At 35.5% G+C, this 135,820-nt stretch overlaps 4 protein-coding genes, 1 long non-coding RNA gene, 5 other non-coding genes and 2 pseudogenes across 10 annotated transcripts; 8 read left to right on the top strand and 4 right to left on the bottom strand.

The window, feature by feature from the left end:
• Positions 1-26,619: 26,619 nt before the first annotated feature.
• On the top strand, positions 26,620-26,735 carry LOC126707744 (U5 spliceosomal RNA). Its single transcript, XR_007649056.1, has one exon. It is a non-coding gene; the product is annotated as a U5 spliceosomal RNA (small nuclear RNA).
• A 1,985-nt stretch (positions 26,736-28,720) lies between these two features.
• Positions 28,721-28,833, top strand: LOC126707865 (U5 spliceosomal RNA). The gene has a single exon (XR_007649156.1). It is a non-coding gene; the product is annotated as a U5 spliceosomal RNA (small nuclear RNA).
• Positions 28,834-30,782: 1,949 nt separating this feature from the next.
• LOC126707864 (U5 spliceosomal RNA) lies at positions 30,783-30,895 on the top strand. The gene has a single exon (XR_007649155.1). It is a non-coding gene; the product is annotated as a U5 spliceosomal RNA (small nuclear RNA).
• A 9,227-nt stretch (positions 30,896-40,122) lies between these two features.
• On the top strand, positions 40,123-40,243 carry LOC126707747 (U5 spliceosomal RNA; annotated as a pseudogene).
• A 4,708-nt stretch (positions 40,244-44,951) lies between these two features.
• On the top strand, positions 44,952-45,064 carry LOC126707863 (U5 spliceosomal RNA). The gene has a single exon (XR_007649154.1). It is a non-coding gene; the product is annotated as a U5 spliceosomal RNA (small nuclear RNA).
• Positions 45,065-56,330: 11,266 nt separating this feature from the next.
• On the bottom strand, positions 56,331-59,430 carry LOC126705233 (uncharacterized). Its single transcript, XM_050404137.1, has 6 exons — positions 59,257-59,430; positions 58,988-59,176; positions 58,504-58,840; positions 57,899-58,426; positions 57,018-57,520; positions 56,331-56,747 (listed from the first exon to the last, which is right to left on the bottom strand). The coding sequence occupies exons 1-6, from the start codon at positions 59,428-59,430 to the stop codon at positions 56,331-56,333; spliced, it is 2,148 nt and encodes a 715-aa protein (XP_050260094.1).
• A 651-nt stretch (positions 59,431-60,081) lies between these two features.
• On the top strand, positions 60,082-92,858 carry LOC126705232 (aminopeptidase P1-like; annotated as a pseudogene).
• On the top strand, positions 87,872-88,024 carry LOC126707849 (U4 spliceosomal RNA). The gene has a single exon (XR_007649147.1). It is a non-coding gene; the product is annotated as a U4 spliceosomal RNA (small nuclear RNA).
• A 2,662-nt stretch (positions 92,859-95,520) lies between the features above and the next one.
• On the top strand, positions 95,521-96,106 carry LOC126706854 (uncharacterized). Its single transcript, XR_007648725.1, has 3 exons — positions 95,521-95,574; positions 95,799-95,916; positions 96,003-96,106. It is a non-coding gene; the product is annotated as an uncharacterized LOC126706854 (long non-coding RNA).
• A 3,543-nt stretch (positions 96,107-99,649) lies between these two features.
• Positions 99,650-100,081, bottom strand: LOC126705231 (uncharacterized). The gene has a single exon (XM_050404136.1). The coding sequence runs from the start codon at positions 100,079-100,081 to the stop codon at positions 99,650-99,652; it is 432 nt and encodes a 143-aa protein (XP_050260093.1).
• Positions 100,082-110,698: 10,617 nt separating this feature from the next.
• On the bottom strand, positions 110,699-114,053 carry LOC126705230 (uncharacterized). Its single transcript, XM_050404135.1, has 3 exons — positions 113,342-114,053; positions 111,714-113,131; positions 110,699-111,301 (listed from the first exon to the last, which is right to left on the bottom strand). The coding sequence occupies exons 1-3, from the start codon at positions 114,051-114,053 to the stop codon at positions 110,699-110,701; spliced, it is 2,733 nt and encodes a 910-aa protein (XP_050260092.1).
• A 798-nt stretch (positions 114,054-114,851) lies between these two features.
• On the bottom strand, positions 114,852-115,787 carry LOC126705229 (uncharacterized). Its single transcript, XM_050404134.1, has one exon. It carries the CDS (start codon positions 115,785-115,787, stop codon positions 114,852-114,854), a length of 936 nt encoding a protein of 311 aa, XP_050260091.1.
• Positions 115,788-135,820: the final 20,033 nt, after the last annotated feature.

Raw genomic sequence — 135,820 nt, 5'->3', positions numbered from 1 at the left:
TGAGGTGAAACTTAAAGATGATAGTGATAAAACTTAAAGCCAAAGCTCCAAGTTTCCAGACACAAGTGAACTAATACATTAACAAGGTAAAAACTGTAAACAAATAGGAGCCTTCAGTAGATTTATCCTCAAAAGCAAACAAAAGCTGCTCCACCTTTGACACTATAAGAAACAAAACTTTTACAAACAAAGAGAACCATATGCCATGGGCTTGGGAAGCTAAATATTTTCCACTAAGACACTCAAATTTTTTAAAACAACAAAAGAAATAAAGATTGAAAATACTAACAAAAAAGTCCTCTCTACCACCATCAACAACCCAGAGAGCAAAGTTGAATCCCTACCGTGACAGCAGGACTCACCACAGACGGCGTCAATTGTAAGGACTCAATTTGTAACGATTTCAAACCGGTCTTGGGTTCATACATTAAAAGGCCTAAACAATAAAATTTGTAGAGTGTGGGTGTTCAAGAACTAGATTAACTTTTTAAAAGTAAAAAGATTCAACCTCACGTTTATAGATGGATTAGAACCGATATAACAATCTGTTTTTCTTTGAAACAAGTACAGTTTTTTGGTTTTCAAGCTTTTTTCCTGAGTGTTCTTTGTGTTTTTCTCTATGTTCCGATCCTTTTCTGCATGCTTTTCTTTCATTTTATATACCGCACTCTTCATACCATCTTCACCACACACGTGTAGGTTGGGTTTAGGGGATCTCTTTTTGTCCCATCTAACACTTTCTAGAACCTCCTACTAGCAGCTGTAAGGCTGCTTTATCACTGTTCAGGCATCACTTCCACATTAATGCGGCCAGAGAGTTGGTTGAGAGGCAATTAATGCGGAAGCAGCTGTTGCCATAGATATTTGTTTGCCTTTTCTCTCTTACCCTTGGTCCCTTATCCTACCTTTAGTGGTGACGTAGCTCCGAAGTACGTTTGTAACAAGATGGCGTTCCGATTGTCCTCGAACTCATATTGCCGAGAAGGATTTTGTCCTCGAATGAATACTAAACTCACCTTTCGTGATATTCACTCTTCCTTTCATTTGGTTACCCCTTCAATCTAATATGGGTCTTCTCGGACAGTTTTGCATCCTCGGATGGGCTACAGGCCCAATTAACTTAACTTTAATAATTTTAGTGACTGACTGACCCCCACAATACCATATAATAATATAATAAACAAAAGTTTCAATCACTTTTTTGTTTTGTGTTTGAAAGTTCACATGTCAATTTGTAAGGTTTATATAATAAAAATTATAGTATCATTTTTTTTTTTTTGAGAAATAAGACAAATTTATAGTATCATTAATATCACTCTTTAGTTTATATGGTAAAATAAAAGAAAGCGGAAACAATAAAATTATTGTTTAGAGCCAAGTTATAAAAATTCTTCTATCTCATTTTAAGTGTTCTGCTTTTATGCCCCACTAATCATAACTTGTAACATATTTGTTATTCCTTTCATATAAAATATCCAAAGTTTAAAATGAAAAAGGAAAAAAGAAGAAGAGAAAAGTATGAGACACACAGGACAAACTATAATTTATCTACAGGGTTTCTTTTTTATTTTTTATTTTTTATTTTTTATATATATATAATTTCAGAAAATGTTTTTCTCCAAATTAATTTAGAGAGAAACCCTTCAAATTTCTCATATATCTCTCTATTATATGTGAATTTTGAAAATATAACGATTGAGTTATATATTCTTATTATATTCTCCATATTTGCAAAGAGAGAAACCTTCATTTAATTTTTTATTTTGGGTCCTACATATTTAACATTGTTTTTACATTAAGTTATATACCAACTAAATTTTGAGTAGTCACAGGGCCTATAACTTTAGATATAAAAATTCTTCTATCTCATTTTACGTGTTCAATTTTTATGCCCCACTAATCACAATTTACAACATATTTTTTATTCTTTCCATATAAACTATCCAAAGTTTAAAATGAAAAATAAAAAAAATAGAAAAACAAAGTATGAGACACACTACAATTGATCTACAAGGTTTTCTATTTTGGAAAAAGTTTTTTTCTTTTTCAAACTAATTTTAAGAGAAACCTTTCAAACTCCTCATATATATTTTTATTGAATGTAAATTTTGAAAATCTAACCGTTATGTAGCATATTCTTATTATATCCTCCATACTTACAAAGAGAAAAACATTTTCATTTTTATTTTTTATTTTGGTACCAACATATTTAACATTGTTTTTACATTATATATCCAATCTAACATCCATTTCTTTCTTTATTAATAGTAAGCTTTCTGTTTATATAAATAACAAATAAAAAAATAAAATAGTAAGCTTTCTGATATAGCAGCTTTGTATCCACACACATATTAACAAATACCGTATTAGGTAATGGCTTTTCCGTGTCTGTTTATTTTTTTGGTTATATCATAGGGGTATAATCTTTGGCCACGTCCCTTCATGCCAACTTATTTTTCAGTATTTAAGAACCATTCCTACACAGTTATAGACCATTACAAGAACACATAAAACTTTGGTATTGCATCTTATTTATTGATCAATTTGCCCTAGACAAAGAAAAAAGGAATGTAATATGGGGGATATAGAGAACAGGTTGGGCACCACTACCACTATGAATAATAATGCTGCAATGGATGAAAGGAGGTCCAAATGGAAATTTGCAGACTTTTGTGTCTGTTGGTGTATATTTATATTCATTATTGTCCTATTTGTGGTAGCGCTTGTAGCAGATGTTAAAATCTCAGATCCAGAGGACGCTGATTCTGAAGAACATGACCCGGAGAAGGATTCTCATAATAGTAAAGGAGACACAGTGACTTTTGTGATGTACATCATTCTCATTGTCCTCGTTTGTTTAGTACTTGGCTTCAAATCCTACTGTGATAGAAAGAAGAGACTGAAGGCTGAGCTTCTTAAAGAAGGCATCGTACGCACATCCGGTGGATCCCATCCTCCACTTGTACACTAATTATTATGAATTGTTTCTCTCGGAAACATGTGTGGCACTCTACAATCTATGGTATCAATATGCTGTTAGAGAAATGATGCATATAACATTTGGGTTTCATACAAGAGTTTCATACAAATAAACCTATTACGTTCGAAGGAGACGTGTTTATCAAGCTTGATTAATTGGTTTTTATTTATTTATTTATCATAAAGTTGGTTTTACTTTTTTTAATTCTGTTTGGGATTAGTGGCTTAAGACAAGGCAAAGAAGAAATTTGAAATAGTGATACGGTATGCTTTTTTTTTTTTTTTTTTTTTTTTTTTTTTTTTTTTTTTTTTTTTTTTTGTATAAGTACTACTTCTCATAAAGTTAACGTTTTATCGTTTCTTTTTGTTATTCGAAGAGGATGGCAAGTGGAATTTTCTATATATCTATGAAATACTAGTAGAGAAATGGAAATTTGTAAGATTCTTTTGTAAGAAATGTTTCTTTTATTGTTAGTAAGTTGTAAGCATCTTAATTAGGAATTTTCATACATAACAACCCTTGCAAACAAATTTCCACACATGTTCTTTGCCAAATTTTAGCTTTGATTTTTGTTAATTATATATATCAAAGGCCCTTACCAACTTATTTCTAAGATTCTGTTGGTGTTTGTGCGTTCATTTGAATCATTTCTTACTGTTTGGTGGGATTTCAGCTTAGGCAATTGTTACAAAACTCGTCAATTTTATTACAAAAGTTTATAAACTACACTAACCTCTGAGCATGCATGTAAGACTTTTTTTTTTTTTTTTTGGTAGATGTTAATAATTTGCATTTATTATAATTTAAAAAAATATATATATTTTTTTAATTTTTCAAACAAATAAAAAAGATAAACTTTAGAGATAAGTAGTAACTGTAATTTCTTTTTTGAATGTGAAAGGAAAAAAAATACTAAATTTTAGGAGTTTTCTTTTTGAATTCAAAATGAAATTTATTATTTGATATTTATGACCTTATTTTGAAATGAAATTACCCTTCATTCATGAGAGTATTTTTGAATCACATAAAAGCCTAGTTGAAAGATGAGAGTCCTCTTATATATAGTATAGATGACAATAAATGTAATTTATAATATATAATAATATATAAATAAATTTTTTAGTTTTTTAGTTTTTTTTTTGGCATATATATAAGTTCACGCATCAACTTGTAAAGTTTATATAACAAAATTTATAGTATTACTCCCTCTATATTTTATAGAGAGATGCTACGTCTACAATATTTTTACAACAAATCACAAGTGGTTAGTTGTTATTAGTTCAAATTTGAAACAAATACTAAGATTACTTTTTTGCCCTAACAATAATTACCAGTAATAACTTTTCACTTAGAATTTGTTGTAAAAATGTTGTAGAAATGTTGTAGACATATCATTTCTCTATTTTATATAGTAAAATTAATGAGAGTGGAAGCAATAAATTACCAAGCAAACTATGCATTTTAAGCCATGTTCTTATTTTATACTAGCCTTATCACATGTGCTACGTACATGCAATGAGTCTCTTTTTTCATTTTGAGTTTATTGTCGTAATTTTTCAATTTGAATTTGTCTATATTATTAGTGAAGTTACACGGGAAGAGAATTTTAAGAAGTTACAATTTAGGATTTTGAAGAGTAAATTGTTGGGTTTAGTATGTGTTAATTTTAAGAAAAAAATGTATCAAATGTGTGTGAGATATATTTAAATAGAGAGTGTGTACTAATTTTTAGAAAAAAAAGTTTCTTTGATATATATATATATATATTTATATATATTTGAATAGGAATAAGGATTACCTAAACTTTGTCCTTATCTAATTAGATAAGAAGTATTTTTGACATTTTCTGAAATCATAACACATAACTAACTTTTTGAATCTTCTTAATATATATAGAGATACTAACTAACTTTTGAGTAGCCATGGGCCATGGCCTTTCAATTTAGGAATAAAACTATCCCATTTTGAGTGTTCTACCTTATATTTCACTAATAATAGCTCATAACATACTTTTTTTTTTCTTTCTATTTTTATAAAATACCCAAAATTTAAAACGATTTATATTAATAATTTGCAATTTTTTTTTTTGGGGGTTTGGGTTGGACCAAATATTAATATTGTTTTATATATTACTAGCCTCATCACGATGAGGCTTTTTTTTTTTTGTTTTTTGTGATCTAGTGTACGTGAGATTAGAAATTAAGGAAACCAGAAATTAAAAAAAATAGAAAAATTAAATAAAAGAAACCGGTGAGTCTTGATAAATAATAATAATAATAATAATAAAATTAGAACATGCTCTTGAGGGAAATATCAAAGTGGACTGAGAAGGTTTTTTTTTTTTTTTTTTTTTTTTATAATTTTTAAATTTTTGAATAAGTTTGTTTTGAAAACATAAATTAGTAGCATAGTATCCTATTTTGTAGGTTATTTAAATAGGGTTGGAGATATATTTTTACGAGGTTGTTATCAAGTTTTATCTTTGTTAAATGTAAAGTCTAAGAGTATTTCTGAACCCCATAAAAGTCCAATCTAAAGAAGGGAATTCTCTTATAAATAGTATAGATATATTTAATTGAAAATTTCTTGATAACTCTTGCACAATTCTAGATTAGATGAACATAGACAACATTTGCATCTTATTTTATTTACTGAATTAGACCCCAAAAAGGAAAAAAGAAAAGAAAAGAAAAGATAGCCGATATATATAGAGAACAGGTTGGCTACCATCATTCTGCCTGCTGCTGGTTTTTTTATTTTTTTATTCTTATATTCTTTGGAACGACCTTAGCTACTTAAAAATCAATGAAAAAAGTGTCAGAGAAACGGTACCCAAACCCAAAGGACTTTCATTTTGACAATCTCGATCCCAAGAATTTTGTGTTGTACATTATTCTCATTGTCCTCTTTGGTTTATTATATTGCTTGATTTCCTATAGCTATAGGGAATTAAAGAAGCAACTAAAAACCATCTTTCATGAAGTTGGAATTGTAAGTTATTATGACGTCATTTCGTATAATAATTATTTTATGCATATGATGTATCCACTCTCTTAATATGTTGTAAAAGGGATGATATGTCTAAAAATAAAAAAGGAAAATGTTAGTTACAAACTATTTTAAAAATTGCTAGTGCGATAAGCTTAAAAAAATTGCTAATGTGATAAATGTTTATTAATAAGTAAAAAAATGATATTAACAGTATACTCAGGTGAGAATTAGTAGGAATTTGTTATAACAATATTTCATGAAAATGTTATAAAATAGTTTGCAACTATAACATTATTAAAAATAAAAATAAAAATAGAAAACAATGCTGGATAAGTTTCGGTTAGAAGAACAGTTTAAACCCTTTTTTGGAAACACATATTCGAAAACACACCCCACCCCCCGAAAAATCGTAACAGAAAATAACTTAAAACTGAAAACGTGGAACGATAAACGGTGCTTTCTGTTATTCAAAAAACAAAAAAGGGTAAAGCTTTCTCTCCACATTTCACGCGCTTGTTAACAAGCTGCCGTTTTAGGTCATGTACATTCTGTGTGTCAGTTTTTGTTTGGTTTAATCAAAGCCTAACCATCGTAGACCATGTCTCCGAACATACCAAATATTTCTCAGTATTTTTGTACCACTCTTGCACAGTTCTAGATTACAAGAACTAAGTCAACTTTAGTATTTCATTCTATTAATTTGTTGATTTAGCCTGGGTGGTAAAAAAAAAAAAAAAGAAAAAAAGAAAAAAGAAGAAGAAGAAGAAACCAAAGAAAGTAGACAAAACTTAAGAAAAATGATGAAGGAGGATATAGAAAACAAGTTGTCCCAAGCTGAACATGATGAAAAGGAGGAGAGGAGGAACCATTGGAAATGGACAGACATTGCTTGCGGCTCTTGTGTTGTTATATTTGTTGTTTTCCTATTCATTGGAACGATTTTCGTTACTGCGAAAACAATGTCTGTCGCGTCATCGGCTGATCATCAGAACGAAAAGAACAATGATATATACAATATCGGCATCAAGGCTTTTGTGATTTCCGTCTTTTTCTTTGGCCTTTATGGTGTGATATATTGCTTGTTGGGAAAGAATGAAGAACATCGAGGAAATCTTTGAAGATGTTCTTGTACATGCATCCAGTCTCTCACATGGTAGTATCGATCTCATATATATAGTATGTGTGTGTAGTCTCTTTTGTAAATATATGTGGACTCCACATTCTATGAGATCAATAGGTTGTGAGAGAGATGCTCCATTTATGACATGCCGTCTTCTTCTTTCATTTAAACCCTACCTTTACGTGAGAAGAGATGTCAAGTTTAAGCAATTAGGTTTTATCATTAAGTTGTGTTTTTAAGAATATTTCCTCCTTTGGGATAAGTAAGTGGCCTAAGGCAAGGCAAATTAAAGGAGAAATTTGAATTAATAATGAGACATTGTCTTTTATCTAAGTATATGTACTATCTCTTTTTAATGTTTCATTGTTCTTATTTATTTCTTTTTCAAAGAGGATTTTCTATAAAATACTTGTAGAGTCATGGAAATTTGAAAGATTCTTTTGTAAAAAAAAATTCTTTTATTATTAGTAAGTTGTAAACATCTTAATTTAGGCTTTTTCATACACAACAATGCTCACACATGTTTGTCAGAATCCAATTTCAATTTTGGTGATTTCTGAGATTATTTTTAAGACTACTGTTAAGAGCATCCACCAACAAACTTCACATAATCAGATACATTTTGCGAAAATGTAAATTAGACTATGGTAGATGTGGTATTTACGTAGGGAAAAATTAGAAAAAGAAAAGAAAAGAAAAAAGGATGGTAGATATGGACAATGGGTTGGCCAATGACCACTTGAAATGGAGTGGAAGGACATAGATGTGGAAACCATGCTTTCATTTTCTCTTGGCGTTTGTACTATCATTTGAATCATTTGTTACTGTTTGGTGGGACTTTTAGCTAATTAGCAAATTCTCAAAGCTGTGATCGAATTGTTGTTATAAAAAGTTTATAAATTGTGATGTTAATGAATGTGATAAATCAATCATCAATCTATATAAATTGTGTAATATTTATTGTTGTTATACTACTATTGAACTACATCAACAACCACATTAATTATTTATTTTCAACATTCTCTCTCTTACTTTTAACTCTCTTTTTTTCTTATTAATTTCCCAACTTATTGCTATACTTTTTTCTAACTTTTACCCTCCTTTTTACATTTTCATCTCTCCCGTATTGTCTACTTTAATATCATTTTTCCTCTATTTCTTTATCTTTCTATTTATATATATATATATATATATATATTTTGTTTTTCTTATTCCCCTCCTCTTACTATAAATTTGCAATTCTCTTTATCATTCTATACATAGTTTTCCCACATGCAAAATGTTATCTCTCTCTCTCTCTCTCTCTTTTCCTTTTTTTTTGGTGGATATTTTTTATTATTTTTCTTGCATTTCTACTTTAGGTTGATGAATTTTTGTATTATTTGGAACTCTACTTTAGGTTGATGCGATTATGTTTTGTATTTTTAAGTTGTTATCTTTTTTATTCTCTTTGATTTCATAGATTTTATCATTTTGTATTATAAAGATAGTATATAAGAACATAATGTTATTTAATAACATAACATAACATGACTTGGATAATTTGGTGTTTATTACTTTTTTTATTTTACTTTTTTTTTTCTTCCCATATTATTTTCAATAAATTTCTTATTATTCTCTCTCACACTCTCTCTTGGAAAAGTGTTATTCTCTTTCCCTTGATTTTTTATTTTTTCTTGCAACTCTACATTATATTGATGAATCATTGTAATGTTTAAAACTTTATTTTGGGTTCCTACATTTTGGTATTATACATTTTTACTTCTCCATCACAAGTAGTCTCCCTCTCTCTCTATAATAAAATTTAGAGAGTAAATTATACATATTTAGTATAAGTTTGATATGAGTAGTTTTGATTATTATTGTACGTTTTTAGACCCCTTAAAACACAACCAGATCAACCTAGTCAATTAGCCAAGTGATTACTTAGTCAAATTATTCAAATCTAGGTTAACACAAATATATCATATCAATGTAAAGTGCGGAAAATAAATAACACAATGATATAATAACCCAGGAAAACCAATCCGGTAAAAAACTTGGGGAGAATTTAACCTACTTATCCTCAAGGTAAAATAAATCTACTATGAAAAAATTGAAGTTTACACAATAGCGACTTAGACCACTAACACCCTATTGCTACCTCGAGTAGGAAACTTACTACCATGACCACATGACAACTCCGAATCCATAGACTACTTCTCTCTTGGATTCACAGCAAGCACAAGCAATCCCACTTGTGTATCTTTAAACTCTTTAAACTGAACTAATCATCAAGTTCTTGACATAATCTTAATCCTTGATTACCCTAAGTATATGTGAAGGCAAACACCTCTAGATCTCACAAGAGATTCACATACATAGCATAAACAACAATCGTAAAACGTGGCTAGGGTTTTTTCTTTTATACTAAAGGTAAAACATAAAACCCTATACGTCAAATAGGCTTGGGCTAAGTTGGAAATTTCTACAGAAAAACAATCTGCACGAGCTTCGATCGATCGAGCCAGGCAGATTTACACAGTAAATCCTGCAGTACACTCAATTCTAACTTTGCACATAAACATACTTTGAGCAAGTTTAAAACAAGACTAAACAGTTTGATCATGGTTTGCTAATATTACAAAATGAAGTTCTAATACATTTAAACCTAAAGTCTTAGAACCCAACAAACTCCCCTTTGGCAATCCGTGACAAAACACAAACTAAACAAAATGCTCAAAGTTTACAAAAAGAGCCCATTACAATAACATAGCCGAACAAAAACAAATTCAACCTAACTACTATCTATTAGTTGCAAGAGTAGACAGCAGCACGACTAAATCAACCTATATATTCCTGTAACACTTAACAAACACATAAACACATGTGTGGAACATACAAGTAAAACAAAATAAATTCTTGATTTCACAAAAGCATAATCTATAAGAAATATATCATGAATAACCTCATAAATATAAAATCAATAATCAATGTAGCACAATGTGAAACTAAGAAACAGATATAAATACATCATAGTATCTCCCCCTATCATAGACAACTCAACTAAACAAAATATATCAAGAGCCAAAAAATATAAATACAAGATGAAGCACCTAGATACAATCTAAAAGTTTTGAAACTCCAAAAAAACAAAAATCTCCACCTATCAACAAAATCTCCTATCCAAATGTACTCCCCCTTTTTGTGATGAATTGCGAAAAGACAATCACTCATCATCAAAAGAAGGTGGTGGAGGTAATCATCTAAGACTCTCCAAATCTGCTCATAAAGATCGAAGCTCATCAAGCATGTCCACCAAAAGCTGACCATGAGCCGCCTGAACGGTTATAACAGTCTCCAACATATGACGAATGTTCGAATCATCCAAAGTAGAAGGTGGAGGAGCCACAGCAGTAGTCGGATCCACATACGCATTAGCAGCGGGATCACCTGAAGAAGAAGGAGAAGGAGGAGGAGGAGGAGGTGTAATACCTGAAGAGGAAGCATCGACTCTAGGGTGTTTAGAGCTAGCTCATATCTGAGCAGCCCTTTGCCGAAGGAAGGTGGCACTTATCAGAGTTATAATATGCACAGGCTCAAAAGCAGGAAAAGACTCTAATCCTAAATGAAGCAAAATCCGATGGATAAAAACCGGAAAGAAGAGGGCATAAGCAGAAGAACTACTCCTATGAACCTTAATCAAAGAACGAATGAAAAGATGAGGAAAACTCATAGGAGCGTCTATGACAAGAGCATACAAAAATGCACATCTCTCCAAAGGAATAGTATGCAAATGAGAGATGGGCCAAAGGGAATGGCAAGAAATCCGGAAAAAGAGATAATGAATCTCGGTCAACTCAACAGACGTGATCTGAGGATCAAAACTCCACTAGATAGAAGTACCAATAATATATGACATAATGTCATCTAGGGGAGGAGATTCATTATCAAGATAGACGGGACGCTGGACCACAGGCACCCCAAGAGCAGAGGCCACTACTGAAGGAGTAATGGTGTACTCTTCACCCTGTATCCAAATTCTCACCAGAGTGTTGGAATCATAATAGTGGACAGGGAGGTTCGAGTAGAACTCTTTAATCAAGGTAGCTGGAAGAGGATGATCAACATCCAACAAAGGCAACTAGCCCCTATGCTCAAAGTTTCTCCTAATTTCTGGGTCAATCTCATCTAAAACTACCTTACGCTTAGCCCACACATTCCTAAGAATGTTCAGCTTCTCAAACGTCTCTTGGTTTTTCTCATTCAGGAATCTCTCACTATCAAAGGATGGAGTAGAAGAAGAGAATGGCCTATGGGCTCTTCCTATCCATGATGCTAAAGAGCAGAAAGGATAGACAGAAAAAGATATAAAAGACAAAAAAAACAAGAAAAACTAAGGGCGGACTGCAAGTTAGAACAAAAATAATATAGAAAATAACAATCTATGTGATGCATGAACAATATCAACCCATGATGCATGCTTTAATGCAGTGAGAATGAGTTCAATTTAACTTTGAAATTACAAAATTGGCTTGAGTATAGAGTTTATATAAAAAAACCCTAAAATTTTGAAGACCCACTTTCAAAAATCCCAACAAATTGATCAATTGATCATTACACAAGTTAGATAACAGAAAATGTTGACAAAATCAATCAATCAATCAAACAAGCCAATTGAATCAATTTATGCTTAATTGAACAAAATCCCCAATTCGGGTAGTTTCAAGCCCAAGAAAATTTAATTTTTCCCAATTCACCAAAATGATCAAATTAAACTACAAGGATCAGTTTTATATCATCCCACAACAAAAACCCAATGATCAATTTTGAATGAAAAGATTGAAAACACCAAAATTCCCAAAAATTCATAGGTTCGAAATTTTCCCAAATATGCATGAAATATGAAAAAAAAATGAAAAAGGAGGGGCAAAAAGGTCTTACTGGGATTTAGAAGACAAAAACCTTGCAAAAAATTAGAGGGAAAATGACAAAAAATTAGCTTTGAATCCTTGACTGATCGAATAAAGAGAAAAGATTTTGAAAAGTTTGAAATAGTGTTGAACACAGGAAAAGCTAAAGGTTTTAAAAAACTCTCTGTGCGATTTTTGATTGATCGAAAAATAGATTCGATCGATTAAAAATTACATTCGATCGATCTAGCATAAATCAAGCAGCAATCGAGCTAGGCATATTCAAATCAAATTTTTAATCGCAATTTTGATCGGTTGAGAAATAGGTTTGATTGATAAAAAATCTAGAAAAAACACATTTTTGAAAAACAAAGCAAATTTAAGTAGAAACTCCTCAAAGCTTAGTATTTTATGAATAGAATGCATGAGTATAAGATGGAATGTTTTTCAAAAACACTTGTATTGAACCCAAATCTCCCAAAAATAAGATTTTCAATCAATTTTCCTTAAATTCTCAAACTTTAAAACACATTTTGCATTATAAGCAAGGAATTTTCAATCGTGGATGGCCAAACAAACTCACACACAATGACATGTACAAAGTTTAGCAAAGAGTAACTTGTGTAATTTGTGCAACTAGCAGAAGCTTGAGATACATGTAAGGTGATATGTGAATAGTAATCAAGCACAATTTCTACAAAATTCATCACATAAATTTGAAAGAGACTATCACCTAAAGAGTTACATCATATAACTCCTGCATCACCTAGAATAAAAGCTTGCAATCATGTAAGTTTCTTAATTCGCCTCATAATGTACACACCAATTTTATTTGATCAGAAACTTATTAAAGTAGCCAGGAAAATGTATACACCAATTTTAATTGATTGAATTAATTATAGTCCAATAATGTACACACTAATTTTAGCATTTAAACTGAGGCTAAACCTTATGTTCTTTTTGTGCATGTGTTACACTTTCTCGAGCACAAAATCTTATGATATGCACTAAGGTGTTCATGATTGGCTAGTAAATAGTGGTGAGATGATTATTTATGCATTTCTCAATAAGTTCAAGTTTAACCATTAAAGGCATATGACTTCAAGATCAAGACAAAGTGATCAAAAACTATAAGCATCTTTCCATACAACATGCACATCAAAGCTCAAACTAGTAAAGTGCTATAAATAAGTTCATCCAAGCTAAACAAGGTACATAAACATGTTATGTAAAAATATTATACTTAATATTTTAGATATTATGAGTTTAATATTTATATATGTTTTAATAAATTTTAATTTAGAACCAGTATTTTCAACCCAAACATGTCTTTTCTCATTATGTAAGTGCACAAAAATAGGTTGAAGTAGACCAAAATGGATTGAAGTGGTCCAAATAGACAAAGTTGGACCAAATCAAACAAAGTCGACCGAATGGATAGAATAGGACCGAATAGGAACAAGGTGGACCAAGTAGGACTAAGGTGGACAGAATAAGAATGAATGGACATAATGGACCGAATGGGATGAAATTAGACTGAAGTGGACATATTTGACCGAAGTGGACCCAATAGGACCAATTTTAATTGAATAGGACCAAAGTGGATAAAATAGGACCAATGTGAACTGAATAGGACCAAATAAAACCAAAGTGGACATAATGGACTGAATAAGAGAAATTGGACTGAATAATACCAAAGTGGACAGAATGGATTCAATAGGACCAATGGTGATCGAATAAGACTAAAGTGGACAAAATAGGACTAATGTAGACCGAATAGGGCCAATGTAGACCGAAATGGACTGAATGGACTGACATAGACAAAATAGAACTTTAGTGGACAGAATGGACTAAATAGGACCAAATGGACCGATTAGGACTGTTTGGACCAAATTGGACTGAAGAGGACATAATGAACCGAATAGAACCAGTTTAGAACGAATAATAATTTTGAATATTTTTCATTTTTATTGCATTTTTAGGGCTCATATTTATAATTTCTAATATCTATTTTCTAATCTTTGAATTTTTTAACTTAAAACTAAAGTTCTTAGCCCAAATATAATAAAATTTCATACCTTTCAATCCAAAAATTAAGAAAAAAGGAATTTTTGAGCTAAACTTGAAAATGCAACCTACAAATAGAACAAATTTTAGGCTCAAACAGTATATAATGGATTGAAAGGGTATGAAATTGACTGAGTGGACCGAATTGGACCGACTATACCGAATTGGACCGACTATACCAAATTGGACCAGAGTAGACCTAATTAGACCGAATAGAAAATTTTCAAGTTTTAAGGAGAAAAAATTACCTTTAACAAATTTTATAGAAAAAATTATAAATTATATTACAAATACAAAATAATTATTTATTTCCACACATCGCATGGATTTGTGGTTAGTATATAATATAGGCAAAAAAACTATTTTGGTCCTTACATTTTGAGGGCATAGTCAATTTGGTCCCTACATTTTGATAGCAATCAATTTACTCTTTGTTATTTTCAACTTGTAATCATTTTGGGTCCCTACAGTTAAGTCACTAACGGAAAATGTTTACGTGGCAAACGGTTTGGATTGTTGGCATGCTTAATATTAAAAAATTAAATAAGATGCTGACTTGTTTAAATTTTATGGCCACGTCAACATTGAAATGGCAAACAAAGCCACATCATCTTTTAAAAATAATTTTCTATTATTTACTAATTTTTTCGTTTCTTTATTTTTTCTTTTAGCTTTCTGACAATTTCTTTAAAATTTCATTTTATTTTTTAACATTGTTCACTGTTTTTGTCCAAACCCAGATAAGAGCATTCTCATCAAGAGTTTTTAAACATTTTAACATTTAGCATCTAAAAACCTAACTTTATAGCATTTAAAACATTATTTTACAATACCCCTAACATTAAAACTTCTAGTTTTTTACCATTTCATTTATATATTCGTTCTTTATTATTTTTTATTCATTTTTTATTCTCTCTCTCTCTCTCTCTCTCTCTCTCTCTCTCTCTCTCATAGCAAAAATAATAATAATAATAGTAAAAATAAAAAATTGTAACATCTTGCTATAGTGCACTCTAAAAAAATGAGAGCTTACTGTAACAAGATGTCAAATTTTTTAGCATATGGTATCTTTGATGGAGTAGGTTTTTGTGGTTATAAATGCTAAAAATAGCATTTTAGCATTTATAACATGATGAGAATGCTCTAAGGCCTCCATCTTTCTCAATCTCCTTTTCCTCACCTTAACCACCAGTCAATAGCATTAATATAGGTTACATTATTCTTCACCACCATCGTAACTTCTCAAAGATCGACCGAAAATTACGACCCTATGTGGGTGGCAACTGGAACATGAGTTAAGCACGAAAGTTGCACATATCATGCAATGGCATTGGCAATGATGGGATTCATAGGAGGACTCATTAGATCAACATAAGCTTGTGATCCACTTAGGTTTTGTGCTTTGAGAGGAGTGGGATAGGATCTACTATGCACTGGGGTATTAGAACCCAAATCTATAAATTTTTTGGGCAAGTGGGCGATGTGGGTTTTTGGTCACAATGGTAGGAATAGAGTAACTAATAGAAGAGTGAAGTGGGGGTTGAGCAATTTATGGTAATGGGGTTGGCCTTGTTGGAAAAGGATCTACGAGCTTGGATTTCATGAAAGATAGCTTCTTGTGCTCATGAGTTTTTTCTCTTTTGGACTATACTGACTAACACATTGAAATTTTTTAGCTCGAAAAATCCAAGCTTTTTAATGGACTCTAAAGTGATAAGACACCAAGCTAACACTTTCATAAGATAAAAAAGAGAAATTTGGAGTTGGGTTCATTGAGTAATTTGAGTTGGTATGCTAGAGAAACTTTAGTAGAGGTTTGATAGCTTTCTCAACCAAATCATCTCCATACAAAGAAGAGTATGAGTGCATGCAGTTAATGAGAGAGACGACGACCTTATTTCGGTTTGGAGAAAAACAATGAAGAATGTGAGAAAATAAAATGAAATTTTAAAGAAATTGTGAGAAATCAAAAAGAAAAAATAAAGAAAAGGAAAAAAATTGTAAATAAAAGAAAATTATTTTTGAAAGATGACGTGGCTTTTTTTGCCATCTTAGTGTTGATATTGCCATAAAATTTAAACAAGTTAGCATCATATTTAATTTTTTTAATATTAAGCATGCCAACAATGCAAACCTTTTGCCATGTTGGTATTTTCCATTAGTAACTTAACAATGAGACCAAATTGACTATGATCCTAAAATGTAGGGACTAAAATATTGTTTTCGCCTATAATATATATATATATATATATATATATATATATATTTATATAAAAGTAGAGATCTCATGCGAGAAAGCATAGGGTTCTGTCATTTGGTGCACATTATGAAGATAATTGAAATACTCTTAAATCACATCAAAGGTAAGAATAAATTTAAAAATAGAGACTCTTTATTTCCTTTAATTCAATGTTTCAAGACTACTTTTTGTTACATTTTTTATTCAATGTTTTAAGACTACTATTTATTTTATTTGGTTCAATATTTTATGACTTTTCCTCTCTCTCACACACAAAACTCTTTACATTTCCATTCACACTTTTAACTTCTACTATTTTATATACACATGCTCACAGCCATTCATGCAATCCCATCTCAAATACGCTCAGAAAAAAAATGATGTCATTTACCTTCAATCTTTCAACGACATCTACATAACTCCAACATTGCAGTTCCTTTTGATCCTAACTTGTATGAGTAGGCTATGACCAAGGAAGGGGGCTTGCGTTTTTTATTCAGTGAAAGTAACTTATGATTTTGATACTGAAGTCAAGCATTGTGGATTTTGTGAAGGTTGTGATTCGCTTTGAGTTTTTGGGTGTTTGGGATTTTGGTTTGAGAAAGTCATAAATGTATTTTGTTTTAGAACTAAAGAAAAAGAAAAAGAAACATTTTATTATTATTTTTTTTAAGAAACAAGCTAACTATAAAACACACACACACAAACATTCTAATTGATTATTTATGAAGTTAGCTATTTTTTTATTTTGTGTTAGAACTCATAGTTTGTAGGTTTCTTTGTAGGTTTTTTTTACTGCTATTTTATGTGGTATGAGCCATAGTGATAAAAATAAAAATCAATAATGATTTCAAAGTATTTTTCACTTTAAAAAAAAAAAAAGTTTATAGAAGCCTAACTAAAAAGAAATAACATTTGATAATTGGATGTGTTTTTAGCCAATTTTTCTTTGTTTAATTACATTTTTTTTTTTTTTTTTTATGTTGATACTTACAAACAATTTCCTTAATTTCATTAAGATAATGAATTGAGTATTTGCGATTGAGGCCTCCATATTTGGTTGTGAGAATAGGTTGGTTAAGGAAGTGTTTGGGAGGTTGCTTAAATTTATGCTTTAAATTCCTATTTGAAGATTTCAAAATCATTTAATTAGTTTTTTTTTTTTTTTTTGGGGATAAATATAAAATCTACTTTGAATTAGTTTAAAATATAAAATCTACTTTTAATGGTAAATATTATAATATGTTATAGTCTTATAGTGTTATACAATTTAAAAAATAAAAATAAAATATGAATTAAAAAGAGTTCCTCTAATTCTATGAATTTTTTAGAATACTCTTTTCTTGAATATTATTCAAAAAAATTTCGGATTGCCTAGTATCCCATGAAAAAATCATGTTTCAAAGTATTTAACAATATTATGGACAAACATAAATATTATATAATAAAATAAGAATTATATGTAGGTTTTAATATACATAAAAATGATTTCAAATGAAATGTAAAGTAGTCCACAAATCGCACGGAACATCATCTAGTATCATATAATAATAGGTTAATTGCAATTTATCCTTACGTGGTTAGGCCTATTTTAATAGTGACTAACCATGAATACCAACAGAAAATGCTTTCTACAAGTTTTTTGCGATTAATGTGCTTCTTTCCATAACATCTCCATAATAATATGATGATACGAAGGTTAGAATACCAAGTTTCAAATGTTTCACTCACTAACTTACTTGCACTTGAAATACTAAGGGATTGCCAATTTAAGGAATCCTTGTCCTAAATATTTGGTTAATGATGTGATCAGAAGGCTAGAATACCAATCAGAGAAGGCTAAAATACAAGTTTTATTATTATTATTTTATTTTATTTATAGAGAGTTTCAACCTATGGCATTCGATCTTGATGATAGTTTTAATTTTATCATTAAACTAAGACACGAATCGATTTTTGATGTAGATGGGAATTGAACTTGAGATTTCTTATTCAACCATCAGAGACTTTATCAATTGAGCTAACTAGAACCCAAAAAATACTAAGTTTTCTAATGGCATAGACATGTAGAATGAGCTACTTGCTATAATGTTGCTATTGTGTCCTGTTTTAGGAGAATAATTGCTCAATTTTATAATTTAAGGATATATACATGAGAAATCACCTCATAATTACAAAATATAACTTGCCCAAATTTAACACATTAACACATCAAATTATAAGGTTTATATAATAAAATGATGAAAACGAAAGCAATAAATGTTATGCTAATCTATATATATATATATATATATATATATATATGTACATAATTGAAAGTTTTGAAGCTCCCACAATTTTCCATGTCGACATTACTTAAATAAATATTATTATTAATTAATGAAAAAAGGACTCTAACACAAGTTATACTTCTAGCCAAATACAATAACACTCTCCCACCGCCTCTACTCTCTCCTATTTAAGAATTGCTCGTATAGAAGACCTAAAACCCAAAATACAAACGTGTAAACCAAAAACTATTTGTGGAGAAAGATGATGTTTGATCAAAAGCAGATTTGTGGCATATAGGAGTAACACACTGCATCCAAACCTTTTGTTGCTGGCTGAGTGGCATATTTCCTGGACAACACACTGCATCGAGACCCTACAGTCAGGAAAGATAGAGGTAAACATTGGTGGGACAAGTTTCGGTCCTTCAAGGGTGACACAAGGAGTGAAGAATTTTATTCCCTGCCCTTCATTAATCTAAACAAGTATTTCCCATCCCTCTAATATTATGAGGCCCTCTATCAGATATTGCTTTGTTGAAGGTTCGAAAGCTCTTTGCGAGATCATGTTATAAATCATTGTTATCTCTATTACTAGTGAATCTTATTACAGTCTACATCAATATAAGATTGTCTCTTCCTTTATAGGATGCCTTAGAACATTTATTTAATTGTTTTCTTTGTTGTAAATCCAATGGCAGAACTGGATTTAAACTACTAATGAAGCATTTTTATTTCTCTCCCAAAAAAAAAAAAAAAAAAAAAGCAGATGCCCTGTCCCACAAGTAATGAGATCCAAAAGCAACAATTGATGAACCAATTCATGGCTCATGATCTCAACACGATGAACTTCTCCAGAGCTAACTTCATGTGAGATCAGGAAACAAGTCAAGAAAAAAAAATCTTTTTAGTTCGTAGGAGTTAATAAGACCATATGCAGTTCTGATTTTTATTGCTTTGGGTTTAGGATTGGCTTACAAATTTAAGATTTTGATCATGTGCTGTCCAATATTAGTTGTGGGTGTCTTTAGATCTATCATATGATGAATCTTTGTATTTCGTAGGTTTTTATGGCTAATAAGACTATATGCAATTCCAAATTTTATTGCTTTGGTTTTAAGATTGTTTACAAATTTAAGTTTTTTGATCATGTGCTATCCAATGTTAGTTGTGGGTGCTTTTAGATCTATCAAACTTCAATTTTTGGTTAAATTTATAACAATAGTCACATATTTTTTTGCTTTGTTTCTATAATTTGTAAGTTCTGAATCTTTTAATTCTTTACTCTTTTTGCCATTGATAAGTTCTGACATATGTATTTTTGGGTTTTTTTTTTTGTAATATTTGAAATTGTTGGGAAAATTTCAACAATTATAGCCATGTATTATTTTTTTTAAGGTAACCCATCTTTTTCTTATATTTTTCTATTGTGTAGTTATATATACATTTTGTTTTGCTTCAATAATTTCTAAATAATGAATCTTCTAATTCTTTAATATTTTTTGGCATTTCAGAACTTTTAACATATGAATTTTTGAGATATTATTTTGCTATATTGAAACTATTTGACAGATTTCCAGACTATAGTGATGAATTATTTCTTTTAAAGGTAACACTATAGTCACTTTTTTTTATTTTTTTTTATGTTGTTTCTATAATTTGTAGGTTTTGACTATTTTTGTAATATCTGAAACAATTTGACAGATTTCAATAGTTATAACCAAGGATCATTCTTTTAAAGATAACATATCTTTCTCTTATATTTCTCTATTGTATGGTCACATATATATATATATATATATATATTTATTATTTTGTTTCAATAATTTCTATACAGTGAATCTTTTGATTCTTTAATTTTTTTTTGGCATTTTGAAAGTTTTATATTTGAATTTTCTATATTTTTTTGCAATATTTGAATTTTTGCAAGCCAACTTCTTTATCAAATTTAAACATAAAAGACTAGAGTAATTTATGTGATGGTATAGTTTCATAATCAAGTTAGGATTTTATAACCATTGCACGTTCAAGCAATTACTTCTTTATCAAATTTGAACATAAAAGACTGAGGTAATTAATGTGATCATATGGTTTCATAATCAAGTTAGGATTTTATAAAAATTATTTTAATCTGCTACACAAATAGGTAGGTTCCCGTGCGTAGCATTGGTTTGCGACTAGTGTCTTAGATGAGGAAGTTGTGTGGTTGGAGGATTCGCCACCACCAGCTCGTGATGCTTTGTGTTTGGATTCTACTTTTTTAAATGATTGGTTTTCAAAATAAAAAATAAATAAAAATAAATGACTCGGCAAGCTATGCATTTTAAGTCATGTTCTCATTTTATATACCAACTTTTGAGTTTTGAGCAACTGATGGCCTTTTCACTTTAGGAATAAAAATCCTTTGTCCCAATTTGGGCCAAAATGGCTAAGTACTACAATTTGGCAAAATATGTATGGATTTACTATTATTTACAAAATAATTAGGGATCTATCATCTATATCTATATATTACTAAAAGCTGAAGTGTAGCTAGTGTTTAATGTTGCTGCTCTCACGTTGCGTCACATCAGCTGCCACGTCATTCTTTTTTTTTTTTTTTTTTTTTTTTTTCTTTTCCTTTTTAAAATATAATTTGTCCTACAATTTTAAAATGGGTTTTATAATTTTCAGCCCTGTAAATGCAGCACGCTACTTATTTATTTACTTTCACTATCATCCTATAATAAATCCAGCTTACTACTTATTTATTTACTTTCACTATCACCCTATAATAAATCTAGCCCACTACTTATTTATTTACTTACACTATCACCCTATAATAAATCTGTATAATTAATCCAGCCCTCCTCTTGTTTATTTAGTTCCACTATCAAGCCCAACGCAAAACTTTTTCAGTTCAGCTTTAGGGTTTTGTGCAGGCCTTTTCAGCTTAAAGGAGAAAAAAAAAAAAAAAAAACTTTGACGGTTTTTTTTTTTTTTTTTTTTTTTTTCAATTTTCTTATAATTGTTTTAACATTTTTTTTTTAATATTTACACTACTCCAACCTTTCTCTCTCCCTTGCCATTTCATCTCTCCACTACTTCTTCAATTTTTCTCCCTCCTTTACCTTTTCATCTCCCCACTACTCTCTACATTAATATTATTCTTCTTCTTTCCCTTCATCTTCCTTTATTTTTATCTCTTCTTATTCGCACCCTCTTACTATAAATTTGTCACTATCTCTTCTATTCTATGCATAGTTTTCCCTCACAAAAAAAAGGTTCCATCTCTCTCTCTCTCTCTCTCTCTAAATTTTTTGGTGGATTTTTTTATTTTTATTTTTCTTGCATCTCTCCTTTAGGTTGATAATTTTTTATATTCTTTAAAACTCTATTTTGGGTTAATGTGATTTAGTTTTGGTTTTTAAATTGTGATTTAGTTTTGTTTTTTAAATTGTTTTTGTTGTTGTGTTGTTGTTTAAAACTCTTTTTTTTTTTTTTTTTTTGGGTTAAATGTTATCCTATTGTGTTCTAAAGAATTAAATATAACATATAAAAATATAATATTATTCTATTACATAGCATGATTTGGTATTTATTCTGTTACATAGCATGAATTTTTCTAGTGCTCAATTTACATGTTAAACTATGAGACTTTACTAATTTTTGTTTATTTTCTAATCTTTTGTGGTGAACAAAGTATTCTTAATAGATGTATTAGAAGTACTCTATAATGCCATTTATTTAAAGAAAAGTAAAGGTTAACAAAACCAAAATAAACGGATAGGTGACAAATTTTAACTTTTGCAATTTTATTATTATTATTATTATTTTATAACAATGCATGTATAGAAATTTAATTCTTAGATTTTGCTAATAATTGTTTATTTGATAATATGTTTTGGGTGGCCGAAATTATAATTTCTACAAAGAAAATAACCTTAATAGATTATAAAAAAAAAAATTATCCTAATATTGGTTCAATTAATCATTGTTAAGTTTTATTAATTTTTTTTAGTTTACATTTTTTTTGGTGTTTTGGATTGTTTCTATATTACATTTATGATTGTTCCTATAATAAATAAAAATATAATTACGAAATACATTACTCATTATTATATTAGTTTAAACTTTAAAAAGAAAATTTTAATAAAACCACTATAAAAATAATTATTACGCGCAACGCGCGGATTCTCAGCTAGTTTTTTTAAAACTCGAATTTGTGAAACTCGAGCTCTTTGGAAAATTTTTTATGGAACTCGAGTTCCATAAAAAATAGCACAACAAATTTGAAGGTTATTTTTTTTTTAAAGAACTTGAGTTTCTAAAACTCGAGCTCTACAGCAAACTTGAGTTTCACAAACTTAAGTTTCAAAAAGGTGGTAGATTGTAAAATATTTCACAATCAGTGGTTTATTGCTAAATATTTTGCCAAATAGTAATATATGACCATTTTGGCCCCAATTTGGGCCCAATGATTCAATATTAGCCTATCTAGTATATTGGCGTAAATGCACTTTTAGTCCCTATATTTTGACGTTTTTCCATTTTAGTCCCTACATTTTAATTTTTCCACTTTTAGTCCCTAATTCAATTAACGCGTTCTATTTTGGTCCTTTCTGTTAAGCCACCAACGGAAATTGCTTAGGTGGCAAACTGATACTAACGTGATCAATTAAAAAATAATAAAAAATTTAATTAGCATTTAAAAAATGCCATGTCAGCTTTTTAATATAACAAAATTTATTAATGAATTTTAACAAAATTAAAAAAGAAAAAACAAAATTAAAAACAATAAAATACATCAATTCAGATCTAATTCATTTTGAACAAGAACACAATCACAAATTTAAACATAAACACAAGAACATGAAGAACAAACCCATAACAAAACACAAAACACAAACATTAACGCAAGATCACAAACACAAAGAACACAATTAAAAAATAAAAAAAATAAAAACATAAACTCCTGAGACCCATAAAACAAGATCACCACCTAAAACTCACCATCAACACCATCACAACGCCATCCACAACCGACAATCCAAAATCAACCAAAGACCCACACCATAAACCCACGAAATCAACCCACAACCCAGAAACTCAAATCGGAGAGGGGCCAGACCAGTGGCGAGTTGGTGGCATGTAAGGTCGGCGGTGGTGAGATCGGCAACTTGTAAGGCAGCAGTGGTGAATGTATTCAACCTCTGATTCAATTCCAAAACTCAACCCAAAATTAAAGTTGAGCAACACCCAAAACTCCTCGAACAAAATCATCCACCACCACCACGAACAAAACCCCAGCAACCGAAACTCAAACAAGCCCCCAATAACAACCACTGAAACTTAAAGAAACCAACCCAACAACCACCGAAACTTAAAGCAGCCGGCCGATTTAAACCCATAACCACCAATTCAAACCCACCCAGCAATCACAAGCAAAACCCAGCCAATCCATTATCGTCGCTAACTCGCCTCCACCACTGCCTATTACCCACCACCACCACCACCACCAAACAGCCACAAACACAGCAAATCCAGATTAACAAACATGTCCCACATACAAATCGACGGACAATCTTGGTCTTCATTGCTCTTCGGGCTTTGGTTTCAGAGGGAGAGAGAGAGAGGGGGGGCGAAGGATGATAGGGGAGATAGAGGTGAGATTTACTGATCGATTGATTGAATCTAGTGACTAGTGGGTTCGGCTCTAACGTGGTTTGCACAACTTTGAAGCCCAGTATCGATGTATTGATGAGAAAGTTGTCGCTGGGTGGTTTTGTTCAGATCTATTGGTGGTGTGGGTGGTCAGTGGAGTGGTGGTGGGTTGGGTTTTGCCAATTTGTTGGTGGTTGCTTGGGTTTGCTGGGATGTGAGATTTGGAGGCTCAAATTTCATTTTACTGGGTTTGAATTTAATTTTTTTGGTTTTAAATTTGCTGGGTTTGTGTTCTTGTTCAAATTTATAATGTGTTCATGTTTAATTTATCAATTTTATCTGGGTTTTTTTTTTTTTTTTTTTTTTTTTTTTTTTTTCATGTAGATTTTATTATTTTTCTGGGTTTATGGGTTTGATTTGTTGGAGGATTCGATGGAGGAAAGGGATTTTTATTATTTTAATTTTCTAGGCAACCCCGAAGAACATGAAGAACATGTTACTTTGTTCTTCCGAAAATAATGAAAAGAAAAAAAAGAAAAAATTTTAATTACTCTTTTTAATTGGTTTATGTTTGTTATTGTGTTTGTGTTTATGATCTTGTGTTAATGTTTAAATTTGTGTTTGTGATTTTTGTGTTTGGTTCTGGGTTTTTGTTGTTGTTTAAATTTGTGATTGTGTTCTTGTTCAAAATGAATTAGATCTGAATTGATGGGTTTTATTCTTTTTAATTTTGTTTTTTGTTTTTTAATTTTGTTAAAATTCATTAATAATTTTTTTATATATTTAAAAGCTAACGTGGCATTTTTCAAATGTTAATTAAATTTTTTTATTATTTTTTAATTGGTCACGTCAGCATCGGTTTGCCACCTAAGCAATTTTCGTTAGTGGCTTAACGGAAAGGACTAAAATGGAACGCATTAATTGAATCAGGGACTAAAAGTGGAAAAATTAAAATGTAGGGACTAAAATGGAAAAACGTCAAAATGTAGGGACTAAAAGTGCATTTACGCCCTAGTATATTACCCCCCCCCCCCCCCTCCCCCCAAAAAAGAAAAAAAAAAGAAAAAAAAAGAGAAATCTAATATCATGACCAGAGAATAGGATCCTTTAGAATTCTCCGGAAATTTTTAAAAAATACATTTGACTAACACATATTTAGCATCGACAGTTAAAATCATTGACTAATACTAGTTTAATTATTGATAACGTGACAAAATCTAAAACAGTCATTTGACAAATGAATGGGTAAGATTTTAATAATTTAAATTTTATTGTTGATTTATCTGGAGAATCTCAGATCATCTTAACCAAAAGAAGAAAAGAAGAAGAAGAAGATATGGCGGACTTGGAGAATAGGCTGGCCCCGATAATTGGAGAGAGGAACGAGAGGAAGATCAATTATTGTGTGATTTATGCTTGCCCCATATCTTCTTGTTGTATATTCTTTCTTGTATTGCTTGAAGGAATTCGCTTCCCTATTTATTCAATGCCAGATTACCGTATCGTGAATTTTGTGATCTACATCATTTCATTTCTAGCTTCATTACTCTTGGTTATAACAAGCTTCATTGATTGCTATAGAGAAATACGAAGAAATGGAAAGGTCGTTCCTCTCGAGACTGAACTCCCTGCACTACCCATGGTTTAGTTTGTGATCTTTTTCTCTTTTATAATAAGGTTGGGATCACTGTCTCATTGTAATTTTTTTTTTTTTTTCTGTTTTTTTTTTTTTTTTTTTGCTAGGTAACTAGTGGGGGAGGGAGGAGTTGAATTTGAACTCTAGACATTATTGGGCGTCACAGAGGGTGTCTGCACCATTGGACTATCACTAGATCTCGTCTCATTGTAAAGTTTGTCGTAAATTGCAAATTGAGAAATCAATACAGTTCCATATTTCCCCAGCTTTCTTGTTTGAATAAATTCAATCATGATGCTTCTAGTTGTATAGGCTATAGGCTTATGATGTGAAAGCTGTTAGTTCATTTGGGCAATTCTCCATAGATTTAATAGTTGAATATAGTTTTTGCAAATCCAAAACTAGCAAATTAATACGAGCATCATTTCAGAATATGGTTGTTTGGAGGGGAGCTTAGGAAATGAAACAGATAGAATCAAATGCCAAAAATTGTTGGTTAACTAAAAATATAGATTTTCCAAGTTAGATTATTTTTGTGCAGAGTTGCTGAAACAGACATAATCCTTGAATTATGAGTGATTCTAGTTCCTCTAGTGTGAAGTCTGCGTGCACAAATTCCATCAAGCATGGAATAGGCATTCAATTACTCGTTTGCTTCATTGCTTGGTTACTCTATACCCACTTCTGAACATCAGGTAATACTCCCACATCGACTAGAAGATCAACCTCAAAATGAAATGAAGACTGCCTATACGATGATATGACCAAGAGAAACAACATATGGAGCCACGCAGTGAGCACAAAGCGAACTATTCTTTCGCCTTTTACTAAAGAATACCGTGTGCTCGCTGCTCAAAATGGCATACATCAATTTTTGAGGGGATGATTTCAGTAGAATCCAACCCCCACAAAACTAGTTAAACTTTTGAAACAAATATTCACAATTTATGTGCTAATTTACACATATTAAAAGGTAATTAAGCTTATTGGTAAAGTCTTTGATCAATCTATGCATATATAAAAAATTGATCAGTGTCTTGGTCTGATGCTAAAAAATTATCATCAGGAGTGAAATTTTTTTTAAAAGTCCACAATTTATAATTTACACATTTTGAAAGGTGAAAAAAAAGTGTACATTTAAAACATAAAAGTGAATGTTAAAAAGTGAATGTATAAAAGTGGATGTGAGACTCTTCAAAAAACAAAAAAAAAAAGTGGATGTGAGAGAATAAAAGTCCAAAGTTGTCAATTACAAACAGAGCTCAAATGGAATGTATAAACATTAAAGTCAATGTTAAAACGTGAATGTATAAAAGTGGATGTGAGAGAATAAAAGTCTAAAGTTGTCAATTACAAACAGAGTAAAGTGGATATGAGAGAATAAAAATCCAAAATTGCCCGTAACAAATAGAGCACAAATGGCTGATTTGCTGACTATTCTTGAATAGTTTGTTATATTGTACATGTGTACTCAATGCTCAAAGCCTACTTATATCAATTACATTACAAAATGGACATTGTCAATTGTCAACTGTCAAAGCCTTCTACTATAACTTGATAAAATTTGTATTATTCAAAATATCATTAATCTTATAGAAGGTTAACAGTGATGTATCAATAACATCAGTTTGTAAGAATCATGTAATCAAAATTTGTAGAAAATCAAGTCAACACGGGTGATCATTCGGTTACATTTGACCACTCTCACTGAAGAAACCATGACAAAGAAACTCAAGATGGATCACTATCTATCACATATCCCTATTTCTCATTTTATCCAATCCATATGTTACGTCTCTAGTTTGTTTCTGCGAAATAATTGGACAACAGTCTATTTTTAATTCAATGAATGCCTTGAATTAAGGTGGAGAAACAACCTGCAGCCTGTTCCTTGAGTAATTATATTTCAATAATCTTACCACATAATGGGCATGGTTTTTTTAATTGAACAAGGCTCTAGGTAATTATATTTCAATAATCTTGCCACATAATGGCCATGGATTCTTGAATTGAACAAGGCATATATTTTCAAAGGGGATGGTACTAAAATTATCTTCATTTTACGATTAAGATTTTTTTTTTTTTTTTTTCTATATATGATATTGTACAAAGCACGACATCATTTAAGATTTTAAATTTGATGTTGCACTAAGTCTCTCAATAAAAAAAAAAAAAAAAAAAAAAAAGCAAGTCAGTAGGTTGGCATATTTCAGGGGGTCATTTTTTACTTGTATAGTTGTATTCTGTGACTATTTTAAGACCACTCTTTAGAGCATTGCTAACCAAATTCCCATATAGTCAAAATGCTTCTCTGGCAATTACAAATTAGAAGATAGCCATCTGTGGTATTCAGCTATGGAAAACTATAAGAAAGAAAAGAAAAAAAAAAAAAAAAAAGAAAGGCAGACATGGACAATAGGTTGGGTGAGATGGAGGAAAGGAAGCCAAGTTCTTGTGTGATGTATGCTGTCCTGTTTTTTTTTTTTTTTCCTATTTGTGCTATCTTTTCATAACGCTTATCGCCATTTCAGAATTTTCAAATTAAGAGCATCATTTCAGAAGATGGTTGTTTGAAGGGGTGCTTAGGAAATGAAACAGATAGAATATAGATTTTCCAAATAGATAATTGTTGTGCAGAGTTGCTGAAACAGACATAATGATGCACCATTCTTTGTATTAAGAGTGATTCTAGTTCCTCTAGTATGATGACTGTGTGCACAAATTCCATCAATCATGGAATTGGTGTTCAATTACTCGTTTGCTTCATTGCTTGTTTAACCCACTTCTGAACACAAGGGAACAGCCCCACATCGATTAGAAGATCAACTCCAAAATGAAATGAAGACTGCTTATAAGTTGCTATGACTAATAGAAACAACATATGGAGCCATGCAGTGAGCACAAAGCGAACTATTCTTTCGCCTTTTACTAAAGAATACCGTGTGCTCACTGCTCAAAAGGGCATACACCAATTTTTTGAGGTGTTGATTTCAATAGAATCCAACCCCCACAAAACTAGTTAAAGTTGTCTGCAAATTGTTCTCTTATACTAGTTTATAGCCACTATTTTATGCAAATATTGACTGTTTTTTTTATAGAGAAAGATAAGTGACAAAAATATTCACAATTAATGTCTAATTTACACATTACACATTTCAAAAGGAAAAAAAAAAAGAAAAAAAAAGTCAAAAGTGGATGTGAGAGAATAAAAGTCCAAAGTTTCCAATAACAAACAAAGCACGAATGACTAATTTGCTAGTATTAATTCTTGTATGATCTGTCATATTGTGATGTGTGTGGGATGCTCAAAGCCTACTTATATCAATCATATTACAAAATGAGCTTTGTCAAAGCCTACTACTATAATGTGATAAAATTGTTATTATTTAGATCATTAATCTTATAAAAGGTTAACAGCGATGCAACAATAATATCAATTTATAAGGATCATGTAATCAACATTTGTATAAGATCAAGTAAACATGGGAAATCATTCGGTTAATTACATTTGATTATTCTCGCTCAAGAGACTAGGACAAAGAAACTAGTTTATTTTAATGCAATAACAGCCATGAATTTGAGGTGCAGAAACAACGTGCAGCTTGCTCCTAAGTAATTATATTTCAATAATCTTTCCACATAATGGGCATGGGTTTTTGAATTGAACAAGGCTCTATATTTTCAAAGGGGATGGTACTTTTGGAATATATATATATATATATATATTCTTTTCACATATCTAAAGGGTACTAAAATCATCTTCATTTTACAATTAAGATTTCATTTTCTATATCTGATATTATAGTGAACCAAGTCATTTAAAATTTTAAATATGATGTCGCACTGGGCCACTCAATTTAAATATAAACAAATATATAAAACAGCAAATCAAGTAGTTGGCATATTTCAGGGGTCGTTCTTTACTTATATAGTTGTATTCTGTGACTATTTTAAGACCATTTTTTAGAGTATTGCTAATCAAATTCCCATATAGTCGAAAATGCTTCTCTGGCAATTACAAATTAGAAGATAGGCAGCAGTGGTATTCTGCTGCCATGAAAATTTAAGAAAGAAGAGGCGGAGAAAAAATAAAGAAGAAGAAAGGCAGACATGGACAATAGGGTGGGCGAGATGGAGGAGAGGAGGCCAAATGCTTGTGCAATGTACATTATCCTGTTTTTTTTCTATTTGTGCTATCTTTTCATAACGTTTATTGCCGTTTTCGCTTATATGCGTTCCATGAAAGTGTCCGTTAAAAAGAAGCAAGAGAGTAGTGTAAGCTTTGACGTAGGGATTTTCATGTGTGTCATTGCATTTGGCTCTTTGCTCCTCTTGGCTTTGGCATGCTGCGTAGCTTTCTCTAGGGAAATTAAGAAGAGTCAGAAGATTGTGCCTATCGAGATTGAAGAACCTGCACCCGTGGCTCAGTAACTCCAACCATGAAGAAGGTATCATATGTATCGGATAAAAAATGTAGCTTCCACATGGTTGAGGAACGTGATTATGGGGTCCATACACTTAAAAGATGGATCCAACCATGAAGAAGGTATCTTATGCATGTATCCAATCCTGCAGCTCAAATTTGTTCCATCGATCTTCTCTCCCAGCCTCAGGTTGTATATAAATACAAGGCAAGCTATGTAATTCAGTGATTGAGAATAATACAGCCTGTTTTCTTTCTTAAATTCACTTCTCTTCCTTGTTTTTTCACTCTTCTTTTTCGAGCTTCCTCATGTTGCACCATTCTTGTTGACTACTTTTTAGTGTCAATATTTCTTGTCCATTTTGGATCTAACTCTATGCACAAATTCAATCAAGCATACCGTATGTTTATATTATGTCGTAATTAATGATGAATATGACTTAATCCCACATTGTCCAGAAGATAAAGTAAATAATGGAGGACTCTTAATTATAAGTTGCTCTACCCTATGTTTAAACTCATGGAGCCGTGTGGTGAGCACAAAGCGAACTATTCTTTCGCCTTTTACTAAAGAATACCGTGTACTCGTTACTTATTGCGGCATACATTAATTTTTGGAGGGTTTTACCTAAAACCCTTACCAAGTTAAGTTAAAGTTATCATTACATGAAAATGTTTACTAAATTAAGGTTTTTTTTTTTTTTTTTTTTTTTTTTTTTTTTTTTTTTTTGGGGAGATAAAAGATAGATAGGTATTGTATTAATAATATCAAACAGTATACAAGCTAAGGATACCTTGTTTTAACGTATATAGAACAGGGGGAAGGGAAAAACAATGAAGCCAATTCGAGAGTTTTTGCACGCCTAGTTTGTCCGAGAAAAGCCTCAGGAGATCGGCTGTGCGACCAAGAGCTGTTGGTATTCATGCAAGTATCCGATAGCCCCTTTCAGTATGTTGTTTGGATGAGAGTGGGTCCGTTCAAAGTAAAACTTGTTTCTGGCATTAAGGTTAATATGGCGTCAATATTTTATTTGGTAATTAATGCGTAATTGAACAATATCTAAGTCACAATTTTAGAAACTAAGGATACACACACCTTCATTTTGGGGCAGTACAGTTGGTACTAACTTTCCACGGAAGAAAGGGACTCCCTCAAGTGAAACAGAAAATTTCATTACCCTTGCCCGTCTCATAGTTGGTATTTCATTATGACCAATCTGGAAAGTTTGATTATTACATTCTTTATTCTAAAACCAGAAAGTAAAATACCCTTCCTTCCCCACCATGTGCAGAAAATCATAATCAAAATCTAAAACCTCCATTGATTCCATATTACCAAAATGTTCTTCCCCAAATATCAAAATACCAATCCTTTTCTACCAACCGAACTCAAACACAAAACCCTTTACCTTGTTATATGTTTGATCATACTTCAACTTCCTATCACAAAATTTTCCTCCTCTTGAAAGTTTTGATCATCCCCAAACCAACACAAAACATATTTGGAAAATAAAAAAGTCCTGTTCTAACCAATCCAGATGGAACCAAGAAACAGGTCTCTTCGGCAGAAGCAGCTTTAAACTGGCAAGCAGAAAATGCTATGGCACAAAACCAAGTCCTTTCAAAGATTCTTGATAATTAACAAAAGATGGCTGAGGTTGTTAAACATACCTTCTCATCCTCAAACTCTCTTATTGAAGATTTGAAGAAGAAAATCAAGATGGTTGAACAGGAGTTAGCAACAATTGCTTCCACAATCAAAGACTTGTCTGTCTCTTTTCCTCTTATTGGACAAAAAGAAAAAGAAAGAAAACAATTGTTACTACAACTTCAATCCATGGAAGGTTCATAGAAGGAAGCCACTTAGATTCTCCCGATGCATGTTCATACGCCCTACCAACCTCAACAATCACTATATAAAGACATGTCCATGCCCTTGACCTCACCATTTACACCAACTTCTCCCTACCAAAACCTACAACCACTACTCATGACACATCCTAATCATAACCCTTTTACACCAAGTGGAATTTTCCCTGGCATAACATATTCAATTCCACCTCAACTAGAACCACAGGTTAACCCGCAAAATGAATCCTCTCCTATGAAAAAGGACAAAGAACCAGTATTCTAACCCCCAGATCCAATTGTATGGGCTTCTTCAAGACCTCTAGATATGAATATGTTGGCTGTGGATCCTGACCCCCCAAACCCAATTTCATCATTTCTCAAAACCCTCACTCTTGAAGATTCGAGAGAATCTTTTATGCTCCCAATAATTGAGGACTCTGATCTAGACTTGTTTGACCTTGGGCTAGAAGAAGTGTTTATGGCGAATAATGGGCCAAAGGTAGAAGAAGAAGAGGATGTTCTTCGCCCTACAAAGCCTCCACCTCCACCACCACCAATCTTTCCCCCAACACCCTTTATTCCAGAATATCAAACAAGATTGACCTACTCACCAACCACAAACTCAAAACATTTGTTCACTCTCGATAATGTTCCTCCTTCCAGATGGCATGATGAGTTCTTTAATATGTATTCTTGGTGCATAGCTGAACTCCAAGCTCCAAGTGCCACTGTTTCCCAGATTATTGCCAAATTTGTTGCAAGGATCACAGGAAGATTACGAGAATGGTGGATCAATCTAGGAGAATACAGGTAAAGACAGGCAGCTCAATGCAACATACTAGAAGACTTCTTCACGATTGTTAATAATGAATTTCTTGGCTCGGTGACTCATTATACGGAAGTAGCATGAGAAGAATTCTTGTTGATGAAATTTTGCTCATTTGAAAGGAAAGATTTAGAGAAATATTTTGACAGAATGTCAAGGAGATACTACTCTTTTAATGGTATGGTTGATGTCAATGACAAGCATACCTTTCTCAACTCCCTCCCAGAACCATTGGGAGATGAAACACTCTGTATGATGAATCTCCAAAAAATAACTCTGTAGCAAGCTTCCTTGGGAGAAATTTATCAGCATGTGCCCATTGCCCTAGAAAAACTCAGCAACCAAAGAAAATTTCTTTTAAAAATTGACAAGATCCATTGCAAACTTAAAGACAATTGCAAAAGGAATGACTTGTAGACAAAGTGCTATGAGAAAAATTGTGCCTGTCCAACAAAGAGAAGAGATCATTTCAAGAAGTATTCTTGGAAGAAGAGACATTATGCGGGACAAAAGAAAAAAAGTTTTAGGAAGAAAAAATGGAAGTTTCTTAGAAGAAAGCAGTTTAAAGGAAAAACTTCAAAAGTTTGTTTTGTATGTAGAAGATCAGGCCATTTTGCGAAAAATTGTCCAAAAAAGGAAAAAGCAGCAAAACTTCTTGAACAAGCTCAGATCCATGTAGATGATACTCCCTTCTTGGATGTGGAATCACTCTTTTCGCTAGATGATAACTATTCTTCTCAAGCTTTGGTAGTTTTGGCCTATTCTACTTCAGAAGATGATTCAGACTCAGACAACAACTCAGACCTAGAAATCCAAACAATTTATACATCCCAGCCTATTATAGCCCCTCTAACCAATCCCACTCCTATAGCCCAAGTACATATCCTTCTAGACATTTATTCCAAACACATCCCAGTAATAACCTTGTTTGACACACGAGCAGTAGCAACAATTCTCCATCCCAAGATTTTACCTGCAGAGTTTTGGTTACCCCATAATTAGATGTTCCGAGCAGCAAATGGAGAAACATTCCTTATCACCCTAAAAAGTAAGCCTCTCTTCATTGGAATCTTTCTGACCCTTACCATTAAACACTAAGTCCTTGGATCTCCTCTTACAAGCAGAGATCTTCTCATAAGATTTGATCTCCTTCATCAAATACCTAGCCTCAGATGGTCTTCAAAAGGACTTATGCACAAACATCTTCTCACCTAGACCCAGTACCCCATCTATTTACAATTGACCCCTTTAACTCTTTGAGACTCTAGATTATTAATGATTGTTGTGCAAACAACCATTCTGAATTTCTCCTTAAAAATCCAAATCCTTTGTGGAAAAACCCAAAATTTTTTATATACCTTCCCTTTAAGAAGACTGAAAATGCCAACCCCACAAAAGCCAGTCACAGAGGAATGAATCCAGACCATTTAGCCTTGGCCACACAAGAACTATCTATCATCCTTTCAGAAGGCCTCATTGAACCTACAACCTCTCCCTGGGCATGTGAAGTTTTCTATGTCTATAACCATGTTGAGCAAGTTCGAGGAAAACTCAGATTGGTAATCAATTATCAGGATCTTAATCATTTTCTTGCAGATGATAAATTCCCCTTGCCAAACAAGAGTGCTCTCTTTCAGCATCTTTCAAATGCAAAAGTATTCTCAAAGTTTGATTTTAAAGCAAGATTTTTGGCAATTAGGAATCCATCTAGAAGAGAGATATAAGACAACGTTTTGCATTCCAGACCACCATTACCAATGGACTATCATGCCTTTTGGTCTAAAAAAATACTCCATCTCAATTTCAGAAAGCAATGGTAACGTTGTTCCAGCCACTCTTGACCAATGCATTAATTTATGTAGATGACATCCTCTTGTTCTCAAAAGATAAAGAATCCCATGCCAAGTTGCTCACTGAATTTTATAATTTAGTGAAATCTCAAGGGATAATACTTTCAGAAAAGAAAATGGTCATAGGATAGTCTTCTATAGACTTCCTAGGAGTAAATATCTCAGATAGAAAGTATACTTTGCAGCCTCATGTAGCTGCCTCTCTTGGTGAATTTCTAGACAAGCTCATAAGTGCCAAACAGATACAACAGTTTTTTGGAATTGTAAATTACATGTCAGACTTCATCCCAAAATTCTCTAGATACAGGAACTGTTTAGCTCAATTGTTGAAAAAATCTCCTCCAGAATGGAATTCTGTTCCTTAGCAGAAAAGCTTTCCCTTTTACAGATTCCAGGACTAGGTAAACGGATATTGCAGACAGATGCAAGTGATGAATACTAGGCGGTAGCTCTCTTTGAAGAAGTTGATGGAAAAAGAAGTATTTGTGGCTATAAAAGTGGTGCATTCAAGTCTTCAGAACTTCATTACCACTCTACCTTCAAAGAAATCCTTACAGTTAAACATGGGATTGAAAAATTCCAGTTCCATCTCCTTGGACATAATTTTTTGGTAGAAATGGACATGTCTTCCTTTCCTAAGATGCTCCAGTTCAAAAGGAAAATGCTCCCACATCCTCAGTTACTCAGATAGGCAAACTGGTTTTCACAATGGTCTTTTCAAGTCAAGCACATTAAAGGAAAAGATAATCTTATTACTGATTACCTTTCTAGAAAACCTCCAGTCCTAAACACTACAATCATTCCTCCACCCCTATGTGTATAGTACTCTTCTTCTTCTGCAAATCCTGATGATATCCTTAAAATGATAGAAAACCTTCCCCAAAAATTAAAGATCAAATAAAAACCTTGACCCTAGAAGCCAGATCCAAAAGAATCATTAGAATCCTTCATAATTATCTCCAAGACCACCACAGACTCTTCCTTGCTGTTTTTCCTGATATAGACCAACCATGGAAAACCCCTTTTGCCTTTTGGATAACTCAATGGACTGTTGCACATTATCTCTACTTGTGTCTTCATTTTGGGCAGAATTTTACAGATATATTTTCCCACGTGGAAATAGATATTTCCGTAAATTTTGGCTTGAAATTTTGAAAAATGATGCTCATGAAGGAGAATGGATACAGTATGCTAAAGCAGAACATCCAAGATTTGGTTGTAAAATTACCTCACTGTGTTTGGTTGCAAAACTCAATTCCAAAAATGATATTGTGCAGAAGGAATCTTTCACCCAACAAAGATACATTAGGTCACTAATCCAGATGGCACTCTCCACACAGATATGGACACTTCTTGGGTATCTTGTCACCATGCTCTCACAATAACAAAATCCATTAATAAGGGAACCTTATTTGAAATAGTGCCAATTGATCCAGAAGTCTATAGACAACAATGGCCACGTGAAGATCATTGGAAAATACCCATGGCCAATCCTCTTATAGGGTATGATGATCCTTATTATCATAACCATGATCTAGATGTAGATGTTGAGGAAGAATAGTTCCAAGGAAGAGATGGATGGAACTAGACATTTTAACATTAAAAAAAGCACCCTTATCTCCAAAAATCTACTTTTCAGAAGTGTATCCAGATGAGTACAATTATGAAGCCATGGCCCCTACCTGCATTGACACCTACTGATCAGCCCAACAATGGCCAGCTAAGACCTCTATTTTCCTGGATGATTGTCAACACGAAGACAGCCCCTACCGTCCTCTCAGGAAGCTCATTATACTTTGAATGTAAATTATTTCTAAAACATTTTGCCTATAAATAGACCTCTAGTGCCTTTGTAAAGGGCAAAGTGAAGAGAAAAAGAAGATCTTTAGAAGTTCTTGTAGGATTATCAGTCCTTGTAAGATGTTCATCAGTGTCTCTTATGTCTAATGTAAAAAGCCTGGTGAATCTAATAATATCTCTTAACTTGTTAGTAATGGCTCGAGTGTGCACTAGTCATTTCCCATGTAATTAAACATTTAAACCCCCTTTTTTTTTAACTTGTTGTACATCAATCTTTGTGTTACTTTGTCGGCCACCAAAGAAGCTTGGAATCAACTACGTGCTTTGCTTGGTTACTTTGTTGCTTTGAAATGAGGTAAAGAAAGCTATTAATTAAATAGAAGCTTAGAAATTGAGTGGTTTGTACTCTCTCTCTCTCTCTCTTAATGTATTATGTAATAATGAACAGAGTACTTGGATAATTTGAAGCAGGTGAACGGCCGATTAAGGAGAGACTTGATAGTGGAGTAAGGAGGCTTAAGTATCACTTGGATTAAAGAGAGCTGTAGATCAAAGCCTATATGTAGAGGCAACGATGCTTTTGAAAATTACAAAGTGAAAAGTGGGAAGCAAAAAATATTGTCCTAATTGCTAAATCTAAGATTTATGATGAATTAAATAGCAAATTGGGGACAAGTGATGGAGAAAATAATTACTTATAAACATCTTAAGATAAGGGAAATGGAAACAAATAGACTTAGAATGATGTCAAATGCATTAAAGATGAAGATCAAAGAGTGTTTATAAATAAGAGCAGATTAAAGAAAGATGAAAAATTCATATATTTTGATAAAATATTGAATAGAAGTGACAAAAATATTAGAGTGAATAGGATAACCAATTGAGGATAAAAACTATAGGTGTGTTTAAAAATTCTGGATGACCGAGGTAAAGGACACATTGATAGGATGAAAATGGTAAAAGCTATGGGATCAGATGAAATCTCCATTGAAGTCATGAACTTCAAGTTAGAAATTTGGCAAGATGCTTTAGAATCTAGCTAAAGACTTGGTTAAAGATAGAAACATAGTATATGGAATGTAAATTCAATAAAAGTAGAAACAAAGATGAAATGGTTGTAAAACTTGATGGTCAAAAGATACCAAATTAAGCATGAGATTTTTTGTTATCTTGAATCAATAATTCATAAGATAGAGATATTGAAAGAGTATAAGAATTATAAGATAAAAGTGGTGTTTATGAAATTGAGAAGTTCCTCCGGAGTATTCTAAGATTGTAAAAACTTAAGTTGAAGGAAAATTTTATTAGACTATTGTACGACCAACTATGCTTTTATGGTATAGAATGTTGAATATTTATAAAATGAGTGTAGATAAATTGAGGATGCTAAGAATATTAGAAATACAAGGAAAAATAAGATTTGAAGCAATAAATTTCTCTTAAAGACAGGGGTGGTCCCTATTGATTAAAACTGAGAGAGAATCACTTGAGATAACTTGGTGGTCATGATCAAGGAGAACAAATATTAATGCACTATTGAAAAAAAGTGAATTGATTCAAGTTAACCACAAAAGGTAGAGGAAGACAAAAATTAACAAAAAAAGAATTAGTAAAAACTGACATGTTAATTAAGGAAGTAACATATTGTATGACGTCAAATAGAACATAATGACAAAAAATAATGCATATAGTTAACCCTGACTAGTTTGTTCAGAATCATAACCCACTTAAAATTTTGGGACCAAATCTTGATTGTTGTTGTTGTTTGTTGTTGTGTTGATAGTATTTCTTTTGCAAATGGTTCAAGGGTCTGATGAGATTTCATCCTTTCCCTAGCTAATTGGAATATAATTCTCTTCATTTTATGGTCAAACTTATATTTGTCACAACTAACATATTATAGTGTCATGTCATTTACAATTTTAAATGATGTAAGCATTTGATGCACCTTTAAGTTTGTAATATTTCATTTGGACCATGAATAGATCCATTTCAAACATATAGGATGAGGTTGGTTCAATTCCAACCCTCTATCCCTTTTTTTTTTTCAAAAAAAAAGTTTATTTTTATTATTAGCAAGCATACAAATATAGGATATTAACTACACGCTTATAAACAAACCCTAAAGTCAGGTTGTTGCCATATTCCTATGTCGTTTTTGTTAAAGGTTATGCAGATTTGCCAAGTCTTTACCAGCTTATTCCTGTGACAGATTTGAGACCACTCTTTAGAACATTTCGTAACCAATTTCACATACTCACATGCTTGGGCAATTATAAATTAGAAGTTATGTAGCAATTATGTGGTATTCGAAAATTAAGAAAGAAAAAAAGAGAAGAGAATATATATTGGCCACCACGAATGTTGAGATGGATGAGGGGAAGCAGAATACTTGTGCAATATATGTTGTAATTTTTGGTATCTATTTGTTCTATATTTTCTTACTGTTTGTTGCGATTCACATGTACATAAACTCATTGAAAGACGAGGCGAAAAAGAAGCTGGGGAGCCATGTATTCGATATCGTAGGGCTTGTCATATGCATCTTTCCAATTGTCACATTAGCTCTCTTTGGTTTGACAACCTGCGTGGTTATCTTTAAGGATATAGATCGGTGTCGAAAGGTTGTGCCCGTTGAGATTGAAGAACTTGCTTCTACAGTTTAGCTCCACCAATCATGGAGTTATTTCATGTATGCATTGAACAACATAGAATGAAGTATATATTGGATGTATGAAATATTACAATGAAACAACTATGAATTAATGGGCTGTCATTTTTTTTTTTTTTTTTTTGTTGAGAAAATAGTATTTTAAACCTTGTCATCTGTATTTTGATAATTACTATTTATTATCAAGTCAAGACATTAATTAGTTTTTTTTTTTTTTTTGTAGGTGAGAATTGAATACCAAATCTCCTATTTGACGATAAGAGACTTCACATGTTGAATTAACTAGAATCCAGACGTACTATCAAGTTAGTTAGGTAGTGTGTTTGTAGTTCAACAATAATTTTTAACTGAAGTAACAAAGTTGAATTGGTAGAGTTTGTTTCATCTTCTCTCTCAACCTTAGGTTGTGTAGAAATACAGGGTAAGAAGCTATGTAATTCATTGACAGAGAATAATACAAGTTTTCTTTCCTGAATTCACTTTTCCTTCTTTTTCGTACTTTTCTCTTTCGATCTCTCTCTCTTCCCTTTAATCAAAATACTTTCACTGCTTTGAAATCTATAATTCATTTGCCTACAATGGATTAAAAAAATAAACAGACTTTTGATAGATACTAGAATAAAAAATATATAACTAATAAAATCAATATTTCAAAAAATCCACTATATATACATGAGCACTTTTCAATATCATGGTCAATTAAACCAAGAATTGAAAATTTGTCACCACCAAAATAGATTCCAAGGATGTAACTTCTGGTTCATTCCTAATGCAGAATATGAAGTCTTCCCACATTGGCTAAGAGAGAAAACGCAAAATGAGGACTCTTAATTATAAGGTGCTCTACCAAAATGGTTAAACTCATAGAGCCGTGTGGTGAGCACAAAGCAAACTATTCTTTCACCTTTTACTAAAGAATACTGTGTGCTTGCCACCACTTATTTTGCAGCATACAAGATCATTTGGGAGCATTTGATTTACCGTGATGTGCCCATAATGTGATGCACATTACATTAATGAAATCCCGTAGCAAAGAAATCAGTATTGACATTTTTTTAATTAATTTGAAAGAAATCTAGCACCAATAATATCTACATAGACCATTTGCAATTAACCCTATTGGTAATTAAACTTGGAATGTTGGTTACAAGTTTTCCAAGTTTCCTTTTATAGGTTCTCATTTTCCTTTATAGGAGAATGACAATATCGAAGAACCACTAGATTCTAAGCAATGGCAAATGATTTTCTTAAATGTATAGTATTGACCTAGCCCAAAACTGCGCCTAGCAAAGGTGAAGTTGGGGGTTCCACCTCCAAAAAAAAAAAAAAAAAAAAAAAAAAAGAACCTTTTTTTTTTTTTTTTTTGAGAAATAATTATAACATGCTGCTAACCCTACAGCTCGACCCTTTCCCCCCTAGACCCCCAAGCACTTTGTGCATGAGGAGGTGCCAATTCAGCTACAAGGCCTTTGAAAAAAAAAAAAAAAAAAAAACAAAACCTAAATATAAGATTCTATGGTGAAATATACCAACATAATTTGTTCTTTTAAAAAAAATGAAATTATTTGTTCATTTAAAATCTTCGTAGAGCCCACTAAAACATAAATCTTATTGGTCTTATTTCATGGGTTACTAAAGCTTATTTACCGTGAAAGACCTTTTATTCCCTCCACTTGATGAATATTAGGGTTTTTTTATTTTTATTTTTTTATTTTTTTTATTACTATTCTATAATTCTTACCACTGGAATTAGAAATATATTACTGCATTACACATATGGAATGAACCTTTGTATAGATTAAAGAGGCTAGTTAATCTAGTAAATACAGTAGCAAATATAATAGTGTAATACAAGGATATAGAACAAGAGAAAGCTTTGGTAAGGTTAAAAAAAAAAAGTCAAAAGCTTTTATTACATAGTATTTATAGATTAGACTTTAGGTGCCAATTATAATATGCAAAAAAAAAAAAAAAAAAAAAAAAAATTCCAATTATGACAAAATTAATTAGTTAGAACTTGGAACCATAGTTAAGTGTTAAACAACAATGAATTATCCACATATATATATATATATATATATATATATATATAAATGAATTCTTTCCACCTATATAATAGTCACAACATGAGTAAAAGATATTTGAATCCTATATATTTTCATTATAAACACCTTGAGGTGCTTGTTGAACTACAAAATTATTGCCAACAACAATTGTATTTTCAATTTCTTATCTCTTTTGAATGGACCAATGCATAACTTTAGAACCCAATTACTTGAAGCAAAACTCTATCTTTCTCTTAAAAAAACAAAGAAGAACATGATCAAATAGAGTATGTAGGAAGCAACCCATTCCTGAATAATGTAGCTAATTAGCCTACTACGTTAAGGCCCAAGGATTCTTTACGTAGACCAAATTAAGACTAGGAGTACTATAAAAGAATTGGAGATTCCTAATCTCTTCTATCTCTCGTTCCAATTTCCAATCCTACCTTTTAGCCTTTATTACTTATGATGATTAATCTTTATTATCGAGTCAAGATATCAATTGGTTTTTGGTGTAAACAAGATATGAATCCTAAATCTCATGTTCAATGAAAGATTTTACCAGTTGAGCAAACTAGAACTTATTTTTTATGGCTCTTTTCTACATCAAAAGAATCTTTGATGTCAGAGTTATAGAGCCCAAAAGATGAATCAAACATACCAAAATGTAAACAATAAAATTTCTTTTTCAACAATTCAACATGCAAGTTAATGCATATATTCGTTTTTAATGAAAGTTATTTATAACCTTTTGTATAACATTAAAAAGTATATACAACCACCGCACACTCTTGATGCGATGGTCACTCTACAAGTATAAGTGCTTGTGATGTGTAGAGGGCAAGAGCCGGGGTTCAAGTTTCTAGAAAAGAGCTTCACACATATATACTTAGATTAAGCTAGAGTAAAAATTCTATCTTGTATATAAAAAAAATAAAAATAAAAAGTATATACAATTTGAAAATTATTATTTTAGCTTTAAAAAAAAAAAAAAATCAAACCCTACTTTTTCTACCCTACAATTCAAAACACCAAAAAATCGTAACTCAAAAATTAATAAAACTTAACAATTATTAATTGGAAAAATTAGGGAAAATTTTCAAATTTTCTCAAACCCTATTTTTTCTACCTTACAATTCAAAACACCAAAAATATAACTCAAAAATTAATGAAACTCAACATTGATTAATTGGACAAATTAGGAAAATAATATGTTATTGATAATCTATTGAGATTATTTTCTTTGTAGAACTTGCAAATTCTTCCACCCCAAAAAAATTATCAAATAAACAATTACTAGTAAAATATCATAATTAAGTTTCTATATATGCAATGTTATAAAATAATAATAATAATAATGAAAATACAATTGCAAAAAGTTAAAATATGTCACTCATCCGATTATTTTTGTTTCACTAACCTTTACTTTTGTATGAATAAGTGACGCTATAGAGTACTTTTAATACAACTATTAAGAGTGCTTTCTTTGCATAAATTACAAAATTTTCCCCCCAAAAAGATTAAAAAGTAAACAGTGGACAATTACTACTTTTAGTTTCAGGTGTTTGCTACATGGTTTCCCAATTCTTTCTTAGAACATTAGCATTAGCCTCGCCAAATTAAATAGTTTTTCAACAAAAATTTGGCTAAACTCAACCAAAACTACCCTACATCAACCTAAATAGTTTATCAATTTTTTTTAACAATGAATAGTATCTTGCTACATGTATTGAGGACTATTCATCACTACATCAAAAGAAAAATTATTTTTTATTCCAAAGCTCTCTCTCTCTCTCTCTCCCACTCATCTGTGACTCTTTCTCGTTTCCCATCAACCTAGCTCTCCACAAAACTGGTGCCCAATTTGGGTTTTGCAATTCACTCAAAAGGGTGTCCATATCATCAACTAGTTTAGAAGTTCTTGTTAGTTTGCTTTTAGGGTTAGATGTGGTGGATTGACGCAAATTAATGATGATGGATTTTATGAAATGGGTATGTGGAAATTGCCAGAAATAAGAGGGCAATTGGTTATTTGAAGATCATCACAACCACCGCTTTGTGTTAATTATTGTGGATTTAAAAGGTCACTTTTTCTAATTTTTTTTTTCTATCTTACATTCTCAGGAAAATTATAAAATTGAAGGAAATTTTTGTTCTAGGTGGTTGAAGAGATTTTGGTTTGTAATGGCTTGTATAGGTGGCAGTTTGGATGGTAGGTGGCTCTTTGGTGTGGTATGTGGTGGCTTGTGTGGGTGGTGGTTTGGGCTGGTTGATGTAACATGGTGTGTTTTTTGGTTGAAAATTGGGCAGAGACAAGAGAGAGAGAGAGAATTTATATGGATAAATAAAAAAATATTAAGGATGATTTTGGTGTTTATTTGTTAAAATAGCAACATATATGTTTTTTGGATTAATTTAGCTAAAACCTTATAGAGATTGATGTGAATGCTCTTATGGTATAAGAAATGGCTAGCATTAAGTGATTAATAAATAACAATTTATGTGGAGAGAGAGAGAGAGAGAGAGAGAGAGAGAGAGAGAGGAAACATTCATTAAACTTTTCAATAAGGGTGGAAAAACAGAAATTCAATGAATGAGGTATTTAGTGTGTTCTCAAGAGTTTCCTTATCAAAATTAATATTTCACCTATTTATGAATACAAGTATTTTCAATTAGTTGTGACGATACCATATTTTTCTATAAAAAAGTTACATATCTTTCATTCTACAATTGAAGACGATTAATACTTGCTATCCGAAGAATTTCAAGAGCAAGTGTTAATGGAAGGCTACAAACAATTTGTTGTGAAGGCTTTTATGATCGTATTAATGGCATTCTTAGCTTTTATCAAAAGCACACAAGGGCAGCCAATTTGTTGCTTTCGTGACGCTTGTTGCTGCCAAACTTGTAATCATCATCCACGCGGACCATATTGAAATTTGCAAAAACATATAAAATGTATGATTTTTTTTTTTTTTATATGAACAAAATGTATGAGTGAAGTATGAATAACATATGAAATATATGAATAAATTATTTTAACTTTTGGTTGATTTGCTACAATTTTTTGTATGTTGTTGCTCTCTCTCTCTCTCTCTCTCTCTCTCTCTCTCTCTCTCTCTCTCTCTCTCTCTCTCTCTCTCTCTCTCTCTCTCTCTCTCTCTCTCTCTCTATATATATATATATATAGCATGGTACAAGCATCAAACACCACAATAACTACTATTGTTGACACGACAAACTTCTCAAATGAGGAATTTTAGAGCTTCAACTTAGCAAAAATAACAATTGGGATTTAATGTAATTGAATTTTCTTTTGAAGCGTCTTTTTTTTTTTTTTTTGTCATTTTATATACTTTAAATCGATTGGAATTTACACGTCATCACGATAATTGATTTCAAGGATGTAATTAAAAACACGCTTGTAACCAATCTTGTTAACTTCTTTTTAGTATCAATATTTTTTGTCCCTTTTGGATTATCTTACTCTGTATGCACAAAATCCATCAAGCATACCATAGGTCAATATTTTATAAATCCTTGTTTAATACCTAATGCAGAATATAACGTAGTCCCACATTGTAAAGAAGATAAAGCGAATAATGGGGGACTCTTAATTATAAGGTGCAATAACCAAATGGTTAACATGGAGCCGCGTGGTGAGCACAAAGCGAACTATTCTTTCGCCTTTTACTAAAGAATACCGTGTGCTCGCCACTTATTGCGGAATACATTAATTTTTGAAAGGGTTAACCTAAACCCCTTACCAAGTTTAGTTAAGTTATATTTCATGGCATATATATATATATATTTTTTTTTCTATTAAGCCAATTATCATCTTGGTATGAATAGTACTTTCCTCCAAGAAACCTAGCACCAAATATGTCAAACATTTCCTTTCGGTAAATGGAATACAGCAATTTTAGATTTCATCAAAGTTCCATTATTATAAATAAATAAGCAATAATATGCTAGAGTCACAATAAATACACCATTTTTGTCATAACTCACTACGTGGTGAATGTGTGAATCCACATAAATCTACTACTTTTTCTTTATCAATCACAGCTCATGTTATACGGTTAGTTATAGCAAAAGTAGCGTAATTTGTTTTAACCCTATCATTTTTCATAAATAAATAAAAGAAAGATGGGACCTGATTGTCCTTGTAAGTTGTTTAGTCTTTTTTTTTTTAATTTTTAATTTTTTTTGATGTGAAATGCTTCGACTTTATTAAAATTACGAGAAAGAAAATACATCATGAATAAGAGTCTGCTCAATAAAGCAAGAGTTCTCTTCAATCCATGCGGTAAAATCAACAATGCTTTAAGCATGTTTGACTAGTAGATGGGCTGGTTTATTCCCTTGCCAACGTACATGTGAGAATTCGACTTGATGAAATTCTTTGCATAGTGTGAGCATGCCAGCTATGAGTGGTTCCCAGATAATGGTGGATTGGAAAGTCCAGTTAGAGCTCGATACATGATCATGGAGTCGCCTTCCAATATGATCTCACGGATACCAATATCCTTGGCAAAAAGGAGACCGGTTTCGAAGGCTTTTGCCTCTGCTTCCAACGCACCCAACGGTACCTCAAGTCTTTTGCTTAGAGCTGCCTCAACCCTGCCTTCGCTGTCCCTAATAATCACGCTTACCCCTGCTGATTTGTGTTCTGTCAATAGTGCTCCGTCGACGTTAACTTTGTACCAATTTCCCGGTGGAGGTTGCCACAAGCTTCTCAGCACCTCTGTAGGTGTAGGCGGGCCTGGTAACTCCGTTGCTGTGGTGTACTCTGCCAGATAAGTTGCTGCCCAGTGAGCCATCTCCCTCCCCGACTTCTTTTTTCCCCCAGTCCTTGTCACGTTCCTGTTTTACCACAAGACCCATGCAACCGTGACAACCATAGCAACCCGTGCTTCCTCCACCTGGTCCAGAATAATCATATGCCATAGTATGTCTTGGAATGTCCATCCGTCTGAAACACCCACTGGGGTTGACGCCTTTGTGCATGCCCATGTCTCTCTGGCAATCTCACAATTCCATAGCACATGGGCTGTAGTCTCCTCCTTCAATTTACAAATGTCACAAATTGAATCCTGCAGGACCTTCCGTCGTTTAAGATTAACCTTTGTTAGCAGCAACTCCCTACATGCTCTCCAAGTAAAGTGCCTAATTTTATGGGGCACGGGTAGGGCTCATATTTTCCTGCAGAAACGGCGGACTTGGCTACCGTCTGAGCTGGAACCAAGATGCGCCGATTGTGCTAGCTTCTCGACAAGGATATATGCACTACTCACAATAAAGCGGCCATGTGAGGAAGCAGTCCATACCAACTTATCACTTGGCAATTAAGTGCTTCGAGGAATTCGTTTAATCACCTCTGCCTCATGTGGGTAAAACAGTGAGTCAAGGACCTCCATTTTCCAGCAGCCATTCTTCTTATTTATCAGCTCTCCCACTCTTGTATCTGACTATAAGAATAGGCGTGGTGATTGAATCTTATACGTAGGGCCTGTGGGAAGCCATTTGTCCTCTCAAATCTTTATGTTCATACCGTTGCCCACCCTCCATCTCATCCCTTCTTTCACAAGGGATTGAGCCACCATTATGCTTCGCCAAGTATATGAGGAATTATTTTTTATAGTAGCATGGATGAAGTCACACCTTGGAAAATACTTGACCTTTAGTACTCGATGTACAAGAGAGTCATGGTCAATTTGAAGCCACCACCCTTGCTTCGCTAGGAGGGCAAAATTGAATTGTTTTAAGTTCTTAAAACCCATGCCACCGCATGACTTTGGCTCACATAACTTGTCCCGATTAATCCATGCAATTTTCTTCTCATCATTCTTTTAGCCCCACCAAAAATTCCAGATCATACTTGTGAGCTCCTCACATAAGGATTCTGGTAGCTTGAAGCAACTCATTGTGTATGTTGGAATTGCTTGAGCGACTGCTTTAATTAGCACTTCCTTCCCTGCTTTTGATAGCATCTTTTCCTTCCATCTTGCCAATTTCTTTCCAAGCTTCTCTTTAATATTAGTGAAAGTATTCCTCTTGTCTCTTCCCACAAGAGAAGGTAGGCCAAGGTACTTCTCATATTGCTTTGTGACTTGTGCACCAAATCTGTTTTTTTATCTCTTCTTGGACCTCTCTTGGTGTATTCTTGCTGAAAAACAATGTAGTCTTAGCCCTATTCAGCTGTTGTCTAGAAGCTTGCTCATATGCATGCAAAACTCTTTGTAGTGAGTTACATTCGGAAATAGAGGCCTTGCAAAATATTAGGCTATCGTCAGCAAAGAAAAGGTGTGAGAGTTTTGGTCCTCTACAACATAAGGCAATTTCTTCCATATTTCCTTCACGCACTGAGTTTTATATCAATGCTGACAAACCCTCTACACATAAAAGAAAGAGATAAGGTGATAAGGGATCCCCTTGATAGAGACCCCTTGATGGTACAATATGCCCCCTTGGGCTCCCATTAAATTTTATAGCATAAGTTACAAATGTGACACATTGCATTATTAATCCTCTCCACTTTACATCAAAGCCCAATTTCTCCATGATTTTATCTAGGCATTTCCATTCCACCCTATCATAGGCTTTGCTCATATTGAGTTTTAAAGTCATCTCTCCCACCCTTCCCTCTTTTTCTTTTTTTTCTTTTTTTCTTTTTTTTTTTTTTTTTTTTTTTTTTTTCTTATATGATGCATGGTTTCAAAGGCTATAAGAACGCTATCAGTAATAAGTCTATCATGCACAAAGCACTTTGTGTTTCACTAATTATTGTAGGGAGGATCTTTTTTAGTCTATTAGCTATAGTGTTAGATGTAATTTTATACACCACATTACATAAGCTAATAGGCCTAAAATCAGTAACCAGTTTCAACTCCTTTATTTTGGGGATGGGGACAATGTGTGTGTCATTAAAATTGGGTGGGAAAACACCAAGGTTTAGGAAATCAAGTACCGTATTAGTCACCTCCACCCCACATGTTGGCCAAAAATGCTGGAAAAAGAGTGGGTGCATTCCATCTAGACCAGGCGCTTTCAGAGGGTACATTTGCTTCAGTGTATATCCCACCTCCTTTGCTGTGAATTCCTCATGTAGAATCTGGTTCATTGGTTGGGTGGCTTTCGGCTCCACTGTCTTCAATAATTTAGTGAATTAGGTTGGATTGCTAGAAGTGAATAGATTCTTGTAGTACTCCACCACAATCTCCTCTATCTTATGCTTCTCTTCTTGCCACACTCCATTTGTATCCATCAAACCTTCAATGAGGTTCTTTTTATACCTAGCTGAAGCTTTGGCATGGAAGAAACTCATGTTCTTGTCTTCCTCCTTGAGCCAATTCAATCTGGATCGTTGACGCCACATCTCATCTTCTTTTTCAAGCCAACAATTCAGCTTTACCCTTGTTTCTCGCATGGATTGTGCAATGTCCAGATTAGATGGTTGGATCTCAAGCCATTCAAGCCACTTCTGTAATTCAGCAACCTTCCTACCCACGTGATCAAAATCTGATTTATTCCATGCTTCCAACCTTGCTCGACACTTTTCTAAACAATTCCCAAGCACATATTCGGACCTAGTAGCTTGTCCTTCCTCCCATGCATTTCTAACCACCTCTTCACATCGGTGGTCCTTCAGCCACATTGATTCAAATCTAAACATTTTTTTTCATCTTTTTTGGGATTTTCTACCTCATCCGGAGAACCAAAGGGGAGTGGTCTGATGCCAAAGAAGTTAGATGATGGAGTTTGGTAGCTGGGAACAGATGCAGCCAATCTATTGTTGTCAATGCCCTGTCAAGTCTTTCTCTAATCTGAGTGCCATCAGCTTTTTGATACAACCATGTAACCTTTGGACCTATATAGTCCACATCCTTGAAACCACAGTAAGTTATATACCCTTACCATGTAACAAATGTTAAGTTATCACCCTTGAACATATGAAATAAAATTATGACTTGGATACAACAAGCTAAGCATAGTTATTGCTAATATGTATGTTGCTAATCTAATAAGAGCCTCATCCAACCGTTGATGGGTGCATATCAGTGTGTTATGTTTTTGTTACTCAAATTGAAAGTTCAAATACTGTAAAAACACCCTTGAACGTTTAGACCCCCAATTTACAAATTACCAATTCAAGCTTTATATCAAACAATTAATGTGTGGAACATGAACAAAAGCTTAATACAGAATTGGTAAACAATCTATGCCAATTAAAATCACATCCACAGCAGGAAATAAAAGGCAAAGATAAAAGGAAGAGAGATGCAAACACAAGGACAACACACAATGTGTTATCGAAGAGGAAACCGAAGCCCTCGGTGTAAAACCTCTCCGTCGCCCTCCAAGCAGGAAACAATCCACTAGAAAATGTAGTTGGGATACATGAACAGCAATAGACCCTCCAAGCCTAATCTACCCAGTGTACCTAAGCCCTCCAAGCTTCTTGCTCCAACAAGGTTGCGCCGAACCTATTTCTTTTCTAGCTTCCCGGATTCCGCTACTTGACCATAGCATCAACCAATGTAAACTGGTTCCTTCCTAACTGCTTCCCAGAACACCAAACAGCCCTCTCACAGTAATGGATATGGTGAGAAAAGGTTTTGGTAAAATTCCTCTCAAGGGTTTAACAATGGAGAGGAAAAGAGTTGAGGAATTTGAAGAGACTCTTATGTAAAGATTGTAGATGAATCAATCTTGTTTTACTCTAGGGTTTCTCTCTCAAAATTCTCTCTGGAAGCTCTCTTTCTTTTGTGGGTATAAGGGGTATTTATACTGGGATGAGAAAGGAATGTGAAATGTCAGGTTTTTCAAAACAGGGGTGGCTCGCGGCTTGGCCTCGCGGCTTGACTGAGTCGCAAGATCCAGCCGCGCGATAAGAGAACGGTCAGTTGTCCTATTTTGTTCTGTAGTGCTCTAGCTAGCATGACGTTTCAACTTCTGGCATGCTTGGCACGTGTGCTGCTTCTGGCATGCTTGGCACGTGTGCTGCTTCTAGCGGCTTGCAGCCGCGAGTCACCCGCGAGATCCAGCCGCGAGACTCTGTTTTCTTGCACACTCTTGAGCATTCAACACTCTATCTCACTCACTACTTTTACAACAAACCCACCTAAATACAAGATTACTAATTGCTGAAATACAAGCAAATTTGGCACGGAATAAAGCCAACAAGATGGTTGAATAAATTCAACCTTACACAAATAATAATGAACAGAAAAACAAATGAAAGGACATGCAAAACCATCCTTGGATTATAAATAAATAAATAAATAAAAGAAGAAGGAAGAAACCATTAATACATAATAAAGCACTAAACATTACTAGTGTGCAAAATTGATAGGAATTATCCTAAAGATGTGCATTGGGCTCTCTCTCTATAATCCTGATTCGGCATCACTATCGAGAGTGACAAAGGTAGATTCCAGAGTAGAAGTACAGCTACCCACAGAAGATGAAGATGATGCCTAGTTAGCTCCGGAGGAATTAGAATGCAATATTTGGATGTAGTCACAGTCCTGATCAGATTTTGAGGTCAAATCTGATGTTGAGTCAAGATTGTTGCTGTCTTGAGCATCATCGAGTTTGGGCTCAGGCTCAGGCTCAAGCTCAGGCTCCAACCGTCTACCCCACACAAAACTTTGGTCGTCGTCCAAGTTGTCTATCTCGTTATCCCAAAGTCATGTTCTGAAACAATGTTGTAATAATAACCAAATTAGCACCCCCTTCTTTTCTGTCCTCCCCCTAATACTTTGTAGATATAGTTTGAGATAGCAAGCAATGCAACTAGTCATGAGACACCTTTATAGTGTAACTCCTGATAAGGGATTTATGGAGTTGCACCTACTTCAATAAATTCTTTTTACTGTCCCCAAGTAGCAGCTGAACCAAGCAGCAACTTTTTTTCTTACATTTTTTTTTTTCCAGATAATTGCATGTTTCCATGATAAATCGTAAAACACCTCAACAATGGAATCGCGCACCAAATGTTTCTCCTTCTCCCACAAAAGGAGGTCCTCCTCTTCCTCCTCTTCCTCTTCCACCATCTCAAACTTTTATTTTCTGCTCATTTGATTTTTTAATTAGCATTTCTGTCTACATCTTTAATAGAAAAGATAATTTAAATTTAGTTAAAGGTAATACTTGGTCTCTCTATAATTTGCAATTCTTGCTAGCAGAACCAATTACTGTTCAAACTATTATTTTATTATTCATTGGCATTGTTGATTTGGTATTGCATTACTAATATACTTGGTTTTTCCATGTGCAGATTGAATGATACCTTCGTTTGTTGAGCCATCACCTAGTGGGCTCGGAGGACCACCAGGACATTACTGATGTGCTGACTACAGTGCAGGCGATTGGCCGTGTTCGACCTCCAGACCCTGAGGCCTCGAATGAGGAGGCAGCTACTCCTACGATAGCAACTACTCAGAGGCCAAGCACTACTAAGAGCCCAAGCACGAGCACAGCTCCTACTGAACGTCTCCTTGTTGCTACCCCTCGAGTTGTCCCTATACCCGATCCCTCTCCACCCACCCCCAGATCCATCCCTTAGCCCCACCATCCCTTCATCCACCCCACATCCATCCCCTAGCCCCACCATCCCTCCATGCACCCCACATCCATGTCCTAGGTCTGACATCCGTCCACCCACCCCATAATCATTTCCTAAGCTGTCACCCATTGCATCTTTTGACCTGGGTATTGGTCCAACCCCTCCTGAGCAGGAGCCACCCTCCCACAGTATGTCTACTGGCCCTTCTTCGGGCATTGACCCACCCCCTGTTCAGGCTGAGCAGGCTATTGGGTTACCTGCACCCCTAGAAGGTCGGCCAAAACGCATATCAAAGGCACCTCCTTGTGGGACAGGGGGGCACAAACATGGACACAAAGCTGGGCCCGAGGCATCTGACAAAGGACATGCAAGACCTCCTCCTTATTATATGAGACAGCGTAAGGTTCAAAAATGGTAATTCAAATGATACCTTATTCCGGAGCATTAGTGAAGTGGAGGGTGAGGTTGTGGGGTTATACTATACACTCATGATGGAAATAGATATTTGATACCGTCAACTTGTCATAATTTTCTATTTTCTAATACATTCTAAGAATTGTTGGAAATGTGGCAATATTGGTTAAACTAGCCGTAGTAACTACCACTATTGCAGAATATGAATGGTATGTGAACCAGTATTAGTTTAAGAGATTTCCTACAAACTTGATAGAAGTCTTCTTGCCTTGTTCTTGAAGCTGTTCAGTGTTTATATTGCTCTCAACTTTCATAAAGTTTTCAAAATCTTTTTTTTTTTCTTTTTTTTGATAAACTCTACTTCTCTCTTTTTACTATAGGTGATTGGTTCAGCAATAGACAAAGGTAGGACTCTCATACTCAAGGTCATACTTATTACCTAATTACACTAGAAAATCCTCTGATTGTTGTTCTTGAAACATGTTGGTTCAATAATTCTTACTTGTCAAGTACAAATATTTGTTGTGAAATTTTAAAGTACTCGCAAGTGTACGAACCGTACCGAAATATAGTTGGATAAGAACGAGGTCGAACCCACAGGGACTTGAATAAACGTAGGAAAATTGATTAAACCTTAACCAAACTAATCCTAATCTAGTTTAATAAAAACTGGTTTTTTTGCAATTAAATATACTAAACAAATAATAAAATTAAGCAAATAGTTAAACTAAGCAAAAGATATAAAGCAATAAAAAGATGTAAACAATCAAGAGAAAGGAATTAAGGCTTTGGAATCCGCCTTGTAAATCATATCAACATATATTTATGATCATTAATTTTTCCCAACCATTGCATGATAATCTAGAAATCAATCTTGCTATCATGGAAAATATCATCATTAAAATCCTTATTTTAAAAATCAAAAGCATGTTCTTCTTTGCTTCTTAAGTATAAAATCAAATCATCAATTGTATCTGTAGCCAAACAAATCACAAGATATATCCAATTCTAAAAATCAAATCATAAATTGTATCCATTGACAGACAAATCACAAGTGATATCCAATTTTATAATCAAGAATTAATAAACCAAGCATTCAATTAATTAAGACAAATCCTAAATCATGAGAAAAACATGATTGAACTCATATCTAGAATCTCATCTTAGTCAATTGATATGAAGCAAGAATAATTTAAATCATTAAAGAACAACTATTGTGGGAAAAATCAAATCACATAAATATTATTGATAATCCTTAACAAGGTTTCATCCTCAATCCTAATTATAAATTTAGCTACTCATAGTAATTGAAAGAAAATACAAAAATAAAATACTAAACATTAAACTAGACAAATAAAATAAAACTAACTGTCATGGAAGAAAACCAAAGAAGTAGCCGCACTCTCTATACATTCAGCCCTCAGCCCTAGCACTAGCCTCCCTGAATTTTGCCCTAAAAAGCCCTTAAATAGGTCAAGGAATCCTATTACAAGTTGAATTCTCGTTTGGAGAAAATCCCAGATTTTTAGGCTTCACTTAACCGACTATTTTGGCCCATTTAACGTCAGAATTTGGACTTTTGGTAAACTACAAAGTTGTAGCCCTTTAAGTTATCGTTCCAGCCCAACTTGAATCATCTCGATTGGACATCTGAGCCGAAAATGATACCAAAAATACTAACTGATGTGCAGTCTGGAATCCTAATCCGAATTGGACTTGGATTTGGTGCAAATTTCCTTTGATTCCTTGCTCCAATTGGACTTAAATTTAATTGGGTTGGTCTTTTCTTGAATTCATGCCTGGCTGAATGTAAGTTGGCTTGATTCAATTGGCCTAGCCCCACTTTGCATGTAAAGTCCTTGTTACCTACGACACAAAGATATTATATAATCAGTCACAAAATAACATAAAAGTAAGGCTAAATATGTAGATATGTGAGTACCTTATTGTATATATTTCATGCACATCAATATTCAAAATGAAATGAGCTTGTTTGTTGATGTTATTGGTCTATAGTTGCTGAATCATTTCATTTGTTGTGTGATAATAATCAAGAATTTGAGATTGTTTTGACCCAGTTCAAATTTGTGTTGAAAATTCAAATAGTGTAAAAACACCCTTGAACATTTAGACCCCCAATTTACAAATTGACCAATTCAAGCTTTATGTCAAACAACTAGTATGCGGAAAATGAACAAAAGCTATAAAACAGAATTGGAAAACTGTCTAAGCCAAATTAAAATCACAACCCACAGCAGATAATAAAAGGCAAAGATAAAAGGGAAGGAAGATGCAAACACAAGGACAACACGCGATGTGTTATCGAAGAGGAAACCGAAGCTCTCGGCGTAAAACCTCTCCGCCGCCCTCCAAGCAGTAAACAATCCACTAGAAAATGTAGTTGGGATACATGGACAGCAATAGACCCTCCAAGCCTAATCTACCCAGTGCACCTAAGCCCTCCAAGTTTCTTGATCCAACGAGGTTGCGCCGAACCTATTTCTTTTCTAACTTCCCGGATTCCACTACTTGACCATAGCATCAACCAATGTAAATTGGTTCCTTCTTAACTGCTTCCCAGAACACCAAACAGCCCTCTCACAGTAATAGAAATGGTGAGAAAAAGGTTTTGGTAAAAATGCCTCTCAGGATTTGACAATGGAGAGGAAGAGAGTTGAAGAATATGAAGAGACTCTTATGTAAAGATTGTGGATGACTCAATCTTATTTTTCTCTAGGGTTTCTCTCTCAAAATTCTCTCTGGAAGCTCTCTTTCATTTGTGGGTATGAGGGGTATTTATACTGGGGTGAGAGAGGAATGTGAAACGTCAGGTTTTTCAAAATAGGGATGGCTCACGGCTTGACTGAGTCGCGAGTTCCAATCGTGAGATAACCGAATGGTCAGCATCTAGCGGCTTGCAACCGCGAGTCACTCGCGAGATCCAGCCGCGAGACTCTGTTTTCTTGCACACTCTTGAGCATTCAATCGCTCTATCTCACTCACTACCCTTACAACAAAACCCACCTAAATACAGGGTTACTAAATGCTGAAATACAAGCAAATTTGGCACGAAATAAAACCAACAAGATGGTTGATTAAATTCAACCTTACATGTGGTTTTGCTTAAATGGGATAATCTTAGAAGCAATGCATCTAGTGAAAGTGTAATTGTCATTTGTTTGATCTAGCGTACATGATGCTGAAATTATAAACATGTCAAAAAAAGAGAGACCATAACTATAGTTTGAGGTACAAATTGTAATTTGAAGACATAAGTACCAGATGCTCTCCAGGAGATGGCTACCCTACCACCCCATGACCTAATTTTCCTCTTTTTCAGCTTCCCTTGTTTCTTATTACAAAATTATGTGGGTTCATTCACACTTTACTCACCTGTAGGATTTGAGTCAAATTTGATTTGCTAACTCATGTTTTAGAACGTTGCACTTTACACAGCTGAGATTTAATTGTATTTTCTTGTGTTCATGAATAATGCAATGTAGATTTGTAATAAGGTTATTAGTTTGTTCTCCGGATTTACTCTTAAAAAAACATAATTTAAACTTGCAATTTTTTTTATAAAGATTTTAGGCTAATTTTTTGAAGGAATTAAATTTCAAGTTGGAAAGTTGTAAATTTTTAAATCACAAGTTGGCGAATTAAATTCAGTTCAAACCATGTGGTAAAATGTAATTTTCCCAACATTTTTTTTATTCCTAGTGTTTGGTGAAAGTAGTTTTCCATTAAAGTTGCTTCCTTGATGCTCAGTTATTTTGCTAACAGTAGGAAGCAGTGACAATCATAAAAGGTTGGTGTTCCATTATAGAACCTGCCTATATAACTCTAAAGGCTATCAGAATAGTAGCCAATGAACTTGTCGTAGCTGATATGAAACCTGATGATTTGTCACTTTTGGAAATCCCAATTCATATACCTTTCTAATAGGTAAGCTTGGCCTTATATGGAGGTGCCGTACTGTAACTCACTTTTTTTTTTTTTTTTTTTTTGAGGAACCCCCCAACTCGGGGAGAGAAAATTTAATAAACTAAGGCAAATCTCTTACAACAAAGCAAGAAATATTTGGAGGAACTTCCTCCGTCCAAACCCTTAAAGGAAAAGAAAATTTAGAATCCCTAGCTAAAGCATGGGCAACATTGTTGCCTTGCCGCCTGACATGGATGACATTAGAGGACTGAAAGTGCCTCCCTATAGACATGAAGTCTTTTACCAAATGGCCAACCAGTGCATTTGAAACCATACCCAAATGTAAGCACTTTACCACTAGTTCAGCGTCGCCTTCAAAACACACCTGGCTGAAACCGAGGTCCCTGGCAAACATAGCAGCTTTCCTAGCCGCCAACATCTCAAGAACTTCCACTGTAACTGGCATCTGCACCTTCTCCGATAGCACCACCAGCACCTGCCCTTCATTGTTGCGAATGACCACTCCAATACCAGCTTCCTAATCCTCATTGAACACCGCCCCGTCGAAGTTAACTTTGACTGAACATCCAGACAGAGGCTGCCACACCACCGGGTTGGTTCTGTTTCCTCTCGCCATGCTCTGTTTTCCTTGCTAAAATTCATCCAATAGAGCCGAAGCAGAGTAGGCGACTCTAGAGCACGACTGAGGATTATCGTTCGCTCTCAACTTGTTTCTCCGCATCCAAATCAGCCACGCCGTCATCGCAAACAACTCCAGACTTAAACCTTCTGCCTTGGTAACACTCACAAGGTCGCTCATAACTTTAAGACTCAGGCCCTTTCTCCTCACCTCCCCAAAAGCTGGCGCCCACGCCTCACGAACCATCTCACAGTCCCATAAAGCGTGAAACTCATCTTTAGTCATACATCCACATTGGTCACACGTCGAGTTATCCACCACCCTTCTTTTTTGGAGATTAACCTTCGTTGGGAGAGCTCTTGAGCAAGCTCGCCATAGAAATACCTTCACCTTGTTTGGCACTTTCAACCGCCAAATATCCTTCCAGAAACGTTTAAACACCTCTGAATCTGAGCTGGAAGGCAGGGAGTTCATCTCAGTCTCGCACAACAACTGATAGCCGGATTTTACGGAGTAGGATCCTGACCTGCACCTCGGCCAAGAGAGGCAGTCCTCTTGAACCGTGACACACAGGGGAATACTCTTGATTCTTTGGGCTTCAAAAGGCAGGAAGATGTCATCTACTAGTTGCTCATTCCAGCCCCCTCCACCCGGCTCCAACAGATTTGCAACTGTCCAATTTGAAACCCCTTCAATTCTTGGAGAAACTACACAAGTCGAGGCCCCCCCAGGCAGCCACCTGTCATTGTATATATTTATCTTAGAGCCATTCCCTACTCTCCAAAGTAAACCCGACTAAACCAACTTTGAGGCCTTTACTATGCTCTTCCATGCAAACGATCCCGACGCTACCTTAGCATCAAAGACTAACCCACTTGGGAAATACTTCGCACTAAAGACTCGGTAAAAGAGAGATGATTTGTCCACTAGTAGTCTCCACACTTGCTTAGCAAGCATAGCCTCATTAAATTTCTCCAAGTCTTTAAAACCCATACCCCCTAACGCCTTAGGCTTACACATAGTTTCTCAATTCTTCCAATGAATCTTACGTTGATCACCCCGTTGGCCCCACCAAAATTTCCTTATCATCATTTCTATGTCATGAAGTAGTCCAGATGGGAGCTTGAAGCAACCCATCGCAAAGGTGGGTATAGCTTGGACTACCGCCTTTAGGAGCACCTCCCTTCCCGCTTGTGAGAGAAGCTTTTCCTTCCAACCTTGAAGCTTATTCCAAACTCTCTCCTTAATGAAATTTAGGCTCGCCTTTTTATTCCTTCCCACCACCGCCGGAAGACCAAGGTACTTCTCATACTCCCGCACTTCACTTACTCCCAACTCATTAATTATCTCAATCTTCCTCTCAGTCGGAGTAGCCTTGCTAAAGAACACAGAAGTTTTTTCTCTGTTTAGCTTTTGGCCAGAGGCTTTCTCATACAACACCAAAATACTTTGGATAACATCCAAATCCCTCTTAGTAGCTTGACAAAAGAGGACGGTGTCATCCGCAAAGAACAAATGGGAAATTTTTGGGCCATTTTTGTAAAGAGAGAAACCCCTGATAGCTTCGAACCTGCTGCCTGTTGCAGTTGACAATTTAGTGCTTTAGAACAAATTAAGAATAGGTATGGAGAGAGGGGATCCCCTTGCCTAATACCCCTCAATGGCCGGATGTCACCCTTAGGAACTCCATTCACAAGGATTGAATAAGAAGCTGAATTTATACAACTCAATATCAAGGCCACCCATCGCGCATCAAAACCCATCTTCAACATAGTGACCTCCAAGAAACTCCACTCCACCCTATCGTAAGCCTTACTCATATCAAGCTTCAATGCCATAAAACCCCCTTTTTTTGATTTTTGGTTCTTCATATGGTGCAAAGTCTCGAAAGCTACAAGGATGTTATCGGAAATTGCTTTGTCCGATTGGAAAGCACTTTGAGATTCTGAAATAATCAAGGGTAATACCCCTTTAAGCCTGTTTGCGATCACCTTTGATACAAGCTTATAAATTATATTACATAAAGAAATAGGGCGATATTCATAGACTTTTGTGGGACTCTTTACCTTAGGAATGAGAGTGATGAATGTCTAGTTTATGGATGGAGGGATGACACCCGAAGCAAGACAACTCAACACCGCTTCAGTCACATCTGCGCCCATTGACGGCCAATAGTGCTGGAAGAAAAGAGGAGGAAGACCATCCGGACCTGGGGACTTCAAAGGTTCCATTTGATTCAGAGCTGTGACCACCTCTTCCTTAGTATACTCCCCATTTAGCACTTCATTCATCTCCTCCGTTACAGAGCAAGGCACACCTCCTCCATCCTAGACATATTTGAAGAGTTAAAAAGGAGTTGGTAGTAATTGACCAAAATTTGAGAAATCCCATCCTCATCCGTGCACACCTCCCCACTCGGATCTTCAAGAGTGTCAATACAATTCCTTCTAAACTGATGAGACGCTCTACTATGGAAAAACTTTGTATTGTTATCACCCTCTTGCAACCATAGAGCTCGAGATCGTTGTTTCCACATTTGCTCTTCCTTACCCAAAAGCTTTGAAATCTCTAACTTCCACATTTGCTCTTCCTTACCCTCTTCTCTCTGACAAGTCTAGTTATGGGGCTTTGCTGTCATTTTTTCCCCATAAGTAAACTCTTTTGATGAAATGACAGTTGGCCCCTACATGGTGCGTACCATAAAATGTGTCCTCTACTCCTATTGCAACTGGTTGCGTTATGAATTTGAGGATATCTCTAGGATTTTGAATATTGGGTTTTGTTTTTGCATTATGGATTTTTCACTAGTGGTAGCTTTTGTCCTAGTGATGGTGGACCTCTGGTAATGTCATGAATATGAAAGTGGAAATGGTTGTTATTTCTTTAAGGGGGACTTATGCCATGGTTGCCCAATAGAATTTGCTTGTTACTTTCACTACTGTTGCTCACTGCACTTTGATAATAAGCCAGAGTATATGTCGGTTTTAATTTTAAGAAACAATTTTATTCAATTATAAGTGTTTTCTTATTTCAATTTTGAATTTTGGAAATGTTATTAGAATATCTTCACTCTGTTAAAATGTTGAGAGTTTAGTCCAATCATTCACTTTCACTTACAAAGTTTGCATCTTTACATTTGTTATGAATGGCTAATATGCGATTAGATACACTTTATGCCTAAAATTCACTACCCTTATATTTGGCTTTTTGTTCAAGTCTGGCACTTATAACAATGAAGAAAGTACTTCTGTGGAACGATGGACGATACTTTTTGCTGTCTGCAAAGGAACTTAGTGATCAATGGAATCTCATGCAAATTGGAGAGGACCTGGCTGTTGATGTTTGGATGGCGGATGTGAGTAACTATGTTTTTAAAATTTCCAATGAATTGGTCTTGAGGGTTAAGGTTATGAACAATGTAAATTTCCCAGAGAGAGCTTTATTGTTCTATATTTATGCAAGTTAAGTCGCCTTCTTGGACTAGATTACTCCACCTTGTCTTTTTACTGGAACTTTTGGATTCAGACGGTTACAATTTAATTTGCCATTTCATTTGAATTTTTTTGTCATTGTTACTATCATATATTTTATTGATTTTTTTCCCCTGGGAATTGGCTTCATGAATCTTGTTCTGTGTCTTATATATTGAGCCAACTTCAATTAGCATGTGATTCCAATATTTATTAAGAATATCTTTTCATTTCTGTTGGCTTTGTTCTGCACTTCATTTTACAATTTGCTATAGAATGATTCCATTTAATTAATTATTAGCTTTATTGGATAATTGTTTTGATGGTGTTACACATACTGTAGATTTCGTTGTTCTTATCTTGATGTATGCATTATGTTATATATTAAGTTACAGCCTTTTATATTAACTGGATTTTATGCTTTCTTTCTTTTAGAATCTGCCTAAGGAAGCGGCCATTGGTGTTGATCCTTGGTGTGTGTCAATAGACACTGCAAAAAGATGGGAGCATGCTTTTACCAAAAAACAGCAGAAGCTAGTTCAAACTTCTAAAAATTTGGTGGATGAAGTTTGGAAAAATCAGCCACCACCAGAAATTAATCCTGTTATCATACATCCATTGGAGTTTTCTGGTCGTTCTATTAAAGACAAGTTGAATGATTTGAGAGAAAACCTTAAGCAAGAGAAAGCTCGTGGTATAATCATCACAACACTTGTTGAGGTGACTCTTTCTAAGCTTTATAATTTTTTTTTGCTCTTATTTTCTTCTTGTTGAGAATTTCATAAAATTGGGCCTCTGGCCTGCATTTAGATTCTTCATCTTTGATTCTTTCACGAAAAACATAAGTATAGTTGCAATTGTGCAGGTTGCTTGGCTGTATAACATTCGTGGGAGTGATGTGTCCTACTGTCCAGTTGTTTATGCATTTGCTATATATAACATCCAACTCAGCTCTCTTATATATAGACAAGGGGAAGGTGTCTTCTGAGGTCAGTTATAAAATTCAATTTTTGATATCTTCTTGCACTATCTCTAGAGAGGTAAACAATGGAGCAAACTTATGATACTGGCAGTTAATTGTTCTCCTGTAACTGATATCAAGTTTAACTAATATTGCATCTGATAATGTCTGTTCAAAGCACAGTCATTCATTTCCAATTGTATTTTTGTACCAAAATTCAATTACAAGTGTTGGCCTAATTAAATTGATAGACTTTTTCTGACAATTGTGTCATATACAGGTGCTCTCTTATATGGAGGAGAACGGAATTGAAGTTAGGGAGTACGGTGCAGTGAGCTCAGATGTGGCCTTGCTTGCATCTAATCAACTCAACGCTTAGTCTGCCGTTAAAGGAACTCAAGCTGAAGTAACTGGAAATTATACAAAGGAAATGAAAGATGAGTTTGAACTTATATGGGCTGATCCTACTTCATGTTGCTATGCTTTGTATTCAAAACTGGATGCTGATAAGGTTCTTCTGCGGCCGTCACCTTTGGCCCTTGCAAAAGCTCTTAAGGTAGTATATGCAATTCTTATCCAATGAAGATGGTATATGGTTTGTTCTAGTGGCAATGGCTGAAGGTTTCCAATGACATAAATTAGATGAGATTGTAGAAATTATTCCTTTTTTTCTTTTGAAATCATTTTAGCCTTTGTTTTGCTTTTTTTGTTTTGTTTTGTTTTGTTTGTTTGTTTTGGGGGAGGGGGGAGGGGAACTTGGTGAATTCGTAGTTGCAAAATTCTAGCCTTCAATTTTGTTGTTGTTGGTAATTAGTAATTACACACACGGTAGGTCTAGAACTTATGATTGCACCCTCACCCCCTTGCTTATAAGGGGGAGAGGTGGTAAGTTTTTTTAAATTATGCAATCATTATGAATTTTAAATAATGCCCCCACTTTTAAACATTGAAGTCAACAGTGGTTACCTCTAGAAGAGCCAACAGATTATAGATTTAGGGAGGCTTTTGAAGCTACAATATACGACAAAAGTGAAAATAGCTTCAAGAAAGTTTGAAGTCACCTTAATTCTTGTGTAAGGAGGATGAGTTCTAAGTGTGGCAATTCACCTTTCATAAGAAGTGGTTTAAATTTCTTAGACTATTAATATTAGTGGCAGACATTATTTTCTCAGGGGATGCTAGAAAAATCTGATATGTGTTTCCCAGCCCTCGTAAAGAAAGATATATCCAACACACACACACAAACAATGTGTTTCCCAGCCCTTCATGTTGTTGTTGTTGTTGTTGTTGTTTTGTTATTTTGTTTTGTTTTTTTTTTTTTTTTTTTTTTTTTTTCTCTTTTTGGGTGTGGTGCGTTGAGAGAGAGAGCTAGACCTGGGAATATGCAAAAATTTTCACTTTCTAATTGATAAATAAAAGGATTATTGGCTTGTTTACAAGATTAAAAGTCATAATCATCTTTAGAGGTAGCTGAGCAATCGAATTATTTTATTGTTAGTGTTCTTGGATATATTTTTTAAAAACATTATTATATTTGTACCTTCTTAATAATATCTTTAGCAAATTTTTAATTTACTTATTGACTGATTGTTATAATATTTTAGAACCCAGTTGAGTTGGAAGGATTAAAAAGGGCTCATGTTCATGATGGTGTAGTTGTTGTGCAATACCTTGTCTGGTTAGATCATCAGGTATAACTGAGGGGTCCTATGATCTCTGAACTTTGTATTCTCTCTGGAAAATATACACATACTCTCTCTTCTTGTCTAAGGTTTCTCTCTATCTCTCTCATAGGTTTTTCATGCAATTTGTTTTCCAACATATGCAACAACTACTAAGGCCTGAAAATGATGCCTACTCTTGTTTTGTGTTTACAGATGTAGGAGATATATGGTGCTTCTGGTTACTTTTTGGCGGATGTAGGAGCAAACAAGAAAAAGCATTTGTGAGTTTGTTATCCTCATTGACTTTGCTAGTTCTTGTCATGGATTAAGTCAGTAGTTGAAGTGAGATGTATAATGGACCAGATATAGCCTGATATGTTATTTCAGTAGAACATGATGCATCATAACTTGTTGGTACCAATATTGCATTTGTGTTTCACACAGTTTTTTTTTTTTTGAGAAAGAAATCAAGTACTTTTATTAATGTAAATGAGTTACATCTGAATACAGAAACGAAGCAATATGAGGTGGAACGTCTTCCATCCAAACTTGGAAATCTGGTATGCATATAGCATGTTTCGCCAGATTATGAGCTACACTATTGCCATTTCTCTTTACATGAGAATACAACACTTTTTGAAAATGATTCGAATAAAGTTTCACATCTCCCACCAGCAAACCCCATGGACTTAGATTCTGCTCTTGTGACTTCAAAGCTTGAATTAAACCAAGAGCATCCCCTTCTAGTATTATCCTTTGGAACCCTAACTCATGAGCGAACATCAAGGCTTTCCGGGCAGCCAATGTTTCTGCCTCCTCTGCCTTATATGCCTGTGATAACTTCTCTGAACATGAAGCTAGAACAGCCCCATTGTTGTCCCTTATCACAACTCCAACCCCTGACTTATTTGACTCACCAAAGACCGCACCATCAAAGTTCACTTTCACAAAACCCCCTTGTGGAACTTGCCATCTGTTACCTCCTGGACTGCTGCTTCTGATCTGCATACCTGAAGCTTCTGTGCTTGATCTGAAGTGCGCCAACATAGCTACTGTTACATGAACAAAAACTTCGCCTGTTAACAGTAAGTTTTTGGACGATAATGCATGGTAAAATGACCTTTTGTATACTCACGGCAATAGGTTTCATTGTCATAATCTTACATTATGCTAAGAAACAATGAACATATGTACCAAAGTTGTCTCCATATTTGTTCAAAGGTCTTGGCATATACAAATAATGTACCTAATAATAGAAGGAAAAATTATGGCCCCTTTGACTTCATAGCATATTACTTAATATGCTATGAATTTTAGTTTATGATTCAATTTCTTCAAATACCAGAAAAACTTCTGAAGTATTGCCACATTATTTATTCTGCCTCAATTGAGCAAGTCTGAATTTCAGGCCCATAAGTCAAGCTGTTAATTTGATATGGCAGGCCAAATGCAAGTAGTTGAATAAAAATAGAATGGTTTTTTTTTTTTCCTTGCCATAGTTTTATATGCTGCATGTTATTTTCCTCTCTCTATATTCTCTGTTGTACCTCTACTTTTGTATTGACAATGCCATGAACCTTTACAGCTATCTAGCTCTAAACCTATGCGGCAACCAAGGGATTTGCCAATCCAAGCTTCTGCCAGTAACAGGTGCAAAGATACACTGGTACTAGATAAATCGAGTCCCTCCTCTGAAACCATTGAAGCAAACCCCAAAGCAATCCAGGAGATACAGACAGAGCAGAAAAACTCTTCCATTGTGTCATCGAAGGCAAGGGCACGTCTTCTAGTAGGAATTGTTAAAATGTACGAGTCCTTTATCAAGTCCTTCAAGTCCATGAGCCTAAGCAATATTGAAAATTTTCAGCACTAGCTAATCAAGAAGCTGTTTGACAAACCCCATTTTCCTCTCATGTAAATCATAATTTATGGTGCCATTACATCTAAAGTAAAAAAAATAAAAATGATCTGCATCCATTGTCATTGGTTACAGAGCTTGCTGGAGAAGGCCTTATTGGAGCTGGGTGCATTTAAATTTTACGAAGGTAAGGCCTTTTCTCTCCAAGAAAAACACCTCTATAATACTGAATTAAAACTGGTGTTGTAAATTTTTTTATTTATATAAGTAATGATATTTAATTGAGGAAAGAGTACTTCATGTACACATATAGTGGACACAAAGTAGCCTAAATAACTGGTGTTGCAATTCTTTAAGACAAAATTTGATTTTACAGCAATAGTCAACTATGAGAGCCTATTTTAATGTCACTCTATTGCTCCTGAGTAACTGAAACTAGAAACATATTTTATATTCATTGGATTAGAATTTTTTTCTAATAACTCAGGATATTTTCTGAAGCGTTTCTGAAGCCTTTTCATGTCCTATTACCTTAGTGGATGTGCAACGCCAGAGATATTATCATTAATCTATGGTCTCATTTTTTGGCTTGTGTCGTTGACGTTACATTACAATGAAAATTAATATGATTGTTGATGGTGGATGAAAATGCATTGTATAATTCTAGTACATTTTTAATTTTTTTTTTTTTTTTTTTTTTTTTTTTTTTTTTTTTTTTATGCATTACAGCTTGTCCATTCATATAACTCATGGGGATTTCATTTTAACATCATATATTTGCATCCAGGTTCCAGTAGACCTTGTTGTTGATCATGAATGTTCAAGTTGATGTGGCTAGATCCAAAAATGCAGTACAGGCTAATATGGAACATGAGTTTCGGAGGAATAAGGAGAGATTTGCTTTTCTTAAGTGGGGATCATCTGCTTTCAGGTCCTTGTACTTTTAGGTTTTCAATCTACTTTATATTTCTCTTCGCTATAATCCTCTTCATTTATACATGCAGACGTTATTGCTGCTGCTGTTCTGTCTGGAAACAGCAACTTTCAAGGCCTGTGTGCATGCATTAACGAGAGCTAACTATCTTGCTTCAAGTTCTGTGTCAGCAGTAGCAAGATTCTCTTTTCTCACAATGAATCTTTGTTGACGAGATTCTTCTTGCTTCCTCAGGTCTTCCATTTCTTTAAATTATTTCCTCGTACCCCTAGGAAAAAATATAAAGAAATGGAAGTCTGAGGAAACAAGAAGAATCTTGTCAACAAAGAATCATTCCCTGAAGTAAGTTTGTAGCTGCTGCTGAATCAGATCTTCAAAACCTACCTCCATATTAGATTATTCATTTTTGTATGTGTCAATTCTTTTTGTATTTTTCACCTGTTCATCCTCCATTAACAACAATTTTGCTTCACCTCATCTATCACATGTCAGAGACCATGTATAGTATTTTATAAACTAATGTTGTGATTTTGATTGACAGGAAAACAAAAAGGGTCTTCAATTGCTGAAGACTGCTACTGCAAAAGCTGGATATACGGGAAAGGTTAGGTAATTTCATCAATTTTATCACTATTACTTCATTATTTCCTCTTCTAGCAAAGAAAATTATACAATATTGATGCATTTTTCTTGCCTCTTCTGACCATCGTTGTTCTTGGCATGGATGTTGCTGCATCAGAATTCTATGATAGCAAGGACAAGACCTATGACTTGAATTTCAAGGAAGCGGTAATTTGAGTTGTATTTTTCCCTATGATCCATTTTTTGTATTTGATTTGACATAATTTTGAAAGAGTCCTGTGTCTATTTTTATGTGTGTGATCAAAATAAGTTTGGTTTGGAGCATGCCAAGAGCCTTGTAGCTCAAATGGTTTGCAAGTACATAGTTTATTAGATGGCCAAAGCTTGCTCCTTTTATCAGCTCTCTAAAAACTAGCTTTTTCTATTGGCAGAGCTGCCTACTGGACTTATTACTGGCATGGCACAAGGCAGCACGCTGAATAGTCTTTTTAAGTAACAAAGTAGGACTAGAAGTGATGCTGCCACTCAGTTCAGTAAAGCTGCGCACAAGGTATCTATTTTCATCATAAGCATTTGAATGGTTTCTGAGATCAGTTTCTATATATATTTAAATATGAACTGAATTTCTGCTTGTAGGGTATTGTTGCATTGATGGTCGATGACCAAGCTGTTTCAAGTATGGAAAAGCAACAGATGAGTGCAGTTTCACAAACCATAACTATACCAAAAGGAATCGCAGCACTTTAGGGCCCATCTTCCAAGGCCTCTAAGCAGGGAACATCCTCTAAGACCTTACTCTTAGGAAGAAGCAGTTGGAACATCAGTACTTGTGGAGGCTGACAATGATTTAAAGCTCAAGGATGACGTCTTAGTCATGTGCAAAGCACTTAAACAAGCTGGTAAATTTGTCATCATCACACACAGATTTGTGGTGATTGTTAGTTGCCCTAGTATGGTGGAGTTGGGTAAGTCTGAATTTTGAGGCGTTTCTGCTGATCAAGAATGGGTGAAAGAATCGGAAATTGGTTTGGAGAGTGTTATACATGCTGATTCGGACCAAGAAGTGGTACATACTGTTGGAGAGTGTTATACATGCTGATTGGGTTCATCAGTAGGCGTGGCACTTAGTTCCACCCTTGCCTTGGCCACCCCCCATCCAAAGCGAGCGAGGGAGCACCTATTAAAAAAGAAAAAAAAAAGAAAAAAATTCCTTTGGGGCCTTTTTGTTGCTGATTGGTAATGAAACACCCCCAATTGGACTAAACACACCACATCTCCCTTGGACTGGCGTAATATCTAAGCTTGAGCTCATTGGCTTCAGTAATGCCTTTTCAGATAAACTTAGGTCATATTTTTCCATGTAAAATGCGTATAAGCTTTGTGTTGTATACATTATGTATAGTGACTCTTTTTTTTTTCTTTTAACTGTTATGTACAGCATCATTATAAACTTTGCTACACATGGAAGACAGGCTCAAAGATACTCAAGACTGGAGTAACGTTACTCTCTTCTTGTTGGAAGCATTATGGCATACTATTACACCTGGAAGATCGCAAATTTTCTCAGCATTACAAAGAATTATTGGAACAGTACTTATCTAGCATACATATTTGCATACAAAGTTTAGGCTTTGTCATCATATTAAAGAATACCAATGCTTTGCTGCTAGTCTGGCACTGGTACATGTATAATGTACTGTGGGTATCAGGATGCTTTATTATATATTTAACAAGGAAGTCATTATTGATGTTGTTTTAGTATTGTTTGGCTCATTGTGTGTGTGTGTCTTCTGATTCAATGTCCTTCGAGGGCCATTCTAAAATTGTTCATCTATGTTTATATTTAATAGAAGTATAAAGATTAATGGAAGTTAAATTTTGATGTCGATATGAATAACAGAATTCTAAAAAGCTTTGTGCAAAATATTTGGTTGGTGAGATTTAATTACAGATACCCGATATGGATGAAATTGACTTGGATGTGGTATGCAAAGCTGAAAAATCAGAAACCTTATTGTTACCTACGTTTTCACTGGATCTCTTTTTTGTAGGCTCTCTTGCAAGGGCCCTGCAAGATTAGACTATGATTTTGGTTTCAATTGTACAGATAAAAACTGTGGGTTTTTGTAGTAATATCAAATTATTTTTCCACCTTCCCAACAGCCATGATCATGGATGCATTTCTCTTGAATTTGGTTATAGTTGAAGTCTGGATATTATTGAAGCTCAAAGAAGCAGCATAATAGGCTAACCAAACCAAGACATAGTATTTGCAATATTTTGATTGATGACTACAAGCTTGTGCAGAGTCATGAGCATTTGTGATTTTCCAACCAAAAATTTAAGTGATTTAAGTGGTGTTGAACATTCACTTGAAACTGTTGTTATGCTACTTCTAATTGCCAACATCACATAACTTTATGCATTACACTTTGCACGAAGAATGGAGCAAGCCTCTAGCGAAGTATTTGATTGTGATGAACAAAGTGAAAGCAAATTGTGAACTTGGTAATATGTAACATGGTTAAGAAGAAGCTGGTTGGCTAGATAACATGGTGCATTTAAATTGGATTATGATGCTGGAAAATTTTTTTGTTATTTATAGAATTCTGAAATTAGTTCTCAAATTGGAATATATATATATATATATATATATATCTATATATTCTAGTAAAACTCAACTATTATATACTCAATTTTAAAACAAAATGACCCAAATAGAAATCGAGTTTCTGAAACTCGATTTCCATTTGGGTGGCAATTTTGTAAATTGGTCTGGCAGTTTATTTACGAATATGCCACCAAATGGAAATCGAGTTTTAAAAACTCGATTTCTACTGGGATTTTAAGTCCCAGGCCAAGACTTCAAAAATATTTACGGCCAATGCTACTGCAAAAATTCCTAGTGGAAATCGAGTTTCTGAAACTCGATTTCCATTTGGGTGACATTTTGTAAATTGGTCTGGCAGTTTATTTACGAATATGCCACCAAATGGAAATCGAGTTTTAAAAACTCGATTTCTACTAGGATTTTAAGTGTCAAGCCGAGATTTCAAAAATATTTACAGTCAATGCCACTGCAAAAATCCCCAGTGGAAATCGAGTTTCTGAAACTCGATTTCCATTTGGGTGGCATTTTTGTAAATTGGTCTGGCAGTTTATTTACAAATATGCCGCCAAATAGAAATCGAGTTTTTTAAACTCGATTTCTACTGGGATTTTAAATGCCAGACCAAGACTTCAAAAATATTTACAGGCCAATGCCACTGCAAAAATTTCCAATGGAAATCAAGTTTCCTAAACTCGATTTCCATTTGGGTGGCATTTTTGTAAATTGGTCTGGTAGTTTATTTACAACTATGCCACCCAAATGGAAATCGAGTTTCAAAGACTCGATTTTCACTGGTGTATATATATATATATATATATATATATATTTTTTTTTTTTTTTGCAGCTACTCCTGTAGTAGTAAACCAGAATTAGTTTTCCCTTCCCCTGCAGTAGTAAAATAACACATTACATGGTTTGCGGTAAACAATACAAGCATATGATACCAGTTAAGGGGAGAGTACATCAAATGCAAATAACTGGATTAAAACAGTTACTATTCATAGGCATTGTAGTTGCCCTCTTAGCACACAAAAACACTACTAACTAGCTGTCATCGCTTCAAACAAGGCCCCTGTGGTTGAACTTGCCAAAGTAGTAGCTACTAATGCCAAAGTAATATCATTGTTGGCATTATAGGCAAGAGCTGCACAATGCAAGTGATGTAACGAGTACAATGGATAGCAAATAGTTCAATTACAACAACATTCAGCAATAAACAAGATAACAACTAAGACAATACAACATAGTCTACATAGTCGCCTAGTACTTGTCGATACTGATACAACATACTCTACATAGTCACCTAACACTTGTCCATACAAAAGATAACCATAAGTCTCACGTACAATAGCTAATCAAAATCGAGTCTCCGCTCGCCTAACAAAAATTAAAATACGGTCATTAGTTTCCAAATGTGAAGAACAAAAACCAAGAAGCTTACTGCCATAATACAAGTCCAGTTGGGTATTGGGGTAAGGGTTCAACTGTAGGTTAGTATTTTGGGATAAGCCAAAGATTTTGGTAAGATTCCTTATAATTGTAACTGCTTGTGATTGATAATAGTGGATTCTTGGGAGTGGTGACCTTAAATTCACCCAAATGGGGTTTTGCCTCGGTGTTTTTCCCCACTCATAAACAAATCACCTATGTCAAATTTATTTTCCGTTGCATTTAGTTATTTAGTGATTTATTTGTGCTACCACGCTATTGCATGTAATTTGACTAATTAATTAATTTGCAAGGGGTCAATTCATTTTAACCCAACAAGTAGTATCAAAGCAGACACACTCTGATTAGGTTTAATCATTGCTATGTGATTTATTGACTCTTTTTTGTCATGGATAGAGGACAGTCTCTTATTTTACCTCCTTTATTTGATGATACTAACTATGCATACTAGAAAGTACGCATAAGAGCTTTCTTGAAGTCTTTAGATGAGAAAATGTGGCAAGCTGTGGAGATTGGCTGGATTAAGCCAAAGGAAGCGTCGGCTGATTGGGATGATGCAAAGCTCAAATCGGCAAACTTCAATAGCAGAGCATTGAATGCCATTTTCAGTGCGGTCACGAATGAGGAGTTAAGGAAAATATCCTTGACTGAAACTGCAAAGGAAGCATGGACCATTCTCCAGACAACCTATAAAGGAACTAAAGCTGTTAAAGATTCCAAGCTTCAAAGGCTTACTACAAGCTTTAAGGAGATCAAGATGGAGGAGGATAAGTCATTCGATGAGTTCTTTGCTAAACTCAAGGACATAGTCAGCTCAGCCTTTAATCTTAGGGAAACTATTCCCGAACACAAGGTTGTAAGAAAGGTGCTAATGTCTCTGCTTGAAAGATTCCATGCTAAGATCACTGCCATTGAAGAATAAAAGGATATTGACTCTATTCCTCTGACAAAGTTAATTGGAAACTTGCAAACCTATGAATTGGGTTTGACTAGACTTGGGAAAGGAACCAATGGTAAGAACATGGCACTAAAGGCCAAAAGTAATGAAACTGATGAGTCTTCAGATGATGAAGATTCCAAGATGAAGTCCTACATCACTAGGCAGTTCAAAAAGTTCATGAAGAATGCCAATATGAAAGGTTTTGACGATGACCGTAAGCAATCCAGTTCTTCTCAATTCAAAGGTAAAGATAAAGGGAAGAAGGATGCTAAGGATGGTGGTTAATACACTATTCCCTCTGGACCAAAGTGCTTCGGATGTAAAGGCTTTGGACACATGAAACAAAAATGTCCAACATATCTCAAGTCGATTGGGAAAAGTAAGGCTCTTGCTAATACCTTGAGTGATACCAAGTCTGAGATTGAGTCAGATGATAGTGATGACAAGGGAATCTTGAGTGCTTTCACTACTACAGTTGATCCTACTGAAGGGATTACAAAAATAGTAGATGATGAAGAGCACTTAGTGGAATTTAAGTTTGAGAAAATGGATGAACAAGATTACATTCATACAGCCTATGAAAAATTGTACAAGGTTTTTGAAAAGCATGAGAAACTGTAGAAGCTGGCCACCAAGAAGCTAAGTTATTTAGAGCTAGATCGAGAGGAGCTCTCTACCAAGGTTGATGAAGCCGATCAAACCATTGGAGCACTGTGATTTGAGAACAATTTCTTGGCTAAAATGACCAAGAAGCATGAAGTGGAGCTGTTTCAAGTCAGTGCTCAATTGGAGAAGACTTTCAGTGCAAAGCTCGATGAGATGCTAAGTTTTCATAAAGCTGTTTCTGAAAAAATCAGTTTGGGGTATGAATTCTCTTCTCCTAATATTATCTCTTCTAGTAAGATTGTTTTTGTTTCACCTACTAATGATAATGATGCTGAAAATAATGAAGCTTTGAAATAGTTAGTGAGAACTTAGACAAGGGCAAATCTATTCTAGGAGCACCCCCTAAGGTCGAAAAGAAAAAGACTAGAAATCCTAGGAATAAGAAGGATAATAATAAAAAGTCTCAACCAAAGAAACCGCATTTTTGTCATCACTATGGAGCTTCAGTACACACTCGTCCAAATTGCTATAAGTGGTTAGCCATTTAACAGAGTAATAATGTGTCATCATCTAGTGGTCAAGGTCAGATTCTAGCATCTTTGGGTCCTCTTGGAGATCTTCTCAAGGCCCTCATGTTCCTTTCGAACTTGAACGATTTCAATTCTTCCCCTTCACCTCCGGAACAACAATTCAACTCTAGGAAAGGATCTTCCTCCAATTCCAAAGTGTGGAAGGAAAAATGCTCCAAGTGATTAAATCACTTTCCCTCTCTTTTGTCCTTGCATGTCCTATCTGTTTGTTTTTAAGCTTTTGAGTCAGTCTAGTTTTATGCTTTGTGTGTTTTCTTTCATGTTTTTGTTTTGGTTGTTTTCAGTTTTGCTTTATCTGTTTTTCATAAAAATAAAAATAAAAATTGAAAAATAAAAAAATACAAAAAACAGTGGGTGTTTGTGTATATTGGTACTTGTGTACCCTAAATGGCCATTGAAACAAAGTTTTCTAAACTTTGTATCTCTTGTAGCTTAGATGAGCATCTCAATGCACAACTAAGCAAGTGAGCTTTGTGGCTTGTATTTGTGATGAGTACAATTAAGATTGTCTCTTATATTTCATACTCATATCACTCTTTTTGATGGGAAGTACTAGAAAATCCTAAGAGAAATGCATAAATAAGCATCTCACCACTAAAGCCCGCCAATCATGAATAACATCTGTGTGCTTAGACAGAGCAAAATTGGAATGTTTTAGCATACATAAATGGGTATTCTTTTCTCTCTCTTATATGCCCATGCATGCTATGCTTAAAAGAAAATTTTGCAAAGAAAAATAAAAGGAAAAAAGAAAAAATGTGTTTAATATGATTGCAAGCATGTTTCTAGAAGATGTAGGAGTTAGAGGATGTACCTCGAAGGTGATAGTCCCCATCAAGCAATTGTGGTTGCGTGTGAGTGTAATTGATTTTTTCTAGTCTCAAATCTTCATAATATGAGACACTTATGTACTCTTACTATGTTTTAACACACAACACGCATACTCTTTGCTACTTTTAATACATGTGTAGGTACAATGTGATTTGGTCATCACAGGAAATACATGTGTTAATATATGCTCACTAAACTGTCTTAACTTGTTTTTGAACTATAAAATTGGTTAGACTTGTTTAGTGTGTGCGTGTGTGTGTGTGTTTTTGGATCTATGTATGCTTTGCATATATGTTGAGAGATGTTTAGAAAGCTTAATATGTTGCTTGGATCTTTGTTTGAGTAGCTTGTTTGTTGCATTAATCTTTATGTGTTTTTCCTCCCTTGAAAAACCTTCTTTCTTCAAGCTCAATAGCTCCTCGATAGTTCCTCGATAGATTCCTTTCTATCAAGCCTTCTTTATCTTTCACGATAGATCTTCGATAGATTTTCGATCCATCCAAGTTTCTTGGTTTCATCTTGATAGAATCTCGACAGCTTCTTCAATCCATTGAGAAAAATTCTTGTGCTCTATGTTTGCTCGATAGATTCTTGACAGATTTTTTGATCCATCGAGATGACTCTTGTTGTCGACAGCACCTCAACAGATTCTCTTCTGTCGAGATTTAGTGCTCGATAGATCCTCGATAGAATCTTCAATCCATCAAGCTACATATTCTATTTAAAGGACTGGTACGATTCAAAATTCACTTTTCTCACTTCTCTCTCGTCCCAAACCTCTTTATCACTCTTAAATCTCCTCACCCATGTGTTCTTCCGCCTAGATCAAGCTCCAAACACTTGGTAAGTGTTCTCATCTTCTCTCTTTTCATGCATTCTTGCATTTTAGACCTAGGTTTTGGAGTTTTTCAAAAAAATTTGGGGTTTTGAGTTTTTCCTGAAATTTTTGGGTTAGGCTTTGTGAAATTGTTGTTATATGTTCATGCATTACATTTTCTATACATTATAATAATGTTTCATGCATTTTAGGATTGTGTGCTTGATTAAACTTGTGAGTGTTGTTAGGTTGGATTGGGTTTCTGCCTATGATGCTTTTAATTTTTGCACATCACATGTTCATGCATTCTTCATGCATATGTTCTCTCTTTTCATTCCTATTCTTAGTTATGTTGTGTTTTTGTTCTTTCTCTCTTTCTCTCTCTCAGATAGACTGTGCTATGGAACGTAAACATCACAAATCCACTTTGGCTCGGAATCCTCTTCCAAGTTTCGAGTCTTCTTCTTCTGATCTTCCCTTTCATATTTGGTTCCATGATGAGAAGGCCTATAAGGACTTCTTTGAGAACTACCAGGCCCATGGTGTTCATCCGAAACGCCAAGTTATTCTGTCAGATTTGCCAACACTCTGCTACCTGATATCATTCGAACTCGGAGATGGGAATCTCTTTGTGAGAAACTCGTGCAGCACCCCATCATGTTTCTTCAGGAGTTTTACTCCAACATACACGGCATCAATACCTCCGTGCCTCAGTTTGCTATGCAATTTAAAGGTACTACATGTTCCTAGGGTAGTGCGTCCTGACTACCCTAGCTGTGATCGTCTCCGAATCGTGTCTAGAGATGAACTCATCTCTCACTTTTGTGAGACTCCTTCCATATGGGTGGTAAGCTAAACACTCCACGCTCGGGTTTTGTCAAAGGCCTGAGGTTCCTTAACATGGTGGTGACATTCACTCTCACTCCATTGTCTTACTATAACTCCATTATTGAGCCTCGTGCTCATTTTCTTCTATCTCTTTTAAAGGATCTCTCCATTGACTTTCCCTCTCACTTCATCACATCTATTCTAGATGTGTATTTGGATACCGCCACTTGTGATAAGCTCATTTTTCCTTTGGCTATCATGCGGATCCTTCAACACTTTCACATTCCCATTCCTCTCTCTTCTCTTTTCACCATTATGGGTGCCATCAGCGTTGATTCTGTCTGGCAGAGTGAGGCATAGCTTCGACCAAAGCGGCCACAAGTAGAGATAATCGATCCTGAAGCTCTTCAGGCTCCACCATCTTCAGCTCCATTTTCTTTCGCTCCTTCCTCTTCCGCCGCTGGTGGTGTGACCCTCGATGCCATCATGGAGCAGCTTCAACGGATGCAGGCTGACTTTGGTGGTCGTCTTGACTACCTCACTAATGAGATGTGTCAGATGAACAACTAGGTAGGTCGCATTGCCCGTCGGCAGGCTCGTATGGCTGGTCTTGCTCCTTCTCCCTTTCCTTCTCCAGAGGCCTCGACTGATAATGTTGATGATGATGAGGATGATGCTAGCTCTTCCGGTGATGATGCGATGATGACCTCTCAGTGACTTGCCCTTTGTCATTCATGACAAAAAGGGGAAGTAGTTTTGGGCTTGAAAGTAGTCTTGTACTTAGGAGGAAAGTTAGTATAGGACATTCTTTGTTAGGGGGAGTGTGTATATTTTTTCAAGGGATGTAGTGAGGTTTACATACATTTTCTTCTTTCTCTTTTTACATTATCCTCTTGTACACCGGTCTTGTGACCATTTATTTACATACATTCTACTTTATTTTCATATATATGATGATGATGATGTATGTTTTTCTTCACCTACCTCTACATGTGTTGTTTCTTTTCTCTTTATACACATGTTTCTTTATGTATGCAATCTTTATTTCTGTTTCACACATGATGCCTTGATGAGTTTTGTTTAAATGTTTCAGAAAGACAAGTTGTGAAAGTCTACCATGCCATGAACTCTCTTCTTGCAAAGTTTTTCAAGAGTTTATGTTAAGGTTAGATTTATTTTGTAATCCATCAAGTGGTTGTGAGTGTAGTGATTTAAGACTTCTCTCATGATTCATTTGTTTGTTGTGGTTTTGTCATGGGTTACCAAAGGAGGAGATTGTTGGGGACATTTTTATGTAATTGGCTAATCCTTTGACAAAATGCATTTTACTTGTAATTGGGTAGATCTAGGATGGGTTTAAGACTTCAAGAAACATGTTGTTCAAGTCAAGTGTTAAAGCCATGAAGATCTGACCAAGAAACAAGTGAAAAAGAGCTGTTCATTAAAGCTTGACACACAGGTTGGATGTTGCTACCTATTATCTCCTAGATAGTAAGCACATTACACTGTCAGTTTTTAACCCATTGCTTCATAGAAACAACCTCAATTATAATAATAATCACCATGATCAGAAAAGTAGATAGTACCTCAACAGATGCTTCTCCCATTCTTTCATCATCAATGATCCATCGTGTTTGACTCCCATTTCTTGAGTACTACAATACAAAGAGTAACTGAGTGAGACAGATAGCATGGATTGCAAGTTGCACAGTATTCACTTTTCAAGTTCAAATTAAACCGTCAATGTTGCTTTGCCACTAAAACTAGTGATTCAAGTGTCCAGTAGCATTGTAATGCATAGATGCTCCAATATATTTTATTGAGGAAAGACTACTTCATGTGCAAAGAACATGATGGAGCCTAAAGAAACATAGATGCTCCGATAATGTAAAATAGATATCACGATGTATGTTTCCATATTTAATAGAAAAACACTCTTGTAGATACTCTGTTTGATGTCTAATAATAAATCAGAACAGATGATTCAAGATCATATCCACACATGAGGGCTTGCTAGCTCTAGAGAATTTGATATTCTGAATGGAAATCAAATATATATAGATTCACATATTGTAATATGTAGATTCTTCAATAATGTAAAATATGTATCAAATGTATTTGCCAGATTTAACAGAACAAAATTCTTGCAAAACATTGTTTGATGTCTAATAATAGATCATATTGGATTATTCAAGAACATATCCACACACGAGACATCCTAGCTCTGCAAATTCTAATACTCTAAATGGAAATCAAATCTATTAGTGCGTGTGTGAGTTTTTTTCTCTCGCCTAAGGTGTCTGCCTCCAATTAAGAACCGTGAATGCATGATCTAATGTAGGGTGTTCACCTCATTGTTTAAAGTTTTATTTAATGTCTCTAAAGGGACCACCTCATTTTTTAAGCGAACATGTCATATGCACTCCTTCCACATTTATTTTGCTTTTGTTTTGACCTAGACAGAAGAGTTGGATGAAAGAACACATATGCCACATGAAACCCCTTACTAAGAGAAAGGGTCTCAATTCCAACATTTTGTTGGGTTGCATACTAAATCATACCAACTCTAGGGTAAGTTAATCGGTTGACCAGTAACTTCACTAACGTCTAGTACATCAACTTTCTCTGCTCTCCCATATGCTCTTACAAGAAGCAGCAATGAAGCAAACTATTTCCTTGTTAAAACTAAAATATTTGAAATCAAACAAAATAAAGAAAGATTGATTGTAATACGATTCGTTTGGAAATAGCTTACTTAGCTTTTTTTGTTGAAAACTTTTTGCTTTGCTAAATTATACTGGTACTTTGAAAAAGTGAGAAAAATTAAGAAAAAGTAAAGTTTTAAAAATCTGAACATAAAAACTAAAAAGCAAAAGGCTAGTTTATAAGCTGTATCCAAATACACACGAAATGTTTACATGTAGGCAAGAGATTGAAATTGATAAACTAGACACCAAATACACTAAATTCTTAAACATTTAAGTGCTAATATAATCCAAAAAGGAAATAGAGTTCTTTATTGACAATGGTTTACCTTCAGATATCTCCCACCAAAGCAGATGGGTGTCCTCTGGCAAAGAAGCACCAAGTGGCAAGCGTCATTGACCTAGAAAGGTTAGAAAGGCAAATAATATTAGGACTGTATTAAATCTAACAACCAAACCAAAATCAGTCTAATATTTGATCGGACATGAATCATGAAGTGTAGTGACTTAGGATCCAGTTAATGCTTGATATTAAAAAAGCAACACTTTCATATCAACTTGTACAAAAAGTATGACTAAGATTACCCAGCACTTCTATTTCCTAGAGTGAAAAAAAAAAAAATGCTTGTCTTGTCACAATTCCAAATCACCTCTTTCCCATCAGCCAAAGTCAGTATAGAATTAATTTAGGCCCCATAGGGAGAGTGAAGGGGAAGATTTAAACTAGTCACCTCTGCTTCATGAAGTGTGATCCCCCCTACTGATTGTGCTACCCCTTGGACTAAGAAAGGGAATTTCCTATTTCAAGCCATGGATGCAAGAGAGGTCGACAACTGAGTTGCAAACTTGACATTGCTGAAAATGTTCTGATCATTTACATATTGGAGTTGATTTGGAATAGAAGCTCTAGGCCAAAGGAGCAAAAGAATTACCTTCTCTAAAGGGAATTTGAAGCACTCAGAAGATTCATTATCTTGCAAACCATCGAAAGACCTTTCAATAGTTGCGTCAGTTAAATCAGAGCATTCGATGTCCCCAGCTACTGAGTCATCAAGAGAGTCGACACTGTTTCTTGTGCCCGTATCAATCAGCAAAGTCAATTTCAGAATCAAACTTTGAGGAATAAATTTAAATAAATCTATATATTACTAAAAGCTGAAGCGTAGCGTTTAATGTTGCTGCTCTCATGTTGCGCCATATCAGCTGCCACGTCATTCTTTTTTTCCTGTTCTTTTTTAAAATATAATTTTTCCTACAATTTTAAAATGGTTTTTACAATTTTCAGCCCTATAAATATAGCCCACTACTTATTTATTTACATCCACTATCACCCTATAATAAATCCAGCTCAGTACTTATTTATTTACTTCTACTATCACCCTATAATAAATCTAAATGATTAATTCAGCTCACTTCTTATTTATTTAGTTCCACTATTAAGCCCAACCCAAAACCTTTTCAGTTCAGCTTTACGGTTTTGTGTAAGCCTTTTAAGCTTAAAGGAAAAAAAAAAAAATTGAAGCCTTTCAAGCTTTAGTTTTTTTTTTTTTTTAATTATTATTTTTTTAATTTCAATTTTCTTATAATTGTTTTTAACATTTATTTTTTTTAATATTTACACTTCTCCAACCTTTACCTCTCCCTTACCATTTCATCTCCCGCTACTTTTTCAATCTTTTCATCTCCCCGCTACCCTCTACATTAATACCATTCTTCCTCTTTCCCTTCATCTTCCATTATTTTTGTCTCTTCTTATTCACACTCTCTTACTATAAATTTGTCACTACCTCTTCTATTCTATGCATAGTTTTCCCTCACCAAAGAAAAGGTTCCCTCTCTCTCTCCCTCTCTTTCTCTCTCTAAATTTTTTGGTGGATTTTTTTTTCTTGCATCTCTACTTTAGGTTGATAATTTTTTATATTCTTTAAAGTTCTATTTTGGGTTAATGCAATTTAGTTTTGTTTTTTAAATTGTGATTTAGTTTTGTTTTTTAAATTGCTGTTGTTGTTGTTTTTTTTTTTTTTTTTTTTGTTCTCTTTGATTGTTAAATGTTATCCTATTGCATTCTAAAGAATTAAATATAGCATATAAAAATATAATATTATTCTATTACATAGCATGATTTAGATAATTTGGTATTTATTCTGTTATATAGCATGATTTTTTATAGTGCTCAATTTAGATGTTAAACTATGAGACTTTACTAATTTTTGTTTATTTTCTAATCCTTTGTGGTGGACAAAGTACTCTTAATAGCTGTATTAGAAGTACTCTATAATGCCATTTATTTAAAGAAAAGTAAAGGTTAGCCAAACAAAAATAATCAGATAGGTGACAAATTTTAACTTTTACAATTTTTTTTTTTTTTATTATTTTATAACAATGCATGTATAGAAATTTAATTCTTAGATTTTGCTAATAATTTTTTATTTGATAATATGTTTTGGGTGGCCGAAATTATAATTTCTACAAAGAAAATAATCTTAATAGATTATCAAAAACAAAATTTTATCCTAATATTGGTTCAATTAATCATTGTTAAGTTTTATTAATTTTTTTTAGTTTACGTTTTTTTGGTGTTTTGGATTGTTCCTATATTACATTTATGATTGTTCTTATAATAAATAAAAATATAATTACGAAATACATTACTCATTATTAGATTAGCTTAAATAGTAAATTTTTTTTAATAAAACCACTATAAAAATAATTATCACGCGCAACGCGCGGATTCACGGCTAGTTTATAATAAAAAGGAAAACATTTGTATGTTAATAAAAGTTTCTGATATTGTACAATTAGTCATAGTATGGAACTTAATCTGGAATATATTAGCAAGAGGATTATAGCATCTTATGGATAAAGAATATCCTAACCACTTTTTTTTTTTTTTTTAATGAATTAAGTAATATAATATCGATCAAAAAGACTTTATGTTCACGAAAATCCTAACCATTTTTTACTGGTAAATAACACACAATGGCAAAAAAATTAATTTTCCATAAATATATTACAATAATTACAAAACAACTTGCAACTCCATTGCCCTCATATCATTCACCAGGCTTTTAGCTGTACGAGTCGGGAATGAGGATAGAGATGATTGAACTCATCTGAGCAGATTGCTCTGTCCGATACCGTGTACATTTAAAATGGGATACTCAGTTCATACAACAACCGGGCTTTGAATCTTAGACCCACAATTTCAATGTCCAGATAAGTAATTACCTATTAAGCGGACAGAAAAACAACAAAGAGCCCCTAGAATTTGCTCCTTCTAGTCATTAAATGGATGCCTCTCCTACCAACAACACCGTATATGCTTTATATAGACCTATCTCCTCAAGAAACATATTGAATTATTTGTAAGGGGATGATATCAACCAAAATTTGTAACCTTTTTTTTTTTTTAATAATTCAATAGTTGGGGATGGGGAGATTTGGAATCTGGATGTCTCCACTAGAAACACCAAGAGTTGTAGTTGAGCTATAAGGCTCTAGGCACCCAAAAAAAAAAAAAAAAATTGTAACCATTAGGCACTTGGTCCCCACCATCGCACCCTAAGGTCCAGTAATTTAAAAAGGAAATAGGAAGTATTGTTCCTTTTGTCCAGTGAGATAGTGAGTTCAAGAGTCAAGACCCAATGGGAGTGTATGTGTAATTACTGATTATCAATCCAGGAAAAAAAAAAAAAAAAAAAGGAAATAGAAAGCACAAAGCTCTCCAAATTACAGTTACACAAAATCTGTACAATCAGATAATCTCCCAAATGATAAACCTAAAAATTTAATTCTGAAAGAACTTGTATGATCATATACCTTGACAAGGCAAATTTGTCTAAATAAATTCTCTTCAGGGATAGTTAGAAACACATCTTCACGTGAATTGGAGAGCTTTGAGTAGTAACTATGAAATATGTAAGGAGAGAGAGAGAGAGAAGAAATTGGTATATGCAACTCGTATTTGAAATTGTCTCAAGTGAATATCATACAAGCTAATCAGATGGCTTAGGTAACCTTTATTCAAAGTCAACATTATCTACACAATCATGAATCATCTTAGACTAGTGTGAAAGCATTGTAATAACCGTGAAGTGGGCAATATCATGCCCTCAGAAGCAAACAGATATTATTGGTTTTATTTCTTCAACGCTATTTTCTTGACTTTGATGAAGGTGGTGGGCATGGTTTCGCGCACAACTGGGACTTAGCTTCGAGTAGTATTTGTACTCTATTATTCCATTGCCGTCAGGGACAAGTACTTAAATATTTTATCCACACCTTCATCAAAAAAAAAAAAAAAAAAAAAATTATCCACACCAAAATTCTTTTTTTTTTTTTTGATGGGCACACCTAAATTCTAGCATACACATAACTTAATTTGGTCAATTGTACACAGATTTAGGGAATTAAGAACTCATACGGTGGGCTAGTTGTGGTGAGAGAGAAGTTTTAGGTGTATTTGGGGTTTCAGTTTTATGAGAGTGCCTTTGTACCACATATTTAATTCCCCATTTTCATAGTGAAACATTTTCCTTGATGTCCCTAATGAACAAAAGCAAGCTTGAACCACATAAATTTTTGTTATTTTTACGATTATTTCATTTTTTTTTCTATTTATATTTTGTATAAACCAACTGTTTTCTAGCCACACTCAAAATAAACAAGCAAGAATAAATTGGTATCAAAACTTGCCTTATCTTAAAAAACTGGTTAGGAACCCCACATTTGGTTGTTGGTAGTTTTTGTGCTTCCATATTGTAATTTTTTTTTTCATTTCACTGTAATCCATGTCATTAGTTTGTTACAAGTGGTGGAATTTGGATAGAGTTAGTTAGATCCCTAAGCACATGTAACTCATTAATCACATAGATTAATTGGTGAGTGCACATATATACTTAATTAGTATAAGCCAATAGGGTTAAGTCATGTGTGGCCAATAAGATGAAAGCACGAGTTCTATAAATAGTTACATGTAACCATCATTAGCATATCTTGAAGAATAAACCAATTATTTTCTTTCTTAATATTTCTCTATGGAGGATGATGACATTGAATGAAGTCAATTCACATAAAATTTCCATCCATTTCCAATACTGAAGGTGACAACACTGCATGTTGTAATAATATCTATTGGTTCGTCTAATGATAATTAGGTTTTTGATTAGGCACTTGCTTGGATTTAAGACTCCAATTGAGATTGGTTTGCCACATATTAGTCAATTAATGGTGGTGAAGTGCTAATTATTAGAAATGATATAACCAATAAGGTTATAGTGTTAGGAACTATGTGAATTAATATGCATGATATAGTATCCGTTTGGCAAAGATTATTTTTGCCAATTTATTTTTCTATTCAGTTTATTTTACTACTATTCATAGATCCCACTGCACTTTTTGGTACTATTCATAGATTCCACTATACTATTTCAGCTAATTTTTTGGTAAATCTACTGTTTAGTAGATTTAGGAGTTTAGTCTCTCCCATTCGGTTTTGTACTCTTTAAAACCCCCTCCTTCCTCCCCCCTTTCTCTCTTAAATGGTTTGTATTAGGTATATCATACCGTGTACTATACGTCCTCATTTCTAGAGTATGGAGACCCCTGTTTATTTTCCTACACCTATATTTTGGGCCGTGCTCTAGAGATGCAGGCATTTACTTTCTTGCTCTGTGTGCTTGCATTGTGCATGATGTATGTATATATATACCTGCTCTCCCTTCTAGTGTGATTGTCATAGTCCGTGTCACCTAAGGCAAGCGATTCCTAATTTCCACTGTGAAAGTAAGGTGACGTGTCACCAGATTTTCGGCGTGGAAATCTAGTACTTTGTCGAATACCTTAGGAAAGTACAGATTGGGACCACACCCTTTTGAAAGCCAAACCCCAAAGCCCCTATGCATGCAAAGCCCTGAAATTAAGCCAATGCCAAAATCAGGTTTTTACTGCCAATTTCTGAAAATTAAGGTTTTATCAAAACAAAGGACTGCCCTTGGATAGGCATTGTGGGGTGCTTAACACCTTCCCCACACGTAATCAAAATTTCAAACCTAAGAATCAAGATTTTTTGCCATCCACATTAGATTAGGAAAAATTACATTTTTCTTAGCCTAGGATTGGTGATAAAATCAACTAGAAATAGGTGATCAATCACACCTTAGAAAAACCCAATGATTGGTGGCAACTCCACTTACATTTGGTAATTCCTTAAAATTTGGCCCAGATTCCTACCATAATACCAAAAGTAAACCTACCTTCCTCCACCGAGAGAGAGAGAGAGAACACCCAAAGCTTAGCGTGAAAACCACGCAACATCATTTCGAGAGGGGCCCTCCAACAGGGCTCCCCACGCGCAGGAGTTGTCACCATGGCAAGTGGTCGAACGAGGGCCTACGAAGACAGCAGCGAAACCGCCCCGTTCCAATCGAGGCCAGGCATTGACAATGAGTAAATTATTTAATTCTTATTTTTGCTAAGTTGAAGTTCTAAAATTCCTCATTTGAGAAGTTTGTCATGTCAAGAATCGTAGCTATTGTGGTGTTTTATGTTTGTACCATGCTATATTGAGAGAGAGAGAGAGAGAGAGAGAGAGAGAGAGAGAGAGAGAGAAAGAGAGAGAGAGAGAGAGAGAGAGAGAGAGAGAGAGGCAACATACAAAAAAATGAAGCAAATCAACTAAGACTTAAAATACTTTACTCATATATTTCATTTGTTATTCATACTTTACTCATACATTTTATATGTTTTTGCAAATTCCAATGGTGGGGCAGCAAATTCACACAAGTTTGGTAGCAACAAGCACTATAAAAGCAACAAACTGGCTGCCCTTGCATGCTTCAGACAAAAGCTAAGAATGTCATTAATACAATCATGAAAGCCTTCACAACAAATTGATTGTAGCCTTCAGATAGCAAGTGTTAATCATCTTCAGTTGTTGAATGAAAGATATGTAACTTTTGGATAGAAAACTATGGAATCGATACAACTAATTGATAAAATATTTAATGGTTGAATAAGAGACCTGGAATTCAATCCCACCTACACCTAAAACTAATTGGTGTATTGGTCTGATAATAAAGAGCTATCATTAGAAGCGAACGCTATAGGTTAAAACTCTCTTTTATAATTTATAAAAAAAAAAAAATGAAAATACTTGTGTTCATAAATAGGTGAAATATTAATTTTGATATGGAAACTCTTGAGAACAAACTAAAGAGCTCATTTATTGAATTTTCTTTTTTCCACCCTTATTTAAGAGTTTAATGAAGTTTCCTCTATCTCTCTCTCTCTCTCTCTGTCTCTCTCTCTCTCCACATAAATTGTTATTTATTAAGCACTTAACGCTAGCAATTTCTTATATAGATGTCTTTAGTATTTTATATTCATGTAAGTTGACATGACTTTTAATGAAATTGGAGGGTTAAGAACCGGAAAAGAGTTCAGTTCCTGGTTTTCACCAGTTGAACCAATGGTTTTTATTGGATCGGTTTAGGGTCCAATTATCATTTGAACCAGCTAGTCCAATCCAGTTTTTAAAAGCATACAATAAACCACTAGACCTACCTCGATAAAAGTTGAAATGATTATATTTAGTAAGGAGAGATACTTTTCTATCCTCACCCATAATTCAGTTACATTTCCATGTAGTGTAGCAATATGGAAATTTGGATCAGTTGTGTTGAGGAAGTTCACATAAAAAACACTAAAGAGAACAAGATAGGCATCAGAAAAGAAGGTTGGCAACTAATAATGTTAGGGTTTCCAAAGATTATTAAATCATTGATCAAGAGTTCCTTGATGACCAACGGAACTCAAGTTTCAAATGGTTTGGTTACAACTAATTTACGAATGTATCCATAAGTATTAAAAACTTATCAATGCATCCAAGCGATGTCTTAAGGAATGTATCCATGAGATAAACACCACATAAGGCCTTATCTAAAAAGGAAATCAAGATTACTTGTCTTCCACATTTGCTTAAGAAAGAACAAATTTTTGTGCATTTCCAAAATTTAATCATGATAATGAGTCATAGCTAAATTTAGCAGGTGATTTTAGCAATATCTTTGTAGAATATTAGAAACGCCTTATTTGAAAAGAAATTAAGACTACTTGTCTTCTACATATGCTCAAAAAAGAAAACATTTGTGAGCATTTGCAAAATGTAATAATAATAGTTGTGTCCTAGTTAAATTTAGCAAATTTTATTAGTAATATCTTTGTAAAATTTCAAGAATTAATGAAAATATGGATGTTTCTTAGTTGTTGCATGATTGGTTGGGTTTGCTTACCAAAAAAAAAAAAAGAGGGTTCACAAGAGATGGGAAGAATGATAATATCTAGAAGAGTTGTGCACATTGTACACTAAAAATTATGAAGATTATATTTCATAATATTTAAAAATAAATGCCTCGTAAGAAGCATTTATATCTTTATGCCTATATAAACTCAATATCGATCTGAAGGGCTCCAAGTCAATTTTCAATATAAGAAAAGCGATTTTGTGGGGGAAAAAACAATTGTGATGGAGTATCTCTTTTCCGAAAATGTTCATTTTTGTCAAGACCTATCCAGTTATCAAAGAGATTTTCAGGTTCAAGCATTTTTGTATCAATGATGCTGATGGCCCAAAAAATAGATCATTATTCATGATAGAATGTCAAGAGTTTATTGAATTTCCGTTTTTCTACCCTTTTTGAAGAGTTTAATGAAGTTTCCTCTCTCTCTCTCCACATAAATTGTTATTTATTAATCACCTAACACTAGCCATTTTTGATATAGATGTCTTTAGCATTTTATACTCATGTAAGTTCCATGTGACTTTTAATGAAATTGGGTGGTTAAGAATTAAACTGGGTTGGAGAAACAAAAATAGGAGCACTGGATTAATTAAATTTCTTTTATTTCTTTCTTTTATTTTCCTGGTCTTCTTCCAACTGCTACATCACTTTATCAAAAGCAAAAGCAGCTATAATATGTTTACTGTAACTATACATCATTCAAAGAAATTCGTGAGCCAGACAGACCACATGGTGCGAGTATCTTCCAAATTTGAACTCTGTTGGTCAAGATGCAATCTTTAGGAGCCATTAGATTCGAGCCCTTTCTTGCCTGCTATACTACTCCATCTGTGATTGTGTCCCCCACAAAACCATTTCAGAAGATCAAGCTCCTCTTCTTGCTTGACCCGCCAGGAACTTTCACTTCAATCTGCATAAGCAAAAATATTTCATTGCTTATGAATAAGTTCCTTGTTGAAATAACACATCCAAATCAAACCACTCTTTGAAACTCTTTATTTGTTAAGACCATTGGAGTTCAAAAGCTCAGCTCAGACAGCAGGGGTCAGCCACAAACAGGATATGCATGAGAGAGGCTAAAGTTTATCAGTTTAATTAGATTTCTGAAGTAAAAATAATTCTGAAGCAGCAGTTGCAGATTCGATATAGACAGCAGTAGATGCAGACTACAATAATCAATTTGGCAATATTTTCAATTTTATTCAGCGTCGTTATTTTCAAGTTGTATCCACAGCATATACTTAATTGGGCATTAAATGTTTGGTCTCCACAGCAATTACTAAATTGGACATCAAATTGATTATTTCTGTATCGGGATGCACATATGCACTCATGAACAACCACTTACTATATGCTGATGGCATATGGTGGTCCACTGAAATGATCAAGCATATCAAAATCACCAACGATGAGATTTAAAGGTCCTTGCTAGACAGGAACATAATTTTGTCCAAGTTGCCTCCCTCAATATTATAATAACTTGGGAGACTTAAGTAACTCTAACAAGTTTAATACCCAAAAGAGAAAAAAATCATGCACTGATCAAACTCCATCATGTCAAAGGCAAAACAACAAGTACAATAAAACTTTTGAACCCAAAATAGTCATGAGTTAAGAAGCATTCATGGCTCCAGATCATAACAAGAATCAAGCTATTTGGAAATTTACATCATAGGGCCACAGAACCAAGAAAATAATCTTCACCTTACAAGTGCAGTTCTTCGAATTCATTTTGCACTTGTTGCAGTCCCCAAATTAGCACTTCATACAACAATTTTTTCCCCGTAAAAGAGAATTGCAACCCACATCGTTCGTGTATGGCAGACTGAGCTGCACAACTGCATATAAATGTAGAGCAAAACCACATTAGCAATCCATCTTTGCGCTTGGGGCAGTGACGCATCTAATGAGGTTCTAACCGAGGCGCGTCTATTGCTTGTTGAAAACTATTTCCAAACCCCCTCTTAGGCCTGGGTTCAACCTTGGCCTTTGAGAATTTCCGGAAGGGCTCCCTTTTCTAGGTAAAGCCCTATAATTACTAGTTCTCAAAACTTATTGTCTTATTTAATTACTAACCTTTTGTTTTACCTTATTCCAAGAACCAGTAATTGCAGTAACTTTTTATTGACGTATGGAAGTTTTTTTTTTTTTTTTTTTTTTTTTTCATATTTTCATAACATATTAATATAGATATTTAGCAAATTTTTACATGAATTTATTATTGACATTATTTTTATTATACATCATTCCTATTATTTATTTCAAAAAATATATATATATATATATACACATCATTCATAACAAGTCACATCAACGTGGTTGTTGCATCTCTACACTTATGGACAAAGGCTAGAGAGGACAACTTATCAAATTAAGTTGTTAGCAATGCCAGGGTGTCTACATCAATATTTTGTTGTTTATCAAGAGATATGATTGATTCATGGGGATGGGGAGTAGGGGAGTCCCAATAGGGCTGTATAATAGGTCCAAGTCGAGGGGGTTGTTCTCTCTCAAAATTGAGAGAGATAGAGAGAGAGAGAGATATGAAACACTAAGAATTGAAATTTTTTCCTTTTAATACAAGTTTTCTTTCCTGAATTCACTTTTCCTTGTTTTTCGTACTTTTCTCTTTCGATCTCTCTCCCTCTCGAAAAGAGGAGGAAGACCATCCGGACCCGGGGCCTTCAAAGGTTCCATTTGATTCAGAGCTGTGACCACCTCTTCCTTAGTATACTCCCCATTTAGCACTTCATTCATCTCCTCCGTTACAGAGCACGGCACACCCGCCACAACTTCCTCCATCCTAGACAGATTTGAAGAGTTAAAAAGGAGTTGGTAGTAATTGACCAAAATCTGAGAAATCCCATCCTCATCCATGCACACCTCCCCACTCGGATCTTCAAGAGTGTCAATACAATTCCTTCTAAACCGATGAGATGCTTTACTATGGAAAAACTTTGTATTGTTATCACCCTCTTGCAACCATAGAGCTTGAGATCGTTGTTTCCACATTTGCTCTTCCTTACCCAAAAGCTTTGAAATCTCTAACTTCCACATTTGCTCTTCCTTACCCTCTTCTCTCTGACAAGTCTAGTTATGGGGCTTTGCTGTCATTTTTTTCCCATAAGTAAACTCTTTTGATGAAATGACAGTTGGCCCCTACATGGTGCGTACCATAAAATGTGTCCTCTACTCCTATTGCAACTGGTTGCGTTATGAATTTGAGGATATCTCTAGGATTTTGAATATTGGGTTTTGTTTTTGCATTATGGATTTTTCACTAGTGGTAGCTTTTGTCCTAGCGATGGTGGACCTTTGGTAATGTCATGAATATGAAAGTGGAAATGGTTGTTATTTCTTTAAGGGGGACTTATGCCATGGTTGCCCAATAGAATTTGCTTGTTACTTTCACTACTGTTGCTCACTGCACTTTGATAATAAGCCAAAGTATATGTGGTTTTAATTTTAAGAAACAATTTTATTCAATTATAAGTGTTTCCTTATTTCAATTTTGAATTTTGGAAATGTTATTAGAATATCTTCACTCTGTTAAAATGTTGAGAGTTTAGTCCAATCATTCACTTTCACTTACAAAGTTTGCATCTTTACATTTGTTATGAATTGCTAATATGCGATTAGATGCACTTTATGCCTAAAATTCACTACCTTTATATTTGGCTTTTTGTTCAAGTTTGGCACTTATAACAATGAAGAAAGTACTTCTGTGGAACGATGGACGATACTTTTTGCTGTTTGCAAAGGAACTTAGTGATCAATGGAATCTCATGCAAATTGGAGAGGACCCGGCTGTTGATGTCTAGATGGCGGATGTGAGTAACTATGTTTTTAAAATTTCCAATGAATTGGTCTTGAGGGTTAAGGTTATGAACAATGTAAATTTCCTAGAGAGAGCTTTATTGTTCTATATTTATGCAAGTTAAGTCGCCTTCTTGGACTGGATTACTCCACCTTGTCTTTTTACTGGAACTTTTGGATTCAGACTGTTACAATTTAATCTGCCATTTCATTTGAATTTTTTATCATTGTTACTATCATATATTTTATTGATTTTTTTCCCTTGGGAATTGGCTTCATGAATCTTGTTCTGTGTCTTATATATTGAGCCAACTTCAATTAGCATGTGATTCCAATATTTATTAAGAATGTCTTTTCATTTCTGTTGGCTTTGTTCTGCACTTCATTTTACAATTTTCTATAGAATGATTCCATTTAATTAATTATTAGCTTTATTAAATAATTGTTTTGATGGTGTTACACATACTGTAGATTTCGTTGTTCTTATCTTGATGTATGCATTATGTTATATATTAAGTTACAGCCTTTTATATTAACTGGATTTTATGCTTTCTTTCTTTTAGAATCTGCCTAAGGAAGCGGCCATTGGTGTTGATCCTTGGTGTGTGTCAATAGACACTGCAAAAAGATGGGAGCATGCTTTTACCAAAAAACAGCAGAAGCTAGTTCAAACTTCTAAAAATTTGGTGGATGAAGTTTGGAAAAATCAGCCACCACCAGAAATTAATCCTGTTATCATACATCCATTGGAGTTTTCTGGTCGTTCTATTAAAGACAAATTGAATGATTTGAGAGAAAACCTTAAGCAAGAGAAAGCTCGTGGTATAATCATCACAACACTTGTTGAGGTGACTCTTTCTAAGCTTTATAATTTTTTTCTGCTCTTATTTTCTTCTTGTTGAGAATTTCATAAAATTGGGCCTCTGGCCTGCATTTAGATTCTTCATCTTTGATTCTTTCATGAAAAACATAAGTATAGTTGCAATTGTGCAGGTTGCTTGGCTGTATAACATTCGTGGGAGTGATGTGTCCTACTGTCCAGTTGTTTATGCATTTGCTATATTAACATCCAACTCAGCTCTCTTATATGTGGACAAGGGGAAGGTGTCTTCTGAGGTCAGTTATAAAATTCAATTTTTGATATCTTCTTGCATTGTCTCTAGAGAGGTAAACAATGGAGCAAACTTATGATACTGGCAGTTAATTGTTCTCCTGTAACTGATATCAAGTTTAACTAATATTGCATCTGATAATGTCTATTCAAAGCACAGTCATTCATTTCCAATTGTATTTTTGTACCAAAATTCAATTACAAGTGTTGGCCTAATTAAATTGATAGACTTTTTCTGACAATTGTGTCATATACAGGTGCTCTCTTATATGGAGGAGAACGAAATTGAAGTTAGGGAGTATGGTGCAGTGAGCTCAGATGTGGCCTTGCTTGCATCTAATCAACTCAACGCTTTGTCTGCCGTTAAAGGAACTCAAGCTGAAGTAACAGGAAATCATACAAAGGAAATGAAAGATGAGTTTGAACTTATATGGGCTGATCCTACTTCATGTTGCTATGCTTTGTATTCAAAACTGGATGCTGATAAGGTTCTTCTGCGGCCGTCACCTTTGGCCCTTGCAAAAGCTCTTAAGGTAGTATATGCAATTCTTATCCAATGAAGATGGTATATGGTTTGTTCTAGTGGCAATGGCTGAAGGTTTCCAATGACATAAATTAGATGAGATAGTAGAAATTATTCCTTTTTTTTTCTTTTGAAATCATTTTAGCCTTTGTTTTGCTTTTTTGTTTTGTTTTTTTTTTGTTTGTTTGTTTTGGGGGAGGGGGGAGGGGCCGGAGGGGAACTTGGTGAATTCGTAGTTGCAAAATTCTAGCCTTCAATTTTGTTGTTGTTGGTAATTAGTAATTACACACACGGTAGGTCTAGAACTTATGATTGCACCCTCACCCCCTTGCTTACAAGGGGGAGAGGTGGTAAGTTTTTTTAAATTATGCATTCATTATGAATTTTAAATAATGCCCCCACTTTTAAACATTGAAGTCAACAGTGGTTACCTCTAGAAGAGCCAACAGATTATAGATTTAGGGAGGCTTTTGAAGCTACAATAACGACAAAAGTGAAAATGCCTTCAAGAATGTTTGAAGTCACCTTAATTCTTGTGTAAGGAGGATGAGTTCTAAGTGTGGCAATTCACCTTTCATAAGAAGTGGTTTAAATTTCTTAGACTATTAATATTGGTGGCAGACATTATATTCTCTGGGGATGCTAGAAAAATCTGATATGTGTTTCCCAGCCCTCTTAAAGAAAGATATATCCAACACACACACACAAACAATGTGTTTCTTAGCCCTTCATGTTGTTGTTGTTGTTGTTTTGTTATTTTGTTTTGTTTTGTTTTTTTTTTTTTTTTTTTTTTTTTTTTTCTCTTTTTGGGTGTGGTGCGTTGAGAGAGAGAGCTAGACCTGGGAATATGCAAAATTTTTCACTTTCTAATCGATAAATAGAAGGATTATTGGCTTGTTTACAAGATTAAAAGTCATAATCATCTTTAGAGGTAGCTGAGCAATCGAATTATTTTATTGTTAGTGTTCTTGGATATATTTTTAAAAACATTATTATATTTGTACCTTCTTAATAATATCTTTAGCAAATTTTTAATTTACTTATTGACTGATTGTTATAATATTTTAGAACCCAGTTGAGTTGGAAGGATTAAAAAGGGCTCATGTTCATGATGGTGTAGTTGTTGTGCAATACCTTGTCTGGTTAGATCATCAGGTATAACGGAGGGGTCCTATGATCTCTGAACTTTGTATTCTCTCTGGAAAATATACACATACTCTCTCTTCTTGTCTAAGGTTTCTCTCTATCTCTCTCATAGGTTTTTCATGCAATTTGTTTTCCAACATATGCAACAACTACTAAGGCCTGAAAATGATGCCTACTCTTGTTTTGTGTTTACAGATGCAGGAGATATATGGTGCTTCTGGTTACTTTTTGGCGGATGTAGGAGCAAACAAGAAAAAGCATTTGTGAGTTTGTTATCCTCATTGACTTTGCTAAATCTTGTCATGGATTAAGTTAGTAGTTGAAGTGAGATGTATCATGGACCAGATATAGCCTGATATGTTATTTCAGTAGAACATGATGCATCATAACTTGTTGGTACCAATATTGCATTGTGTTTCACACAGTTGTGTTACTAATACTGTTACATGAACAAAAACTTCGCCTATTAACAGTAAGTTTTTGGACGATAATGCATGGTAAAATGACCTTTTGTATACTCACGGCAATAGGTTTCATTGTCATAATCTTACATTATGCTAAGAAACAATGAACATATGTACCAAGGTTGTCTCCATATATGTTCAAAGGTCTTGGCATATACAAATAATGTACCTAATAATAGAAGGAAAAATTATGGCCCCTTGGACTTCATAGCATATTGCTTAATATGCTATGAATTTTAGTTTATGATTCAATTTCTTCAAATACCAGAAAAACTTCTGAAGTATTGCCACATTATTTATTCTGCCTCAATTGAGCAAGTCTGAATTTCAGGCCTATAAGTCAAGCTGTTAATTTGATATGGCAGGCCAAATGCAAGTAGTTGAATAAAAATAGAATGGATTTTTTTTTTTTTTTTTCCTTGCCATAGTTTTATATGCTGCATGTTATTTTTCCTCTCTCTATATTCTCTGTTGTACCTCAACTTTTGTATTGACAATGCCATGAACCTTTATCTAACCCTAAGATTATTGGACCTATACAGCTATCTAGCTCTAAACCTATGCGGCAACCAAGGGATTTGCCAATCCAAGCTTCTGCCAGTAACAGGTGCAAAGATACACTGGTACTAGATAAATCGAGTCCCTCCTCTGAAACCATTGAAGCAAACCCCAAAGCAATCCAGGAGATACAGAGAGCAGAAAAACTCTTCCATTGGGTCCTCGAAGGCAAGGGCACATCTTCTAGTAGGAATTGTTAAAATGTACGAGTCCTTTATCAAGTCCTTCAAGTCCATGAGCCTAAGCAATGGTGAAAATTTTCAGCACTAGCTAATCAAGAAGCTGTTTGACAAACCCCATTTTCCTCTCATGTAAATCATAATTTATGGTGCCATTACATCTAAAGTAAAAAAAATAAAAATGATCTGCATCCATTGTCATTGGTTACAGAGCTTGCTGGAGAAGGCCTTATTGGAGCAGGGTGCATTTAAATTTTACGAAGGTAAGGCCTTTTCTCTCCAAGAAAAACACCTCTATAATACTGAATTAAAACTGGTGTTGTAAATTTTTTTATTTATATAAGTAATGATATTTAATTGAGGAAAGAGTACTTCATGTACACATATAGTGGACACAAAGTAGCCTAAATAACTGGTGTTGCAATTCTTTAAGACAAAATTTGATTTTACAGCAATAGTCAACTATGAGAGCCTATTTTAATGTCACTATATTGCTCCTGAGTAACTGAAACTAGAAACATATTTTATATTCATTGGATTAGAATTTTTTTCTAATAACTCAGGATATTTTCCGAAGCGTTTCTGAAGCCTTTTCATGTCCTATTACCTTAGTGGATGTGCAACGTCAGAGATATTATCATTAATCTATGGTCTCATTTTTTGGCTTGTGTCGTTGACGTTACATTACAATGAAAATTAATATGATTGTTGATGGTGGATGAAAATGCATTGTATAATTCTAGTACATTTTAATTTTTTTTTTTTTTTTTTTTTTTTTATGCATTACGGCTTGTCCATTCATATGACTCATGGGGATTTCATTTTAACATCATATATTTGCATCCAGGTTCCAGTAGACCTTGTTGTTGATCATGAATGTTCAAGTTGATGTGGCTAGATCCAAAAATGCAGTACAGGCTAATATGGAACATGAGTTTTGGAGGAATAAGGAGAGATTTGCTTTTCTTAAGTGGGGATCATCTGCTTTCAGGTCCTTGTACTTTTAGGTTTTCAATCTACTTTATATTTCTCTTCTCTATAATCCTCTTCATTTATACATGCAGACGTTATTGCAGCTGCTGTTCTGTCTGGAAACAAAAACTTTCAAGGCCGTGTGCATGCATTAACGAGAGCTAACTATCTTGCTTCAAGTTCTGCTTCAGCAGCAGCAAGATTTTCTTTTCCCACAATGAATCTTTATTGACGAGATTCTTCTTGCTTCCTCAGGTCTTACATTTCTTTAAATTATTTCCTCGTACCCCTAGGAAAAAATATAAAGAAATGGAAGTATGAGGAAACAAGAAGAATCTTGTCAACAAAGAATCATTCCCTGAAGTAAGTTTGTAGCTGCTGCTGAATCAGATCTTCAAAACCTACCTCCATATTAGATTATTCATTTTTGTATGTGTCAATTCTTTTTGTATTTTTCACCTGTTCATCCTCCATTAACAACAATTTTGCTTCACCTCATCTGTCACATGTCAGAGACCATGTATAGTATTTTATAAACTAATGTTGTGATTTTGATTGACAGGAAAACAAAAAGGGTCTTCAATTGCTGAAGACTGCTACTGCAAAAGCTGGATATACGGGAAAGGTTAGGTAATTTCATCAATTTTATCACTATTACTTCATTATTTCCTCTTCTAGCAAAGAAAATTATACAATATTGATGCATTTTTCTTGCCTCTTCTGACCATCGCTGTTCTTGGCATGGATGTTGTTGCATCAGAATTCTATGATAGCAAGGACAAGACCTATGACTTGAATTTCAAGGAAGCGGTAATTTGAGTTGCATTTTTCCCTATGATCCATTTTTTGTATTTGATTTGACATAATTTTGAAAGAGTCCTGTGTCTATTTTTATGTGTGTGATCAAAATAAGTTTGGTTTGGAGCATGCCAAGAGCCTTGTAGCTCAAATGGTTTGCAAGTACATAGTTTATTAGATGGCCAAAGCTTGCTCCTTTTATCAGCTCTCTAAAAACTAGCTTTTTCTATTGGCAGAGTTGCCTACTGGACTTATTACTGGCATGGCACAAGGCAGCACACTGAATAGTCTTTTAAGTAACAAAGTAGGGCTAGAAGTGATGCTGCCACTCAGTTCAGTAAAGCTGCGCACAAGGTATCTATTTTCATCATAAGCATTTGAATGGTTTCTGAGATCAGTTTCTATATATATTTAAATATGAACTGAATTTCTGCTTGTAGGGTATTGTTGCATTGACGGTCGATGACCAAGCTGTTTCAAGTATGGAAAAGCAACAGATGAGTGCAGTTTCACAGACCATAACTATACCAAATGGAATCGCAGCACTTTAGGGCCCACAGTCCAAGACCTCTAAGCAGGGAACATCCTCTAAGACCTTACTCTTAGGAAGAAGCAGTTGGAACATCAGTACTTGTGGAGGCTGACAATGATTTAAAGCTCAAGGATGACGTCTTAGTCATGTGCAAAGCACTTAAACAAGCTGGTAAATTTGTCATCATCACACACAGATTTGTGGTGATTGTTAGTTGCCCTAGTATGGTGGAGTTGGGTAAGTCTGAATTTTGAGGCGTTTCTGCTGATCCAGAATGGGTGAAAGAATCGGAAATTGGTTTGGAGAGTGTTATACGTGCTGATTCGGACCAAGAAGTGGTACATACTGTTGGAAGCAGTCCAGATACCATACTGATGGATTGGATTCATCAGCAGGCGTGGCACCTAGTTCCACCCCCCATCCAAAGCGAGCGAGGGAGCACCTATTAAAAAAGAAAAAAAAGAAAAAATTCCTTTGCGGCCTTTTTGTTGCTGATTGGTAATGAAACACCCCCAATTGGACTAAACACACCACATCTCCCTTGGACTGGCGTAATATCTAAGCTTGAGCTCATTGGCTTCAGTAATGCCTTTTCAGATAAACTTAGGTCATATTTTTCCATGTAAAATGCGTGTAAGCTCTGTGTTGTATACATTATGTATAGTGACTCTTTTTTTTTTCTTTTAACTGTTATGTACAGCATCATTATAAACTTTGCTACACATGGAAGACAGGCTCAAAGATACTCAAGACTGGAGTAACGTTACTCTCTTCTTGTTGGAAGCATTATGGCATACTATTACACCTGGAAGATCGCAAATTTTCTCAGCATTACAAAGAATTATTGGAATAGTACTTATCTAGCATACATATTTGCATACAAAGTTTAGGCTTTGTCATCATATTAAAGAATACCAATGCTTTGCTGCTAGTTTGGCACTGGTACATGTATAATGTACTGTGGTCTGTGGGTATCAGGATGCTTTATTATATATTTAACAAGGAAGTCATTATTGATGTTGTTTTAGTATTGTTTGGCTCATTGTGTGTGTGTGTCTTCTGATTCAATGTCCTTCGAGGGCCATTCTAAAATTGTTCATCTATGTTTATATTTAATAGAAGTATAAAGATTAATGGAAGTTAAATTTTGATGTTGATATGAATAACAGAATTCTAAAAAGCTTTGTGCAAAATATTTGGTTGGTGGGATTTAATTACAGATATCTGATATGGATGAAATTGACTTGGATGTGGTATGCAAAGCTGAAAAATCAGAAACTTTATTGCTACCTACGTTTTCACTGGATCTCTTTTTTGTAGGCTCTCTTGCAAGGGCCCTGCAAGATTAGACTATGATTTTGGTTTCAATTGTACAGATAAAAACTGTGGGTTTTTGTAGTAATATCAAATTATTTTTCCACCTTCCCAATAGCCATGATCATGGATGCATTTCTCTTGAATTTGGTTATAGTTGAAGTCGGGATATTATTGAAGCTCAAAGAAGCAGCATAATAGGCTAACCAAACCAAGACATAGTATTTGCGATATTTTGATTGATGACTACAAGCTTGGGCAGAGTCATGAGCATTTGTGATTTTCCAATCAAAAATTTAAGTGATTTAAGTGGTGTTGAACATTCACTTGAAGCTGTTGTTATGCTACTTCTAATTGCCAACATCACATAACTTTATCCATTACATTTTGCACGAAGAATGGAGCAAGCCTCTAGCGAAGTATTTGATTGTGATGAACAAAGTGAAAGCAAATTGTGAACTTGGTAATATGTAACATGGTTAAGAAGAAGGTGGTTGGCCAGATAACATGGTGCATTTAAATTGGATTATGATGCTGGAAAAAAATTTTGTTATTTATAGAATTCTGAAATTAGTTCTCAAATTGGAAAAAAAAAAAAAAATATATATATATATATATATATATATATATCTCTATATATTCTAGTAAAACTCAACTATTATATACTCGATTTTAAAACAAAATGGCCCAAATAGAAATCGAGTTTCTGAAACTCGATTTCCATTTCGGTGGCAATTTTGTAAATTGGTCTGGCAGTTTATTTACAAATATGCCACCAAATGGAAATTGAGTTTTAAAAACTCGATTTCTACTGGGATTTTAAGTGCCAGGCTGAGACTTCAAAAATATTTATGGCCAATGCTACTGCAAAAATTCCCTGTGGAAATGAAACTCGATTTCCATTTGGGTGGCATTTTGTAAATTGGTCTGGCAGTTTATTTACGAATATGCCACCAAATGGAAATCGATTTTTAAAAACTCGATTTCTACTGGGATTTTAAGTGTCAAGCCGAGACTTCAAAAATATTTACGGTCAATGCCACTGCAAAAATCCCCAGTGGAAATTGAGTTTCTGAAACTTGATTTCCATTTGGGTGGCATTTTTGTAAATTGGTCTGGTAGTTTATTTACAAATATGCCGCCAAATAGAAATCGAGTTTTTTAAACTCGATTTCTACTGGTATTTTAAATGCCAGGTCAAGACTTCAAAAATATTTACGGGCCAATGCCACTGCAAAAATTCCTAGTGGAAATCAAGTTTCTGAAACTCGATTTCCATTTGGGTGGCATTTTTGTAAATTGGTCTGGTAGTTTATTTACAAATATGCCACCCAAATGGAAATCGAGTTTCAAAGACTCGATTTTCACTGGTAAATATATATATATATATATATATATATTTTTTTTTTTTTTGCAGCTACTCCTGCAGCAGTAAACCAGAATTAGTTTTCCCTTCCCCTGCAGTAGTAAAATAACACATTACATGGTCTGCGGTAAACAAGTAAATACAAGCATATGATACCAATCAAGGGGAGAGTACATCAAATGCAAATAACTGGATTAAAACAGTTACTATTCATAGGCATTATAGTTGCCCTCTTAGCACACAAAAACACTACTAACTAGCTGTCATCGCTTCAAACAAGGCCCCTGTGGTTGAACTTGCCAAAGTAGTAGCTACTAATGCCAAAGTAATATCATTGCTGGCATTATAGGCAAGAGCTGCACAATGCAAGTAATGTAACGAGTACAATGGATAGCAAATAGTTCAATTACAACAACATTCAGCAATAAACAAGATAACAACTAAGACAATACAACATAGTCTACATAGTCGCCTAGCACTTGTCGATACTGATACAACATACTCTACATAGTAACCTAACACTTGTCCATACTAATACAACATAGTCTACATAGTCGCCTAACACTTGTCCATACAAAAGATAACCATAAGTCTCACGTACAATAGTTAATCAAAATCGAGTCTCCGCTCGCCTAACAAAAATTAAAATACGGTCATTAGTTTCCAAATGTGAAGAACAAAAACCAAATGAAATTGTGAGTATATTATATAAAAACAATGAAGGCACTTGCCTAGTTTGTAGCACTACCACTTGTTGAAGCCCCAAGGGAATTGGGACAACTTCTGCGGTTATGCTCCTCTTGATGATACACTCCGTATCGCTGCCTCGGTTGAATCTCCCTCAACTCCAGATCTTCCCTCCGACTTCCTCATTCTCATTGTACCCCATCCATTTCATTCCTTAATCTTGACTTCATAGGACGACCTTTGGCCCGCAACAGCTGTGGGTCAGGCACCCACTGTGGTCCGCGAATGTCCCTCCACAATGACTCTGAACTTGGCACCACAAAATGATGTGAATATGTGTGAATTGCGTTGTTCAAATTGTAACATGGGTCAATATAGCTGGTCGCATCGAGATGCCGACCTTGAAGAACTTTAATTCCATGTGAACAAGGGATCTTCAAGTTTTGCCACTTTCCACAACCACATGTTCTAGCAAATACAGGCACTTCATGACTGTGGTTTCCCCCTCCACCTCTATGGTCATTGTACGGCATAACCACTTGATATACACCAGTTTCATGATTAAAATTCCCCATAGTGTGTCCTGCGGTTTTCTGCTCATTTTTGTTATAAATCTCCATTGCATAATCACTCCACACCTTACCTCGAGAGAGATTAGAAGTAATTTGTTTATGTCAATCGTGGAAATATGCAACAAGTTTGCATCAAGTGAAATCAACCATTGCAGCAATGGGCAAACCGCGGGCACCTTTAAGTACCCCATTAAAGCACTCAAAGATATTGGTTGTCATTACCCCGTAACGTCTTCCACCATCATGTGACTGGGTCCATTTGTCCAGATTCTCACTCACTAGGTATGTGTATGGCATATAACGTGCAATCTGGCGATCAGTAGGGTCTACACCCCTCAGTAAATTAATCTCGACCTCCTTAATGGTTTGCATTATAAACTCAAATTTAGCTTCATGAGTCGCATATCCAGCTTTCAAGGCCAATGCCTTTAGAGTCGGGTCATCAAAGTGTGTGTTGAAGTTGCTAGCAACATGTCGAAGGTAATATCAGTGAAATACCTATTCTCTTTCGTCCCGACCTTTAGGCCACTCTCGAATGGCGTATTTGATACCTTTATGTCGGTCAGAAATAATGCAAATGCTCTCGTTAGGTATGACATGCTCTATTGAACTCTTGAGAAACTCTAAAAACCACCCCCAATTAGGCCCTGACTCCTTGTCCACAACAGCAAAGGTGAGAGGCAAAACCTTTTGGTTAGCATTGGTTGCCATTGCAATCATCAATACCCCTTTGTATTTACCATACAGATGAGTCCCATCAATATTGATCACTGGCTTATAATATTGGAATGCAGCAATGCATGGAGCGAATGCCTAATATACATAGCGCAGTAACGCAGTACCTTCGTATGGCCTAGGTATGGTGTGATAGTTGTACTGGGTACCTGAGTCCTAATCCAAGTATGCCAACAACAATTTTCGCAACCTTTGATAAGACTCCTCCCAATCCCCAAATATCTTAGAAATTGTCTTTTGTTTTGCGTCTCATACTTTATAGTAAGAAAGCTCGTGATTATACTTAGTACGTAAGATCTCCCAAAGCTCATTAATACGAGCAGTGTGATTTTGTCGCAATTTTCCCACAATTTTTGATGCAACAAAGTTAGAATCCATCATTTTACCGTCTCTTCGTAGGCCAAAGGGTATACAAGTGTGTGGACCCACATAAGACGTGACCATCCACAGACCATTGAATTTAGCCTTCATGAATGCCCCAACGTACCACTTGTAGTTGTCGTCAACGCATGCGGCGCACAATTTCATTTTGGTCGACCTTCAGATTATAAAATTTCTATTATCATTTGCTGCGTATATTATCAATGCACTCTTCACCGCCTCTTTATTTGCAAAAGTCAACCCTTTACAAAAATGCATCCCATCTTCCCAAGTAGAAACAAATGGTATCTGAAGACGTGGAGGATAAACCATATCTTTCCAAGTATTTGCGTAGAATGAGTCGGCAAGAGGTCTGGAGCCAGTGGTCGTATTTGTATCATGCTGGACGCCAATATCATCGTCTGTATCACCTGCATCATGGTACTCTATATTTTCCTCTTTAAAATTGGGAACGATTTCATGGTCATCCACATCGTTCTTAAAGTCGCCTCGCTCAATCCTCTCTTTGTACTCATCCATATCATCAATATTTTCACCATCATTCGCAGTATGATCTTCATCTTCATCTTCGTCTTCCTCCTCTAAATGTGTCTCTTAAGGATAAAGGGTTTCACTAGTATTGGCAACATGATCTTGAGATGGGAGTGTATAACCTCCCATTGTATACCCTCCCATTGTAGTGCATCCATCATCTAGGGTTGTAAATTGTAAAGCCGTAGTTGTTTGTTGCACCACCTCAGTAGTGCTGTCTGCAAACGCCTCCAAACTTACATACAACTCAGCAGCATTTACTTGGGACATTTTCTAAATCCTATTAAACATCATCTTTACATGTTTATCTTCTTTGATCACCATATACCCGTAATTTATCCGTTCATGAAGGACTTCTTGTGGGTAACGATAAATAATCTTGATGTCATACCAAGCAGGGTTCAAATTCAATTCATCCATTATTTTCCTCTTCAAATCATTCAACGTCTTCAACTTACAACGTATCATCATGTAGTAGCATTCGATACCCTCCCCTCTAAATGGGAATCTGTCAATCCCTCCAGGATTGTCAAGGGGTCCACCGAAGTATACATTTATATCAATATTTTTCAGAGATTGTGAACCTATTAGAGAGTCAAGTATAATATGTTAGTGACAGATAACTTCGAAATCTAAAGCAATAATGATAAAGCCTAATTATGCAGCACAAGATTTGGTAACTAAGTTAAAACTCTTGAAAGGAAAAACAACTCTAAGGATTCAACTACTAAAGGTTTAAGGCTTAAGGTGTTGTCAAGAATTCTAATAACTTCTTTTTTTGGATCACAGCACATAGATGAGTTTTTTTTGCCAAGTTTTTATTTTTTTATTTTTTGTTTCTATTTTAGGTAAGAGAAAGGCTTCAAGATCTTCATTTCAAGACTACCCTCTCTCACCAAAAAGTTTTTGTTATTGTGCCTTGTATAGGTTGTTTAGATTTTCTACAAATGAGAATTCACAACCTAAAAATTTACATAGTGAACAAGAACATTTTACTCAAGTGAAAATCTTGAAGATAATATAGTTGTGCCAATTTCAAACGGTCGCATTTCACTTATTTAAAATCCAAATTGAATAAAATTATATTCGTTTTGAAGTCCTATATGCCTACTTTTCAATGAAATAATTTTCACTACAAAATTCATTATATATAGATGGTGAAAAAGCTATGAACAAAAAATCATCAACTTGTCATAATTTGATAGTTTTGTCATCTTTTAACAGCTTTTGAACTAGACTCAACCCTAACAAAATGATATTGATACAACACAGATTTGAACTGTTTAGGCACTAGGATTTGCCAAGATTGAATAAGAGAGAAAAAGAAGAAAATCTCTCTCCATATTTCTCTTCATGCATGTCTGTTCCATATTTCTATGTGGATGGACTATTAGTAGGTGGATTCGTGTATCTTTCTCATATATATATATATATATATATATACTGGCTATTTAAATATATATATTTTTAAATATTTATATTTTTAAATATATATATATATTTATATAAATATATATAAATATTTAAATATTTAAATATATAGTTGTATGAATATATATAAATATATAAATATAAATATAAATATATATATATATATATTTTTTTTTTATCAGGAAACAAATATAAATATTTAATACAAACAAATATTTTATCAAGAAATGTCATGACAAATTCAATGCAAGCAACACTTTCTAAAGCAGTTATATATACTAAACAACCACCTAGAGAGTGAGGAAACCCTTACCTGACATGAGGATGTGCAAATGTACTGTTGAGATTGTATGAGAGTGATAGGGGGAGTGAGAGAGGGAGACTACAATGAATGTTGGGCTTGTATGAGAGTTAAGAGAGGAGCAATGTTTTGCTGCTGAATGTGTATGAGAGTTTATGAGAGTTGTATGAGAGTTGAGAGAGGTTCTGTGAGAGTTGAGAGAGGTTCTAATGAGAGTTGTTGAGAGAGGAATCAGTCAAATATTCTCTGAATCCCGAGAGACTGGACCAAACAAAACAAGATGGGACATGACCAAACCTAATGGGAAACAGACATGACTAGCCCATATGGAGTTTTTGACCATATTTAAAATCAAGTTTTTGAGACTCGGTTTCACATTTAGTAAACCGAGTCTCAGAGACTCGAGTTTTAAGGGAATCTACGTGGCATCCATGTCCACGTGGCGTTTAAGTGGAACTCGAGTCTCAAAGACTCGAGTTCTAAGTGTACTCCACGTGGCATGATTTTAGTGGTTGGTTACTCAGACCAAAACGTCTCTTTGTCTTCTGCGCCATTTCCCCTATATATATGTTGCTTCTCCCCTTCATTTCTACTTTTCGCAACCATTTTCTAGTGTTAGAAAGCCACCGTCACCTGCAGGAATTTGTCACTCCGTCTCCTCAATGCATTTGTTCACCACGCCGTTTCCGTCCCTTTTCTGCACCGTACAACTGTAAGTGCTCTTCGTCCTATACACATATTTTTTCTTTTCTTGTTTTCTTTAAGTATTGTATGTCCATCGCATATGCAAACCTGTAGAGTCTTAGGAGTTTATTCGTCACGTGTAGGTGTAATAGATGTCTAGTGAAGCGTCGAGGGAGCAATCGTGTGTCCGTGAAGGAGCAGGCTATGATGAGGTGTAATCATTAGGTCAAGACGATCCCCGCTCCTCTTATTTTGAAAGGGTTCCATTTGCTAATTCACCTTCTGAGGAGGAGGATGATGACTCAAACTTGGACAGGTTAGAGAGTGATACAAGTGGAGACTCAGGTGGCGAGGAGAACATTGAATCTCCTATTAGATCTATCATTGGCCCTGACGGCCTTAGGAAGTTCCTTCTTCCCCTTATGTGGATGGTCAATGATTTTAACTTGGCCATTAAAAGAAAACACTTCGATGCCTTACGGGAGAGATATCATATTTCCGTTGACATCCCCATCCGTCTACCTTTTAAGTTTGAGAAGTGTTATTATCGTGGTGTTGATGATGTTGGGGTGTATAAGAAAATGTTCAAGGCGGGGTTTGGACTACCTTTGAGTGCTCTCCACCGTCGCTTACTCCAGTACTTTGGACTAGCCGTCACCCAGATTGCTCCAAATACTTGGAGAATCTTCCTTGGTGCAGAGGTGTTGTACAGGGTTCTAAGTAAAGGGAGACGTCAGCTAATCGTAGAGGAGTTCTTTCATTGTTACCGTCCCTCTAAGATCGTCAAGCCTAGGGGGATTTATAGCTTCCTACTGAGGAAACCAGCGCTTAGGCTAGTGTAGGAGACCCCTAATTCTAACTAGGACTGGAAGAACCGATATTTCTTCATGTAGGGAGACAACTGGATGTGCCACCCCAATGAACGAGAGAACATGCCCCTTGTTGATAGAACTTGGGGCATAATGCCTCCGTTTGGTAGGTGTCCGTTTGCTTAAATTTTCTCATTTACTTATTTTGTCTATTTTACTTGTTAGTCTGACCGTCTCTTATTGCAGCTTAGGACCGTCCAGAGGTTAACCTTGAACAGTGGATTTTTTGGAGAAGATCTTCAAAATTTCGTTAAAAGAGAAGACATGGAAGAAGCTCGCCACTTTGGACACCCTACACTGGTATTGTAAGGGTCCCGAGCCTATAGCTATTGCACATTGTTATGATTCACAAGCATGCCAACATGAATCTGTCGCCTATTTGTCAACAAATCACTGTGTCAATCTACAAGCATTAAATTGACTTCGTGTTAAAGTTGAAAAAAAAGGAGGAATGGTGTGTGGGAGGGTGTGAAAAGTTGTTTTGGGCTTTTTTTTTTTTTTTTTTTGGTTGACTATGCAGAACAATGATTACCATTTGATTACATGTTCTAACCATTGTTCTAACTATGTAGAACAAAGATTAATAGTGAATACAACTTTACCACAAAGTCAATGGCTAAAATGGTCAAATACCATTATTTGGTAAAATATTTACCAATTTACCATTGTTTTAGAAATATTTAGTAATATATCATTGTTTTGAAACTCAAGTTTGTGAAACTAAAGTTTCACATATAACTCGAGTTCCATAAAAAATGCCACGGTGGCACTCGCTAACCAAGAATTTGTTTAATTTAAAAGGCAATGAGGAACTCGATTTTGACAAGACCGAGCTGTATGCAGTGTAGAACTTGAGCCCTGTAAACTCGAGTTCGATGAAAAAGAAGAAGGAAACAGCGTAAACTAGAGCATGTTTTGTTTGAGGCTATCTTAAAACTCAAAATTCATAACTCAAAACTCATCACTCATATCTCAAAAATCTATCTCATCAAAAACCCAAAATTGAAAACTTCTTGTTTGGTTCATAACTCAAAATCATGTTTCTCATTCTTATAACTTAACTTTATCACTTTTTTGTGGGGGCCCATAGCCTGCATGGTGGGTGTATGTATTTACTGACCTTCATTATGAAGCTGAAGTTAAAGCCAAAGAACAGAAAAGCTTCCAACGGTACTGATTAAGGATGTGACAAGTCACTGACGGCCCCACATGGTTGCACTTATTAACGAAATTGCTATCAAACTCATTTCTTACAAATTGAAAACACGTAGTTCTTAGTTTTCATTCTCATAACTCAAAAATTTGAGATATGAGTTATGGAAAAAAAACTAAAAACTCAACCAAAATTTTTTTCACTTAGTGGGTCTCAAGGATTTTGGGTTTTGAGTGATGAGTTTTAAGTTATATAACTCAAACCACCTCAATTCCGACATCCTCTTAGGGGGTTTTTGGTTTAGGCAAAATCATCACTCAATACTCAATTTCCATAACTTAATTCTCAAAATTCATGGGTCCCACTACAATTAAGCTTGTTTGGTTTTGTTCCCATAACTCAATTTTCATCACTCGAAACTCAAAAAATTGAGTTTGGGTGAAGAAAATCGAAAACAAGTTTTTATTGTTTTTGAATCATGAATTATGAGTTATGTGGCATTCTTGTAAATTTTGGCAAACATGTGGGACCCAACTCAATGTCAAGTCCACATCAAAAATCAAGTGCCAACACTCTCTTTCTTCTTTTATTTTTCTTTTTTCTTTTCTTTTTTCTTTCATTTCTTTTCTTTCTTTCTTTTTTCAATTTGTACACTTCTCTCTTCTCTTTTATGTTTTTTTTTTTTTTTTTTTTTTCTTTCTTCTTTTCTCATTTCTTTCTTTCTTTCTCCTTCACCCAAATTTCTTTGCTCTCAACTTTTTCTCTTTCTTTTCTTAGATTTTTCTTGCTCTCTTAGCACTCCAATTTGGGTTGTAATCTACGTTTATGGTTTTTATTTATTTCTTTATTCATTTTATTTAGAGTCTGTGTGTTTTATGGGAGAATTTGTTGTAGTGTTGAAGGTGTTGGTGGTGTGAGTGGATCTACTATGGTGGATGGGTTTGGATGGGTTTTACTATGGTATTTCAAGGTAAACGTATCGTAGTTACCCCGGAGCTCATTTTCGAGGTACTATGTGTCCCTAGGTTGGATCTTCTGGATTACCCTAGTCATCATCATTTCTCTACCATCTCTAGAGACGAGTTGGCCTCACTCTTCTGCGAGAAGGCCATGTTGTGGGGAGGTACCCCAAATTTCTCTACATCTAAGTTTGCTAAGGGTCCATAGATCCTTAATATGGTGATGACCTTTGTACTTACTCCACGGTCACACTATAACGCTATCACCGAGCCTCGTGCTTGTTTCCTTCTTTCTCTCATGGGAGGTATTTCTATAGAATTTCCATCACATGTGATAGTATCTATTCTAGATTGCTATCAAGACACTGCTACATGTGATGAGCTCATCTTTCTTTCGGCTATCACGCGTATCCTCACACACATGCATGTCACTATTCCTCCTTCTCCTCTCTTCCATGTCATGGGTGCCATAAGTAAGGTGTCTATCCAGAGGAGTGCAACATAGCTTGCTACAAAGCGGCCATGTGTGGAGACGACGGATGCAGCCTCTGCAGCTCCTACCTCTCGACCTTTTTCCTCATTTGCCCTTTCTTCCTCCTCCAAGGCAGATGTCTTTCTCGCCGACATCATGGAGCAGCTTCAGCGTTTGCTTGCTAATTTTGGTAGTCATCTAGACCATATTTCTAATGAGATGTGTTAGATGAACGCTAGGATAAGTTGCATCTCTCGCCGCCAGTCTTGCCTTGGTGGTTTTGCTCCTTCTCCCTCGCCTGACCCAACTAAGTCCTCTTCGGATGGTGGAGATGATGATGGTAATGATTTTTCTTGCATCGAGAATGATGATGAGATGACTGTCTCTTAGTGATTCACCCTTTGTCACTCGTGACAAAAAAGGGGAGCAGTTTCGTATGAGAGTAGTCTTTTTGTAAGAAGGAGCACTAGCATTGGGATAGACTAGGTAGGGGGAGAGTGTGTTTTGAGGGATGTAGTGAGGTTTTGTTGTATTGTTTCTCACTTCATGTACTATGGATTGATGTTACATCACTTTTACACTGGGTTTGATGAAAAGGTTTATATGGCAATTCATCATTGCAGATTGCATTTGTGTATTTTTGTTAGCTTTTATACACCTTGATTTTCATTTATTTAGTTTTTTTAGTAGTACTTGTATTAAATAATCACATATCATATATTAAAAATCCATTTGAAACCATTTCTTAATCCATATTTTCTTATAAAAACTTATTATTAGTTCAAATATAAATTTAAATAAATAATCTTACTTGTTCTAAAAAATTGGTTGTTCATTACATAAGTTAGTAATGACTTTTTATAACTTACTTGAAAAATGTAAACATAAAATAAACTTATTTCATCCCAAAACAAAAATTAAGTTGCTTTTTTTCTTTTGAGAAGAACAAATATAAAGTTAACAAGTAAGAAACAAATTATCTACTTCTTATTTTTTTTTTTCCACTAAAAAATATAATAATCAAGAATGAAGAATTTACGTACTCTACCAAATTATATCTATACAGGACCTTTTTTAATAGTTACAAAAATGTAAAATCTATATACCCTTAGTAATATCCAACTTAAGGGGGAATTTTTACTATATATATACATTTAATTACGCTTATTTTAAAATATATTTATTCTTTGAATTACAAGCCAGTTCATAAGATCGATAATGTTAATAACACATTGGATGACAATATAGCAATCTCTTTAGAGAAAAAAAATATAAAATGATCACAATTAACATAATGCCATACGTATTACAAATTGAAAAAATGAATACATTAGGACACAACTTAATTTATCCCAGATTCTTATTAAAAAAAAAAAAAACAACTTAATTTATTCCACGATCCATCTCCCTTTATTCCTTTGAGTAAGACTTTGTGCTCCCGTTCATTCGCTCAGCGTTGATGGATGTCAGTGACGTCTGCACAAAGAGCAAACGTTTATATATATATGAAGGCCGGTTAGTATGGTGTCCAAAAATTCCATAGGATTAGCGGGGTTTTCATGGAAAAAAATTGGAAAGAAACAAAGTTAAAGAGGACCTCGTATTTGTTTAGTCTATAGCACAATTTTTTCATAATTTTTTTTTCCACAAGCATAGAGGTGGTAAGTTGTCAATTGTAGACAAGAATCTAGTGTCACTATGTTATGAAGGCCAGTTTGTATGGCGTCCAACAATTCAATAGGATTATTGGGGTTTTCATGTAAAAAATGGAAAAAAAAATTAAAAGAGGACCTTGTATTTGTTTAGTCTATAGTTATGAAAAATGTGGTGCTCGTAACATTATTCATTTCTAAAACCTACCATTATTCCAGTATCCATCACAGCTACCTTGACACGCACCTTCACAGAAGATGTTACTATTGTCTGCCGATCTAGCCTTGCACCTACTGTAGCAGTCATCGTAGCATTCCGAAGCAGCTGCGTTGTCGAATGCTGCAATGACAACAATGCACATGAGAAACACTGCAACGAACTTGTTGGCCATTGAATTAATTTGCTTCTGTATTTGAGTTAATTTTGTTAAATTTTTTTCTTCTCCTTTGCTTTTTTCAGTGTTTCAATGACAATGACGTAGAGGGTATATATAAGGGACTGGCAAGTTGCAAGGCTGCCGTTTTTTTGGATACTTCCTAGAATTATGGGATGATTTGTGATTAAAAGTATGGTTGATGTATAGGATTTGCCAGACTTGGGTTTGTGAATGATTCAATTTGTCCAAGTATAGGATTTGCTAAACTTGGGTTTGCGAATGATTCAACTTTGTCCAAGTATAGGATTTGCTAAACTTGGGTTTGTGAATGATTCAATCGGTCTTTATACTTCTTTGGTTGCAACCACTTGTAATCAAATCTAGAAAAATCGCTATAGTGAATTCAAAAGAATTCAATACAATTTCCATAACCATTAACTCGTAGCATACAAACTTTTAACTTCTCACTTCTCCTTAAATCAAATAACAAACATTTATAATATATATCAATAATTTCCATATTAAAATCGCTAGAACGTTTAAAACAGAAACGGCTTATACGGAAAATGTATTTGGTACGGAAATATTACTATACATTTAGCCACTAAATTAATGTTTATGTATTTTTTTTGAGAGTGAAAACACATGCCTTTCATTAATTTAAATTTAGAGAGTCACAGTACAGAGCTTCAATAGCAGGCAGAGGATCTTCCTCCAGCCAAACCACTTCCTCATCTATTTGCCTAGCATGCTTAGCCAACGCATGGGCGACAGCGTTCGCACTTCGTTTTACAAAGCTCACCTCCAACCTTCGAAGTCTAGCAGCAATACACTTTATATCCTCATATACATGACCCAGACGGGACATATTTGGTTGAGGAGACGTGATAGACTTCATGACTGTGCTGTTGTCTCCTTCAAGAACCAGCTCCATGAACCCTGTTTCAACCGCGAACTCCAATGCTCTCCGAGAAGCTAGCACCTCCGCTTCCTCGCTGTTCTGCACTGGTGGCCCACTAGTTGACAACACTGCCATGGCTTCTCCCTTGTCATTCCGCACAATCACCCCAACACCCGATGCATTTATCTTGGCGAAAACTGCTACATCAATGTTGATCTTCTAACTTGAACCAGCCGGCGGTTCCCACTTCTGCACCAGTCCAGCGCTACTGTGGATAGCCAAAAGCTCCCTTGTACCACGGTATTCCTGTAACACGTCTATTGCACGCTTGACCAACCGAGACGGTTCCTGAAGCATCCCCTCGTGTATCATCGAGTTCCTTTGACCCCAGATAACCCAGCATTGCACCAGGAACAGCTCGAGCTCCTCCACCTCCAACTTGTCCATCATCTCCTCAAATAAATTGATGAAATCCGCTTGGCCTCCCACCCTTTTTTGTATCCTTCCCTGACACCCAGCCCACATGTCACGCGCTACTCCGCAGTCCCACAGAGCATGCATCACCGTCTCTGTTTCTTGTTTACAAACTTCGCACCTCCCATCCTCAATGATTCTTCTGCGAGCCAGATTCCCCTTTGTAGGCAAGATTTCTTGACAAGCCCTCCACCCAAATACCTTTATTTTACTTGGTAATTTAAGCTTCCACAGTCTAGGCCATATAAGTCCCCTATTTCTCATGCCTGAGCTCTCCTCCATACCATCCCTTTCCCTTGATAGGCCACTTGCAATGTAGTAACCAGACTTAACCGAATACACTCCATTCTAGTTAGGCAGCCAAAAAAGTGAGTCCGGAATGGACCTTCGACTTAAGGGAATGTGATAAATAGCATCTGCATCCTCTCTATGGAAATTCCTCCCAATCAATCCTCGGTCCCAGCCGTGTGTTTCCCAATCAATCAACTCACACACTCTCCAATCCTCCTCTGCTCCTAGTGGTGGATGAAGTATTTGATTAGTTGGATGATTAGGAATCCATTTATCATGTAGGACCCGAATGGAGCTGCCATCTCCAACCCGCCAACAACAACCCTTCTTCAAAATATGTTGGGCTGCTAATAAGCTCTTCCATACAAAGGAGCAGTTGGGTACATCTGTTGCTTCCAAGAAGTTGCCCCTGGGAAAATATTTGGCCTTAAAGCACCTAAAGACCAAAGATTCCTTCTCATGTAGCAACCTCCATCCTTGTTTGGCCAGCATTGCAAGGTTGAAAATTTCTTAAATCACGAAAACCCATACCGCCATCCTTCTTAGCTTGAGTTAACACATTCCAACTTTTCCAATGGATTTTCCTCTCATTGCTCATTCGTCCCCACCAAAACCTTGCACACACAGCATTGAGCTCATCACAAAGTTTCACTGGTAGCTGGAATACCCCCACGGTGTATGTAGGTATAGCTTGTGCCACGACTTTTATCAGAATTTCCTTCCTAGCTCTTGACAATAATTGTCCCTTCCAACCCTGAATTTTTTTCCAAACCCTATCCTTAAGAATGGAAAAGGTTTGGTATTTGGCACGGCCAACCAGTGTAGGTAAACCCAAGTAGGATTCAAACCTCTCCACCTCCTTCACCCCCATTGTCTCCTTAATTCTCTCCCTATCTCCCAATGTGGTATTGCTACTAAAGTAAACCGAGGATTTCTCAAAATTGATACATTGCCCTGATGAAGCAGCACATGTCTGTAGCACTTCTGAAATAACCTGCACCTCCTCTTGGCTCGCCTTACAGAATATAAGCGAGTCATCTACAAATAATAGATGGGATATGCAAGGTGCTCTTCTGCAAACTGCCACCCCATGGAGCCTCCCTTCCTCCTGTGCTCTGGCTAGCATAGAAGAGAACCCTTCTGCACACAACAGAAATAGATAAGGTGATAAAGGGTCTCCTTGACGGAGCCCACGAGATGGACGAATATTACCATAGGCCTTTCCATTAATACGAACAGAAAAAGAGGTGGATGTCACACAGCTCATCACCCTATCAATCCAACACCCAGGCAAACCCAACTTAGACATAATACCCTTCAGGAAGCTCCATTCAACCCTATCATATGCTTTGCTAACATCCAATTTTAATGCCATATAGCCCCTTTTACCCGATCTCCTACTATGCATAGCATGTAAGGTTTCATATGCAACTAGGACATTATCAGTGATCAACCGCCTAGGAACAAAAGCACTTTGGGATGGGGAAATCAAGCTAGGGAGAATCGATTTTAATCTGTAGGCCAAGACCTTTGAAATGATTTTATAAATTACATTACAGAGGCTTATAGGCCTAAAATCCGAGATTCTCTCTGGTGACTTAATTTTCGATATAAGAACAATATGAGTATAATTAATCTCAGGCAACATTATACCAGAATTCAGAAAATTCAACACAGCAGCTATCACGTCATCACCAACAATATGCCAGAATTTTTGATAAAATAAAGCATTCATACCATCTGGGCCAGGAGCCTTTGTTGGTCCCATCTGAAACACCGCTGCTTTGATCTCTTCTGCACTATAATCACTGGACAAAAATTCTATCATATCTGTGGTCACTTTACAGTGCACTGTGTCAAGGCACTCCTCTATTTGGTTGCTGCCACCTGAGCTATAAATAGACTCAAAATAATTAGTTGCCACCCCCGCTATTTCTTCAACCTCCTCTACCCAATTATTTTGCTAGTCTCTAATTCCTTCGATAAAGTTTCTCCGACTTCGTTGTGAGGCCTTGGAATGGAAAAATTTGGTATTTTTATCCCCGTGTTTGAGCCAAGAGATCCGAGAACGTTGATGCCAATAAATTTCCTGCTTACGTAGCAAAGCATCAAGGTTCTTGCTAGCCTCTAAAAATTCTGCCCTTGTTTCTTCAGTCGGTTCACAAACACTTAGGCTCTCTACCCTCCTTTGAAGCCTTTTAATTTCTTCAATATCCGGATCAGTTTTGGACGAGCCCCACGTAAACAATTCTTCCCCACATTTTACTATTTTTTCTTTGACTCTAGCCAAGGCCGAACCTGCTGCCCCTCCCCTCTCATTCCACCCCTCATTCACCTTCCCTTCACATTCTTCATCCAAAAGCCACGCCACCTCAAACTTAAACCCATGTGTGCCTTTTGCTCGCACTCCCCTGTTAGTTCTAGTTTGTAGCAAAATAGGGCGGTGATCTGAAGCATGAGAAAACAAATGACAAATTGTACTTGCTGGGAATTTTTCTCTCCATGCCGTGTTAGCAACAACCCGATCTAGTCGCTCCCTCGTATTAGCAATCCCTGGGCATTTATTGTTCCATGTTAATGGATAACCATGAAAGCCCAGATCAAGCAAGTTACAAGAGTCTAAGGCCGAACCAAACTCTTCCATTTGCTTGTATGGTGGTGGGTGCACGCTCTGCTTTTCAGAGGAAAATAAAATGGCATTGAAGTCCCCTATACAACACCAAGGCCCATCAACAAAACTAGATAAATGAGACAATAGAGCCCATGACTTTTGTTTTTGACTTGCCTCAGCCCAACCATAGAAGCCCATTAAGTACCAGACATACCCATCTTCCTCCACAACCTTAGCTAGAATATGGTGCTCTGTATAGTTGATCACATCTAATTGCACCTCTGCCTTCCAAAGTAGTGCCAATCACCCTCCTGTGTTCGGTTTCTTGACTATCAATTTATTCTTAAATGGTATATCTTTATAGTGAATCTAAAAACCCTCTTTATCCAAGCAAGTCTCCATTAAAAAACACACCATGGGAGCTTGATCCCTCACAATCTTGTGAAGGATTCGAACTATCCAAGGGTTCCCAAGCCCTTGGCAGTTCCAACTTAACATCCTCATTGTGCTCGGCAAGGGTGATCCTGCACCCCTGCCGCTTTGTTGATAAGATCATCCTCCTGTATCTTCTCACGTTTACTCATCTGACCCCCCAGCTCTGCTTCACTGTCCACTTCTATAAGTTGCACTCCCCTGTTTGCCCAGTATCGTGTTGGGCTCAGTAAGTCCTGATTTTTTACTTCCTTCACTCACACGGGCTATCCTGGTCCATGTGGGCTTTAATTTAGTCCCTTTTGGCCCATTACTTGCCTTCTCTTCCACATGCTGACTTTCCCCTAGCCCCACATTCTTTTCTTTATGCCTTACTATCCTTTCTTCATGCATCACGTTTGTTTCTTCATGGGTTACATTCCTTACTTCATGCACCACGCTCCTTGGATCATGCAGCAATAACTCCTCATTATTCCTATTTGATTTCAGATTCCTCCCCAAATAATTAATACTCATATTGCCCGTTGATAGCCAATCCATATTTGTTTCAACTTGCGCTGAAATCTAGCCCCCATTAACTCCAGCCTCTTTATTATTCCCCGCTTTACCGTTATTCCCTTTTTCGTTACCTTCTTGCTCTCTAGGGTTTACCTCATCGTGACTGTCAGCCGTTGCCCTACCCAGACCGTTGGGTTTCACTCTTCCTTCATCCTCCGCCGTATCGTTTCTGGACTGCCTCCCTGGGTTTGGCCCCATTCGCCCCCCACTTGCTTTCAACCACTCGCCATATTGCAGAGGAGCTTCCTTACCATTCTTTGTTAATGCAAAGTACTTCGCACAGTGCTTAATATCATGCCCCAGCAGCCCGCAATGGTGACAGAACATTGGCAAGCGCTCATACTTAAACGTGGTCCAGACTTTTTCCCCATCCGATCCTGCTAGATAACCTCCCCGCCTCAACGGTTTGGATATTGGAATGGCCACCTTAACTCTCATGAACAGGTTCTGCTGGTCTTGCCTTTGTCTCCGTTCGACCTCTTCCACTACACCCAATCTACTCCCCACCTCTCTTGCAACTCTGGGACATGCCATATCAAATGGAGCATCCCAAATTTGCACCCATAGAGGGACTGCTTCAAACTGAACATTCTTTGTTGTCATCCCTGATTTCCATTTACGCAACATTAAAACTTGATTATCAAATGTCCACGACCCGCCTTTCCATACCCGTTCCATCTCAAACTCTGATCTGAATTTAAATTGGAATAGGTTTGCCCCCACCTCGATAATTTGCAGCTCCTCATTCCGCCCCCAAGCTCTTCTCAACGTATTCTGAGTTGCTTTCTTGTTAAAAGGCTTACACATAAGAATTTTCCCAATTAGACTTAGCACACAACTTTCAATTTCTTCCAGATGACCCTCCTTTGAAATAGCAATAACCTCTTCTTCTTCTGTAGTCAGCTTCATATTTTCCAAACTATTGATGACTTCCTCCGCCATGACTTCCTCCCCAAGCTAATAAGCATATAGCTGTATATGAAATCAGTGTATTAAAATTATAGCTATTAACCCATGACATTATAATACATTAAAAGTCATTCTTATCACATTTGGTAAGTTTCTGAAATAGGTAAGTAAAATAAAACTGAAACATTAGAAGATATTATATTTTAATTTGAAATACATAATTTTTTATAAAAATATCTAACTATCTGATAACGCCTTAAAATGTATACTTGTTATATATTTATATGGGCGTTATCTCTTTATTATTAAGCTTAATTTGTATAATTAAGCTATGATTTGCATTAGTCCCAATTATTTATCTTTAAATAATTTCTTGAATAAAATGTCATTCATTGGGTGTAATTTTCTACTTTTAGGAAATCATGTGGAAAAAATGAGTTTACAAGAGTTTGTGAGAGAATGGAAGCCAAACTAGAATTAAAGAGGAGTTAAAGGACCATGCTTAAATGTCTAAGGAGGTGCTACTAGAGTGCTTGGGATGTTTACCATGTTTGGAAGCTTCAAATAAAGAAAGAAATCAAAGAGGCAAAATCTAAAAAGGAAAAATCAAGTTTGAGCACTGATCAGTATTTTGGTAGTATCTTTCTCCTCAAAAATCCAATTGACTCAACACCAGATGGGTTGGAACCGTGACTTAATTATCTACCACTTTCCAGTTTTGGGTTTTTCGACACAAGCTGTTTCTATCGAGACTTATGAAATAAGAAATTTCAGATTCGATTTTTGGCCTATACTGAAATATTTGTATAGGGTTTCTTCTCTCACAACCCCAGACATATACAAAGCTTATTTTAAAGGTCGTTGCACATGCATATAGCAACCTAGTTCATCATTCTCTCTGAAGAAGCTACTGGTGCGCACTACAACAAAATGTGCTTTTAGCGACGAAAATTAGTGAGGAAATATTTTTCGCCGCTAAAAATACAACTTTAGTGACGAAATATGAATTTTCGTCACTAATAATGAAAAAAATTATAACATTTAGAGATGAAAAAAAAATTCGTCACTATTGTGATTTGAAAAATGGGCACCGGCGAAGGGAAACTTTGACGCGAGCTTAATTAATCTATAGCAACGAAATATTTCGTCGCTAAAAGTTGAAATTTTTAGTGACGAAATATTTCGTCACTGTAGGTATTGTTGTGGATAGTATTAGTGACAAAAATCCTTTCGTTGCTATAAGGAAGAATTAGTGACGAAAAATAATCATCACTAAAAATAATAATAGTTTTGCACTTATATGTTTTTAGCAACAACATCACTATTCGTCACTAAAAGTATGCTTTAGCGACAAAATATGAATTTCGTCTCTAAAAATCTTAACAAAGCCCGGGTTCTTTACTGACGAAACTGAAATTCGTCGCTAAAAACATAAAAACCATACCTTTTGCGACAACAAAGTGGGCATTGGCGACAGAAAAGAATTCGTCGCTAAAGAGGTGAGTGTAAACCCCCTTTGTTTCACTTTTCCCTTTTCATTTCTTCCCTTCCCTCTTTTATGTCAGCTCCCAAAATATCAGAACCCAAATGACGCCGACATGGAGAAACCCAACCGTTGCCGATAAGCTCTCACCAAACAGTTGCCAGTATCTCCATTCTGTTGCCGATAAGCTCTATTCCATCATCGATAAGCTCCATTCTGTCACCGATATCTCCATTCTGTCATCAATAAGCTCTATTCGGTCGCCAATAAGCTCTCACCAAACCTTCACCGATATCACCGAACCGTCACCGATATCTCCATTCCGTCGCCAATAAGCTCTATTCCGTCGCCGATAAGCTCTATTCTCTCGCCGATATCTCTATTCCATCCGATATCTCCATTTCGTCGCTGTCGATCTCACCGTCCTTTTCACCATCAATATCGACATCGATCTCATCGTTGATCTCGTCCAACAACTCTTCCTCTTCGCCGATCCTTCACCTTCAACCGATCCTTCACCTCCAACCGGCGACCGTTCGCATTTCCTACTGGCGACCCTTCGTATTCCCACTGCTCTATAAGTTCTTCCCTTGTTCTTTAATATCGCATTCCCACTTACCACTACAACAAAATGTATTTTCAATGACGAAAACATTCGTCACTAAAAGTCCAGTTTTTCGTCACTAAGGACCTTTAGTGACGAAATCAATCCTTAGTGACGAAATTCATTTCATCACTGAAATCCTGTCACTAAAAGTCCTAGTGACGAAATATTTTGTCACTAAAAGTCTGATTTGATTTTTTTTTTTTAACTTTTAGCGAAGAAAACGTTTCGTCTCTAAATGTTTTCCTCGCTAAAAACACCATTCAATGACGAAAACATTTCGTCACTAAAAACACTTTAGTTTATTAAATTATATTTAGTGACAAATAATTTCGTCACTAAAACTATTTTCGGTCACATATAATAACGAAAAAATTCGTCACTAAAACTATTTTTAAGAAAATCTAGGCACATATAGTGACGAAAATTTTCGTTACTAAACCATTTCTTACAAAATTTTGCTACATTTAGCGGCGAAATATTTCTTCACTAAAACAATTTTTTGTTGCTATATTTGTGACGAAAAAATTCGTCGCTAAAAATTATTTTCTGTTTTTATTTTTTTCATGGCTTTGATATTAACCTGTAACTTGTTATTACATTATTAAAACCTCACATTTGAATAATACATTTATTTCAACAACACATTTATAGAAAAAGATCCATACATTCCACAAGTAAAAAATAAAACAAGTATCCAATTCAAACTCCTTCCATACAATAATTGTTTGCAACATATACAATAACTCAAGATGTTTTATAACAATACAAAAAGTGTAGCATAATATAATTAGAACTAACGGAAGATGTCCTCAGATGATGAAATTGATGAGTCTTCAAATGATGAAGATTCCAAGATAAAGTCCTACATCACTAGGCAGTTCAAGAAGTTCATGAAGAATGCTAATGTGAAAGGTTTTGACAATGATTGTAAGCAATCGAGTTCTTCTTAATTCAAATGTAAAGATAAAGGGAAGAAGGATGCTAAGGATGGCAGTCAATACACTATTCCCTCCAAACCAAAGTGCTTCGAATGTAAAGGTTTTGGACACATGAAACAAAAATGTCCAACATATCTCAAGTTGATTGGGAAAAGTAAGGCTCTTGCTACTACCTTGAGTGATACCAAGCTTGAGACTGAGTTAGATGATAGTGATGACGAGGGAATCTTGAGTGCTTTCACTGCTACAGTTGATCCTACTGAAGGGATTACGAAAACCGTAGATGATGAAAAGCACTTAGTGGAATCTAAGTTTGAGACAATGGATGAACAAGATAACATTCATACAGCCTATGCAAAATTGTACAAGGTTGCTAAAAATCATGAGAAATTGTATAGGCTAGCCACCAAGAAGCTAAGTGTAAGGTTGAATTTAATCAACCATTTTATTGACTTTATTCCGTGCCAAATTTGCTTGTATTTCAACATTTAGTAACCCTGTATTTAGGTGGGTTTGTTGTAAGGGTAGTGAGTGAGATAGAGTGTTGATTGCTCAAGAGTGTGCAAGAAAACAGAGACTCGCGGCTTGTTCTCGCGGGTGGCTCACGGCTTCAAGCCGCCAGACGCAGCACACATGCCAAGCGTGCCAGAAGGTGAACAGTCATGCTAGCTGGAGCACTACAGGACAAAACAGGACAACTGGCCATACGGTTATCTCACGACTGGTTCTCACGACTCAGACAAGTCGCGAGGCCAAGCCGCGAGCCACCCCTGTTTTGTAAAACCTAACGTTTAGCATTCCTCTCTCACTCCAGTATAAATACCCCTTATACCCACAAATGAAAGAGAGCTTCCAGAGAGAATTTTGAGAGAGAAACCCTAAAGAAAAACAAGATTGATTCACCTACAATCTATACATTAGAGTTGAGAGAGGTTCTATGAGAGTTGTTGAGAGAGGAATTAGTCAAATATTCTCTGAATCCCAAGAGACTAGACCAAACAAAACAAGATGGGACATGACCAAACCTAATGGGAAACAGACATGACCAGCCCATATGGAGTTTTTGACCACATTTAAAAATCAAGTTTTTCAGACTCGGTTTCACTTTTAGTAAACCGAGTCTCAGAGACTCGAGTTTTAAGGGCATCTACGTGGCATCCATGTCCACGTGGCCTTTAAGTGGAACTCGAGTCTCAAAGACTCGAGTTCTAAGTGTACTCCACGTGGCATGATTTCAGTGGTTGGTTACTTGGACCAAAACGTCTCTTTGTCTTTTGCGCCATTTCCCCTATATATATGTTGCTTCTCCCCTTCATTTCTACTTTTCACAACCATTTTCTAATGTTAGAGAGCCACCGTCACCTGCAGGAATTTGTCACTCCGTCTCCTCAATCCATTTGTTCACCACGCTGTTTCCGTCCCTTTTCTGCACCGTACAACTGTAAGTGCTCTTCGTCCTATACACATATTTTTTCTTTTCTTGTTTTCTTTAAGTATTGTATGTCCATCGCATATGCAAACCAGTAGAGTCTTAGGAGTTTGTTCGTCACGTGTAGGTGTAATAGATGTCTAGTGAAGCGTTGAGGGAGCAATCGTGTGTCCGTGAAGGAGCAGGCTATGATGAGGTGTAATCATTAGGTCAAGACGATATCCACTCCTCTTATTTTGAAAGGGTTCCATTTGCTAATTCACCTTTTAAGGAGGAGGATGATGACTCAAACGTGGACTGGTTAGAGAGTGATACAAGTGGAGACTCAGATGGCGAGGAGAACATTGAATCTCCTATTAGATCTATCATTGGCCCTGACGGCCTTAGGAAGTTCGTTCTTCCCCTTATGTGGATGGTCAATGATTTTAACTTGGCCATTAAAAGAAAACACTTCGATGCCTTACGGGAGAGATATCAGATTTCCGTTGACATCCCCATCCGTCTACCTTTTAAGTTTAAGAAGTGTTATTACCGTGGTGTTGATGATGTTGGGGTGTATAAGAAAATGTTCAAGGCGGGGTTTGGACTACCTTTGAGTGCTCTCCACCGTCGCTTACTCCAGTACTTTGGACTAGCCGTCACCCAGATTGCTCCAAATACTTGGAGAATCTTCCTTGGTGCAGAGGTGTTGTACAGGGTTCTAAGTAAAGGGAGACGTCAGCTAATCGTAGAGGAGTTCTTTCATTGTTACCGTCCCTCTAAGATCGTCAAGTCTAGGGGGATTTATAGCTTCCTACTGAGGAAACCAACGCTTAGGCTAGTGTACGAGACCCCTGATTCTAACTAGGAATGGAAGAACCGATATTTCTTCATGTAGGGAGACAACTGGATGTGCCACCCCAATGAACGAGAGAACATGCCCCTTGTTGATAGAACTTGGGGCATAATGCCTCCGTTTGGTAAGTGTCCGTCTGCTTAAATTTTCTCATTTACTTATTTTGTCTATTTTACTTGTTAGTCTAACCGTCTCTTATTGCAGCTCAGTACCATCCAGAGGTTAACCTTGAACAGTGGATTTTTTGGAGAAGATCTTCAAAATTTCGTTAAAAGAGAAGACATGGAAGAAGCTCGCCACTTTGGACACCCTACACTGGTATTGTAAGGGTCCCGAGCCTATAGCTATTGCACGTTGTTATGATTCACAAGCATGCCAACATGAATCTGTCGCCTATTTGTCAACAAATCACTGTGTCAATCTACAAGCATTAAATTGACTTCGTGTTAAAGTTGAAAAAAAAGGAGGAATGGTGTGTGGGAGGGTGTGAAAAGTTGTTTTGGGCTTTTTTTTTTTTGGTTGACTATGCAGAACAATGATTACCATTTGATTACATGTTCTAACCATTGTTCTAACTATGTAGAACAAAGATTAATAGTGAATACAACTTTACCACAAAGTCAATGGCTAAAATGGTCAAATACCATTATTTGGCAAAATATTTACCAATTTACCATTGTTTTAGAAATATTTAGTAATATATCATTGTTTTGAAACTCAAGTATGTGAAACTCAAGTTTCACATATAACTCGAGTTCCATAAAAAATGCCACGGTGGCACTCGCTAACCAGGAATTTGTTTAATTTAAAAGGCAATGAGGAACTCAATTTTGACAAGACCGAGCTGTATGCAGTGTAGAACTTGAGCCCCGTAAACTCGAGTTCGATGAAAAAGAAGAAGGAAACAGCGTAAACTAGAGCATGTTTTGTTTGAGGCTATCTTAAAACTCAAAATTCGTAACTCAAAACTCATCACTCATATCTCAAAAATCTATCTCATCAAAAACCCAAAATTGAAAACTTCTTGTTTGGTTCATAACTCAAAATCATGTTTCTCATTCTTATAACTTAACTTTATCACTTTTTTGTGGGGGCCCATAGCCTGCATGGTGGGTGTATGTATTTACTGACCTTCATTATGAAGCTGAAGCTAAAGCCAAAGAACAGAAAAGCTTCCAACGGTACTGAGCAAGGATGTGACAAGTCACTGACGGCCCCACATGGTTGCACTTATTAACGAAATTGCTATCAAACTCATTTCTTAAAAATTGAAAACACGCAGTTCTTAGTTTTCATTCTCATAACTCAAAAATTTGAGATATGAGTTATGGAAAAAAAACTAAAAACTCAACCAAATTTTTTTTCACTTAGTGGGTCTCAAGGATTTTGGGTTTTGAGTGATGAGTTTTAAGTTATATAACTCAAACCACCTCAAATTCCGACATCCTCTTAGGGGGTTTTTGGTTTAGGCAAAATCATCACTCAATACTCAATTTCCATAACTTAATTCTCAAAATTCATGGGTCCCACTACAATTAAGCTTGTTTGGTTTTGTTCCTATAACTCAATTTTCATCACTCGAAACTCATAAAATTGAGTTTGGGTGATGAAAATCGAAAACAAGTTTTTATTGTTTTTGAATCATGAATTATGAGTTATGTGGCATTCTTGTAAATTTTGGCAAACATGTGGGACCCAACTCAATGTCAAGTCCACATAAAAAATCAGGTGCCAACACTCTCTTTCTTCTTTTATTTTTCTTTTTTCTTTCTTTTCTTTTCTTTCTTTCTTTTTTCAATTTGTACGCTTCTCTCTTCTCTTTTATGTTTTTTTTTCTTTCTTCTTTTCTCATTTCTTTCTTTCTTTCTCCTTCACCCAAATTTCTTTGCTCTCAACATTTTCTCTTTCTTTTCATAGATTTTTCTTTCTTTCTTAGCACTCCAATTTGGGTTGTAATCTACGTTTTGGGTTTTTATTTATTTCTTTATTCATTTATTTAGAGTCTGTGTGTTTTATGGGAGAATTTGTTGTAGTGTTGAAGGTGTTGGTGGTGTGAGTGGATCTACTATGGTGGATGGGTTTGGATGGGTTTTACTATGGTATTTCAAGGTAAACGTATCGTAGTTACCCCGGAGCTCATTTTCGAGGTACTATGTGTCCCTAGGTTGGATCTTCTGGATTACCCTAGTCATCGTCATTTCTCTACCATCTCTAGAGACGGGTTGGCCTCACTCTTCTGCGAGAAGGCCATGTTGTGGGGAGGTACCCCAAATTTCTCTACATCTGAGTTTGCTAAGGGTCCATAGATCCTTAATATGGTGATGACCTTTGTACTTACTCCACGGTCACACTATAACGCTATCACCGAGCCTCGTGCTTGTTTCCTTCTTTCTCTCATGGGAGGTATTCTATAGAATTTCCATCACATGTGATAGTATCTATTCTAGATTGCTATCAAGACACTGCTACATGTGATGAGCTCATCTTTCTTTCGGCTATCACGCGTATCCTCACACACATGCATGTCACTATTCCTCCTTCTCCTCTCTTCCATGTCATGGGTGCCATAAGTAAGGTGTCTATCTAGAGGAGTGCAACATAGCTTGCTACAAAGCGGCCATGTGTGGAGACGACGGATGCAGCCTCTGCAGCTCCTACCTCTCGACCCTTTTCCTCATTTGCCCTTTCTTCCTCCTCCAAGGCAGATGTCTTTCTCGCCGACATCATGGAGCAGCTTCAGCGTATGCTTGCTAATTTTGGTAGTCATCTAGACCATATTTCTAATGAGATGTGTTAGATGAACGCTAGGATAAGTTGTATCTCTTGCCGCCAGTCTTGCCTTGGTGGTTTTGCTCCTTCTCCCTCGCCTGACCCAACTAAGTCCTCTTCGGATGGTGGAGATGATGATGGTGATGATTTTTCTTGCATCGAGAATGATGATGAGATGACTGTCTCTTAGTGATTCACCCTTTGTCACTCGTGACAAAAAGGGGGAGCAGTTTCGTATGAGAGTAGTCTTTTTGTAAGAAGGAGCACTAGCATAGGGATAGACTAGTTAGGGGGAGAGTGTGTTTTGAGGGATGTAGTGAGATGTGTTGTAGTGTCGAAGGTTTTACGCCGAGGGTTTCGGTTTCGTCTTCGATAACACATCGCGTGTTGTCTTTGTGTTTGCATCTTCCTTCCCTTTTATCTTTGCCTTTTTATTATCTGCTGTGGGTTGTGATTTTAATTTGGCTTAGATAGTTTTTCCAATTCTATATTATAGCTTATGTTCATTTTCCGCACATTAGTTGTTTGACATAATGCTTGAATTGGTTAAGTTGTAAATTGGGGGTCTAAACGTTCAAGGGTGTTTATACACATATTTGAACATTCAATTGGTATCAGAGCAAGTACACATCTTGTGGTTTCATTACCATTGTGTGATCCTTGACTCCCTTTTGAGATGGATCGGTCTCAATCCGTAAATGCACCTCCATATTTTGATGGTAGTAATTATGCTTTTTGGAAAGTTCGCATGAGAGCTTTTCTGTGTTCCATCGATGAGTCAGTTTGGGATACTGTTGAGATAGGTTGGACCAGGCCTGAGGAAGCCAAATCCACATGGGATAAGGCAGCACTTGCTGCATCTAATGCTAACAGTAAAGCACTCAATGCTATTTTCTGTGGTGTCTCTCCTGATGAATTTCACAGGATCTCTCACATTACCGTTGCTAAAAGAAGCATGGGAGATATTGGAGGCCACTTACGAAGGCACGAAGAAGGTAAAAGACACCAAGCTGCAGATGCTAGCCACTCGGTTTGAGGAGTTAAAAATGAGTGAGGATGAGTCCTTTGACTCTTTCTATAGCAAGCTGAATGAGGTGATTGTAAGCAAGTTCAATTTGGGAGAGAAAACGGAGGACTCTAAAATTGTAAGGAAGATCCTTCGATCATTGCCAGAAAGTTTTCGTGCTAAAGCAATAGCGATTGAAGAGAGCAAGGACCTTGATGACATCAAAGTCCAGGAGCTGGTTGGTTCTCTTCAGACCTATGAGATGTCGCTGCCCAATCAACGGAAGAGTAAATCTCTTGCTCTTAAGACCATTCATGAGAAGGTGGAAGATCATGACTCATCGGGAGAAGATGTGGTTGACAAAGATGTTGCATACCTTGTAAAAATTTCAGAAAATTCTTGAAATTCAAAAATAATGGCAAATTTGGTGATGAAGGAAAATACGAAAGTTCAGGAAGGGAGAAAAGGGAATTCAAAAAGAAATATGGAAAAGAATCCCAACCTACACAAGGTGTCACTTGTTTCGAATGTAACGGGCATGGACACTTTAAGAAAGGATGTCCGAATTATTTGAAATCAAAAGGCAAAGTGTATGCCATGACATTGAGTGACTCGGATTCATCCGACTCAGAATCTGAAGAAAGTTGTGATGGAGAGGGGAACTACTCAGCTTTTATGACTATTGCTCATGTTGAGTCTTCAGACGAGTTGAATCTGCTTGTACGAGATCTTGGAGAACATAGTGATGAAGAATCACTGGAAATTGTTGAAGAATCAGATGCTGAAGAAGATGAAAGCACAACCAATCTTCAAGAGAATTATAACTCACTCCTAGAAAAGTCGGGTGAGTACACAAGAGTGGCCAAGCAGCAGTGAGAAAAATGAAGAAGGCAGAGGAGGATTATAAAAGTCTCCTAATCCGATATAGGGAGGCCAAATGTGAGATAGAAACACTGAATGGTGAGCTGTCAGAAACTTACACAAAAGTGAGATTTCTTGAGCAAGAGGTTGTGCAAGCAAATGCTAAAATTGAGAGGGTCACCACCAAGAAGCTAGATGATGTTATTTCATCGCAAAAGAGCTTTTCAGACAAATCCGGGTTGGGATATACCGGAGGAAGTAGCTCATCTGGAAATGTCACTAAAGAAGTGAAGTTTATAAAGGCCAAAGAATCAGCTGATGTTGGTCCTACTACTAAGAAGCCCAAGATAGAGGAGAAGAGAAATGTGGGGAATGAACGGTTGTTGAATTCCCGTAATCAATCTGTGGGCAGGTCTGAATCTCTAGCCAAGTCCCGTCCACGACCACAAAGAGGTCCTAAATCAACTTATGTGTGTCATCATTGCGGTCTTCAAGGGCATACTCGACCAAATTGCCAAAAGTTGAGAGTAAAGAATAGTGCAACTCCTCAAAGGTCACGAGGACCTAGAAATGATAGAAGAAATTGCGTAGGTGAACAATCGAGAGATCAAAATGGTGATCCCAAAATGATGAACGTGATGAAGATGATTGGTGCATTCACCAACTGCTTGGAAAGCTTCTCACGAAGGTTTGAAAGCCCTAACTCCCGTACCCAATCCTATAAGGAAATCACCCCAAACGCAAGTGACGTGTGGGTGAAAAAGGATACTCATGCATAAGCATTACAATATGTCCATGCATTAATACTTCCTATGCTTTGTGACGATGTTTGATTGTTTGCTTATTGTTTATGTGTTGGTTGTTTGTTTGTCTATTTGTGCATACTTTTGGTTTTCTTTTTGTTTTTGATCTATCTTTTTCTTTATGTCAAAAATCCAAAAATCACATAAAAATTAGAAAATCAAAAAGTTTGATTGACATTGTTGAGTTTTTGTCTCAAAACTTGTTTTGCCTTGTACCTTTGTGGTAATGGCTTTATACATTTTCGAGCATAGCTTGTCTCTTTGCACTTATATCACTGTGGGAGAAATCTTGAAATCTATGTGATTGTTGTAAATAGATCTTCAAACTTGTCATGAATGATTAGTGAATGGTTATGATGATCATGAGACATGCATAGACTTGTGTCTATATATCTTCCCACTCTTTATTTTTGTTTTTGCTAAAAAGAGCTCACCAAATGTAAATCTCCAAATGAAAAGAGATATTGAGCTGCAAAAGCTTGTCACACACTCTAGTATTTGACTAGGAAAAAGGGTAAGTGACCTAAAATTAAAGTGAATGTTTATTCAAAAAGCCAAAGGCTAGTTCATTAAAGTGAAATATCAAATATCACTCTCACAATGAGAGGTGATTGTCTCAAAAAGGATAAAAAAGATCAAATGTTATGATTGAAAGTGGAGTCAAATGTAAAGCTCCAAGATATGTTATCAAGTTTTGTGGGAGGTCATATATACATATTTCTATAATTGAGATGGATCACATGATCTAGTGCTAATTGTGTATGCCTTGGTTGAATTGATCATTGAAGCTTCACATTAGACTAAGGACTATCTCATTGTTAATATCCACACACAACACACAAGTTTATGTTCAATAAATGTCATATTCATTTGTGTGATTGTATTTGATGAAATGTGTTTTCACATACTCAATCTTTGTTAATTCAAGCACAAAAATATTTTTGAGTGTTTTAGGTGTTTTTGGAAAGTATTTTGTTAGAAAACTTTGAAAATTTCAAAAATTCATTTTTGCTCTATTTTGGCGACTCAGTCACGGGAAAGTCAAGTCGCGGGCCTCAGTCGTGAGTTCGCGGGTCAATATTGGCAACTTGTTCGCGAGTGGAAGGTCCAGTCGCGAGGGTTACTCAGAGATTTTCGTGGCTCAGCCCGTGACTCCCTCGCGGGTAAACCTTCCAGTCGTGAAAAACACTTAGAAAAATTTTTCAAATTTTTGTCTTTGAGTGTTCTGGCGGCTTGACCTGGCGACTTGTTGGCGACTCACCTCAGTCGCGAAAAACGCATGTTTGGCAAAAATAGGGGCAGTTTTTAAATCTTTTTCAGTTTTCCCTCGAACTTTTGTGACTATTCATCTTCTTTCTCAACTGTCTCCTTCCCAAACACTCCGTGTACCCATTTTCAAACTCCATTGTTGCTTCATTTCTTCTCAAAATCATCAAGCAAAGGTATGGGTCTTACTTTGCTCATCTCATATTCTCTGTTGAATGGATGTTTTTCGTGTCATTTGGGTAGATTCTATTGTAGTAACATTCTTCTCTTGGTTTAATGGGTATGGCTGGTTGTGTTTGCTGTTGCTTTCATCCGTTTTTCATATTGTGGTCACATTGTGCTTTTTCCTTTGTTCTTTTATTTGCCTGTTGTTGATTTTCAAACTCTTTTATGGGTTTGATACTTTTTGCGACTTGTTTCATCCATTTGTGTGTGTTTTGCAGTATGCTTGCGGCATTGGATTACTTATCTCATATTATTGTGTCTTTATGTCTCACTGCCATGTGCTTTATTTTGGATTATGTGGTCTGATTTTTGCTATCCATTCCTAATGTTCGAATGTTGTCATTTTCTGCATATCATGGTCATGGTAGACTGTCTCATTGACAGCTATTTCTGAATTTGTGCTTCACTATGCTCTATTGCTCTTTCACCATTATGTTGCCCCTGTCGTTTTGTGCACTTTAGTATTGATGGTGGTTTGTTTGGGTCTGTCCTGTCTTAAGTTTGTATTTGTGTATTATAATCTTTGGGTTACACTCTTATTAGCATCTAATCATGTTGATGTTTATCTTGTGAGGTGTTGTTTTTGGTTCTTTGCTGTGGGCCGATTCTCTTGCAGATGTCTCGTCGATCCTCTAAGGGTAAAGACATTGTTGCTGACGATCCAGCAACCCCAGTTGCTAAAAGGACTCGACTCTCATCACAGTCATCTCAAGACTCCAATGAGAAGAGGTTTAGAACCCCGCTTACCTCACACATCTACTCAAATATCTTTGACAAGTCAACTCCTATAGTGGAACGGGTGGTTGAGTTTAACACCTTAGGAACCACTTTTATCCCTCGAATCTTTGAGCCACGAGATTGGGCAAACTTGTTTGGGAATTTCGTCGATCTAATGGATGAACTGGTTAAGGAATGCTTCTGTAATGCAAGTGATTTTGGAGTTGAACTTATTTTCTGGGTCAGAGGAAAGGAATTTGGCGTTTCCCCAAACTCCATCACAGATGTTCTCGGCATCACTAGACCTCAGAATGTGGATCTAACTCCATATGATGATCGAACTCCAAAGATTCAAGACATTCTACAAATCCTAGGATCTGATCATGAAGTATCCAATACAGGCACATCCATCAGCACCGCAAAGTTTGCACCAGAGTTGACCACACTGAAGTTGATCATGTTCACTAATCTCTACCCACTGTCCAACACTACATTCATAAATCTTGAGAGAGCTCAATTCCTTTGTGATCTTATTACAGGAGCCCCCATTGATATCTGTGCTCACATCTTCTACACCATGAGGAAGACCGCGGTTCGAATTGCAGCTCGAGGAATTATTCCATTTTGCAGTCTCATCATGAAGCTCATTCTTCGTGAAAGCATTGTTCCTCCCACAGATGGAAAAATGTTGACCCATCAGCGTCCTATTTCCATGTACACTCTTCAAGCTAGCAGAAGTCACTCCTCTAAAACACCAAAGAGTGCACACATCTCTCCAGTTACTCCATCTGCTCCTGAGTCAGAGACACCTGTACATACCACATCTTCTTCGCGTGTTATTCCTGAAGTTCCACAAGCCAGCATTCCGCAAGCCCAGACTGATCCTCAAATTGATAGAATGGGTAGTTTGCTTGAAAATATTCAGAAACGCATTGATGAGATGGTGACACTTCTCTACTCCACAAACAACCATGTTCAAATGCAACTTGAGACAATGGAGAATTAGCTTGACGCTATTCAACAGAAGTTGGACGACAACCTTTAGCTATTCGTGCCAAAAAACATCAGGATATATTGTGTTTTGTACCCATGTTGCTTATGTAAGCTTTTAGGATTATGTTTTATGCATGTTTGTAGGCTTTATGGTTTGTACCATGCTTTATGCAGCCTTTTATGCTTTGTTTAAATCAGTACTTCTATCTAAATGTCTTGCATTTTGTTTCAAGTACTGTCATTCTTGTGTCCTTGTAGGATTGTTCCTAGATGCATATACTTAGTGTATTATGCATTGGTTGAGTGTTGGGCATACAAGTATCTTGCTTTGTTCTTATTTAACTTGTATGTTCAAGTGTTCATTCCAAGTGTGAATGAGCACTGTGATCACTACCTTGTGGTGATTACTTGGTTGATAAGCCATGATTTGAATCTTCACTTCATCTTTGCTTGATCACCTTAAGCTTGTTTCAAATGCATTTCATGCTTTTCTGCATACAATGATCATGGTGTATTGTTGTGTTTCAGGAGTTTCATGTTCTTATGATTCAAGTGCTTCACAGCTTCTAGAGTTAGGTGTGAGTGAGTTTTGTTCAACTGTTCCCAACTTACATGTTAAGTCTAGAGTCCGTTTTAGGGTTTTGTCACGGAATAGCCAAAGGTGGAAATTGTAAGGTTGAATTTAATTAACCATTTTATTGGCTTTATTCCGTACCAAATTTGCTTGTATTTCAGCATTTAGTAACCCTGTATTTAGGTGGGTTTGTTGTAAGGGTAGTGAGTGAGATAGAGTGTTGATAGCTCAAGAGTGTGCAAGAAAATAGAGACTCGCGGCTTGTTCGCACGGGTGGCTCACGGCTTCAAGCTGCCAGACGCAGCACACGTGCCAAGCGTACCAAAAGGTGAACAGTCATGCTAGCTGGAGCACTACAGGACAAAACAAGACAACTGGCCATACGGTTATCTCGCGAATGGTTCTCGTGACTCAGTCAAGTCACGAGGCCAAGCCGCGAGCCACCCCTGTTTTGTAAAACCTGACGTTTCACATTCCTCTCTCACTCCAGTATAAATACCCCTTATACCCACAAATGAAAGAGAGCTTTCAGAGAGAATTTTGAGAGAGAAACCCTAAAGAAAAACAAAATTGATTCACCTACAATCTATACATTAGAGTCTCTTCAAATTCCTCAACTCTCTTCCTTTCCGTTGTCAAACCCTTGAGAGGCATTTTACCAAAACCTTGTTCTCACCATATTCATCACTGTGAGAGGGCTGTTTGGTGTTCTGGAAAGCAGTTAGGAAGGAACCAATCTACATTGGTTGATGCTACGGTTTAGTAGCGGAATCCGAGAAGCTAGAAAAGAAAAAGGTTCGGCGCAACCTCGTTGGAGCAAGAAGCTTGGAGGGCTTAGATGCACTGGGTAGATTAGGCTTGGAGTGTCTATTGTTGTCCATGTATCCCAACTACATTTTCTAGTAGATTGTTTACCGCTTGGAGGGCGGCGGAGAGGTTTTACGCTGAGGGCTTCAGTTTCCTCTTCGATAACACATCGCGTGTTGTCTTTGTGTTTGCATCTTCCTTCCCTTTTATCTTTGCCTTTTTATTATCTGCTGTGGGTTGTGATTTTAATTTGGCTTAGATAGTTTTTCCAATTCTATATTATAGCTTATGTTCATTTTCCGCACATTAGTTGTTTGACATAATGCTTGAATTGGTTAAGTTGTAAATTGGGGGTCTAAACGTTCAAGGGTGTTTATACACATATTTGAACTTTCACTAAGCGATGTGGAGCTAGATCGAGAGGAGCTCTCTACCAAGGTTGATGAGTCCACTCAAACCATTGGAGCACTACGATTTGAGAACAATTTCTTGGCTGAAAGGACCAAGAAGCATGAAGTGGAGTTGTTTCAAGTCAGAGCTTAATTGGAGAAGACTTCTAATGCAAAGCTCGATGAGATGTTAAGTTTTCAAAAAGCTGCTTTTGACAAAATCAGTTTGGGGTATGAATTCTCTTCTCCTAATATTACCTCTTCTAGTAAGATTGTATTTGTTTCACCTACTAATGATAATGATGCTGAAAATAATGAAGCTAAAACTGAAATAGTTAGTGAGAACTTAGACAAGGGCAAATCTATTCTAGGAGCACCCCCGGTTGAAAAGAAAGAGACTAGAAATCCTAGGAATAAGAAGGATAAGAATAAAAGTCTCAACCAAAGAAACCGCATATCTGTCATCACTATGGAGCTTCAGTACACACTCGTCCAAATTGCTATAATTGGTTAGCCATTCAATAGAGTAATAATGTGTCAGATTCCAGCATCTTTGGTTCCTCTTGGAGATCTTCTCAAGGCCCTCATGTTCCTTTCGAACTTGAACGATTTCAATTCTTCCCCCCACCACCGGAACAACAATTCAACTCTAGGAAAAGATCTTCCTCCAATTCCAAAGTGTGGAAGGAAAAATGCTCCAAGTGATTAAATCACTTTCTCTCTCTTTTGTTCTTGCATGTCCTGTCTGTTTGTTTTCAAGCTTTTGAGTCAGTATAGTTTTTATGCTTTGTGTGTTTTCTTTCATGTTTTTGTTTTGGTTGTATTCAGTTTTGGTTTTTTTTTTTTTTTTTTTTTTTCATAAAAATTAAGAAAAAAATTGAAAAATCTGAAAAATACAAAAAACAGTGGGTGTTTGTGTATATTGGTACTTGTGTACCCTAGATGGCCACTGAAACAAAGTTTTCTAAACTTTGTGTCTCTTGTAGCTTAGATGAGCATCTCAATGCACAACTAAGCAAGTAAGCTTTGTGGCTCGTGTTTGTGATGAGTACAATTAAGATTGTCTCTTACATCTCATACTCATATCACTTTTTTCAATGGGAATGACTAGAAAATCCTAAGAGAAATGCATAAATAACCATCTCACCACTAAAGCTCACCAATCATGAATAACATCTGTGTGCTTAGACATAGCAAAGTTGGAATGTTTTAGCTTACATAAATGGGTATTCTTTTCTCTCTCTTATATGCTCATGCATGCTATGCTTACTAGAAAAATTTGCAAAGAAAAATAAAAGCAAAAATGAAAAAATGTGTTTAATATGATTGCAAGAATGTTTCTAGGAGATGTGGGAATTAGAGGATGTACCTCGAAGGTGATAGTCCCCATCAAGCAGTTATAATTGCGTGTGAGTGTAATTGATTTATCCTACTCTCAAATCTTCATAATATGAGACACTTATGCACTCTTACTATGTTTTCACACACAACACGCATACTCTTTGCTATTTTTGATACATATGTAAGTATAATGTAATTTGGTCATCACAGGAAATACATGTGTTAATATATGCTCACTAAATTGTCTTAACTTGTTTTTGAACTATAAAATTGGTTAAACTTGTTTAGTATGTGTGTGTTTGGGTCTATATATGCTTTGCATTTATGTTAAGAGATGTTTTGAGAGCTTAATATGTTGCTTGGATCTTTGTTTGAGTAGCTTGTTTGTTGCATTCATCTTTATGTGTTTTTCCTCCCTTGAAAAACCTTCTTTCTTCAAGTTAGGCAGCTCCTCGACAGATTCATTTCTATCGAGCCTTCTTTCTTTTTTCTCGATAGATCCTCTACAGATTCTCAATCCATAGAAGTTTCTAGGTTTCATCTCGATAGAATCTCGGCAACTTCTTCAATCCATAGAGAAAAATTCTTGTGCTCTTTAACTGCTTGATAGATTCTTGTCAGATTTTTCGATCCATAGAGATGACTTTTGTCGTCGATAGATCCTTGACAGCACCTCAACAGATTCTCTTATGTTGATATTTTGTGCTCAACAGATCCTTGATAGAATCTTCAATCCATCGAGTTGCATTTTCTATTTAAAGGTTAGGCATGATTCAAAATTCACTTTTCTCACTTCTCTCTCAACAGATCTTACTTCTTTCTCACTCCTAAATCTCCTCACCCACACATTCTTCGGCATAGATCAAGCTCCAAACACTCCGTAAGTTTTCTCATCTTCTCTCTTTTCAAGCATTCATGCATTTTAGACATTGGTTTTAGGGTTTTTCAAAAAAAATTTGGGGTTTTTAAGTTTTTCCTAAAAATTTTGGGTTGGGCTTTGTGAAATTGTTGTTATATGTCCATGCATTGCATCTTCTATACATTATAACAATGTTTCACACATTTTAGGATTTTGTGCTTGATTAAAATTGTGAGTGCTGTTAGGTTGGATTGGGTTTCTACCCATGATGCTTTTAATTTTTGCTCGTCACATGTTCATGCATTCTTCATGCATACGTTCTCTCTTTTCATTCCTATTCTTAGCTGTGTTGTGTTTTTGTTCTTTCTCTCTCTCTCTCTCTCTTTTAGATAGACTACACTATGACACCTAAACAGCGCAAATCCACTCCAGTTCAAAATCCTCTTCAAGGTTTTTAGTCTTCTTCTTCTAATCTTCCCTTTCATATTTGGTTCCATGATAAGAAGGCCTAGAAGGGCTTCTTTGAGAACTTTAGGCCAGTGGCATTCATCCAAAATGCTAAGTTATTTTATCGGATTTTGTCGACACTCCGCTACTCGATGTCATTTGAACTTGAGGATAGGAATCTCTCAATGAGAAACCCGTGCGGTGCCCTGTCATGTTTATTTAGGAGTTTTACTCCAACATACACGGCATCAATACCTCTGTACCTCAGTTCGCTACGTGATTTAGAGGTACACGTATCATAGTTAATCTAAATCTTATATCCGAGGTACTACATGTTCCTAGGGTAGCGCATCCTGACTGCTCTAGTTGTGATCGCCTCCTGACCATGTCTAGAGACGAACTCATCTCTCACTTTTGTGAGACTCCTTCCATATGGGGTGGTAAGCTAAACACTCCATGGTCTGGTTTTGCCAAAGGCCTGAGGTTCCTTAACATGGTGACGACATTCACTCTTACTCCATTGTCTCACTATAACTCCATTACTGAGCCTCATGCTCATTTTCTTCTATCCCTTTTAGAGGATCTCTCCATTGACTTTCCATCTCACTTCATCACATCTATTCTAGATGTGTATCTGGATACCGCCACTCGTGATAAGCTTATCTTTCCTTCGGCTATCACGTGGATCCTATATCACTTTCACATTCCCATTCCTCTCTCTCCTCTTTTCACCACTATGGGTGCCATCAGTGCTGGTTTAGTTCGATGAAGTAAGGCTCAGCTTCGACCAAAGCAGCCACGGGTAGAGATGACCGATCCTAAAGCTCCTGCAACTCCACCTTTTCGGCTCCGTCTACTTCCTCTTTCGCCGCTAATGGTGTGACACTCGAGGCCATCATGGAGCAGCTTCAACAAATGCAAGCTGACTTTGGTGGTCGTCTTGACTATCTCACTAATGGGATGTGTCAGATGAACACCCGAGTAGGTTACATTGCCCATCGGCAGGCTCATATGGCTGGTCTTGCTCCTTCTCCCTCTCCTTCTCCAGAGGCCTCGGCTGATGAGGGTGATGATGTTGATGATGATGAGGATAATGCTAGCTCTTCCGATGATGACGAGATGACAACCTCTCAGTGACTGTCTTTTGTCATTCATGACAAAAAGAGGGAGTAGTCTTGGGCTTGAGAGTAGTCTTGTACTTAGGGGGAGAGTTAGTATAGGACATTTTTTGTTAGGGGGAGTGTGTATACTTTTTTGAGGGATGTAGTAAGGCTTACATGTATTTTCTTCATCCTCTTTTTACATTAGCCTCTTGTACACCGATCTTGTAACTATTTATTTAGATACATTGTACTTTATTTTCATATATATGATGATGATGATGATGATGATGTATGTTTTTCTTTACCTATCTCTACATGTGTTGTTTTCTTTCTCTCTTTATACACATGTTTCTTTATGTATGCAATCTTTATTTCTGTTTCACACATGATGCCTTGATGAGTTTTGTTTAAGTGTTTCAGAAAGACAGGTTGTGAAAGTCTATCATGCCATGAACTCTCTTCTTGCAAAGTTTTTCAAGAGTTTATGTTAGGGTTAGATTTATTTTGTAATCCAACAAGTGGTTATGAGTGTAGTGATTTAAGACTTCTCTCATGATTCATTTGTTTGTTCTGGTTTTATTACGGGTTGCCAAAGGGGGAGATTGTCAGGGTCA

This window comes from Quercus robur, chromosome 11 (assembly GCF_932294415.1).
Source record: "Quercus robur chromosome 11, dhQueRobu3.1, whole genome shotgun sequence".
Classification (NCBI taxonomy): domain Eukaryota; kingdom Viridiplantae; phylum Streptophyta; class Magnoliopsida; order Fagales; family Fagaceae; genus Quercus; species Quercus robur.
This window is presented reverse-complemented; position numbering and strand designations above follow the sequence as displayed.

Bases quoted from the DNA above. Each gene is read 5' to 3' on its own strand.
- LOC126705231 (XM_050404136.1), bottom strand. From the start codon at position 100,081: ATGGAGATTTATAACAAAAATGAGCAGAAAACCGCAGGACACACTATG.
- LOC126705229 (XM_050404134.1), bottom strand. From the start codon at position 115,787: ATGGCGGAGGAAGTCATCAATAGTTTGGAAAATATGAAGCTGACTACA.
- LOC126705230 (XM_050404135.1), bottom strand. From the start codon at position 114,053: ATGGGCTTCTATGGTTGGGCTGAGGCAAGTCAAAAACAAAAGTCATGG. The intron at 113,132-113,341 runs GTAAGCAGGAAA...TTTATAGCTCAG, and splicing joins GAACCTTGATGCTTTGCTAC to GTGGCAGCAACCAAATAGAG. The intron at 111,302-111,713 runs GTTGCTACATGA...CTGCCTAACTAG, and splicing joins CTGGCCAAACAAGGATGGAG to AATGGAGTGTATTCGGTTAA.
- LOC126705233 (XM_050404137.1), bottom strand. From the start codon at position 59,430: ATGTGGAAGTTAGAGATTTCAAAGCTTTTGGGTAAGGAAGAGCAAATG. The intron at 58,841-58,987 runs GTGTTGAGTTGT...CTTGTATCAAAG, and splicing joins GCGCAGATGTGACTGAAGCG to GTGATCGCAAACAGGCTTAA. The intron at 56,748-57,017 runs GTGAGTGTTACC...AATGAGGATTAG, and splicing joins TTAAAGTTATGAGCGACCTT to GAAGCTGGTATTGGAGTGGT.